Here is a 144,179-nt window from a genome sequence, read left to right on the forward strand (position 1 = left end):
GATGCAAGAAAACCAGACACAGTGATAATGGAGAAAGCCACGAGAATAGCATTGTTGATAGATGTGTCACTGCCAAGGGATTATTCTGTACATACTGTGGAGAAACAGAAAATCCTCAAGTAACAATAAATGCAAAGACCAAAAATGTGTGGTAGAAAGATACATAAATATTCCCAATTGTACTGGGCATCACAGGCCAGTAGAATAGCAAAGGAAAGGGGGGGGGGGGGGAGAGATCATAGATGCCAAAGTTTCCAAATGATTAGGAGTGGCCTAGTGGTTAGGGTGGTGGACTTTGGTCCTGGGGAACTGAGGAACTGAGTTCCATTCCCACTTCAGGCACAGGCAGCTCCTTGTGACTCTGGGCAAGTCACTTAACCCTCCATTGCCCCATGTAAGCCGCATTGAGCCTGCCATGAGTGGGAAAGCGTGGGGTACAAATGTAACAAAAAAAAAATATGAATAACCTTTCTCTAGACACAGTGAAGGAGCTTGCTCAATATTGGGGTGCTCAGCATTCACAGAACAGGTTTCCATGGGGGGGGGGGGGGAATTATGGCTGGCCAGAGGATGGTCACCGGGGGGAGCGAATGGGATTTGTAAGTACATAAACATCACCATACTAGGACAGACCAAAGGTTCATCAAGCCTGTTTCCAAAAGTGGCCAATTCAAGTCACAAGTACCTGGGAAGATCCCAAAACAGTAAAACCAATTTTTATGCTGCTCATCCCATAATTAAGCAGTGGATTTTCCTAAATCCATCTTAACAATGATTTATGGGCAAGCATGTACCAACTTCCAGTTGAGTCCTACCAGTTAAGAGTCTCACTTGGCACATCTGCCTTAGCTTAGGACCAGGCATGCAACAGATGCCAACTAGATAAAAAAAGAAATTTCTTTATCACCTCTTGCTCCCAAAATGCCCGGGAAACATTTTGCTGTGGCCTGCTGGTTCATCTATCCTGGTTTACGAGCAATCACGCAAATAGGTGTTCTACTTCCTCCACGGTTTCCAGTAGGTTTAGCAATAAGTACGGTGAACTCTGCAGCCAATCCTGGGGGGGGGGGGGGGAGGGTCAGCGTTTCCCTGTTATGTTAGGTGCTACAGTCCTAGAGCTACAAGCCTGGTCTACCCTTGGGATTTGGGGTGCACTGATCTATAAGGCGGTAGGTAGCCTTGGTTGTCAATTCAATATTGAGATGTCATCCTTAAAGCTTCAAATTCTTTAATAATTCCAGTCTAGTGGCCGATATGCTTTCTTTCAAGAACAGATGGCATGGAGGGGCATTAAAAAAAAGAGTCTAAGTCCAAACCCCCCAGGCATAATACGCCTAGATTTCCTGTTGGATTATGGCTGTGCGATGGATGGTTTGCCACTGAAAACCTCAGAAATGAAAAGGGTGCAAATCTCTCTCTTGAATATTCATTGCAGATATCCTGAAAACCCAACTGGCTGGGATGCCAACAGGACCGGGTCTGGGAACCACGTGTTTAGAGTACTGATTCCACAGTCCTGGTGGTGAAGATCAATAATCCATTTGCCCCCTCCTCAGAGAATATTCCTCTTTCTCATTCCTCTGAAGGAATATCACCAGTACCAGGTCTTGAAGACTGTTCAGCAGCATCCCTTCTCTACGTCACTAAAATATACGCATTCGCCTACATCCAAGACTGTTCAACAAAGAAGCCTCTGAAAACTATCATTGGTTCTCTGGCCTCTGAAAAGCAGCCACACAAGTCCGACTCTCCTATACAGTTGCTCTTATTAACATTTATTTACCGCCTTTTGGAAAGAATTCACTCAAGGTGGCGTACAGTAAGAATAAATCAATCATACGCAACGGACATGCAGTCACCCAACTCCAAGCCTCCTATGGTCATTCTGATACACTAGGCACACTGGCCCAGTTTCCTGAGTCTTGTTTTAAAGCCCTTGTTCATATCACCTGGTACCTGCCAAAATTTTGACACACGGTTCACCATGGTTCCCTTTTTAACTTTCTCAATATGTTCACCATCTGTTTTGCCACATAGGGAAAGGGAATGGGACTTGATATACCGCCGTTCTGTGGTTTTTGCAACTACATTCAAAGGGGTTTACATATATTCAGGTACTTATTTGTACCTGGGGCAACGGAGGGTTAAGTGATTTGCCCAGAGTCGCAAGGAGCTGCAGTGGGAATCGAACCCAGTTCCCCAGGATCAAAGTCCGCCACTCTAACCACTAGGCTACTCCTCCACTAGCAACATTCCATGTAGGCTCTCAAATAGGGAAAGGGAAATGGGACTTCATATACCACCTTTCTGTGGTTTTTGCAACTACATTCAATGCAGTTTACATAGTATGGTAGCTGTCTTCATCCTTGTCGCTGTCTTACCTGCCTGGGATTCACCAGTGTACGGCTGACTCAACCTGCTTGTCCATGGAGAAAATTAATTTACTTACCTGTAACAGGGGTTCTCTGTGGATAGCAGGATAAGTCAGCCTCACAAACCCACCCACCTTCCCCTCTCGGACAAACTATCTATAGCTGGAGAAAGCACTAGAGAGGAAATGGTGGGGTGGGGGGGGGGGGGAGGCTTACACATGTTTAGAAAGGCCTTTTCCAGGCTTCTCTGAATTACTCCATCCATAGTGCTACTGGGTGATGTCATCAGTGTGTGACTGATTTATCCTGCTGGCCACAGAGAACTTCCTTTACAGGTAAGTAACCTTACTTTCACTCCACTGCCTCAGCTTTGAAGGAGCAACAGGAGAGGGAGAGAGAGAGGTTGAATTCTAATAAAATCACAACTTAAATAGAAAGGGAATTAGAGAAAAGTTGCCCAGTCATTTCCTGAGCCACTTAGGCAACACAATGCTGCTTAACTGACTGCAGGGGTGGAGATGAGGAACACAGTGTGACCTAGAACTGAAGCCTCTGCAGCCCAGAAGTGGTACAAAAACAAACACACCCTAAAAATAAACCCCACCAAAACAGCAACTATAACCTAACCCGAACATAAAAAGCAAATTGTTGAGCCCTGACCCTCTTCTTCTGAGCAGTCTGGGATCAGTTTCCCCAGAAGAGGGATGGGTAGACCAAACACTTTCCCTCTGGGCGAGGGGGGGGGGAGGGGAAACCCCACCCCACCCCACAAATAGTAACAATAAGAGTGAAGCCAGGAAGAGCAACAAAAAGCCTGCCTGAAAAGTGAAATGAAAGGGAGTAAACAATAAACAATGGCTGAAACAAGCCTAAGATGGATTGAAAAGGTGAACATTCCAACTTTCCCTCTTTAGAACGAACTGAATTTGTCTCTTTCTGCAGCCTGGATATTAGGATTTATTAAGCCGGGCTTAAGTGTCAGCTCAGGGGTCCGGGGAGGGGAGGATAATTTTGGCCATTCTGCTCCTTATCTAGCCCTTGCCTTACCATGGATTTGGGTTTAGCTGTAGCTTCGGTATCACTTCTACCCTTTTAGCAGTCTCCTCCCTCTCCGGGGCGAGTCCCTCCTCCTTCTCCTCCTCGGCTGCCGGCACTCTCGGGCTCGGAGGAGGCTGCACGCTGCTGGGTTTTTCTCTCCCCCATTGTCCTCCCCCTCCTGCATCGGAATCGGGCTATCTTCCGTTGTGGCTTGGAAACTCCTCCCGGTTCTGGCTCGGGATGACGGTGGATTTTGAGGAGTGTCTGAAGGACTCCCCCCGCTTCAGGTAAGAGGGAGAGGGCTCATTTTGGAAGGGTACGGAGTGGACTGTTGCAAGAGAGTTGGATATCAGTTTCGGGGGTGCTAAGAGCGAGAAGAAGGACACCTTGGGGGAGGGGAGATGACCCTTGATCTGTGTGGGGTCTGGAATGTGAGGGTGGGGTCGTTGGCCGCTTTAATTTTGGAGATGCTGTCAGTAGGGAAGAGGAGGCGATGGAGGAAGTACCCTTAGTCAGGGAGGGCTACATGCTGTCCCTTTGGGGTTATTTTTAGGTATGAAGGGGTGGCCAATATCTCTTTGTGGGGGGGGGGGGTGCAGAAACTGTGGCCCATTTCTCTTTAGAGATGCTGTGTGTAGGGTGGGGGATGAATCACATTTTGGATATAATGCAAAGGTCTCCGTTTGACTTTCTGTTAGGGATGGTAAGTGGATCTCGATTTTAGGATGCTTTTCGGGAGAGGGGCTTGTTTTGGGGGTGCCAGTGAGTGCTTCATTGTGTGTCCCCTCAATCATGTTGAAACGTTGGCACCTAGAGCTGCAGAAATCTCTTGCTTCCCTCCTAGTAGCAGGGAGGAAATCTCCTACCCAGTGTGAAATTCTTCTGTTTGCAGCCCAGTTTCTTGTCGTCAAACCTAGAAACGATGAAAGCAGCCAGGCACATCTGGTGGCTGGGCACTTCACTTCCTGCTCAAAAGCCACAAAGCCCAGCTGATTCCTGGCTTTCCCATCACTTCACTTCACTACTAAAGCTCTGCCACATAAGCTGAATTTTTGAGGATGAGGAGGAGCTCTAGCAGTAGAAGGGGGTGGAGGTGGGTGGGCTGCTTTTCTATGTGTGCCAGCAGCGCAGCACCCTTATTCCCCCAGCCTGGGTGGGCATCAACCATTTAGGGTGGCTGAAAAAGTCCGGTCTTCTGCAGGTGTGAGCTGGACCCCTGCTCCCTTCTCTCTGAGCAGAAGTACAGGCCACCGCCCAGCTCATGTTGGTGAGGGGGCTTGTGGCCCTAGGAATGGGGAAGCAGGAAGTGCAGAGCCAGGGTTCACGTTAATTTGAAGGGGGGAGGGGGAGGTACAAGAATGGGAAGTCCACTGCCCACATCGCATAGCAAGGATCTTGCCCCTGAGAGATGCCTGTACAAAATCATCGATTGGTAGCTTCTAAGAGTCATTTCTCCTGCCTCCCCTTATAAACTGTTACCTCTCAAGAGGGGGCAGGAAATGATTTCCATATCTGTTAGAATTTATTTATTTATTAGGATTTATTTACCGCCTTTTTGAAGGAACTCACTCAAGGTGGTGTACTGTAAGAATAGATCAAACATGAGCAATAGACAATTACAGCAGTAAAAATATTCAAAAACAGTGCAAATTATGGCATTGTACACTACTTACAATGTCAACACAATACGTAATAGAACATTATAATTGATAGTGAAGGGTATAAGCAAAGACGGAACATATAGATAGGTTAAGAAAGTAGGAAGAGTTGGAAAGTAAGGTGATTGATTTAAAGAAAGTTGCACATGAGGTCAGAGCGATGGTTAAATTACTCAGCTAGGGTAGGAGTGGATAAACACGTCCTGCTGCAGTATGTGCAGCCCAAGTCACTCCTTGTGTGTGTGAGTGAGACTAACAAGTTAGTTACTTCTTCCATTAAAGGCTTAGTTGAAGAGCCAAGCTTTCGCCTGCTTCCTGGAGAATGGGTTTGGCATACTACATGTTGTCTAAGAGGTATGAGTGGATAGGCAATGAATATTCTTTTTTTCTAGGCATCAAACTTGGTGTCTACGCCCTACTCCCGCCCCATTCCCATGTCCTCCTCATGCTGCTGAATGACCCACTTTCCCTATGGGAGGGGCAGAGGGCTGGGAGCAGCCAGATAGAACCTGCTGGGGATCATGCTGCTGACCCGGGAAAACTGGAAAGACCGGCGGGCAGAGAGGTGCGGTGATGAAAAGCCCAATGAGTGAGGGGAGGACCGATGAGGAAGGGAGGGTGGAGAGTTGGAGGGAAGAGAGGACAGTGAGAGCAAGAGGTGGGGTATGAAAAAGGCTATAAGAGGGCAGGAGGGTTGGCTTCAGGGGAGGAGACGGAAGGAAGGTGAGAAGTGGAGAGAAAGAAAAGGGAGACTGGAAATTGCATTGAGTTATTTTGTAGTTGCTGCCTGTGTACATGCTTCTCTGTGTTGTGTGTGACCATGTGTCTGGCTAGATCTGAGCACGTGCAGAGTGTGCCAGTCTTTATGAACACATGACAGTATTCCCCCTCCCTGCACACATGTTCCTGGTGAAGTGGGCACATAAGAACATAATCACTTCCTTCTTTCTTCCCTTAATCTCTGCACATTACTAATTTTATCTTATATTCTAGAATGATATTGCCATAACAAAACTATGTAAGCCACATTGAGCCTGCAAATAGGTGGGAAAATGTGGGATACAAATGCAATAAATAACAAGAGTAGCCATACTGGGTCGGACCAATGGTCCATCTAGCCCAGTATCCTGTTTTCCAAAGAGTGGCCAAGCCAGGTCACAACTACCTGGCAGAAACCCAAATTGTGGCAACATTCCATGTAGAACCCCAAAGATCAGCAAGATTCTGGAATCCTAAAGAGTGACAAGATTCCATGCAGAATCTCAAAGAGTAGCAACATTCCATGTAGAACCCCAAAGAATAACAAGATTCTGGAATCCTAAAGAGTGACAAGATTCCATGCAGAATCTCAGAATACCAACATTCCATACTAAAAATCCAAGGGCAAGCAGTTGCTTCCCATGTCTGTCTCAATAACAGACTATGGACTTTTCCTCCAGGAATTTGTCCAAACCATTTTTAAACCCAGATACACTAACCGCTGTTACCACCTCCTCCGGCAAAGAGTTCCAGAGCTTAACTATTCATTGAGTGAAAAAATATTTCCTCCTATTTGTTTTAAAAGTATTTCCGTGTAACTTTCTCGAGTATGCCCTAGTCTTGGTACTCGTTCTACACCACTCAGGATTTTGTAGACCTCAATCATATCTCCTCTCATCCGCCTCTTTTTCCAAGCTGAAGAGCCTTAACCTCTTTAGCCTTTCCTCATACGAGAGGAGTTCCACCATCCCCTTTATCATTTTAGTTGCTCTTCATTGAACCTTTTCTCATTCCGCTATATCTTTTTTTGAGATATGGTGACCAGAACTGAATGCAATACTCTTGGTGCGGACGCACCATGGAGCGATACAAAGGCATTATAGTATTTTTGGTCTTTGGCCAGGGTGGGCACTTCGTAACCATTAGGCAGACCAGGTGGATGCCTAGGGCAGCAGTGTGTTGGGATTGCCAAAGAGCAACTGCAGTCAAAGCAAACCAATAGATCCGGACAGCCACAAAAACTCTGAGAACCCTCAGGTTTACCTGCAGAGAGAGTGGTCAGTTTTCAAATAGTCCCATTTAACTGGCTGAATGGCTTTTGGAAACTGCCCTTATTTGGGGGAAGGGTGGGGGTAATTTTATGGTTCAATAATTTTTTATTGGAGGATCACAAAACAACATTTCTTTAGGGTTATGTACAATTTGCATATCTAAGAAGACAGGAGGAGCCTCCACGGAAAGTCAAAGCAAAACAGCAAAAGTAGAGGCTGACAAATGCACAAACCAATAGGGAGATAATCTCAAAAAACAGTTTATTCAGAATATGGGAATCGCTGCCGCCTTTTGGAAAAGAAAAACATAAGGTAAACACGGGGGAAAGGGTTGAGGAGGGAAAGGGGGAGATGCTGGACCGGACGCGGGACGGACGGTCGGGAGTGGCATCTCATCCCTGCCTCGGGCGGCAGATTGCCATGGGTCGTCTCTGGACATTTAGGTGCATAAGAGAGCGCTCAGTGGGATTCTGTAGTGCAGGCCTTCTCAACCCAGTCCTCGGGGCACACCAAGTCCCATCGGGTTTTCTGCATATCCGCAATGAAAATGCATGAGAAAGACTGGCATGTGCCTGCCTCCATTGACTAGCTAGGTTGAGAACAAGAATCCCTGCTGTAAGTTATGTGCCAGGGTTGTAGCCGGCAGTCCATTTTTTGGAGGGGCTCAAGGGTGGACTCTGGGCCCATGTATTTTTTCTCTCCTCCCATGCATTAAAAAGAATACCTTTGCTGGAGGACATGCCGAAGCCCTGCCAGCCAAAGAGATCTGCTACCCGACATGGGTGGACTGAGGGTGGTCTGGGCCTGCTTCTTCGGTTTTACCGGAGGGGTCCTGGTGGCCTCTGCGGGGTGGGGGGGGGGCATGTTCTTTCCTGTTCACTGCGCTGCCGCTATTCCCCCACCTGCTGGCGCCGCCGTGTTTTCAAAATGGTGGCCAAGACTTTCCACGGTAGTCTTGCGGGTCTCAACAGTCTCATGAGACTTCTGCAGGGAGTCTCAGACGCCATTTTTAAAATACGGTGGTGCTGGGTGGAAAGAATAGTGGCAGCCCAGCGGGCCAGGCAGGAAACAACATGTCCCCCCTCTCCCCATGCAGAGTCCACGAGATCAGTGGCACGCTGAGCCTCTGGGCCCTCGGGCACTGCCCAGTTGCCCGAATGGTTAATGCACCCTTGCTACTGGAGCTGCCCCCTTCCCCTCATGCCACTTCAGGAGCAGCATCTGTGGTACAGCACTCCACATGCAGCATGCTCAGTTCTGTAAATAACGTGTTCATGCAACTGCAATTACACCAGGTCTTTGGCTGGTATGACGGGGGAGGGGGCACATAGATGTTATGAGTGTCGATGGAGGGTTACGCTAGCATTCTATAATGGAATCTGGGCACTCAGGTGTTGTAGAACAGGCTGTCACCATGCAGAATTGGGCACCTACATGTGTGGTGGTGTGTGTTATTTTATTTATTTGGATTTGCTCACACCTTCTTCAGTAGTAGCTCAAGGTGAGTTACATTCAGGTACTCTGGATATTTCTCTGTCCCAGGAGGGCTCACAATCTAAGTTTGTACCTGAGGCAATGGAGGGTTAAGTGACTTGCCCAAGATCACAAGGAGCAGCAGTGGGATTTGAACTGGCCACCTCCGGATTGCAAGACCAGTGCTCTAACTACTAGGACACTCCTCCACTCCGGAATCTTGCTATTCTTTGGGGTTCTACATGGAATGTCGCTACTCTTTGAGATTCTGCATGGAATCTTGTCACTCCTTAGGATTCCAGAATCTTGCTATTCTTTGGGGTTCTACATGGAATGTTGCTACTCTTTGAGATTCTGCATGGAATCTTGTCACTCTTTAAGATTCCAGAACCTTCTTTATTTAGAATTTGCTCACACCTATTTCAGTAGTAGCTCAAGGTGAGTTACATTCAGGTACTCTGGATATTTCTCTGTCCCTGGAGGGCAATGGAGAGTTAAGTGACGTCCAAGATCACAAGGAGCAGCAGCGGGATTTGAACTGGCCACCTCTGGATTGCAAGACTGGTGCTCTAACCACTAGGCCACTCCTCCACTCCATATATATAGACACACACAGCACAAAGTTGGGTGGAGTGGAGAAATGGCTTAGTGGTTAAAGCAGTTGTGAACCAGGGAAATCAGAGTTCAAATCCTGCATCTTCTGCTGTCACTCTTTGTGATCTTGGGCAAGTGACTTGACCCTCTCTTTGCCTGTTACAACTTAATTTATTTCCCTGTGTAAAAATGGGCTCCTAATGTATCCTGCATGGAGCGGTGTTTAAAACACTAAGCAGCTGTGATTTGACTGCATCCAGGAAGGCTGGGGTGACCTCCATGGAGGGACCAAGGTTAAAACTTAAAACTTCAATGAGCTTAGCACAGTGGTTCCCAAACCCATCCTGGGAGAACCCCAGCCAGCCAGGTTTTCTGGATATCCACACAGACTATACATGAGAGAAATCTGCAGGCAGTGGAAGCAGAGCATGCAAATCAATCTCATGAATATTCATTGCAGATGTCCTGAAAATCTGGCAGGCTAGGGATTCCCCATGACGGGTTTTGGGGGATAATTTGGGTGACCGGTGGGATAATTATGAAACTTGGAAATAAAGCATGGAAAGAGTTCTGGGTATTGAATTAAGTGTGGGTCGTTGCATCTCTGTCGAAATTCTGTCCAATTTTTGTAAGAATCAAAGAGGAGACGGTAGAGGCCAGTGCTTCGAACAGATTTTTACCAGACTCTGCACGTCCTGAAGAGCCTTCTCACCAAACTGAGCTCAGGCCCTGCATGTCTGTTCCCCAGCCCTGGGGCCAGAAGCCTCCTCCCCGGCATGTGCTCTTCTGTCCCACACTCAGGTCCAAGAACCTCCTTGTGTGATTTTTATTCCCTGCACATGTTGCTTCCCCAGTCCAGGCCCCAGACCTCCTTACTCATGTGAGCTCATGTCCTGGAATGTTGGACCTAGTGCAAGGGATAACGGGGGTGGGGTCGTTTGGCACTAGTGATCCTAAATGTGACATAATCACTGGAGGGGAGGACATTAAAGAAAATTACTGCAGTTATATTTGACTTTAAAAAGGGAGATGATGAAAGGCCAGTGAACGAGTATTACCACACTAAGACGATGGAGTTTTCTCAGGCTCAGGCAGTGGCATAACCACAGGGTGGGGGGGCTGGCCCCTCCACTTTAGGTTTCAGGCCCTCCCCCCAAATTGTAGCACCATCTGCTGCTATGCCTGGCGGGAGGCCCCAAGTCCCTGCAGTCCACCCCCCCCCCCCCCCCCCCCCCCCGTGCATTCTTAAGTTTTCACTTGTGCAAAATTGAGCATGTGCATGGAGGGAGGCTGGTTTGCCTATGCTGCAGTTACACTGGCGGAGCTTGGGAATTCCTGCCAGGGTTGCAGTGGTGGTGGGGGCCATGGAGAGCAGGAGGTGGACAAAATTTTGTCCCCCACTTTGTGCTCAAGTCCCCCCCCCCCCCCCTTCAAAAAAACTGATGATCTGGCTATGTGATTGTAAAACACATCAGAGAAATAGTGATGTATTCAATGTGGCTGTTAAAAATATTTAGTTTGACAATTAATAAAACTTTATTTGACTCCTTCACCTCCAGTGCGGTAATACTTGTGCATTGGCCTCTGGATTTTGTTTTACTCAGACTCCGCCTACGCTTGCAATAAAATTAGGAAATTAAAAAGAGTCTAAAGGGAGCACTTGCGAATATTAAAAATGTGCATGAGGCATGACCACTGTTTATAAATTACTACAAAAGTCTTTCGCAAGACCCATCTGTTGTGTTATAAGATTGAAAAGACACGATATTCGTTATCAAAAGACTCCTGAAGCAGGACTTAGGCCGAAACATGGTACTGTGTCAAGTCTTTGATCAATAAATCTTGAAGCACCAAGTTTGCTTCCCTTGTTTGCCTCCACTGTCTATAAATAGCATCAGACTAAATGTATTTGACACATTAGAAAGAAAACCAAATGATTGTCAGTGTGATTAAAATGTGAGGTGAAATGAGACTATTAGAACCAACAGGACATCTTTCAAGAACTGGAAAGTAACATAGTAACATAGTAGATGACGGCAGAAAAAGACCTGCACGGTCCATCCAGTCTACCCAACAAGATAACTCATATTTGCTGCTTTTTGTGTATACCCTACTTTGATTTGTACCTGTGCTCTTCAGGGCACAGACCATATAAGTCTGCCCCGCACTATCCCCGCCTCCCAACCACCAGCCCCACCTCCCAATCACCGGCTCTGGCACAGGCACAGACCGTATAAGTCTGCCCAGCACTATCCTCACCTCCCCACCACCAGCCCTGCCTCCCAACCACCGGCTCTGGCACAGACCGTACAAGTCTGTCCAGCACTATCCCCGCCTCCCAACCACCAGTCCCGCTTCCCACCACCGGCTCTGGTACAGACCGTATAAGTCTGCCCAGCCCTATCCCCGCCTCCCAACCACCAGCCCCGCCTCCCGATCTTGACTAAGCTCCTGAGGATCCATTCCTTCGGCACAGGATTCTAATGAAGAGAATAACATAAACATTGGCAAATTACATCTAATTATTAGGTAGACCGAAAGAGAATTCAACAAGAAGCTTGCCATAAAGGCAAAAATTCATAATTCAAGTACTTTGAAGCAAGGAGAGGAAATTGGTTGGACAGTTAAGTGACTGAGGGATAAAAGACAAAGACAGTGTAAATGAATTCTTTGCTTTGGTCTTTACTGAAGAGGATCTCAGGGAAATGCTGGAAGCGCTGATGGTGATGATTCAGGGGAACTGAAGCACATCGGGGTGAACCTACATAAGTACATATGTATTGCCATACTAGGACAGACCAAAGGTCCATCAAGCCCAGCATCCTGTTTCCAACAGTGGCCAATCCAGGTCACAAATAACGGATCCCAAAAAAGTTCAATACATTTTATGCTGCTTATCCCAGAAATAAGCAGTGGATTTTCCCCAAGTCAATTTAATAATGGTCTATGGACTTTTCCTTTAGGAAGCTGTCCAGACCTTTTATAAACCCCGCTAAGCTAACCGCCTTTACCACATTCTCTGGCAACAAATTCCAGAGTTTAATTACACGTTGAGTGAAGGAAAACTTTTCTCCGATTCGTATTAAATTTACTACTTTGTAGCTTCATCGCATGCCCCTTAGTTTTAGTATTTTTGGGAAGAGTAAACAAGCGATTCACGTCTAACCTGAAGAATAAAATCAGCAAATTGACAAACGAGCTATCTCGAGGGTTGTGCGAGGGAGATGGGGCGCAAAAATTGTCCCCCGTTTTGTGTTCAGCCACAGTATAGTGGGTGGGGTGGCACTAATTATTATTGGCACTAATTAGATTTAATTGGAACTTACACGCAAAAACTTAGGCATGGGATACGTGCTTAAATTTTACACATGAGTAAAAAAAGAAGAGACACGGAAATGGGAGGGTCATGGGTGGAACTGGGGGGTGTTGACAAATGGAAGACAATGGATTTGGGCTGTTGTCCTCTATGAAGAAATGATGGCATTGGAGGAAAGCACACAGACGAGATCATTAGTCTACTCTTGAGCAGCAGGGTTGAAGCCACACAGAATATAGATGAGGAGGAAAAGGGAAAGAAGTGGAAGACTGAGTTTAAGTGGAGGAGTGGCCTAGTGGTTAGAGCACTGGTCTTGCAATCCAGAGGCGGCCGGTTCAAATCCTGCTACTGCTCCTTGTGATCTTGGGCAAGTCACTTAACCCTCCATGGCCTCAGGTACAAACTTAGATTGTGAGCCCTCCTGGGACAGAGAAATATCCAGAGTACCTGAATGTAACTCACCTTGAGCTACTACTGAAAAAGGTGTGAGCAAAATGTAAATAAATAAGATTCTGGAATCTTAAAGAGTGACAAGATTCCATGCAGAATCTCAAAGAGTAGCAACATTCCATGTAGAACCCCAAAGAATAGCAAGATTCTGGAGTGGAGGAGTGGCCTAGTGGTTAGAGCACCGGTCTTGCAATCCAGAGGTGGCCGGTTCAAATCCCGCTGCTGCTCCTTGTGATCTTGGGCAAGTCACTTAAACCCTCCATATTGCCTCAGGTACAAACTTAGATTGTGAGCCCTCCTGGGACAGAGAAATATATAACTCACCTTGAGCTGCTACTGAAACAGGTGTGAGCACAATTTAAATAAATAAGTTGGTGGGTCTTGAACCCATCCTGGGGAAGCACCAGCCGGGTGCATAATGAATATGCATGAGCCCATTTGCAGATTGCCTCCAATCTCATATATATTCACTGGGGATGCCATGAAAGCATGGCTGGATGGTACACCCCCAGGTTTAAGCAGTAATGGAGGCTGATATTCAGATTGCAGGAGGCGGCCTGGCTTACTCCTGCAGTCGGCGGTGAGCCTGGATGTTTAATGCCAGGCCATTTCCAGTGACCGGCACTAAACATCCGGTTTATTGTTGACTGGTTTAAACTTAACCGACCAAGCCAGTATACAGTGCTGGCCCGTTAAGTTTATACTGGCCAAAGATAGGCCTGCTATTTGTGAGGCCTGATTTGGCGACCGAAGTTAGCCGGCGATGCGCTGAATATTTGCGGATAGCCGGTTAAGTGGTATTTAACCGACCAGGATCTATTGATGGCCGGTTAAATAGTGCTGAATGTCAGGGGGATGGTCTGTAATCACTTATTTATTTATTAGGATTTATTTACCGCCTTTTTGAAGGAATTCACTCAACAGTAAGAATAGATCAAACATGAGCAGGAGGCAAGTAGAGCAGTAAAAATATTTGAACAACAATACAAAGTATGGCATGGGATACTACTTTAATCCTTGTGGTATTCAAAATATTCTGCTTCAGACATCCCCAGCTGCTTGTTAATCACAATTTTTAGTTCTTAATTTTATTAAGAGGACCTCAAAGCTTCCCCGCTTGACTGGTCTATTCAGAACTCATTTGCATAATATTTTCATACATGCACTCAAGCTGTTTGTTGAAAGTAGTTGTTATCACTGGTCCTATATTTGCTGTCAAAATCTTTCAGAGGCCAGGTCTCTTAAGTCACTTGGAAAAAAAAACTCCCATTTAGGAGAAAAACCAATGACTCCTGACCTCGGAAATACAGCTTCACAATGTACCGAGCAGAATATTTTCTGCAACTGATTCTGTCGTCCTTACACTTGAAAACGACTTACTACAGTGCCCAATCTTGACGTTATCCAGCCCAGCTTATTACTGCAGCTCCCTGTCTCACAGGTTATCTTTGAACTTTCCCATTCGTTCTCTACTTGCAATGACAACACAATATGTACTAGAACATTATAATTGGTAGTGAAGGGAAGGTAAAGTTGTAGCATATAGATGAGTAAGAAAGTAGGAAGAATTAGAAAGTAAGGTGATTGATTTGAAGAACGTTGCACGTGAGGTCAGAGAGATGGTTAAATATTATCTCAGCTAGGGTAGGAGTGGATAAACATGTCCCACTGCAGTATGAGCAGCCCGAATCAATCTTTGTGTGAGTGAGACTAACAAGTTAGTTACTTCTTCCGTTAAAGGCTTGGTTGAAGAGCCAAGCTTATGGTAGTGCAGTGGTTCTCAGTCCAGTACCCGGCACACCCAACCAGTCAAGTTTTCAAGATATTCACAGATATGCATGAGATGAATTTGCATGCAGGTCTATCTTATGCATATTCATTGTGGGTATCCTGAAAGTCTGACTGGCTGGGTGTGTCCCAAGGACTGGGTTGAAAAGAACCACTAGGGTAGAGATACACCTGGATATCGTTGCTATCATGGAAACGTGATTCATCGAGTCCCGTGAAGGGGATACTGCCTCACTAGGCTATAATCTGCCTGGGAAGGATAGTTAACAGCAGAAAAAGGAAAACAAAAACAAATACAGTCGTATCAAAGCAACTGACCCGGACAGAGCTTGGGGAAAAGAGGCGGTGTTAATGGGTTGTCTTGGAAAGGAGGGATAGTTTAGTTTGTCCATTTATAGTGCTTCTCTGTCCAGCCCTCTGATTCAGAGACGAAAAGTGGACAGATGTGGTTTATAATGTCCAGAAAGTGGGAATGGAGGGGGAGGCGATGTTCGTGGTAGATGTGAATTGGTGTGTTTATTTATTTCTTTGCAGCATTGGTATCCCACATTTTCCCACACACAAGCAGGCTCAATGTGGCTTACAAGACAATAAGAAATAGGGTTAGGTAAGAGAAGGGTACATGTGTAAAATAAGGTACAAAATAATAAGGAATAAAATTGTCCTTTGAGGCAATATAATGTAGAGTCTATTGAGTAGCATCAGTAGGGTAGGCCTTACAAAACAGATAGGTCTTTAAAGATCGCCAAAAGTCTTCATGATCATGCAGTGTTTTCACACAGTTCGGTAACACATTCCACATCTGCGTTCCTAAGTAGCAGAAATTAGACGTGTAGACTCGGTTCAAGGCCCTCTTCAGACGAATAGTGATGGAGCCCACAAAGGTGGTGCGTTACTGGACCTAGTACAGTCTCGATTAGCTGTTGTTGTTGGATAAGTGAAAAGTCAGCTAATACGGAAAACAATGGTAACTCCCGTGTGAAGCCCGAAAACAGGAAGAGAAACTGCACACTTCTTAACGACAATGCGATGATGTCACTGGGGGGGGGAGGGCTGTCAGGTATGCTGGATGGTCGGATTAGCGAAGGTCAGATAATTGAGACTGTACTGTACTTAAAAACGGGTAAAGCATCTGGAACGTCTGGGTACTTGCCCACCTGAGCAGATCATCAGTCAGTATGGCCAAGGTAGAGAGGAATTGTATGATGCTCCAAGTCTTGAATTCCAAAAATACTGACTTTGCTGAAATGTTGAAATACCTTACGGAGGTGCTGGCAGGGTGGGAGGAGCTAGGTGATGAGGAAGAACAACAGTGGACTAAATGAATATGAGCCATTGTAATGTCAACACATTTTTATGTCTGCAAATCTAAGTCAAGTAGGAGGAGAAAAAATACAGCATGATTTTCCAAAGAGGTGGCTTAAAAGGTAGAGATGAAAAGCCTGGCAATCAAAAAGCACAAAGGATCACGAAAAAAGAAACATGGGAAAGATATCTCGTAAATCTGAAAGGGCAGAAGCGTGAGTGGAAGAAAAGGAAGCTCGAGAGGTAATATGAGGTATTGGTATGTCAGTGAAAGGAGGAAGGCCTCGGGTGGAAGTGGAAGTCCTGAAAGGTGATGAGGAGTAATGTATGAATAGAGATTAGGAAAAAGCAGAAATACTAAACTTCTGTATTCACTGATGAAGAGCTTGGAGAAGGACTGCTAATTGTTGGGGAAAGGATACATATGGGAGTAGGGTAGATAAAAGAAACAAAACCAGGATTCCAAAAATACTGACTTGCTGATTTTGTGCTGTTTCAGCGTGCATGTCTGACATTGCTGTCTGGATGTCTCAACGCCACCTGAAATTAAACATGACCAAAACCGAGCTTCTCATTTTCCCCCCCCAAACCCACCTCCCCGCTCCCCCCGTTTTCTATTTCTGTTGATGGCTCTCTCATTCTCCCTGTCTCCTCAGCTCGAAACCTTGGGGTCATCTTTGACTCTTCTGTCTCCTTCTCTGCTCATATCCAGCAGATTGCCAAGACCTGTCGTTTCTTTCTTTACAACATCCGTAAAATCCGCCCCTTTCTTTCCGAGCACTCTACCAAAACCCTCATCCACACCCTTGTCACCTCTCGTTTAGACTACTGCAATCTGCTTCTTGCTGGCCTCCCACTTAGTCACCTCTCTCCTCTCCAATCGGTTCAAAACTCGGCTGCCCGTCTCGTCTTCCGCCAGGATCGCTTTACTCATACTACCCCTCTCCTCAAGTCGCTTCACTGGCTCCCTATCCGTTTTCGCATCCTGTTCAAGCTTCTTCTACTAACCTATAAATGTACTCACTCTGCTGCTCCCCAGTATCTCTCCACACTCGTCCTTCCCTACACCCCTTCCCGTGCACTCCGCTCCATGGATAAATCCTTCTTATCTGTTCCCTTCTCCACTACTGCCAACTGTAGACTTTGCGCCTTCTGTCTCGCTGCACCCTACGCCTGGAATAAACTTCCTGAGCCCCTACGTCTTGCCTCATCCTTGGCCACCTTTAAATCTAGACTGAAAGCCCACCTCATTAACATTGCTTTTGACTCGTAACCACTCGCCTCCACCTACCCTCCTCTCCTCCTTCCTGTACACATTAATTGATTTGATTTGCTTACTTTATTTCTTGTCTATTAGATTGTAAGCTCTTTGAGCAGGGACTGCCTTTCTTCTATGTTTGTGCAGCGCTGCGTACGCCTTGTAGCGGTAAAGAAATGCTAAATAGTAGTAGTAGTAGTTTATGGGAGGAGACAACGCGATTTTCCCGCCAGTACTGTCATTCATATCTCATGCATCCTTGAGCTGTCTGTGCAGTTTCGATAGCCTTGTAGCGCTATAGAAATGATAAGTAGTAGTAGTAGTAGTAGTCTCTTGTAATCAGAGGTGATATTGTGATGTCATAATGCCTCAGGCAACCAATAAGAGCCAACCTCATCAGTGATGTCACAATGGCTTAATTGTCCTATACTTGGCTCACTTTTATTACATAGCTCTTTGAGCAGGGACTGCCTTTCTTCTATGTTTGTGCAGCGCTGCGTACGCCTTGTAGTGCTAAAGAAATGCTAAATAGTAGTAGTAGTAGTTTATGGGAGGAGACAACGCGATTTTCCCGCCAGTACTGTCATTCATATCTCATGCATCCTTGAGCTGTCTGTGCAGTTTCGATAGCCTTGTAGCGCTATAGAAATGATAAGTAGTAGTAGTAATCAGGTCAGGTGGGGGGGGGGGGCAATTCAGATAGATACCCGGTGCTGGTAGTTGGGTTAGGAGGAGAGAAGGGGTGTCTGTACTCTAACCAACCCTTCTACGCTGCCCAGGACCTGGTGTACACTTTCCTGCAGTAGCTAAGCGGCCCAAACCTTTTTTTTTTTTTTAAATTGTACATGCCGCGGGATGGCAAATCCACCACATTTGCATGTGGTGTGCAGTCAGGGTTTCCATGTGAGTTAATGCATGCGTTGAAACGTTTTCTGCATTCCTATCCTGCAGTTAAATAGTGCTAAACCAGCGTTAACAGCGTGGGAAGCTTTCTGCATCGGCTCCATTCTGAGCCAACTAACGGAAACCTCCCCCCCTCCCCCCATATCAAGTAAATGTGAATGAATGCTTATGGCGTTAGATCCTGCTGCGATCTCTCTCTTCTTCCTATAGAAGCATGATGTAAATTTAAGCTTTGTACATTTATCCACAGATTATTCTATGGTTTTCTTCCAGATTATCTGGTGGAGTTATTTACTGTAGGGATAACATTTTGTTCTCTTAAATTTAAGGTCTGTTGTTTGCTGCATTTTCCTTCTGTAAAGTACGTGAAATGTATGTCCTATCATAGGGAAAGGGAAATGGGACTTGATATACCACCTTTCTGAGGTTTTTGCAACTACATTCAAAGCTGTTTACAAATATTCAAGTACTTTTTTTTTTGTACCAGGGGCAATGGAGGGTTAAGTGACTTGCCCAGAGTCACAAGGAGCTGCAGTGGGAATGGAACTCAGTTCCCCAGGATCAAAGTCCGCTGCACTAACCACTAGGCTACTCCTCCACTTCTGTATTATCTGTTGTTCAGTGCAATGCTGGAACTCCGTTCCTTTGGAGTTGAGATTGGTTGAATCTTACTTACGCTTTGTAAATTGTTAAAGGTTTATATCTGTTTTCCATTTATTTAATGTAATTTTGTGCTTATGGTATTGAGATAGTTCTGATTGGTCTCTGGATAACTATATTTATTGTATCTTTTTTTCCTAGTGATGGCCTAGTTTTTTTATTTAACTCGCAATCCGCATTGATCCTTAGTTGGTATATAGCGGAATATGAATTCTGTTGTATTGTATTGACAAGCACAGAAGAACAAAGGTCCTCCCCAATGATAATGCAGGAAAACACACACAGAGGGGGTGACACGAAGGATGATGCAGAATAAAGATCATCCTTCTGTATTGTATTGTATCCTAACCATGTTTCCGCTTTCTTCTCTCAGTCCCGAAAAGGCAGTAGTTGATACCGTGCCTCAAGTCACCGATAAGACCGTATCTGGAGTATTGCCTGTTTTAAAGGCAGTACCATTCAAAGGCTGTAGACGGTACAAATGGTTTTGGAATTTGGGTTGAATCAGTCACTTTCCCAAATCGGAAGCTCAAAGTGAGTTTACGTATTCAGGTAAAACTGATAGATCACTGCTCAAAAGGACCCGCTATCTAGGTTGAACTAAGGCAATGGACTTGCCCAAGGTCACAGAGATTGTCAGCCAGAGAGGTAGGATTTGAGCTGTGGCTTCTCTGGTTCTCAGCTCCATCGTTCTACCCACTGGGCTACTTTTTGCAGATGACATAAAAATATTCAAGCTAGTTAGAAGCTGACTGCGAGGAACTACAGAAGAACCTAGCCAGAATGGAGAAGTGGGCGATGACATTTAACTTACCAAATGCAAAGTGATGCAAAAATATCCAGTTATGACATATTGGATGCCATATTAGGAGTTGCCACCTGGGAAAACGATCTTGGACAATACATTTTATAAATTAACGTTTATGTTACATCAAGATCCTCTGCTCAATGTGTAGTGGCAGCCAAAAAAAGCAAACAGAATATGAGGAATTATGTGGCAAGGGGACAGTAAAATGGATATTATTTATAATGCTTCTGCATAGATCTGTGGTGCGAATGCATCTCGAGTATGGTGTGCAGTTCTGGTCGCCTGATCGAAAGGAAAATCTAGAGGAACTGCAGAAGGTACAGAGAAGGGCATCAAAGAAAACCCAGACAGGTTAAGGCTTTTCAGCTTAGTGAACAGGAGATGTGACAGAGGTCTTTTCGAGTGCGGGTGGAACAGGTATTGAATAAAGAATAGTTATTACTCCTTTGAATAGCCCTAGGACTAAGGGACCTTCCATGAAACTTAACAGCTGGCAGATGTGAAACAAATTGGAGAAAGTCGTTTTCACTCAGCAAATGATCAGGCTGTGCAATGAGTTGCCAGAGCATGTGGTCAAGGCATTTGGTATGGCCGGGCCTTGAAAGGATTGTTTCCAAGTATAAGTATTGTTAAATAACTTCTGGTTTTTAAAAGAGAAAGAATGTAATCAGATGTATTATTTCTAACTAATATTGAACAATAAGTATGTTTTCAATGAAATGATTTGACTATACACTGTATTGGCCTTGAAGAAGCCAACGAGATGATCAATGTGGAATAATGAATTAGATGAGTAATATCTGGGGATAATCAGGTTAATACCACGGGTTTATTTTCTGTTACTGCTTAATTGATCTCCTTATCTTGTTTCACTCTCCCTATTTAGTGGTCTAAGGAAGAGAATACAATTACCTGACTGAAATAATTCCTACATATTACTTTCTCTGTATTTCCAGCAAGTTGTTTTATCGCTTGTAAAATGGTTATAAATAAAAAAATTTAAAAAAAAAAAGAAAGGGATTGTTCCCAATTTATCCTCCAGGGACCTGGCCAATCAGGTAAAGGTGGTCTCCGGTACCAGGGACAGATCACAAGTTTGTGGGTCCCTAGGCCAACTAGCACATAGGACCACCCCTCCCCCTTCCTGGCCACAACTGCCAAATATATAGTTTTACTATACATCACAGAAGGAACACTATACATGCAATTGTGCAAGTGTTTTACATTTGTACATGTATAGCATAAAGTTACTGTTAGTGTTATAGGGTATTGACACGAGCATTAATAAATGGAAAATGACAAGGTTTCAGCAGAGCTTATAAACAGATTTATCAGGTTCCTGAAAAACACAACCACTGGACTATACAGACAGGCTGCTACACAATGCCCACCTTGTTAATGAGAAGAGGCACTTAGACATTTGGGCCCCAGGGTTGCCAACTCTGTGGGTTTTCCCATTGAATTGGGCGGGGGTCTTTTTTTTGTGCTGGCCGCGGGCACTTTCCAGCAATTGTTTGTTACGACCGTTTGAGCTGATTTTGTTGTTTTAGCTGGCCGCTGCAGGTTCCTCTGTCCAGCTCTCTCCACTGTCACCCCATTGGTCAAATTTGGAGTTGGAATGAGGCTTGGTTCCAAATTTGACCAATAGGAGGGTGAGGGTGTGTGATGAGGTCATCAGCTGATGATGACTCATTACGCTCTGGAGGAGGAGCGAGGCAGAGAGCAGCAGATAGAAGCAGCAGTACGTCACGTCCTGGACTGGAGGAGGAGAGCGCAGCAGCACGTGGGAAGAGGAGAGGAGGTAGAGAAAGCGCGGTTGTACGGATGGCCCCCTCCTCCCCTGCTCCTCAGATAGTCCATCGGGCAGCTTGGGCTGTCTTTGGGATCCTTTGGGGTGCGGGTTGGGCTGGGGAATTTTTTTCCCATCTGACAACCCTATGGGCCCAGTAGACAAGTATCAAGTGATGAACAACTTATGAGGGCTGCCACTTGCATGACATTTTTATGGCAGTGGGATGCTTTGCCATTTTTCTTCTCCCAGTCATCTTTACCCCCAGCTAAGGCTGGGTACTCATCTAGTGACCCAAAGCAGATGGATAGCCGAATTGGCCAGAGGCTGTCTACCTGACAGAAATCCCACTGTGGGATTTGAACTCGTTGGGAGTGCAGTGCACCAGGAAGCCTCATGTAAAACAACCATTAACCAGGTAGATTTGGGAAATTCACTCTGGGGGTGAGTAACAAAACAAGTGGGCCTACTCTTTAGGATCTGATGGGTACCTCCGAGTGACCTGGCTTTGCCATGGCTGGAGACGGGCTGCTGAGCTTAATAGATTTTTGGTTTCACCGTGCGTGGCATATCTTCTGCTTTTATTAAAATACAAGAAACAAACCATTTTTCAGGGGTTGCAGCTCCGAGGGGATTAATTTTAGGAGTAACAGAAAAATAGAACAGCCTCTTGGGGAAGGCGGTGGAGAGAGAAACAGTAAAGAGATTCAGAGAAGCCTGCGAGAAGCACACAGAAACTTTAGGTGCAAGAAGTGAGGGGAAAGTGTGGTATGTGGTACTGGAACAGGAAGGAAGTTGTGCAGACCTACAGTCTTCCTATTAGACTCTTTCGCTGACAGTAAGACTTGGGGAAGGAGATTTTTAAGACATGTCAAGAGTAATTTTATAAAACCCTTTTCACACGTAAAAGGCTGATTTACTTATGTAAATGGGGGCCTGTAGAGTTAGGTTGCACCTCAAAGTGTGCACAGTGCAAGCCGGTGGGCGCTCTTGCAGTGCACGCACACAGCTGTGGAGTGAGGGCGGAGCACGGTGAAGTCGCAGTGTATGCGCTAATGTACACTCGCATTTGAGCAAGCCTGTTTAGAAGGCATGGATCCGCGGAATCTTAGCGGAGATTGGGTGGCAACGCTGGTAACTGGGAAGCAAAACCAGTGCTGGGCAGACTTCTACTGGTCGTGACTGAATACATATGGATAGGCTGAAGCGTAAATTTTAAGGGGCTTCGATGTTAGCTTCAGAACTTTTAGTACAAGGAGGGTGCTGGGCAGACTTCTACGGTCTGTGCCCTGAGAATGACAAGGGCAAATCAAACTCGGGTATAAAGTATCACATAGCATGTAAAATGAGTTTATCTTGTTGGGCAGACTGGATGGACTGTACAGGTCTTTATCTGCCGTCATTTACTCTGATACTATACAATATGAGCTGGATTCAGTAAATGGCACTCAAAATTCAGCGCCGATAAAAATCAGCGCTGAACGGTATTCTGTAGCAGGCGTTCCGGGATCAGTGCCCTTTATAAAATAGCGTGTAGCGCCAGGATCCACGTTCAGTTTTGGGCGCAAGGAGTTGCACCAGCTGAAACCAGGTGTAAATTCTGGCACACAAGTTGGTCATAGATCTGCAGTATTCTCTAACTCTGAGTGCATTTTAAGGGAACACCCCTGAGCTGCCCATGCCCCTGTGCAGGTCCGCATGAAACGCTGAGGTCAATGGTTCCCAAACCTAGTCCTGGTGGCAGCCCACCCAGTCATGTTTTCAGGGTACCCACAATGAATATTCATAAGAGAGATTTGCATGCACTGCATGCAAAGCTCTTTCATGAATATTCATTGTGGATATCTTGAAAATCCGACTGGCTGGGCTGCCTCCAGGTCCAAGTTTGAGAACCAGTGACTTAGGCGTTATTCTGTAAATGGGTGCATAAGTGTGTCTGCCTTTTTTTTGCCCCATTTTGGTGCCTGCGAGGGAATCAGTGGGACCGTTAGATCACAAAGGAGCAAAAGGGGCACTCAGGGAGGACAAAGCCATAGCAGAGAAACTGAATGAATTCTTTGCTTCGGTCTTTACGGAAGAAGATGGAACAGATCTGCCTGTACCGGAAATGGTTTTCAAGGGTTGATGATACAGAGGAACTGAAAGAAATCTCGGTGAACCTGGAAGATGTAATGACGCCAAATGACAAATTAAAGAGTAGTAAATCACCTGGTTCAGATGGCATACAGCATGAAATTGCTGACCTGCTGTTGTTAAAAATCATCCATGGTACCTAAAGATTGGAGGGTGGCTAATGTGATGCTGATTTTTAAAAAGAGTTCCAGGGGTGATCTGGGAAATTACAGCTCAGTAAGCCTGATGTCAGTGCCAGGCAAAATAGTGGAAACTATTATAAAGAAAAACATTATGGAACACATAGACAAACATGGTTAAATGGGACAGAGTCAGCATGGGTTCAGCTGAGTCTTGCCTCACCTATTTGCTTAATTTCTTTGAAGATGTGAATAACTGGCTTCCCATTAAGGAATGTATTGCCTTTAAGGTTTGCACCTTGATTCATAGGATTATTTACGGAGAAGTTCCTGGATACATGTTAAGTCTAATAGATCTACCACCCAGAAGCAGTTCCTGCTTTTCCCGATCCTTCCTAAATTTGCATTATCCAGATTGCAACGGCCTTAAATACAAATCTACCTACGCCTCCAGCTTCTCCTTACATAGTAACATAGTAGATGACAGCAGAAAAAGACCTGCACGGTCCATCCAGTCTGCCCAAGAAGATAAATTCATATGTGCTACTTTTTAATTTGTACTGTCCTCTTCAGGGCACAGACCATATAAGTCTGGCCAGCCCTATCCCCGCCTCCCAACCACCAGCTCTGGCACAGACCGTATAAGTCTGCCCAGCACTATCCCCGCCTCCCAACCACCAACCCCGCCTCCCACCACCAGCTCTGGCACAGACTGTATAAGTCTGCCCAGCACTTCATAGGCACACAGCTACAGTATGGAATGCACTACCCAAAATCTTAAGATCAATTCAGAACCATCTACATTTCAGAAAATTACTGAAGACCACCCTATTCAAGAAGGCTTACCTTCCAGACTCAACCTAACTTGCTTCTATTTGTTACAGCAAATTCATGGACTCTATTATCTTTAATTATCTTTTTATTATCTCTGTTTTATACGTTGCATATTCGATTACTATCTTATTATTACATTGTTTAATTGTATTTTACTAACTGTAGCCTGCTCTACGGTATTGTGTAAGCCACATTGAGCCTACAACTAGTGGGAAAATGTGGGGTATAAATGTGTTAAATAAATAAATAAACTGTGAGTCAGTTGACGTAGTGTATCTAGATTTTCAGAAAGCTTTTGATAAAGTTCCTCGTGAGAGATTCCTGAGAAAATTAAAGAGTCATGGGATAGGAGGCAATGTACTGGTGTGGATTAGGAATTGGTTATTGGACAGAAAACAGCGGGTAGGGTTAAATGGCCAATTTCTCTCAATGGAGGAGGGTGAACAGTGGAGTGCCGTAGGGATCAGTACTGGGACCAGTGCTATTGAACATATTTATAAATGATATGGAAATCGGAACGATGAGAGAGGTGATTAAATGTACATAGTTGTCAAATACTCCAGGTTCATAACCCAATTCTTCCCATCTTTGAAACTGCCGTCCATACAGTCCCAGTGTAACCTTGGGAATCCTCTAATGGGAGAGTGTTGTTGTAAAATCATTTTAGTAATCCCAAGCTGCTTCTTCCAACTGTCCCATATCTTCATAGTGGTCTGAATCTATAGATGATTGATAGTAATTACTATTTCCACCCACCACCACCACCACCACCACACACACACACACTTCCCAGCACCTACGGTGTTAAACTGAGAGGAATCTTATAAGCTTCTGAATACTCTAACCAGACCCAAAGCTTATTCCCCTTCTCCCCTCCCTCCCCCATTTGACTATTGTCCTCAACTGAGCCACCTAAAATGGAAATAATTTCCCTTTGAAAATTGATTTACAGGTTAGATGATGTTACATTTTCCGTGAGCCAAGGTTCACTCAAAGTGATTTATAAAGGCAATACAGTAATGAAATACATGTTGATAATTAAAACAAGCAAAACATCAATAGTGTGCAAATCTATTCCTACTAGGCCAGTAAGAATCATTAAGGGGTCACAGGCCGATGTTCAGAACCTAACTCCGGCGTTAGAGCCAATTAGCGCAGGACTGGCGCTGGCATTAATCTGTGCAGGAAACAAAATGTGCGTGTCAGAGGTGGCCGTCAATTATATTTAAATGTAGTCAAACCAATGTTAATGAGGTCATTTGTTATTTGGGAGAACCCACTGCTCCCCTTTCTCCATGTCCCAATGCACCCTGAAACTAAAAGACGTTGAGCTACAATGTTGAGTCTCCTGGGGTCATCAAACAGCTTTGGGCCAAAGGGGAGAGGCTTAGTCATTGTTCCACACACTCCATCCTATCCGTTGCATCTTTAGGACTTGTCTTTCTTGCACTTGTTTAGAAACTCGGAACTGCAAGTCCCACATTGCAGTAGGATGATGGGGGCGAGAGGGATATGGGAAAACTAGGAATGAACAACTTGTTCTGAAATTAAAATTAAAATTCCATCAAGCAGGGTCTTCTTGGTGCGTCCAGTTGATTTACCTCTCTTCCAGCCAGAAGAGGCTCAGCCTACTCCTCGGATTGAACTTATGACCTGCAGTTCTTCCTACCAGCATATCTACGGACCATTTTAGACTCCTTTACCCTTTCCCTATTAACTACTTTCCCTGTTTCCACTGTTCTATCTAATTTGATTGTAACCGTATCATCTCTGATCTGGCAATAGCCATTCAGTGCATTGTAAGCCACTTTGAGCCTGCAAAATTGTGTGGAAAACGTGGGGTATAAATGTGCAAAATAAAAAATCATGGAGTCCACTAGTTACCCCAGTGAGCAGGAGATGGGGCCTATGCATGGAGGGGGGAAGGGGAGGAGGTGCAACCAAGATATTACACCGGGCCCTCATGCTATAAGGAACCCCGAAGTGAGCTTGAAGCTTAAAAAGATGCAGCTTTCAGCAGGCTTTGGGGTTTCCTTCCAATATTCGGCCTATGGCTGGAGATATGGTTAAGTACCAGTTTTGTAGAAATTTGTACGTCTGCATGAATGTAATCTTATGAAAAAGTAGTTTGATGACTGACTGTGGTTTGTTACCTGAACATATGTGTATGTCTGTGTGTAGGCTTCTTTGGCCTGCTCAGTCACCATGGCAACCTGCTGCTGTTGCCAGGCAACCATAGGATTTTTGCCAGGAAGTGGTGTAGGCCCGATGGAGCGATTAGCACAGGCAGGAAGTGAGCCACCCACCACAAAAGTCAAGCTGACAGCTTCTCTCTGATGTACTCTTAATGCTGGCTCTGGACTGTGGCACATGCAGATGGCCCACACAGCCTTGCATGGGACTGGATTGCCCATGAAACCTGTGCTGAGAACAAGTGGGCTGGTGGCTTGCGGTTTCAGCCTTTGGCCTTAAGACCTTTAACCAAGCTGCTTGTGTGCACTTTTTTTAAAATAGAACAGTTTGGGTAAAAGGTAATTTTTAAAGCAAAATGATAGACATTTAATACGGACGTTTAAATATTTGAAAGGCATTAATGTACAAACAAACCTTTTCCAGAGACACAGAAGAACTAGAGAACATGAATTTGAGGTTGCGGGGGGGGGGGGGGGGGTCAACTTAAGAGTAACATTAGGAAGTACTTTTTCCACAGAGAGGGTTGTGGATACCTGGAATATTGACAGAATTCAAACATCTGCCCCCCCCGCCCCCCCTCTTGGCAGCCCTGGTCATGGTCCCCCCCTAAACACCTATCAAAAGTGATTAAACTAAATGAAGAGACTTCAGACTGCCCAGAACACGGCAGTTAGACTTATTTATGGGAAGCCTAGATTCGAAAGTGCAACACCCCTCCGTATGAAACTTCATTGGCTCCCTGTTAGAGAACGAGTCAACTTTAAGGCCATCACACTAATACCCAAGATCATCCATGGAATATCACCAAGTTACATGGTCAATCTATTAGATCTTCCATCCAGAAACAGGTCAACATCTTCACGGACATACCTTAACCTGCACCTTCCCAATTGCAAAGGACTAAAGTATAAAACATATCATGCATCTAACTTCCCCTACCTGGGATCCCAACTCTGGAATGCTCTACCCAGATACATTCGATCAACTAGTGAATACCTTCCCTTTAGGAAACTATTGAAAACCCGTCTATTCAAACAGGTTTACCCAAATGACTTGACCTACCATAAGCAAACATAAGCAGCCCATCCATTTACCGGTTCATCTAATCAATAACAACAATGGCTCAGAAATTACCTCCTACCAATCTTCTTACCCTCCATGCTCTTCCCCTACCTCTTCTTCATCGCTCTACTTCCTTATCTATCCCTATCCTTTCTCTCATACCTCTTTTATCCATTTACCCTTGTTCATTTGTCCTACCACATACCTCCTTGTTGATTCAGATACTACAGATTGCATTCTCTTGTTACTATGTAAGCCACATTGAGCCTGCGATGAGCGGGAAAGCGCGGGATACAAATGTAATAAATAAAATGGCAAGAACAGATCAAGATCAAGTGTGCATATGTTATATCGCATCATACCATATGCCATGAGTTATCTTGTTGGGCAGGTCTTTATCTGCCATCATCTATGGTACTATATCCATCTGCAGTGATTTACAACGTGTACTATCTGTCTGTAGTTGCTGCAGCAGCATCTATAGTCTGTCCGCCTGTAGGTGGTACTATATCCATCTGCAGTGATTTACAACGTGTACTATCTGTCTGTAGTTGCAGCAGCATCTATAGTCTGTCTGCCTGTAGGTGGTACTATATCCATCTGCAGTGATTTACAACGTGTACTATCTGTCTGTAGTTGCATCAGCATCTATAGTCTGTCCGCCTGTAGGTGGTACTATATCCATCTGCAGTGATTTACAACGTGTACTATCTGTAGTTGCAGCAGCATCTATAGTCTGTCTGCCTGTAGGTGTTACTATATCCATCTGCAGTGATTTACAATGTGTACTATCTGTCTGTAGTTGTTGCAGCAGCATCTATAGTCTGTCCGCCTGTAGGTGGTACTATATCCATCTGCAGTGATTTACAACGTGTACTATCTGTCTGTAGTTGCAGCAGCATCTATAGTCTGTCCGCCGGTAGGTGGTACTATCTATCTGCAGTGAGAATCAGTACTCTTTTTCTGTCTCTATCCGTTTCTTTGTTTCACATGTTTTTTCTTTCTCGTCCTCTTTTTGACTCTGTTTTAATCTTCACTGTTGCTCCTTATTTCTTAGTCCACTCTTTTCTTCAAAACATCCCCTAATTATTCCAAATGAAAACATGCACGTTACATGGACTGTTTTATTTTAAAATGGCAGCTGTAGTGGTGAAAAATAGATCCAGTCTGCTGTCCAAATAAGAACTTAAGAGTAGCCCTACTGGGTCAGACCAATGGTCCATCTAGCCCAGATTCCTGTAAAAGACCCCCTAAATTTTCTAATGAGCCGATTAGTGCCAGTAATTGGGTGCTAATTGGCACCAATTTGTGCACAGACATCTTGCTATGCGCTACTCTATAACCATTTGTGCCCATATCCCATAGTGCGCAACCCAAAAGAGGACGTGGCCATGGGCGGTGCACGGGCGGATTCCTAGAATTTGTACGCAGTGTTATAGAATACCAGGGATGTGGCCCAAATTGGGTGTCGGGAGTTACACCTGGCTTTTCATCAGGCATGAGTCCTGAGCACTGAAATTGGCACTCGATACCATTCTATAATGGACGCTCATCGTTAAGCGCTCATTATAGAACAGCATCGCGCATCATTTACTGAATCTAGCCCTGTGTGAGCAGGTGCTTCAGCGGACATGCAGTTTACACGCGTATTTTTAAAAAATATTCATATAAACGGATGGAGTTCATGCACACACTTCAACTGCCTTGGAGCATGTGTAAGTTATGCATTATTGCAAATTATAGTAGTTTATTGGGATTTGCTGTTCCGCTTAAGACTGACTTGCAGATCACAGCGGTGTCCAAAATCAAAAAGCACAGAAAAGGAAAAGAACTACTGTACATTGACAGGAAAGAAATTCACGCACACATCATGCTAAAGTGTGCAGCGGCGGCCAAAAAAGCAAACCGGATGCTGGGAATTATTAGGAAAGGGATGGCGAATACGATCGAAAATACTATAATGCCTTTGTATCGCGCTGTGGTGCGTTCGCACCTTGAGCATTGCGTTTAGTTCTGGTTGCCTTATCTCAAAAAAGATACAGCGGAATTAGAAAAGGTTCAAAGGAGAGTGACCAAAATGATAAGGGGGATGGAATTCCTCTCGTATGAGGAAAGGCTAAAGAGGTTAGGGCTGTTCAGCTTGGAAAAAGAGACGGATGAGGGGAGATATGATTGAGGTCTACAAAATCCTGATTGGTGTAGAACGAGTAGAAGTAAATCCATTTTTTACTTGTTCCAAAAGTACAAAGACTAGGGGACACTCGAGGAAGTTACATGGAAATACTTTTAAAACAAATAGAAGGAAATATTTTTTCACTCAACGAATAGTTAAGCTCTGGAACTCTTTGCCGGAGGAGGTGGTAACAGCGGTTAACGTATCTGGGTTTAAAAAAGGTTTGGACAAATTCCTGGAGGAAAAGTCCATAGTCTGCTATTGAGATAGACCTGGGAAGCAACTGCTTGCCCTGGGGATTTGTAGTATGGACTGTTGCCATAATTTGGGCTTCTGCCGGGTACTTGTGACCTGACTTGGCCACTGTTTGGAAAACAGGATACTGGGCTAGATGGACTATTGGTCTGACCCAGTATGCCAACTCTTATGTTCTTAGAGTAGAAAAAGGGAAATAGTACAAAGCCTGGGGGGGGAGGGGAGAAGGAAGGGAGAAAATGGACAACAGTATACAGGACAACGATGGTCAGCTTAGTGGCAACTCCCCGACAGGACCAAATGCTTGGGGTAAAAAGCCAAGCCCTGGTTTAAAATGTTTGAATGAAAGTTCTGTGCATAGGTAATGGGGGAGAGAATTCCGACACGAGGGGGCCGTGAAAAGAATGCCCGATGTCTTGTAAATTCTTGTTGGGCAAACCTAGGACTTGGAAAAAACTAACAGGTGGTCATTTAATGATCAGAGAAGATGGGCTGGAGAGTATGGGATGGTCAGAGCGGATAAGTAGTGCAGGAGCCCAAGTCTGTGAACCTGAAAGTGAGCGTAACAATAATTTATAAAGGCACACAGGCCTTGCCTAAATAAAGTATAGGTACCCTTCTGGATCTGTCACAGGTAGTCACAAGGGTCAGAAGCTACAAAATAGTAAATTTAAAACGAATCAGAGAAAATATTTCTTCACTTAACGTGTAATTAAACTCTGGAATTCATTTGCCAGAGAGTGTGGTAAAAGCAGTTAGTTTAGCAGGGTTTAAAAAAAGGTTTGGCTAGCTTCCTAAAAAAAAGTCCATAGACCATTATTAAAATGGACTTGGGAAAATCCATTTCTTTTTTTCTGGGATAAGCAGTATAAAATTATTGTACTGTTTTGGGACCTTGCCAGGTACTTGTGACCTGGATTGGCCACTGCTGGAAACAGGATACTGGGCTTGATGGACCTTCGGCCTGTCCCAGTATGGCAACACTTATCTACTAATGTGTACTTATATAAACTTAAAATCTCCCTCTCTGCCCCAAGACTCAGGCACACAGGGTGTCTCATGTATTGGCAGAAAGATCATGCAACACGTATGGTGTGGTCAAGCGTGATACGCAGCGGTCAAGCGTGATACGCAGCTGCAGCAGCAATGCAAGCTTCACGCACTCCTGTATTTAAAGTGAACCCTTTTATCCTCTGTCCTTCCCTCAGGTCTGTCATTGAAGATGTGGAGTGCGATGTGTCGGAGCTGGAGTCTCGGCTGGAGAAGGTGAGAATTGGGATTGGAGGAAGGGAAGGAAGTGAATGAGCTTGGAGGGGAAGGGGATTAAGCTCTGCTCCCCCTTCCACATACTGATGGCAGGGTTTGGGGGACGGCTGGGGAATTAAGGGAGCTGGTAGAGGGTTGGATAGGGATGGCAAGAAGGATGTGCTGTGTGTGCACATACGGTTGACTTTCTTTCTCTCTCTGTGTCTCTGTCACTGACTATCCATCACAGCTTGTTAAGCTCTGCACCGGGATGTTGGAGACTGGCCGGCAGTACTGTTCCAACAGCAAATCCTTTGTCTGTGGGATCCGAGAATCTTTCCCAGCATGCCAAGGGGGACAGGATGATGAGTGTAAGTGAGAACAATTTCCTTGGTTGGGGGGGGGGGGGGGGGGTGGTAGAGTTCCATCCCCATCTATACCAGGAGTTAGCACCAAGGCTTGGGAAGAGGTTTCGACCTGGGACCTGGTTTGGAATTAGATTTTGAGAGAGGGAAAAGTATCTAAAGCAAGGTGTCAGACATTTTTCTCAGGTACATCAGTGAAAGGGAGAAGGGCAGGAGGTGGGGTTGTAAGACTGATGGGATAAAATGAGAAATGTGTGGTAGGAGGAAAAGGTAAAACTACGTGCAGCCTGGCAGCTCTCAGGGGGCCTGAGTGTTATTTTCCGTGTGGGGAGGAAGTGGGGAAACATGCTATTATGATAAACAGGCCCCACACAAGTTTCTGAAGATGTTTTTGTACTATCCAAACTTACAGCAGAAGATCACAAACTTTAGGGAATATCAGTTTTTATATGCACCATTGAAAAGCATTAAACAGGAAAGCTTCAGGGCAAGTCACTTTTCACTAGCAGTCAAGAGTGAGTAAACATGAGTTATTCCCAGTCTCAGTCAGGGAGGCCTCTGTAGATTCGGACTAAAGATGAGAAGAATTCTTTCGAGCCACCTCTTGGCAAACCGATGGTAGACCATGTGCTTGATCCCAGATGAGTCTCGGTGCTAGTCTGGCAAAGTTTTTGAGCTGGAAAAACCATCACATATCAATGGGAAAAACTAATATGTGTGGGGAAAACATGGAATCGCACAATACAATTCTTATATAATTACTGTTTTTTCAAAAACACTTTCTGACTCATTCCAATAAGTGAAAGATTTTTTTTTTAATGTGCTCATAGATTCTCTTAAGGACCGTCACAGACCAACCAAGTCTTCTATCGTCCATAGGCCACTAATAATAGCTCATGTTTTTCTTTATACATGTCATAACGTGCAACTATATAAGTAGACTAACCAGTGAGTTTTTTTCTAGTGAAAAAGGTGCCGGTACTCAAATGACAGGCCAACTTTCAGGGGTGGGGTGATCACTGAGGGACCCAACCCACAATAGTCAGGCCCCCTGCGACCAGTCACAGAACCTATGACAAGGCAGGATTGGTGTGTAGAGTCTGAGCTCTTTCATTAAAACTTGGGGACCATGGGTCAATTTTAGCAGACGATGGAAAAAGTGCCGGTACTCAGTACCCCCAAGTACCCCCTCAAAAAAAAGCCCTGAGACTAGCAGTCATAAGATGCCACTTAGCTTGTTGTGGTCTTGGGTCCCAACATGAACCATGTTTCGCAAAAAAGCTTCTTTCAAGAGACCCAACTCCAGAAGTTCATGTTGGCTCTAATCGGTCCCTCACAGACTGGAAAAGTTTCAAGCGGTAATGCATTTTTCTTTTCCTTTTCCAGTCTGTGAGGGACCGATTAGAGCCAACTTGAACTTCTGGAGTTGAGTCTCTTGAAACAGCTTTTTCGCGAAACATGGCCCTTGTCGAGACCCAAGACCACAACAAACTAAGTGGCGTTTTATGACTATTAGTATAATAAAGAAAAACGTGCTATGATTAGTGGCCTGTGACGATAGAAGACTTGGTTGGTCTGTGGTGGTCTTTAAGAGAATCCATGAGCACATACAAAAATGTTTCACTTATTGGAATGAGTCAGAAAGTGTTTTTGAAAAAAGAAACAGCAATATATGGAATTGTATTGGGTGAACGTTTTTTGGACTGCCGTCAAAAGCATCAAAAAGATCCCTTGTCCTGGGACCTTCCACAACACTTATTCTAATGTAGAGGAGTAGGACGCTACAGGGTTCTTCATTGCAAGGTCCAGGGTCCAGAGATGATCTCCATTGGCCCTAAGCCTGGCAGCCTAATTCTCTTTCCCCCTGCCTTGTCCAGAGGATTTCTGCTGGCGCTCTTCAGAGGAACTGCTCCGTCTTCCTTCAGGACCACGTGGCTCTCAGTGAATTTGACTTCTACCATGTACAGAATCCCATGCCATTCTTGCAAGATTGTGCCAACAGTGTGGAAGTCTGGACGTGGTACGGTTTAAACTCCCCGAGAGCCACGTGATACTAGACAAAGAGCAGAACAGTTGTCCCAGAGGCAGTGCCTGTTGCAAGGTCGGAGGGGGGATGGACACAGTTTGGAGAGCTTGGAGACAGGATGATAGTAGCTGACTGGGAGAGGAGGCTGGTGGGAGTTGGGATAGGTTTGGGGGAGAATGTGAACTGGGGGATATCTGGGTTGGAGAAGATAAGATGGGCTGAGGAGGAGAGAAAGTCTGGAGAATTCAAATTTATTTATTTATACATATTGCTCTGAGCACACCTGAGCAGCTGGACCGGCTACATCATTGGAGAGAAAACTTCCCCTGTCTTCCCCTTATCACCCAGGGCTCTGGGCTTCATCCACTTCATCCAGCATGTACTTATAAGGATGCATAGAGAGAGTCCATCACCCTAACCACTAGGCCACTCCTCCACTCTGTATGTTACCATAATCACTCTGAGATGAGAGTAAAGACCTAAATCTGTGTACTCTACATGAGAGGAGAGGCTGGAGGAGTACGATGGAGACCTTCAAATACCTCAAAAGCAGAAATTAAGCACACAAGCATTTTTCTCATAGAATGATGGTGGTAGAACAAGGGGTCACATTGGGAGGATCCTTAGGTGGAAGATGTGGACGATCAAGCCAGGGGTTGGATGGTCTCTGTGATAGTGAAGTGGGAAGAGGAACCTGAATTATAGTTATGTAATGCAAGGTTCCACATTAGGAGTCACCAACCGGGAAAGGGATCTAGGCTTCATCGCTGATGATACGTTGAAACCATCTGCTCAGTGTGCAGCAGCAGCTAAGAAAGCAAATAGAATGTTAGGTATTATTAGGAAAGGAATGGAAAACAAAATGAGGATGTTATAATGCCTTTGAATCGGTCCATGGTGCGACCGCACCTCAAATATTGTGTTCATTCTGGCCAACACATCTCAAAAAAGATATATGGAATTAGAAAAGGTACAGAGAAGGGTGACGAAATGATAAAGGGGATGAGACGACTTCCCTATGAAGAAAGGCTAAGCGACTAGGGCTCTTCAGCTTGGAGAAAAGGTGGCTGAGGGGAGATATGATAGAGGTCTATAAAATAATGAGTGGAGTGGACAGGGTTAGAGTGAGTTTGCTTGTTTACTCTTTCCAAAATACTAGGACTGGGGGCACGCAATGAAGCTACAAGTAGTAAATTAAAATGAATCGGAGAAAATATTTCTTCATGTGTAATAAACTCTGGAATTGTTGCCAGAGAATGTGGTAAAGGTGGTTAGCTTAGTTGAGTTTTAAAAAGGTTTGGATGGCTTCCTAAAGGAAAAGTCCTTGACCGTTATTAAATGGACTTGGGGAAAATCCACTATTCTGGATAAGCAGTATAACATGCTTTTGTACTGTTTTGGGATCTTGCCAGGTACTTGTGACCTGGATGTGGCCACTGTTGAAACAGGATGCTGGGCTCTGATGGACCTTCGGTCTCTCCCAGTATGGCAATACTTATGTACTTATAATGGTCTCGGTGATAGTGCCGTAGGTAGATTGCACAGAGCGTGGAACGTTCTACCCTCGATTCTGTGCTTAGGTGTGCCAGCTTCCCATCCGTGTGTTTCGGTTAGCGCTGTTGTCTGTATGCACATGCATTCCTACGAACCTGGCCAGCTGTGGTAAATACTCATCTGGGCGTCAGCCTTGGCCACAAAAGAACTTGTTTTGAAACTTCTGTCCTTGTAACCACCCATGCCCCAGATCTCCCCCCCCCCCCCCCCCCCCCATTTTGGTTCTTCCTCCCTGTTTCATCTCTGCCCTGCCCTTTGCATTTCCTCTGCCATCCTCCCCCTCATTTTTCCTCCCTGTCTTCTCCCCTCCTTCCTTCCCCATTTCTCTCCTTCTCATAGGCAACAACTTTTATAAATGATTGGTGGGGATGGGGGGGAATCCATAGTTAATTACCCCTCCCCGAAGGAGTTTGCTCAGTATTGAGGGTGCTTAAGCATTCAGAGGTGACACATATCTCCTCTCTCTCCCCCAGCTTCTTCTATTCCCTCTCCTTCTGTTTGTTCCGTTCATCTCTTCCTCTCCCCTCCCTCTCTCTCTTCTTCTTCTCCATTTCTCTTTTCTTCTCTTCCTTCTTCCTTTGAGGGGTTCTCAACCCAGTCCATGGGACTCGCCTAGCTAGTCAGGTTTTCAGGATAGCCACAATGAATATGCATGAGATCAATCTGCATAAAATGGAGATAGCGCATGGAAATTTCTCATGCATATTCATTGTGGGTATTCGGAAAACCTGACTTGGAGTGTCCCGAGGACTGGGTAAAGAATCCCTGCTATAAGGAGACGGGGTCTAGGGGAGTTGTATGTAGTCATTAGTCACTGCTGTAACTTCACCCCATTTCTCTCTCCCTCCCATCTCCTCAGGAATGCCTTTTGCGATTCTCAGAGAGTCTGACAAGATGATTGACAGTCATATGGTAAGTCACCTCACACTCATTGCCCTCCCCTGGAAGAATTGGTAAGGAGGGGGCTAGGTGTTAGTGCCTGGCTTCCTCGAGGGGATAAGGACCAGTCTCCCCCCCCCCCCCCCAACCATCAACTTTGGGGGAGTCCACCCCACTGGGGGAGCAGAATCCTGATTCTTCTCCCTCTTGGTGAGGGACACATGAGTTTCTAAGCCTTTTCTGGAGAGTGAGAGGTTAGGGCAGATCTGGACTATCTTGACAATGGGGTACAGGAGGATGAGAAGGAGCGTCATGTCAGTTTTTGTCCCCTTGAGTCTGTGAAGTAACCCCAGAGAGGGTGACCTGGTCCTGTTTTCCCTCTCCCTTGGTAGGTTGAGGGTGGTCTCTCTAGTGAGCCCCAGAGGTTGCTCCTTCCTCAGTGAGCAGAAAGGGGCTGCGAGGTCCTGATTCCCGGTGTGTAAAGGGGGGGGGGGGGTAGGAGACGTTGGTACTGGGTCCTGATTTTCTCTGCTCCTCTGGCTTTCTGCAGGAGCTACTGGACACCACACAGCAGGCCTTCAAGCAACAGCTCCAAACTTTTGTCAAGGAGTGAGTATCTCCAGCCTTAGATCACTGCTCTGTGTGTATATATTTGTGTATGTAATTGGGGGGGGGGGGGGAGTTGGGTCAGTCTGCGGAGTATCTGGGTATGTGTGTCTGTCTTTGTAGGACTGACTTTCTTATTTTGTATTTGGTGGAGAAATTTGCCTAATTCAGTGAATCTCGGGGCTATGGTTTTTGGCGTTTCATACTTCTGGTGTGGTCACCACCGTCAAGCCTGCTTGTGACAACAATTCCATTGGAAAACAGTCCAAACCCAGCAGGCGGCATTCCTCTGTAATGTCCTCTCTCTTCAGGATAGTTGATTGCCCTCCTCGGCTCTGAGGCAGCTGGCAAAGGCTGTGTGAGAGGCCCAGGCATCAGTTTGGATAGTGGCAGGTCCAGATTCAGGGCTATTATTGGATCCTAATTCTGATTACCGCTGGATTGAGGCAGATTTAGAGTACAGTATCGAGGTGATGATGGACATCTTAACCATCATTGAAAACTAACTTTAGTCATTTATAATTTGCATATAATTGCCTTTATGAACTTGTGTATTACTTTCATGTCTGTGTCTCCCTCTGTCTTGCATCATTTTATGTGACTCTGTCTTGCGCCCCTACCCCTTGCATCCAGGGACATTAAGAAATTAAGGAAACAAGAAGAATTTGACAGGTGCAGCGAGAGTCTGGACAGCGCGCTCCACCACAACGCCGAGGTCCCTCGCAAGAAACAGCACGAGGCAGAGGAAGCCAGTACCGCACTGACCGCTGCTCGGAAAGCTTTCTGCGATAAGGCGCTGGACTATTTACTGCAGGTAACGCCTGTGCTTCTCAGCCTTGTTGTCTGTCTGTCTGGCTCATCCTGACTTCTCTCTGCTGTCTTTTTGTTTCTCCTTTTCGCTGTCACTCTGGAGTTGCACTAAACCACCCTGTCTATGGACATTACCCCACTATCTGTCACTCATCAGACAAAGAGAAGAGAGAGGGAAGCAGATGGGCCTGGGTGGGCCAGGGCCCACCCACTTAGAGCTCAGGCCCACCCAACAGTAGCACACATTTAGCGGTAGCTGGTGGGGGATCCCAAGCTCGGCCAGCTGAAGACTTCCCCCTGATGGTAATGAAAACGCTACTCTCCACGATACCGGCACCTGCGCATGCTCAGTTTTTCAGCGCATGCCTGCTGCAGACTGCCAAGGTGGAAAGAAGCGTTTTCACGCCAGCTGGGATATTTTTTTGGGTGGTGGTGTGGGGGGGGGGGGGGTGAGGGAGAACGCTTGGTGCCCACCCACTTCTTGCCTAGGCTGGCTACAGCCCTGGAGGGAAGATCAGCAAAGATTTTCGGAGGGGGTGGGGGGAGATAGAGGGAGAGAGAAGGAGAAGGGGATATTGAGGGTGGGGTAGATGGAGAAGGTAAAAGAGGAAAGGCTTGTGAACTGGGGACGGGGAAGGAAGTTAGAATAACAACAGAGCCACACGTACAGAGGAAGTGAGGAAACAATGCGGAGAGATGCTTGACTTAGTAACTGTGTTTACATCAAAAGCGATCAAATAGATACCAAGCATCTCCTTTTGTTTTCCAGATCAATGTCGTTCAATCGAAGAAGAAGTTTGAAATCATGAAGTTTGTGAGTCCTGGGTGGAGGGGGGGGGGGGGGGAGGGTGCTTTCTGGTAATGACCTTTCCCTGGGAGAAGGTGGGGATGAGTCCACATAGAGCATGCTTTGGCCTCATCTCTGGGGTGGGGAACTCTGTTCTCCTGACACCGATGAGGCCCTATTCACTCTTATGGTCTATATATTTTTTTAATCATCCTGTGCAGGTCCCTTCTTTCGTCTTCTTTATTCCTGTGGCAGCAGAGAGTATTCTGGGCTCTCTGCTCCGCTATTTACACATTTCTCCCCAAATGCAGGGTGTAAGCATTTGGTATACCATACTTGGGTGTGGAGAGTCCTGCGGCAATAGGGAGAGAGTACAGAGGGGTTGGCATTTTCAGTCTCTCTAAGGCTTTTTATTTCCCGTAGATGTTGGAATACATGGATACCCATTTTTCCCATTACCAGCAGGGACACCGCACAATGAAGGACCTGGAGACGTACCACAAAAACGTGGCAGGACAGGTAAGAGGAAATGCTACAAACTCTGTATGACCTTGGGGCGATTTACTTTATTCCCCTGTGCCATAGCTCTATTCTCCGGCTCTGACGTTGTCTGTGTGTGGGACATCAGAGTCGGTCATCTGTGGCTCAGTTCTAATCCCCGGCTCTGTCACTGACTTCTGTGTGTGATCTCACAGAGAATCACTTTATTCCCCCCCCCCCCACCCCGTGTCTCAGCTCTAATCCCCAGCTCTGTCACTGTCTCTGTGGAATATCAGGGTGAATCATCTGTGGCTCAGCTCTAATCCCCGGCTTTGCCGCTGTCTGTGTGTGACCTCACAGAGTATCACTGTATCCCCCTGTGCCTAAAACTAAAAGGATCAGCTGCAAAGGTTAGGAATTTAAATAAGGCAAGGATGTTGTTTAAAATACCATTTTGGAAGCCCAGACCAGATGTATTCCACATATTTACAAGGTGGAAAGAAGGGCAAATGACAGCCAGTAAAGTGAAAGAGGCAATTAGAGCCAAAGAACATCCAGTGGTGATCCAGGAAATTACAGACCAGTAAACCTGACCAGTGCCGGGCAACATAGTGGAAACTATTATAAAGAATAAAATTACAGAGCATGTAGATAAACATGGGTTAATGGGACAGAGTCAGCATGGATTCAACCAAGGGGAGTCTTGCCTCATCAGTTTGCGTCATTTCTTTGAAGGTATGAATGAACACGTTGATTAAAGGTGAGCCGGTTGATGTAGTATATCTAGATTTTCAGAAAGCTTTTGACAGAGTTCCTCCTGAGAGAACTCCAGAGAAAATTAAAGAGTCATGGGATAGGAGGCAAGGTTCTGTTGTGGATTAGGAATTGGTTATTGGACTGAAAACAGAGGATAGACGGCCATTTTTCTCAATGGAGGAGGGTGAATAGTGGAGTGCCACAGGGATCTGTACTGGGTCCAGTGCTATTTAACACATTTACAATGATCTGGAAATTGAAAGATACGTGAGGTGATTAATTCGCAGATGATGCAAAACTATTCATAGTTGTTAAAACATGCACATGAACTAGAAAAACCGAACTCTCTATCACGGGACTGAGTAACCTCTTTGCTAGTAATGATCAAGCACTACCACTTTAATCCTTATGTCGAATATGGTCTCTATATAGTCGATGATCTAATGTAGTTACAATCCAATCTATCACTCAAGAACTCTATGCAATACCATAATGCATTCTTCTTTACCATATATGTATGCACTTAATGCAATGCCTTTGTAATTCTGTTACCCGGAAATGGCAACCGCCATTACGGCAAATGTAAGCCACATTGAGCCTGCAAATCCGTGGGAAAATGTGGGATACAAATGCTACAAATAAATAAATAAAACACCTGCGGACTGTGAAAAATTGCAGGAAGAATTAGGAAATTGGAAGACTGGCATCCTAATGGCAGATGAAATTAATGAGGATAAATGCAAGTGATACGCATTGGGAAGAATAATCCGATTCGTAGTTACCTGATGCTAGGGTCCACCTTGGGGGTCAGCACCCAAGAAAAAGGTCTTGGTGTCATTGTAGACAATACATTGAAATCTTTTGCCTAGTGTGCAGCAGCAGCCAAAAACGCAAACAGGATGCTAAGAATGATTAGGAAAGGGATGGGAATAAGGCCAAAATATTATAATGCATCTGTATCGCTCCATGCGTTCAATTCTGGTCGCCATATCTCAAAACCAATAGAGCGGAATTAGAAAAAGGTCAAAGAAAAGTGACCACAGTGATAAAGGGGATGGAACTCCTCCCATATGAGGAAAGGCTTAAGAAGTTAGGGCTCTTCAGCTTGGAAAAGAGATGGCTGAGGGGGGGGGGGGGATATGATTGAGGTCTACAAAATCCTGAGGGGGGTAGAATGGATGAAAAGTGAATTGATTTTTTTATTCTTTCAAAAAGTACAAAGTCTGGGGGACAATAAATAAGAGGAAATATTTTTTCACTCAAAGATTAGTTGAGCTGTGGAACTCGTTGCCAGAGGATGTGGTAACAACGGTTAGCGTATCTGGGTTTAAAAAAAAAAGGTTTGGACAAGTTCCTGGAGGAAAAGTCCGTTGTCTGTTATTGAGACAGAAATGAGGGAATCCACCGCTTGCCCCGGGATTGGTTTAATGGAAGTTTTCTGTTTGGTACTTTGTGACCTGGATTGACCACTGTTGGAAACAGGATACTTGGCTAGATTGAACCATTGGTCTGACCTAGTATGGCTGTTCTTATGTTCTGATCTCCAGCTCTGTCACTGACTTCTGTGTGTGACCTCACAGGGAACTACTTTATCTCCCTCTGCCTCAGCTATAATCCCCTGCTCTGTCAGTGGCTCTCTGTGAGGGTTATATCTCCCTGGGAATGAACACAGTGGTTTGCCAGAACTCTGGAGGAAACGCCTGCATGCTCACCTCTGCTTGGCCACTTCCTGTTGTGTGTCCCCGGCTTGAGCTGTAAGGGTGATATTTTGACCCATACGCTTTCCATTGCACAGGGCAACGGTAGGGAAGGAGGCCGGGCAGCAGCAGCCGTGGTGGGAAAGGGGAGGCCTTTGGATTTGAAATCAGACACTGTTTACCCGATCTGTCCCATTATCATTACTCTTCCTTCTGGATGGAGAAGGCAAGGGAGGGTGCAGGAGTATCAGACAAGTCCCCCTTCCCCTCCCCGGTACCCTTCATCTCCCTTCTTCCTCTGAGACGCTTATCATTTGCTGAGCTAAGTCTTTCTGCTGATGTTTAAATCCTGTATTTGTGATTGTTTGATACTTCTTTGGTGGTTTGTTTTCAGCTCCATCAGCTGGTTCTGGAATCGGCGAGGGAGAAGAGGGACATGGAACAGAGACACATAATCATAAAGCAGAAGGTGAGGGCTGGGCATGGGAGGGTCCTGGGGTCTGGAGTGGGGAGAAAACAGTGGGAAGCTGCTTTAAAGGGGGGAGAGAAAGTAGCAGCCCTGGGAACGAAGGGGGGGAGGCTGAGAGACTGGAACTGACCCCTGTATGATGTCTTCATGAAGTGTTGGACATCGCTGTTTGCGTCCCTTGCTCATCCTGAACTTCAGGTGTCCTTCTCTTGAGTTGCCCTGAATTGAACTCTGCTGAGAGGCAGCTTGTGGGTGTCCAGGACTGAGCTAATGCATGGTTTTTTTGCTAGAGGACCACAACAGGGTGTCGGGTTTAATGGGGATGCCGACTGTGGCTCTGCTTTTCTTCCTTCAGGATCTGGCACAGAACGACTCCACGGTGGAGTTTAAAGCTGATGCACCCAGTGGCATAGTCATGGAAGGATACCTGTACAAACGGGCCAGCAATGCCTTCAAGACCTGGAGCAGGTGAGAGAAGACGCCCGGGAGTGGCGAGACCTCCTATGGAACCGATCTTTGCCACTGTACAGTACTGTAACGTATTCATTCCTACCATAACTGAGATCATTTTCACGCACCTTTCTCACTCCACGTGTAGCTTTAAGTTGGTCCCCTTATTTTGCAACTCCTGTTACAATCTCTTATCTGTCTAAATGTTCCACTTCCATTTACACCCTATGCTAAGATATTTTATTGTGTATTGTTGTCATGTCCCCTACCTCAAACGCAAGCGGCATCCTCGGGCTGCGCAGGGTCCCATCGACATGCACACTTAACTGGCCATGTGTGTGTAGTTCTTCTCTGGCTGCAGGCTCCTTGATTGCTTTGCTTCCATGCACCTGGCTCTGCTCTCTCTCAGGCTCCTTGATTGCTTTGCTTCCACCCACCTGGGCCTGCTCTTCCTCTGCCTGGCTTCCCTTGCTTCTCTCCTATTGGTCTTCCGGTTCGTCCTTCCCCTGCTCTTGTCCTATGACTGTGCCCCTTCTCCCTGCTGATCTCAGACGCCAGCACTTTATCAGCTATTCTCTCCCTAGACACCTTGCTTCGGTTTTTACTTTGGTAGGTGTTACTTGCTCAGTATTGTGCTTCTCCTCTACTTTGTTCTTCGTTGCTGACTCTGCCTGTACCTGGATTACTCTTGTGTCTGATGCCTGCCTCCTGACCTTGCCTGTATCTAGATTACTCTCGTGTCTGCTGCCTGCCTACTGACCTTGCCTGTACATAGATTACTCTCTTGACCTGCTGCCTGCCTACTGACTCTGCCTGTACCTGGATCACTCTCTTGCCTGCTGCCTGTCTGGCCGTCGCATTCATCTCCCCGCTTCCTGCTCCATCTCATAAGCCCAGCAGGCTGCCCGCACCTAGGGGAACGGCAGTCAGCGCAGGTGAAACCCGGGGTTGTACAGCCGCCAAGCAGAACCTGGTCCGAGTACCGGGCTTGGCAGCGCTCTACTTGGTACAAGAACTCACAGGTCTGACAATTGTGTCGACATTTTAAGTAGCAGACTGCACCATAATATTTTATTTATTTATGACATTTGTATCCCACATTATCCCGAACAAGCTCAGGTTCAAAGTGGCTTACATTCAAGAAAAACGTCGAAAATATGATACAGTCGGCTAATTATAACATGTAACATATTAGGAATAATTTTGTGTTTGTCATGAAGCTAGGCTAGAGTATTGGTAATGCTGAAACGTATAAGAGAGACGGCAAAATTCTTTTACAGAATCTCAGATAATCTTCTAAGTAGCGTAATTGCTTGGGTAGAGAATTCCAAAGTTTGGTACTCTTGATATGTGAAGCCTGCGATAAAGATTGATTTGTAAGAAAGACCTTTCCAGTTTGGCTAATGGAGTGAGAGGTATTCTCTAGATTTTTTTTTTACTGTATTATGTGAAGATAAATCAATTAGCTGTTGCATGTATTGGCTATTCAAATATTCAAAATATGAATATTAGAATTTTAGTTTCTGTTGAAACTATTGCCTATGTCTAGATCAATGGTTCTCAACCTTTCTTCTCTTGCGACGTTCCTGACAGGCAACATTCATGTATGGTGTGACACACTGAACACTAAAATTCACAGCTGAAGAAATCAGACCTAAATATTTAATTGTTTGACAGTAAGTTTAGTATAAATTTCCCTACCCCATATCAAAAAAACTGTATGCAATACACCAGTCCCAGATTTCTCACTTAAAGAACAAAATAAATATATATTCAAATTCTGGTGCTACCTCAGTAACAGCAACGCAAAATCCATCCACTGCCAGATAATGTGAAGCGACACAAAAACCTGCAAATAATGCTATTCGGAAACTATGTAGCAAACAGAACCTAGTTTATTTATTTTATTTACTCACACCTTTTTCAGTAGTAGCTCAAGGTGAGTTTCATTCAGGTACTCTGGATATTTCTCTGTCCCAGGAGGGCTCACAATCTAAGTCTGTACCTGAGGCAATGGAGGGTTAAGTGACTTGCCCAAGATCACAAGGAGCAGCAGTGGGATTTGAACCGGCCACCTCTGGATTGCAAGACCGGTGCTCTAACCACTAGGCTACTCCTCCACTCCAACCTATGCACAGCAGACCTGGAATATTTTGAGTTGGGAGTTATTTATTGGGGGTAGTGGGGAAGCAGAAATAGGGACCAGTTAAGGAATTTTAAGAACCTGACTCTCAAGATTGCTGGCCACCCAGTTCGCTGGTACTGATGGTTGTAAAGGAAACACAGGCTTGCTGTGTACACCAAATTGTTTTGTGACACACCTCCCACCCGGTTGAGAACCACTGGTACTGGTCTAGATTGATCTTGTTGTACACCACCCTGGGTGAATGTCTTAAAAAAAGCAGTAAATAAATAAGCAAGCTTTTCCCATCATCTCTCTCTCTCTCTCTCTCTCTCTCTCTCCCTCTCTTCTGTCAATCTTCTGCTCCTCTAACCATCTTTTGGCTGTTTTCCAGGCGCTGGTTTTCCATACAGAACAATCAGCTGGTATATCAGAAGAAACTGAAGGTGTGTACAGGAAGGGGATGGGACCCGTGGGTGAAGCCTCTCGTTGTTTCTGTAGTTGGAAACCTGATCTCCACATTCTCTCCTCCAGGACACGCTGACCGTGGTGGTGGAAGATTTGAGGCTTTGCACCGTGAAACCCTGCTTGGATTACGAGAGGCGTTTCTGCTTTGAAGTGGTGTCCCCGTCCAAGTGAGTGTCCAGAAACAGGTGTGTCACACCATCCTCCATCCAGGGTCTGATAGTGCCGGGTGGAAGGAATGGGGTAGCAGGGGGAGGAATGTTCAGGGGGGAGCCACACCAAAAAAGCGACTCAAGGGGAACAAGGCTTTGGATTTCCTCAGCGGCTTCTATATTAACCTCATATAGCTTATAGCTTGATGTATGGGAAATATTTGTACTAGGGATGTGCAAGGGACAAAAAATATTACGTTTCGGCTTCTTCCTGATTTTCAGATGTTTTTGTTTGTTTATTTCACGCATTCATTTTAAGAAAAGTATTTTAACTTGTATTAAAGCTCATTAAAGTGCACTAATTGACAACCTATGAATTAGCATGCATTAATGAGTTACATTTAGGGCTGCACATTTAAAGCGTTACTAACGCAATTAACTCATTAAATCTTTAACGCGATTAATGGTAGGTCTCCCTCATCCACCTGCAGCCGTCCAATGTTCCTCCATTTCCCTCCCCATCCATATTTTAAAAACATAGGGCTCACCTGGGCTGTGTTGGCTGGCTGCTGGGTCCTGGGTTGACCTTGCTGCTGTGGAAAGAGGCAGAAGAACTCCTGAGGCAGCCAGTGCCGTGGGCAAGGCAGAGCGACGCACCTGCGACCTGGAAGTGACTACAAGAGGTATGAGCCCATGGCACTCCAGGTCTGGGGTGAGGCAGAAGAGGCTCAGGGCAGCAGCATTAGGACCAAAAAGAGGTGACCCGTTGGGATGGAAAGCCGCAGCGCTTGTCTGTGCTGTGCATATGAGGGTGCCGAGTCAGGAGCATGCGCACAGCAGGAGAGGAAGCCTGCCAGGAGTGCACCGAGCATACCCGCAACCCTTGAGGGGCCCCTGGCAAGGTAAATGTGAAGGGCTGGGAGGCCCAGAATGGTCACCGATAGCAGCCGAAGACACCAGGGACCCCCGGTAAGGTATGTGCCTTCGGGGGAGGCCAGGAGCACCATGAACAGCAGCTAGAAACACTGTGGGGATGGTGAGAAGGAGACAGAAAAGAGAAGAGAAAACAAATAGTGAGTGGACAGGAGACCCTGGAAACAAGAGTGAGAAGCAGAACCAGAGACAGAGAACCAAGATGATTAGAAAAAATAAAAGCTCCAGACAAGAAATGCAAGAAAAATGATTTTACTTTAAGTTTAGTAATTGAAATATGTCAGTTTTGAGAATTTACATCCGCTGCCTATATTTTGCACTGCATAGGAGGAAATGTAAGGGAGACACTTTCTGTGATTAATCATGCAATTAAAATTTTTAATCGATGTGCAGCCCTCGTTAAATTGATTTATCACTCATAATTTTTTTTTTAAAGAGCGCTAATGAACTTGGCTATTTAAATAACGCATGGATACATACTGTGAGATCAGCACAACTAAAACAAGCCAGAATCCAAAGGAAGACTCGCTTTCTTAATTTTCAACTATTTATTGCAAACAAATGAAAGCAGTTAACTTACTGTATGCAGCTAGTGAAAACAAGAGTTCTGCCTAGGCAGCATGAGTCCGTGAAGCTGAACGCTGATCAGTTGGGTGTTGAGGAACCGGAGAAATAGATTCTGAATTATTACAGAGGTGGGCGTTAAACTTGAGTGGAAACAGGGATATCTGTCTGTTGACTTGATAAATGCATGGAAGATTCAGGGTCTTGTAAAAGAAGATTGGACTCTTTGGTGAAAAAGAAGATGCTTTCTCGGGGAAGAGAGAAGGACAGAGAGCTGAGGACAGCTTTCTTAGGGAAGAGAGAAGGGTGGCGAGCTGAGGACAGCTTGAGCCCAAGATGGTGAATTTTGTTTTGCAGAGAGGGGTGCAGAAGACACCCATAAGACCAGGGGCTGAGGAAATGACCGATAGAGTCAAGAGCATGCGGTTACAGGAGTGAAGACAGTAACTGGAGTAGAGAGATGTGGTAGCCGTGTTAGTTCACTTCCAAAGGTAATCAATAGAAATAGAATAAAATAAAACAAGAGAAAAGAAAGTAAGATGATACCTTTTTTATTGGACTAACTTAATACATTTTTTGATTAGCCTTTGAAGGTAGCCGCTCTTCGTCAGGAAACAGGTCAGATCCTGCCAGGAGGTTGATGCTAGCCTGAGCTATTTAATACAAATACAATAAATGTAAACATGCACACGCGTGTTTTGATGCATGCTAACGAATGCTCATCCTTCATGTTCAAAGCTGCATGTGTGGCCTGGCAGCGCAGTTCCAGAGTAAGGTGGATATATAAGTGTATTTGTGTGAGGGGGGCCTAGCACCAGCAGCCCAGGTGAGATCCAGCGTCTTTCCCATCCTTCCAACCCTCCCCCCCCCAATCCTCGACTTTCCTGGAGTATTGAATGGCAGGCAGCAGCAATTGAGACTGCTCTGCCGGCCACTGGTCGGTCTTCCTGCTGTGTCCCGCCTATATGTAAACAGGAAGTTACTTCACAGGAGGCGTGATGCAACAGAAAAAAGGACCCGTGGCCAGCAAAGCAGTCTCGATCGCTGCTGCCTGCTATTCAATGACTCCAGGCAAGTAGAGGACCGAGGGAAGGGAATGTTTCAGTGGCAGCATCGGCCCCTTAACATTGTTTGCCCTGGTCCCAACTTTGTCTCTCGGTGGCCCTGGTGAGTCCCTGTCTGTGTGTGTCTGTGTGTTTCCAGGGTAATGTTGTGCTCTCGGTCCCAGGAGCTGTATGCTGCAGGCGGATTCAGATAAATATCAGCAGACCTGGATCTCGGCGGTTCAGAGCAGCATCGCTACAGCATTCAACGAGAGCCGTGAGGATCCCACAATGCAGGTGAGGCTGAAACAGTGACTGTCCTGCAATAGCAAGGGGTATTAAAAAAACAGCAGGGCAGACGATCCGCAAACTCCAAGACGGAAGAAAAAAAAGAGCAGATCAGTGATAAAAGTATCCACGCTTTATTAGTCCATCCACATATAAAACAATGTTGGTATTGTAGTGCATGGATGGAAGACTAACCCAGGAAGTCAACCATAAGATACATATATGTAAGATCTGGGCTGGTTTTTTAGAACTTGATGAAGTGGAAATTTGATAACAATTGTTGGCAAGTTTTATTTATTTATTTGGATTTTGCTCACACCTTTTTCAGTAGTAGCTCAAGCTGAGTTACATTCAGGTACTCTGGATATTTCTCTGTCCCAGGAGGGCTCACAATCTAAGTTTGTACCTGAGGCAATGGAGGGTTAAGTGACTTGCCCAAGATCACAAGGAGCAGCACTGGGATTTGAACTGGCCACCTCTGGATTGCAAGACCGGTGCGCTGACCACTAGGCCACTCCTCCACTCCGGAATCTTGCTGTTCTTTGGGGTTCTACATGGAATGTCGCTACTCTCTGAGATTCTGCATGGAATCTTGCCAATCTTTAAGATTCCAGAATCTTTATTTATTTATTTAGATTTTGCTCACACCTTTTTCAGTAGTAGCTCAAGGTGAGTTACATTCAGGGACTCTGGATATTTCTCTGTCCCAGGAGGGCTCACAATCTAAGATTGTACCTGAGGCAATGGAGGGTTAAGTGAGACTTCCCCAAGATCACAAGGAGTAGCAGTGGGATTTGAACCGGCCACCTCTGGATTGCAAGACCGGTGCTCTAACCACTAGGCCACTCCTCCACTCAATGACCACGCTATAAAGGCGTAATAGAGAGGATCACTGAGTAGCCCCTGACGCAGCCCTGCTGGGCGATACACGGCCTGTGTCGGGCATTGTTTTATATATGGATTGACTAATAAAGTGAGGATACATCTATCACTGATCTGCTTTTTTTTTCTTCCGGCATAGCAAGGGGTATTGCAGGGCTGGAGTGAGGTGCAGAGCTGTAAGGGGAAAATTCTTAGTACTGGAATAGCAGAGGGTGTTGCAGGGCAGATGTAGAACAGTGTGTGGGGGGTGTCACTCCTGCTATTCTATGCACACAGCTACTGCCCTTCAGTACCCTACAGTGTTACAATATTGAAAATCCACTGCTTATTTCTGGGATAAGCAGCATAAAATGTATTGAACTTTTTTTTTTGGATTTCGCCAGATATTTGTGACCTGGATTGACCACTGTTGGAAACAGGATGCTGGGCTTAATGGACCTTTGGTCTGTCCCAGTATGGCAACACTTAGGTACTTATGTACTTGGGATTCTGAATGGAATGTTACTACTCTTTGGGGTTCTACATGGAATCTTGTTACTCTTTAGGATTCCGGAATCTCGCTTTTGTTTGCAGTTCTACATGGAATGTTGCTACTCTTTGGGTTTCTGCCAGGTACTTGTGACCTGGATTGACCACTGTTGGAAACAGGATGCTGGGCTCGATGGACCTTTGGTCTGTCCCAGTATGGCAACACTTAGGTACTTATGTACTTGGGATTCTGAATGGAATGTTACTACTCTTTGGGGTTCTACATGGAATCTTGTTACTCTTTAGGATTCCGGAATCTCGCTTTTGTTTGCAGTTCTACATGGAATGTTGCTACTCTTTGGGTTTCTGCCAGGTACTTGTGACCTGGATTGGCCACTGTTGGAAACAGGATGCTGGGCTCGATGGACCTTTGGTGTATCCCAGTATGGCAATACTTTTGTACTTATGTACTTGGGATTCTGAATGGAATCTTCCTACTCTTTGGGGTTCTACATGGAATCTTGTTACACTTTAGGATTCCGGAATCTCGCTTTTGTTTGCATTTCTACATGGAATGTTGCTACTCTTTGGGTTTCTGCCAGGTACTTGTGACCTGGAATGGCCACTGTTAGAAACAGGATGCTGGGCTTGATGGACCTTTGGTCTATCCCAGTGTGGCAATACTTATGTACTTATAACACGGACACCCAGTAATCAAATGGGCAGCAGCATTCTGGGCAACTTGAAGGGCCTGCAAATCACTTTTAGTGAGACGCAAAAATAGAGAATTACAATAGTCATATAAAGGGTAAACAAATGCTTGTATCACTGTATAAAAAGTAATAGAATTTAATATGTTCTTTTAAGGCAATAGCAATTTTAATTTGAAGAAAATGCACTGAATAACTGATTTGCTGGTGAGGAACTTATTTCACACCCCTTAGCCCCTGACGCACCCCCTATGTAGTGGAGAAGTAGCCTAGTGGTTAGTGCAGCGGACTCTGATCCTGGGGAACTGGGTTCGATTCACACTGCAGCTCCTTGTGACTCTGGGCAAGTCACTTAACCCTCCATTGTCCCAGGTACAAATAAGTACCTGTATATAATATGTAAACCGCTTTGAATGTAGTTGGAAAAACCACAGAAAGGCGGTATATAAGTCCCACTCCCTTTCCCTTTCCTTATGTAGGCGAAACACAGTCCGTGTCGGGCATTGTTTTGGTTTGTGTTTCACCAGTAAAGATTTGTTTCTATTTTCTACTGATCTGCTCTGTTTGTTTCCACGTTGGCGTTTGCGGATCGCTTGTCCTGTTGTTTTCTAGGACAACTTAATGTGCTGCAGGGTAAGACGGAGGTGCATTGGTAGAACTGTGTGTAGAATGTACTGGAATCCAGCGGGTGCTACAGGGTAGGAATGAGGTGCGGTGACAGAGCTGTGTGCAGGAGGATGTCAGTACTGGAATAGCAGAGGATATTAATGGGAGGAATGAGGTGCACTAGTAGCGCTGTGTCGGGGGGGGGGGGGGGTTCTTGTTTGTAGCATTGGTAATATTGTGATTTGTCTTTCTCTTCCAGAGACTGGAGAGAGCTAGTTCTGTGACTGCAGCCACCCTGGACCCATCCCGGTTGCCCCATGAAAGCCTGGATAAGAAGGTGTTAGAACAAGTACAGCGAATCCCTGGGAACGCTCAGTGCTGTGACTGTAAAGAGCCAGCCCCAGAGTGGGCCAGCATCAATCTGGGGATCACCTTGTGTATCGAGTGCTCTGGGATCCACAGGTGAGAGACACCTCCATCTCTTCGTTGGGCTACTCTGCATGTCAAACTGGGGTTACTATATTTTGTCCCCCAAAAAGGAGGACACATGCCCTGCCCCCACCACACACCCTGCCCCCTTTCATGCCCTCACTCCACCCCCTGTCACATTTTCCCCTCCCCCCTGTCACACACCCTGTCACCCCCCTCCCCTTACCTTACTACTGTCCTGGTGGTCTAGTGACCTCTTCAGGGCAGGAAAGAGCCCCCTCTTTCCTGCCCAGAGTGCTGCCCTGCATGCATCCTTCCTGTTGGTGATCTTGGCGCCAATTCAAAATGGCTGCCGAGAGTTGAAGTCTCACGAGGTCACTTCAATTCTCAGCGGCCATTTTCAATCAGCGCCGAGATCACCAACAGAAAGGATGCATGCAGGGGCAGCGCTCCGGGCAGGAAAGAGGGGGCTCTTTCCTGCCCCAAAGGCGGAAGAAGAGGTCACTAGACCACCAGGGCAGTAGTAACTAAGGGGAGGGGAGGCTAGCAATTTGCCCGTTTGTCCGGATTTCTGGACAAACAGGCAGGCTGGCAGGCAGGCTGTCCTATAGGACGGCCCACCCGCCAGCCTGCCCATTTGTCCAGAAATCCGGACAAACAGGCAGATTGGCAAAACCCGCCCAGTTGCCCGGACATGTCCTCAAAAAGAGGACATGTCCGGGTAAATCTGGACATATGGTAACCCTATATCAAACTCTCAGAGATGGAGATGTGAGAGAGACTGACCTCCCACTTGCACCCTCTGTACTTTTTCCCACTCTCGCAGACACTTGGGGATCTACAAGTGAGAGATATGAAAGATCAGGGTGCAGTCTGGACATTTACCTCCACTAGACCCTCTTCCTCCTGCATCACACTGTTCTATCCCACTTTCTCCTCATAGCTCGCCACAAATCTCTCCTTCCCCTTTTCGCTTCCCTCACAGCCTCATTCCCTCTCTCCTCTCCTCCCAGGAGCCTCGGTGTTCACTTCTCCAAGGTCCGATCCTTGACTCTTGATTCCTGGGAACCAGAGCTTGTCAAGGTACAAAGATCTTTGTGTCCGTGTGTCCCTGGGTGCTCATGTGCACATCCTTGTTCATGCGTCCGTGTGCCTGTGCGTCACTTTTTCTGTCTTTGCATTATCTCTGATATTCCTTTACATTCACCGTCTTCCCCTCTTTATCCCCTTTGCGTCTGTCTTTTACAGTTAATGTGCGAGTTGGGGAATTCTACCATTAATCGGATCTATGAGGCCCGGATCGATGAAATGACTATCAAAAAGCCAAACCCCAGCTGTTCCAGGTGGGTCCCTGGAAGTCAGCCTCTTGCAGTAAAGCATCTACACCAGAGCTTCCTAAACTGTTAGTCACAAAACCTGCGTTTGGGGTCGTGACCTGGGTGGGCACCATATAGAACGCCATTGTCACGTACTTGCTGGGGGGTTGTGTGCTTTCGGCGTTGCAGCTGCTGAAAAATTGGTGAGCGCTGCTCTACACACCACTGCTATCCTTTGGTGCCCTCTGTTGGAGGAGTGCTCCCTCTGCTGGTCACAGCTGATTCGACTGTTGGCACTGCTTAATTTGTCTGTCTTCCCTCCTAGGAGTGAGAAGGAGGCCTGGATCAGAGCAAAATATGTTCAGAAGAAATTTATTAACAAGCTACCAGAGATGGGAATCCGACTTTGTTGTCGTGGCCGTGGGAACACCCTAGAGAGGCTGCCTGGTAGGCCAGAGAAGTTTCCCAAGCCTCCCTTGAAGCCCAAACCAGGAACACTGGTGCGATCCCCAGGTATGCAACTTGAACCTCCTCCTCAGTCATAAAAGAAAGTTTGTAGAATAGGGTATAGTGAAGACCATATTTTGTCCCCCAAAAAGGAGGACACATGCCCCGCCCCCTTTCACACCCACCCCCTGTCAAATTTTCCCCCTCCCCATCACCCCCCTCCCCTTACCTTACTACTGCCCTGGTAGTCTAGTGACCTCTTTGGGGCAGGAAAGAGCCCCCTCTTTCCTGCCCGGAGTGCTGCCCTGCATGCATCCTTCCTGTTGTTGATCCTTGGCGCCGAGTCAAAATGGCCGAGGTCACTTCAACTCTTGGCGGCCATTTTGAATCGGCTCCGAGGATCAGCAACCGGAAGGCTGTATGCAGGGCAGTGCTCCGGGCAGGAAAGAGGGGGCTCTTTCCTGTCCTGAAGGTGGAAGAGGTCACTAGACCACCAGGGCACTAGTAAGTAAAGGGAGGGGAGGCTAGCAATCTGCCCGTTTGTCTGGATTTCTGGACAAACGGGCAGGCTGGCGGGCCGGCCGTCCTATAGGACAAACGGGCAGATTGGCAAAACCCGTCCGGTTGCCCAGACATGTCCTCAAAAAAAGAGGACATGTCCAGGTAAATTTGGACATATGGTAACCCTACCAAACAGGAAATGCACACAGAGCTGCTTTACCACTAGGTGAACTAGCCACCCCCCTAGGGCTGCACAAATCTAGGGTTGATGTTGGCCTGATGTGGCTGTCATCAGCAGCACTAAATCACAGCGAGAGCTGCCGGCAGGGAGGGTGTCCCGGCAGGCCTTGAGTGCACACATCAACTCAAGACTCCAAGCCGGCAACTCTCATTGTGATTTAGTGTTACAGCAACATCAGAGCAGCAATAAAGGGGAAAGAACAAAAGATGAGAGATCTGAATATTGGGGTGGGGGGTAGAATAGGGAAGGAATGATGCTAGACCCTTGGAGGGAAAAGGAAAATAGCAATGCTAGATACTTGGGGGGGGGGGGGAGAGAGAGGAGGGTAAGCAATTCTGGACACTTGGGGGAAGGGAAGAAAGGAAGGAGCAATGTTGGACATGGGATGAAAACAGAAGGGCCAATGTTGGGACACTTGGGGGAGGGGAGAATGGAATTGGTGAGCTGGACACAGGGTGGTGGGAGAAGGGAAGTGGTGAGCTGTATAGGGCAGGGGAGAATAGAAGGGGCAAGGCTGGACAATTAAGGGGGGTTAGAAGTGAAGGGGTCGATGCTGGACACAGAGAAAATGGAAGGGGCAACGCTGGACACTTGAGGAGGGTAGAAGCGAAGGGGTGATCCTAGATACTTGAGGGAGGAGGGGGAACGTAGGGCCTTAAGCTGCCTCTGAGGGTCGCCCACAGCTGAAGGCTTGCTTAGGCTGTCGGACACCCTTGGGCTGGTCCTCCGTGCACAGTGAGATTGGTGGCAAAGGTGGGATTGGACCCTGGTTCTGTGGGTTTCACAGCAGTCGGCTCTCAGCACTGTGTAACTTTGCCAGCTCCCGTTTCCTCCTGCACCATTTTTAATCGAACCAGGATCAGAGCAGCCCGCCTCAGGCCCACTCCACAGATCAATAGTGGTCTAACTCTTTCTTCTCTCCTCAGGTGTGAACCGTGGAGTCAGCTTAAGCAGTTCTACAGCCCTGAGCCCTGTACAAGGTAGGCAACAGACCCCCCACCACACACACACCACCACCACCGGCTTTCTGGCTACAACCAAGATGGCTTACATAAACCCAATGTATCAACCTCACGTTAACCATATCTAATAATACATACATTATAAAATCACATGACATTCTAACCATAGGACCATATGTAGCCAAATAACTGGCATAAAGCACCTAAAATTGTATAAAAAGTGAAAATCTTACATGATGCCGCATTGCTGTGCTTCATTCAGCATTTTAGATCACATCCCCTGTAATTAGTACAATTATTAGCTAAGAGCAGGGACAGAGACCTGCCTTCAGCCCCTCACTCTTCGCCCCCTGCTAACGCCCAAACTGCACCCTCTCCAAAGTCACTGCTGCTGCTCTTTTGATAAACGATGTGAAATAAGAGTAATATAACACAGCATAGATAAGCATCCCCAGACTTCAAGTGAAAGGCCACATAGAACATTTCAAAGCACGGAAAGGGCCAGGGAGGGACGGTGGGGGAGGGGGGGGGGTTCCCTCTGGAGTATCACTGAGCGGGAATGTGGTCCTTTCAGTGATTTCTGAAATGAAGAGGGAGGCAGAGGGGTTATAGAAGATACTCTGTCGGTAAAAATAATTCTAGGAAGTTGGCAATCTTGCCGCTTCCCGGGGAACCCTATTGCCTGTTGCACCCTTCCTTTCCTTAGCATCTTTCCCCTTGGGGGAGTGGGTGAATGCAGTGGTGTACCGAGGGCGACCGGGTGCACGCTGCAGGAGGGGTGCAGGGAGCAGCCGTGCGGCTGTCTGCTCCGCTGGTTCCTTCTCCCTCTGCTGTTACTTCCTGTTCTGGGGCAGAGGGAACAGGGAACCAGCGGAGCTGACAGCCACGCAAGAAGGGGAGGGCCTTGGAGGTGATGCGCCAGGGGGGACGGCGATGCATCCGGGGGATGCTGCACCCGTGGGGGGGGGGGGGTGCACAGCGGCTAACCGCCCCGGGTGGCAGCCGACCAAGGAGCGCCACTGGGTGAATGGTGATCTCTCCTACTCCTGCTCCCTTATGCTCTTTTCCCTCTCTAGCTTCCCTTTCTCCCACCCCCTCACTTCCTTCTCACGAATACCCCCTTCTCTTCCTTGTTTTCTTTCCCTCTCACCCTCCTGCATCTTCCATCTTTGACGATGGGGGTTGGGAACGTTGCAGGTTCTGCGTCTTTCGCCGTTTTCTGCTGTATGTGGCCTAAAAATAACAACATAAGCCCTTGTTCTGCGAACCAGTCTGGCCACAGTTGGCGAAGGCGCGGCAGGCCGGAAAGACCTGCCCCTCCTCCCCACCCACGGGCCTTAGTTTGACGGACCCCTGGTGGAGAACATAAGATAGGAATAATAGATGCCATAAAAGTTCTTGCACTGTAGTGTCGAATGACATGGGGATGGGGACGCACAGTAATCTGCAGGGGACGGGATGGGGGTGGGGACAAACTTTGCCCCGTGTCATTCTCTACAATATAATGAAAGAGAAACATTGAATATTTTAAATCAAAATACTGTTATGCTGTTCCTCTCCATATTTGCACCCTGTGCGGCTCGCACTGCCTGTTCGTGATCAAAAAACATTTACACCAACAGCCCTCATATAACCTGAGACCAGTGCTGTGCTGGAGCGGGCTCTCACAGGCTCGCGAGAGCCGTTTGTTAAGTTTTTAAGAATTTTGGGAGCCGGTTGTTAAAGTAGGCTTGGGCCCCCTCCTGAATTCTCTTTTACTTTGCTGGCAGTGACGCTGGCCCCACCAGCCAAGTAAATAGACTGCTGCTGCTCCCTGCTCCTTGTTTCTGACTCTGAGCATCAGGCTGGGACTTTTCATGCAAGTGCAAGAAGGTTCCATCATGTTGCTCACAGCCAGAAACAAGCAGCAGAGAATGGTGGCAGTCCATTTATTGGCTGGTGGGGCTCGGCAAAGGTATGCCTAGCGTGCCCGCACAAGGGAGAAGAGAGAGAAGCATGTATCCCCACACCCCACCCCCAAAATTTCAGGGCCGGCTATGCCCAGAGAGAGAGCCCGTTGTTAAAAATTTACCAGCACACCCCTGCCTGAGACTGAGAGTCAGAGAGTATGTGAAAGAGTTTTCAAACTCCCAAAAGATCAGCACACACAATCTCCCCCCCCCCCCCCCCCCCCCACCTACTCATTTTTAAAACCAAAGAAAATGAAGTTTACTTATAGAAAGCAGAATGAGTGCATAAGCTTCAGTATTAAAAACACCGTGATATGTGCATGAAGGTTTATAAACCTGTTTCCTGTATAATTTGACGACGTAAGTACATAAGTAATGCCATACTGGGAAAAGACCAAAGGCCCATCAAGCCCAGCATCCTGTCCCCGACAGCAGCCAATCCAGGCCAAGGGCACCTGGCAAGCTACCCAAACGTACAAACATTTTATACGTGTTATTCCCGAAATTGTGGATTTTTCCCAAGTCCATTTAGTAGCGGTCTATGGACTTGTCCTTTAGGAAACCATCCAACCCCTTTTTAAACTCTGCCAAGCTAACTGCCTTCACCAAGTTCTCCGGCAACATATACAGAACCCCAGGCTCACGTTCTTCCGCTCTCATCCCACCGTGTTCTCCTTCCTAGTGACGACTGACACTGAGGGCACAGGCATGGATGAGGATCTGCGAAATCTACACCCCGGGGCATTGCTGTACCGGGCAGCGGCCTGCCAGAATCTTCCTATCATGGCTGATGCCCTGGCGCATGGAGCGGATGCCAACTGGGTCAACGGTGGCGAGGAGAATAAGACACCGCTCATCCAGGCTGTGCTGATGGTAATGCTGGGCTAGGGTGAACGGGTGTACTTTTTCCTGGGGGTTTCATACATGTGATGACAGGACGGATTTTATTTGCTAAACGTCTGAGCCCTCCGTGCCTTACAATTACCCCTCATTCTACACGGTGTACGGGGAAAAAAAGAGACCCCTTACATAATTTCAAAATACATTGTTTAAACGTTTAGTATGATCTTTGTAAATACATTAGTATAATGAGGGGGGGGGGGGGTTCTTACACTCACAAAGTCTTCGACACCACTGAGCTATTGGTTGAATGAATTCTGGGGTTCCATTAAGAGCACAACTGTTTTGCGAGCTCAATGCGCTGGAGCAAAGGTAGCAGGCGGCGGGTTGGCGGCGGGAGGGGGAGTTGAGAGGGTCGCTGGCAGGGGGGTCAGGCCCAAATCTACGGGGGCCCAGGCCCCCATGGCCCCATAGCAGCTACGCCCCTGGTTCCTGGTAAGGGGAACCCCAGCTGCAGATTAATTGGTGGTCCCTCATGCTAAAAGGCTTCTACACCCCAGTGCTGCCCTTTGTTGCGTATGCTGTTCAGAGCTGGTATTTTTATTTATTTATTTGTAGCATTTGTATCCCACATTTTCCCACCAATTTGCAGGCTCAATGTGGCTTATATTTGCCGTAATGGCGGTCGCCATTTCCGGGTAACAGTATAACATATGGTATTACGTTAAGGTGCAGACCTATATGGTAACATAGATGGAACATAATATACATGGAAAGGCTGCCAAGCTCTGTGTCCTTGTGTCCCAATGCTCCTTCCCCTAAGCAATCCAGTGCTAGCAGAGACAGGTTCTCCGGCCCTGTACCTGTGCTCTGGCCCACCCAATCCTAGAGGCGACAGGCTCCCTATGCCTTCCTGTTTCTAATCATTTCTGCCCCTCTCATGTTCTTTCCCAGAATTCCCTGGTGGCTTGTGAGTTTCTTCTGCAGAACGGTGCCAGCGTGAACCAAGCTGACAGCTGCGGCCGGGGCCCACTCCACCATGCAACCATCCTGGGCCACACTGGGTAAGGTATTCTGATGCCCGCTCCTGGGGACCCACGTGTATGCTCAGCTGTAATCATGGGCAGGGTGGTAGTGGTCCACCATTCCCCTGGCATTCTTAGGCCTGTCGCATGAGGAGACCCATCCCACTTATTTTTTTTTGTTTAATGCTGTTCTGATCTTAGACACCACATTTTAAAGTTGCACAGTGGGAGTTTTCTCTCTGGTTATAAAGAGGAAACAGAGATTGTACGACACCCTAATAACTACTACTACTACTTATCATTTCTATAGCGCTACCGGACGTACGCAGCGCTTCACACTTGAACATGGAGAGACAGTCCCTGCCCAATAGAGCTTACAATCTACTTATGACAGACAGGACAAGTAAGGGATAAGAGTTAGGACAGACAGGACATATCAGGGATAGGGGACAGTTGAAGGTTTAGGAGTTAAAAGCAGCATCGAAGTGGTGGGCTTTTAGCCTAGATTTGAAGATGGCGAGGCTCGGCGTGCCGGCTCAGGAAGTTTGTGCAGCAAGATAGAAGGAAATGAAGCAAAACTCCTGGAAGACCATTGTGTAGGATGTTACAATAGTTCGGGTGACTAATTAACAAAGAAAAGAGCAGCAAAGCAAAGGAAATCTATTTATTTTGTTACATTTGTTATACTGTCTTTCAATAATGATATCAAGGTGGTAAACAGCAAATCATCTCATCGGGCAGTGGAGACAAAGGGCTCATCCCAAACAGAGTATGGCAACCATTCATTGAAATGAAATTTAGCGCAAAAAGGGCTGGTTTTGAGGACAAGCTTTTTCTTCCCCCTCCCCCCCCCCCCCAAAAAAAAAGTTTTACAATATGACCTACAGAAATTCCTCCCCCACCCCCCCCCCCCCCCCCCCTCCAGAGGCAGAACTGTCCCAATGGATTTCGAGCCTCATTCCTGCCAGAATTGAAAATTGTGACCAAAATTCAAGTTTGTGACCGACAGACTTTCCCGCCAAAATCTCCTTCCTTCCTGATGAAACTACCCACCTCAAATCCCAACCAATCAGGTTTATGAACCCACTATATATAAAGACAAACTGAAGACCTCGTAGCATACCCCGAAGAAATCCACAGCACCGACGGCTGAAATGTTGACGCCGCTTACTCAGATGCAGCAAAACCCGGACAATCGGAATATGAAAAGTCCTTCATCTTGTGGGCATCTCCTTTGGGCACCCAGTCCTCGGTTCTGGCTGGCTTCCTGAGGGATTTGCAGTCATGGGCTTCTGTCACAGGCAGTGGCAGGAAGATCCTGGTGCATTATCTGGCAGCGTTCTCCAGGAGTCTCTCTCGTTCACTGGACGAGTACAATCTGTTGCAACTGAGAGTCATTTCCAAGCTGGGCCTGCTCACTAGCTGCAGTGGCCAGTTTGGACTTGTGGATGTGCAGAGGGTAGAAGGCTTGAGGAGAGCCTCAGATTCCTCCTGTGTCTGTTCTGCCCCTTCTTTCTCTGTCTGTCTATTTGTCCATCAGTGCCTCGTGCATACTGTCTCTGCCTCCGTCTTTGGGTATGTCTCTCTTGTCTGTCTGTCTCCCCCATTCCTCTCTTCCTGGATTCATGTCTCTTGGGGTTTATTGTCTTTCTCGCTCTCTCTCTCTGACAGATTGGCATGTCTCTTCCTGAAGCGAGGTGCCACCATGGGCGCAGTCGATACAGAAGGAAAAGACCCCTTGTCCATTGCAATAGAAAACGCCAATGCAGACATCGTAACGCTGTGAGTGACCACTGATGGGGACAAGGGAGAACAAGAGTAGATATTAGACAGCAGCAGGACAGACAAGACAGTATGTGGTACTGAGGTGCATCTGTGTCTTTCTTTAACTCACTGCAGGCTGCGTTTGGCAAAGATGCGGGAAGCCGAAGTAGCCCTTGGCCAATCAGGTTTGAGTTTGTTTGGGGTTTTTTTTTATTGTCTGTGTCAGATTACGAAGGACCTTCATTTTTAGTTTTCATGGGTTTGATTTTCCTGGGAATTGATCAGTGCCTGTTTCAAGAAAAAACAGAACCAGGAGAAAATCAATGGGGAATTAAAAGACTCCCCATTTTCCCTGATAAATATTGGCGTTTATTTTGATGTATAGATGATTTACCAGAGGAAAAATGTTAAACGATATACTAAAATCCTGAACACATAATTTATGTTTTTGTACCAAATGGGTTGATAATTTAAAAAGGCCTATTTACTTAGGTCCTGATATTTAAAAGGGTATTAACCGAGCAGCAGAGAAGCCCCACTGAGCGAGCCGGCAGCCAATATTCAGCTGCATTTCACCAGTTAATGCTCTTGAATACGTTCACTAACTGGCCATCCCATGACCAGATAGGTTAGGGGCAGGGTGGGGTCAGAGTCAGGGTGACGCATTAAAGGCAATTTTCAGTCCGCCAACCAGCTAGGTAACTGCATAAAATTAGTCCAAGAAAACAACAGGGCAGTCTATTTGCAAGATCCAAGACGGCGTCGCAAAAAGCAGAACAGACGAAGAAATCTATATGCCCGACACAGGCCGTGTTTCGCCCACACATGGGCTGCCTCAGGGGCAAATTATGTTGAGAACTGGATACCTCTTCACATATGTGTTGTGACTCATGTGACAAGGGAATCCACACAATGGTTCTGTTTTAGCAATGACGCTGGAGGATTCACGGAGCCATCGTGTGGATTCCCTTCGTATAGATACCTTCGTCTGTTCTGCTTTTTGTGTCGCCGCATAGAGTTAGGACAGCGAAACGGCTGTCCTCGCTTTACGTGCCGAGTTAACCGAGCACCGGTCTGGATATCAGATGCTGCCCGGTTAACTTTCAGGTCAACAGACATGCCAAGACATTCAGTGCTGGAAGCTGTGCATTCCCAGGCGTTGAATATCTGGAGTTAATTCAGCCCGTTTATTGCTGCGGGCTGAATATCGGGCCCTTAGCATTTTTCCTAACTGCAGTGCTTTGGGCCCCATATCTGTAGAAGGTGTCGTTTCTTTCTGGTACTTGTGCAGGGGCAGCACCGGCATCTCCCACCACCCACTGCCTTCGTTGCTCATCCTCACTCCTGGCTGGCTCTCCTGGTTCTTAGGACACTTATCCCTTCGTTCTGTAATAGGTCACCTAAAGTTACATGCCAATATGCACTTTTGTTACAGAATATCAGCACATACGCATGTGACCGTTACAGTTACGTGCAGAAGTGCTAGTTAGAGGCTAACCAGGAGGTGAAGTTCCACACCTGTAATGGATGATCTCCATGGACAGCAGAATCCAACAGCTACACACAGGGGTGATGTCATTTCAAGTTTATGAGCATGTTCCCTAGTTCCTGCCTGAACACTCCCTGAACCAAGCGTCGGTTCTTTTCAAGCAGGCTTCGACTTTGGGTCAGGTGGCTGATTTTGTGTGGCTGTTGGATCCTGCTGTCCATGGAGAACATCCGTTCCAGGTGTGCAACTTTGCTTTCTCCATGGACAAGCAGGATCGCAACACCAGCCACATAAGAGATTTCCAAGCTGAAGGTTGCCACCGTGGGTCGTTTGATAGGTTGGGCAACCCGTGTTTATGGAGGGCGGTGGCAGCAGCAAATTGAAGCTTTGACGTATAAGTATTCAATATTGTTGACGCAAAGGGGCAATCTAATGAAGATGCTTGATCAAGACAGTAGTGTTTTGTAAACATTTGAAGTGTTGATCGAGTCACCGCTTTGCATATATCTTCTGGAGAGGCAGAGATTATCTAATGAAGCAGCTGTTGCTCAGTCTATGAGCTATTGTTCTAGGAGGAGGTGATGTGGATGAGACTGCTTTATAGCAACGAGTAATACCGTCTGCTCTCTAATTAAAAAGTGTCCTTTTGCCAATGGGAGCCCCTGGGTCAGTAGGATTGTACGACCACAGCTGTGATGAGTGGTTCTGAGATCTAGTTCTTTTGAAATATATCTGTAAAGTGCTTTCACAATTGAAGGTGTGTAGAGTTCCGTGCGAATCATTTGAATGAGGAGGAGACTAGAAAGTTGATAAAAACAATAGATGGTTTAATATGAAATTTAGATAGCACTTTAGGCAGAAATTTTGGATGAGCACGCAAAAGTACTTCGGGGGAAAAACTAGAGATGTGGGTGATAGCAAACCAGGGCTTGCAGTTCACCTGTACTTCTTGCTAACGTTACAGTCTGCAAGAACAAGGTTTTCCATGAGAGAAATTTAATGTCAGAAGAGTTCAGATCTTCAAAGGATATTTAGTGAGGGCATTTAACACTAAATGTAGGTCCCATTGCGGTGTAGGTTGCTTGAGTGGAGGGTGGTTATTCACTAATCCCATCATGAATCGAACAAGCAACGGATGCCTTGAGATAGGTTTTCTCGAAAGGTGTCATGGAAAGTTCCTATGAGTAATATAGATTCACCAACACTTGCTGGAAGGTTTAACGATTGGAAAGATCTCTGTTCAAATTCTAGGCCGTCAAAGCTAGAGAGTGGAGATTAGGATGGAGCAGTTTGCCATTGTTTTGTGTAATGAGATGCGATATGTTTGGTAAGCAAATATGAGGTGCTTGGCTCATCTGTCAAAATAGCAGGAACCAAATCTGTCTGGGCCAGTACAATGGAACGAGGATGATTTGAGACGAGTCTTCTGCTCCACCAGAGGGAGTCGAAAAGATGGGTTATGATCTGATGGCAACGGAGGCTTAGTCTGTAATTATTGCATATTACATTGAACACCTATCTGTCCATGGTGATACAGGACCAACTGTTGTAAAATGTGGTTAGTTTCCTTCCCACTGATTGATAGGATTGAATGTCATAGTCCAAAAATAAGACCCCAAATTGAAGTGGTGTGTGTGTGTGTGTGTGTGTGTGTGTGTTTGTGCGTGCTTTTTCTCTCTCTGGTATGTTGCTTCTGATTTTGTGGATGATTTTGTCTTTGATATCATGGCTTATTATAGGGATACCTGTAGTGTTGATATCGTTTGCATAGGTGGCAGGATTTTCAATAAGGTCGATAAGAATATCGCCTGGAGGAGGAAGGATGTTGCTGTTCTATATTATGTGTCAAAGAGTGTTTGAAGAGTAGTGTCATCATCTTTTTAGTTTTGTGAAAAACATTTTTTTCACCTTTTCACCAAAATGGTTGTCGCTGGTACATGACACATTTGTCAATTTATCATGCACGTCCTCTCTGATGCCTGTCGCTCTGAGCCATGCCTTGAAGCGATTGCTATCAGTGTGCCACACAAATCTGTATCATAAATAAGATATGAATTTCTCCAAAAAGGCGGTAAATAAATCCTAATAATAATAATCCTAATAATTTAGCACATTCATGGAGATCTTCGGCCATGTTTGACGGATTCACTAGATGACTGAATTTTTCTGTCAGCCATCTTTCGAAGTATCTGAAATTGATAAGCTGCAATGCAGGCTGTGTGCATTGCATTTTGAAAAACTTTCCTCCCAACAGTAACTTTGGATCTTTCCCCGGAGGTGTTTTTGAATGAGTTTGTGAATTCTTACTTCCTTTGCGAGCAAATTCTACCACCTCATTGGTGGGAAAACAGAAGTTTATTATGACCCCAGGGCGAGCAAACCCTGTGTTTTTGTTTCCAGACTTTTGGAGGTATGAGGTGTGAAAAGCAGTTCTTGCCATTTTAGTGGTTGCTGCTCAATTAATAATTCATGTGCTGGGAGTGAGACTACCGTTTTGGGTGTCTCTAGGTACTTTAGTGCTCCAAGGGATTTAGATCATGTGTCAAGTTTCTCTTGTGACAGTTGAAAGTTGCTTTGCTAGTTTTTGCAGAAATCTGAGGCATGTAGTGTCCTCTGGCTCATCCTGATTTTCTGGGAGTGGAGGTGATGGATCAGATGAAAAACCCGGAGATGATCTGTGCCTTGGCGATTGGGCACGTTGGGAGTATTCGGTCCGTAGGAGCCAACTTTTCAAAATTATCGGGGGTGCTAAGCCCAATGGAACTATCCCCTTCCTGGACACATGCAAGGGATTTGCTCAATGTTGGGGGTGCTCAAGCACCCACAGAGCCGGCTGCTATGATTTTCGGTCAGCTAAGATGTGGAGTCTGAGAGCAATGAAGATCTGTCCTGCTCACCTGATTGTACATTCAGACCCTGATGCTCAGAAGCAAATGCGGCTGCTGGAGGCTGTGAGCGCCGGACTAGCACACGCATTTACCAGCGCACAATGCTTAGAGACCCTTACTGCGACAAACAGGGTGCTCAGCAACGATCAGCGCTAATCACATGCTAATGTAGTCAAAACGAGGTCATCTGCTATTCTCTCCGATGCTCAAAGAACAGGACACTTGAACAAGGGCAACCCACTGCTGGAAACCGTATACCAGCTCGGAGCTGATGTTAGGGTGTCTGAAATGCGTCCAGTTGGGCCAGGTCCCTTTTCATCTGATGTGGCCCGACCCCCCCCCCCCCCCCCCCCGATGCCAAACAAGAAGTTCCTTGGCTTTTTCAAGTTCCAGCATGGCACTCTGGAGGAAGCAGAAGGACTTCATGGTATCTCTGCAGGAAGGTCGGTGCACTCCTCCATTGAAAGCCTCCGTCTCTCCACCACCCAACCTTACCTCCCCCCTTTCCTTCCCACCTAGATGTGAAAGTTATGGGAAAAGTCCCTATGTAAGCATGTATCTCATTGGCTGTCACTATCACCTCTTCGGTTGGCTAAAAAAATGCAAATCCCGTCCCATTCTTTGCTTCCTGGAATCCTCCCCCTTTACTTCCTAATTATGACTTCAGATGTTTACTACAGAGTCATGATATTGGTGCAACTGGATTACTGCAATGCCTTATACAGCGGAATGTCTTCTTCAAGTGTTTGGGCATTGCAGATAGTTCAGAATGTGACGGCTCGTGTCCTTACTAGAGTTTCAAAATTGTCTCATGTTTGCTCAATATTGAAACAACTAAATGGTTGCCTATGTTGCAAATGATCCAATTTAAGATGTTAACGCTTGTTTATCCGACTTTGTATCTCGCGGCCCGCCATGCTACTTGAAGAAATCTTTGTCTGTCTATCAGCCGCGACGGGTACTGCGATCAGAAACAGAGGATGTTGTGAATGAATTACATTATGCTGATGCACGGGCTACAGCCTTTGTGTCGGCAGCGATCTCGCTATGGAATGCACTTCCTGACCAACTTCGCCTTTGTGGCAGCTTGACGCAGTTTAAGAAATCTCTAAAGATGCGTTTATTTGTGACAGCATATTTTTGAAACAGCTATAATGTAATGCAGAGATCAATATTTTTTTTTTTAGTTTGTTAAGTTTGTAATTTCTTTGCTATTTTAATTATGCACGTTCATATTTGGAAACCAGCTAGTTTATAGGTGGTCTATAAGTGTTTTAAATAAATAATGAATAAATAATGCTTAACACTAACAGCGTGCCTATACTTGCATATCATTAGCGTTGAGCATTAGAAAGTTCTTTTGCAGGGCTGTTCCAGAGCTGTTCCATACAGTGCCGGAGCTTTGAGCATCGAGGCCAAAGATCCTGAGAAGAGACAGTCAGATGAGGCAGTGTCTCTTATTGTGGTAGACTTTTGCTTTGTTTGATTTGGAGATTTAGTACCCTATGACTTTCTTAGAACTGCCTCCACAGCTCCGTAAACACCGGATGTAGCTATGAAGGAGGCGATCTCGTTTTTCCCTTAGTGGAATGCATTAAATACTAAACGGGAGGAGATAAACCTGGCTGCCGTATGTCTGCCAGTGTGTTTTGTTTTGTAAGTCTGCTTCTTCCTTTTGGAGGAGGCAGAGTGTTTTGAATTGCCTGAAAACAATTCCGAGAGTTGCCTCCAATGCACGGGAGAGGTGGAACCATGAACAGGGAATGTGGCAAAACATTCAGGTCGGTGCTGAGAGCTGACTCGAGAGATGGAGCTGTCATTGGAGTGCTCCGATGAATGTCCTTTTTTGGTGCTGAGGGGAGACTGAAAATGAGCACTTGGAGGTATGTCAACTCCCATGTGGTGATGGTGCCGTGGGAGGAGTCTTTGACGTTGACGCTGGTGGATCAGCACCTGAATGAGCAGATTGAGGTGACATTGTAGGGCGGGTTGAATTGTTGACATACCGAGCATGGTCTTGAAAAGTGTTGGCATGAATCGGACTGCTGCGGCTCAGGAGAGATATTTTTGACCGGCTTAACTTTGTGGTTTGATGTTTTATTTAGTTATTTCTCTGGTTTATCTCAAGGATTAAAGTTCTTTGAGTTGTGATCGGATCCGTTGTTGGATGGGTCTATATGCACTAATTTCTTTTTTTCTCTTGAGATTCTCCTTACCATGATGGCGATGTGATGATTTATTATCATCAAGGAAATCTTTTAGGGCCCTGTTTACTAAGGCGTGTTAGCATTTTTAACACGCCTACAATTATCGTGGTTCTAACTGTGTAGGCGCCTGTAGGGATATTGTAGGCGCGTACATAGTTAACGCTCATTAAAGACTCTAACTTGCCTATAATGCAGCTTAGTAAACAGGGCAAGTAGAGAGGGTAGTACAGCTGGGCCTTCAAGACTGAGACAACAGTGGTTCTTTATTGACAAGTGACCCGACACGGGCCGTGTTTCGGCGTAAAAGACGCCTGCCTCAGGGGTCAAGGTCTCTGTTCTGCCGTATGTAAAGTATATAGATCCAATGCCTCAGGCAATGAGGAAATTACTCATAAGTGAGCATGTCTGTAGGAGAATTACAGCCGCGATGTGAAGGATGAAATACGTTGGAAGCCTTTTCGATATTCTAATTGTCTAATCAAAAAACCAGAATATCGAAAAGGCTTCCAACGTATTTCATCCTTCACATCGCGGCTGTAATTCTCCTACAGACACGTTCACTTATGAGTAATTTTCTCATTGCCCCTGAGGCATTGGATCTATATACTTTACATACGGCAGAACAGAGACCTTGACCCCTGAGGCAGGCGACTTTTACGCCGAAACACGGCCCGTGTCGGGTCACTTGTCAATAAAGAACCACTGTTGTCTCAGTCTTGAAGGCCCAGTGTTGCTTTTTTTGTTTGTCTGCTTAGTAAACAGGGTCCATAATTTGTTGTCTGTACCATTTTGCCCTTATTACCATCTGGGCGCATTTCTGGCAGGTTTGGATATCATGAGAAACGCTGAAGCAGTAGATGCATTCTTCATGCGTATCGGTAAGAGACATCTTATTCTTACATTGTATATACGTCTTGAAACCCGGCGTTTCTCCACCAGGAACAGTATTAACAGGGATATTTTCGTTAATGAGAATAAGAATCGGAACAAAATATTTTTGACCATTAGTTGACGAGAACTAGAATCAGTGGCGTTCCTAGGGGGGGGGGCGGTGGATGCGGTCCGCCCCGGGTGCACGCTGCTAGGGGGGGGTGCCGCGTGCGCGCCTGTCCTCCGTTGTTCTATGCTTCTTCTCTGCCCCGGAACAGGTTACTTCCTGTTCCGGGGCAGAGAAGAAGCATGGAACAACGGAGGACAGGCGCGCGCAGCACCCCCCCCCCCCCCCGGCGGCTCCTTCGCGGGGGTGTCCTTTCGCCGAGGGGGGGTCTGCGCTGCATCGGGGGGGGGGCGCTGCACCCGAGAGGGCGGGGCGCATCGGCGATCCGCCCCGGGTTCCAGCCCCCCTAGGAACGCCACTGACTAGAATCAAAAATAATGTGTTTTTTTTCCCCAAACTCAATAGGAATAGAAAATGTACTGTCCCAAATAGAATAAGAATTATAATTATAAATAATAATTTTTCTTAAAGAAAATGGCTTAAGAGGAATAAAATTTTTATTCATATACTAGTAAAAGAGGCCCGTTTCAGATCAAATGAAACAGGCGCTAGCAAGGTGTTCGTCGCCAACACCCCCCCCCCCTCCCTGGCCAACCCCTTCGTTATTCTTCCATTGCTCCGCCCCCAACGTCATGACGTTTGATGCGAGGGCGGGGCCCGGACGATTCCCCCCCCCCCCCCGCCTCCCTGCCTCCCTCCCTGCCAACCCCTTCGTTGTTCTGCCATTGCTCCGCCCTCGAGGGCAGGGCCCAGAGCGATTCCCCACCCCCCCACGCCTCCCTGCCAACCCCTTCGTTGTTCTGCCATTGCTCCGCCCTCGAGGGCGGGGCCTGGAGCGATTTTGGTGGCTTCACCACCACGAACCTTCGAACCTTTTTGAAGGAAGTCAGGGCTTGGCTTCACTGACGTCAGCGTCCTCAGAACGTTGAGGGTGAGTTTTATTATAGTAGGTATGCATGAACTGAAAAAGAACTAAAATTTTTTGAAGAGAACTGACTAAAACTAGCATTAAGATTTGTTGTTAGAACTAGAATAAAAATTATATGGTTTGTAACTGAATAAGAACTAGAAATAAAATTTTATTCTGAGCTGAAATAGCGTTGGCTGCTAAGGTGAACCGAATGTTTGTTTATTCCTAAGATTTTCGTTAAAACAGGCGCAGTGGACTCTGCCACCGTCCGCCGTGACACTTGGTTCAAGGAGCGTTCGGCAGAAATACAGAGCATGCTCAGAAACCGCGCTTTAGGACAAGGGACCGCAAGTCAGCTGGTGACGTCACCCACATGTAGGGCTGTTGAGATCCTGCTTGTCCATGGAGAATTCTATCCGGCCAATATTCAACGCTATTTGACTGGCTCCTGGTCGGTTAAGTAGCCCTTAGCCGGCTAACTGCTAATATTCAGCGGGATATAGCCGGCTATTCTGCTGAATATTTATGATTAGAGCATACCAGCCTACCAGTTATATCGCAGATATTCAAGTGCTGGTCAGCTAAGTTTAGCGGCCAAATCAGACCGCCTAAATAACAGCCCTATCTTTGAGTGGGGGAGGGCTGGAAAGAGGTAGGTGGAGTGGGGTGTGATAAAAGGTGGGCGAGATATATGTGTGTGGGAAGGGGTTGGAGGGCTGCAGGAAGGTGGATGGAGTTGTGTATGCCATGGGGGAGGCGCTGAAGCAAGGTGGATGAGGTGGTGTGTGCCACAGGATGGGGAAGTGCCTGGAAAAAAGATGGATGGAGTGTGTTGGAGGGGCTGGAAAAAGGTGGATGAGGTGTGGAAGTGGAGGGCTGCAGGAAGGTGCATGGGTTTGTGCGTGCCACAGGGAGGGGGGCTGAAGCAAGGTGGATGGGGTGGTGTGTGCGTGGAAGGGGGAGGGCTGGCAATAGGTGGATGGGACTGTGGGTGCCTTGAGGACTGGGGCAGAGAAAAGTAAGGTGAGGGTTTGCCTGGGAGAGGGGGAAGAGACCTTGAGAGTGGACAAAACAGGTGTCTTGCTGGGAGATAGGGGGGAAAGTGCAGGGAAAGCAGTGAAGGCTGATGGATGGCAGAGAACAGGCGAATAGAAAGAGAATGGAGGAGGGGGAGAACATTTGGAGGTATTCACCGTGGAGCAGGGGTAGAGAATGCTGGGGACTGAACTTAACAGGGGAAGGGGTAGAAGCTAAGAGAGAAATGGAGAAGGTGAAACCGGAGGAGGGAAACTGCTGTGGTAGTGAGGAAGGGGGAATGTAAGGCTTGGGTGGGGGGAGAGAAGCCAGCGCTTCTCTGCACGCTTTATTTGTAATTTTCTTGTGCAGAATTCCCCCCGGGATTAATCCTGGGCCTAACTTTTGGGGCCCTTTATAGAATTGCCTCCTTGGATTTTGCATACTGTAGCTGAAGTTCTGTGGTTCTGACCAATCGTTGCGAGCACAGCGTGGCATTATGGGTACTGTTCAGTTCCAAGTGTCTGAGCCATGCGGAGCTGAGAGCTGGAGCCATCTCTCTCCCTCCTAAGTATGCGGTTCCTCTTCTGGAGCCTCCTGGCAGTTAATTCTGTAACAAGGGGCCTAACTGGGGCCTATTTTTTGGCATTTACTTTCCTTGACAGAATACTGGCATAACCGGTTCTATATACGCGTGTGCATTTTAGGTGTGAGCTGGTGTGAGCGCTCAGAAATCTGCATGTAACTGTGCCCTCCGCCCCAGCGAATGCCCGCCTGCTAACTATGCCCTATCGAAAATATGTACGCAGTTATAGAGGCACTTATGCACATATATGCTATGTAAATATTAGTAACCTCTTTTATAGAATGACCCTCCCCTCCCCCAACAGCCACAATCATGAATTTTAAAAGGCGATTATTATAGGTGGCAAAAATGAGGGTGAGAAAACTAAAAATGAAGGTGCGTATAGATCAGGACAAGGGTTCTCAACCTAATCCTCGGGAGACCCCCCAGCCAGTCATGTTTTCAGGATATCCACAGTGATTATGCATGAGACAGATTTGCATTGCAATGGATGCTGGTGTATGCAACTATCTCGTCTTGAAAACCTGTCTGGCTGGTTGTGTCCCGAGGACTGGGTTGAGATCCTTTGGTATAGATTAAACAGATCAAGAAGCCTGGGAGTCTGAGACTGGCCTTACCCATGCTGAGAAAGAAGGGGGGGGGGGGGGAATCGGGACTGTAATAGCAGGGGGGTTCTATGGACAGGACTGAAGTGCGTTGGCACAGCAGCGCTGGGGGCATCTCAGCAGTGAAATAGCCCGGGGTGCTCAGGTAGGACTGAGATTTTCATCTGGGAGCTGAGGTTGCTTGGAACTCTCTTACTGGAATGAATGATTCATTTCTTCCCTCTCTGGCCCATCTCTAGGGGATGAGACCTACCTGGATATCTTTCGGGATTTCTCTCTAATGGCTTCAGATAACCCAGAGAAGCTGAACCGTCGGAGCTATGACCTGAAGCTTACAACGCTATAGGAGACGGAGTGGCAGGATTGCTGTTCCGAGCAGCGGTTTGCAGTATATTTGTCCATCATCTCCTCCCTGGACTCTGCCCCCCCAAGGGGCTGTTTGTTTCCTTCAGTGTTTCATGTTCGCTGGCAGACTGTGGCCACATTGCTAAAGGAACAGAAGGCTTGTAGGGCAAGGGACAGGAAAGTTCAGAGTGTTTTTTCCTTTCTGAGCTACTCCTCCCTGGGCCTGGGGCATGAGGCTGCCACTTGCCTCATATGACTGAACATTGATTCATAATTTTCTATTTATTTTTGTGTTTGTTTTGAAAAGCTGGTGTTCAGTTCCTTAATTCCCAGTAGAACTTGTGCAATAGCAAGGTCCCCCCTCCAATCATGTAGTCCCTGGTACTCCCATCACACAGGGCCCAACTCCCATCAGGCAGCGATCTGGAGTCCCCCCCCTCACTCCCATCATACATTGGTTTTGCACACAAGTATGTCACTCTCCATGTTCTAGTTGATTTTTTTCCTGGGTCTCTTCTGGCCACTTCCATTACGCCAGCTGTTTCGCCCAGTCCTAGGCTGGGCCGAAGAGGAACTCCGCCAGAAACCATTCCCCAGCGTGGGCTGGAGCACTGCCAGGGCTGCCTCCCCTCCTCTCCCAATGCAGAATTTCCTGCTGCCTCTCTACCTTATGAGCACAGGTCATGTATTACATCTGTGTACATATGTTTTCCAATAAATTGCTGAGGGAATTTGTACAATATAGAGATGACTATTGATTTTTTTTTTTTTTTGGGGGGGGGGGACCCTTGGAATCTGTCCTTAGTTTGCAGCTGACCTGGGATGTGAGAGAGAAATGGGAAGAGAGAAGGGGGGGGGGGGGGAGAAATGAACAGAAGATACACGGTCAGAAATCTGCAGTCCTGTGGAGCACCCTTCTACCTACAAGAACCTGATGTTACAGGAAGACGCGAGGGCCACCACATCTACACGGAGAGATGGAACCAGAGGAAGAGAGAGAGAGACATGGGCACCTATCTCTTTCCAACCTCCCTGGTACCAGACTGTCGTATCTGCTTCTTGCCACGGTCCCACCATAGGGCACCAACACCCGGACAGAAGCTTCTCCGGTTTCCCTGTTCCAAAACTTTTTCAGGGAAGGAGGATGGAAACCAGGGTCAGCCCCAAGCATATTTGGCAACCTAGGTGAATCTTCAGCCATATGCATCACCACCACAACCAAAGGTTGGCTCAAGGCAACCCTTCCCCCCCATGTCCAGCATCTCCCTTTTCCTACCTCTTCTCCCTGAGGTGTCCAGCATCTCTCTGCTTCTCTACCTCTCTTTCCTCCTCCTGAGGTGTTCAGCATCTCCCCTTGCCTTTCTCCACCACCCCAACCCAACATGTCTAGCATGTCCCTTTCTTTTTCTACCTTCCCCCCACTGAGTGTCCGGTGACTTCCTTTCCCTACCTCATCTGGGGAACCACGGAAGCCACTGTCAACTTGTTTAAAGAAGCCTCATTGTGACTGGTATGGGTTCTTCAGCATCTGCGTGTGCTCGAGGCCTGCCAAGTCCTGCCCCTTCTGAACTTCTTGTTTCAAGAGGGGGTGGGATCTGGTAGACCCCATGCTGAAGTCCCCACATCAGCCACAAGGAGGCTTTTTTAAACAAACTGATGGTGGTCTCTGTGCTGCCCCCACAAATTGGGGAGCCCTAGGTGGGTGCCTGGTCTACCTAGTGGTTAGGCTGGCCTCAAGGGAAAACCCTAAGCTTGAGGTTAAAAATAGGAATGGGTCTCTCCATTAGAATCTGTTAGGTGACCTGAATTGGCCCTTATAGAGACAGGATGATGGACTGAAGGGACTACGAATTTGAACCAGCATGACCTGTTTTATAGTTTGAGGTTACATTAATCCCCTGGATTACCTCCCTCTCTGCCTGTGATCTGTAGGAATGTGCTGGGGTTAAATGCCTGCCCGCCCCGTCTCTCCTCTTTCCTTCTGTCTCTGTCACCTGGGATGACTTCCAAGTTGCTGTAGCGACCAGGTACAGTCCTCCCTGTGTCTGAAGTGGAAAAACAACTGTTCCCCACAGAGAGGAGAAAAGAGAGAGAGAGAGAAAGACCAGTGAACAGGATGTGAGACTGGCGCTGTTTGGGGGGGGTAAGTGCTGTGAAGGGAATTGGTGATGAGGGGTCGGGTGGGACACACTGAGGTCTGGGTTAGCTGCACGAACCTGTGCCTTCGAGGCTTGAAGCTCCATCCTTTCACAGGGCACAGAAGGAAACTCCTGTTCACTTGCCCTCCTTGAAAGCTAGTGATGAAAAGAGGAGAAGGGTGCAAGGAAGGAGCGCCTTGAGGCAGGAGGAGGGTTGCCTGCAACACACACAGTCTTGGGCGATGGCCAGATGTAACGGAACAGGTAAATGGAAGATGATACAGAAAATGGCAAGAAAGCCCACGAGCTGGATTCTTGCACCATTAAATACCAGTGCGTCTGAATTGCCTGCATCTTGTGCAAGGGGGAAAAAAAATCTTCCTTAGAAAAGTATCGAATAAAATAGTGAAAATCCACCAGGTTTAAAGACCAGGCAGGACTTCAGCCCAGCTCATGTTTTTGAAGGATCAGAGTGTGTCTATGCTTAGTGTTCTGTCCACATTATCCCCTATCATTCTCTAGCAATGGCGTCTGACGTTGCCTGCATATAAGTGTAACAATCACACGCATTAAGTGTTAACCGCACGCACAGCGGCGCTGTATGACATTGGTACGCATCACGCTTAGCGCATAATTGCAAGGGGTAAACACGTTCACGGGTCCCACATTTCTGCTCGTAACTCAGAGAATAAATTATGCGCTGGAGCAGGGGTTCTCAACCCAGTCCTCGGGACACATCTAACCAGTCAGGTTTTCAGGATACCCACACTGAATATGCATGAGAGCGATTTGCATGCCCTACCTCCACTGTGTGCAAAGTTAGTTCATGCATATTCATTCTGGGTATCCTGAAAAACTGGCTAGGTGTGTCTCGAGCAGTGGCGTATCTAGGTTGGCTGCCACTCGGGACAGGTCGCCACTACGCACCCCCCCCCCCCCCCCAGTGCATCAGTCCCCTCCCCCCAAAACGCATCACCCACCTCCTCCTCCTCCTCTGACGCGCATCATCCTCACCACTTGGGGGAGCACGGAGCAGTCGTGTGGCTGTCGGCTCCACCGTCCCCCTGCCCCGGAACAGGAAGTACTGTCAGAGGGGGCAAGGAACCGGCGGAGCCGACGGCTGCGCGACTGCTCTGTGCACCCCCTTGCTGCCTGCACCCAGGGTGGACCACCCCAACCTCGATACGCTACTTGTCCCAAGGACTGGGTTGAGAACCTCTGCACTAAAGTCATTTACGCCTGGTGTATGACCAACAACCTAAATTTACAACGGGGTTTAACAGGTTGTCGGCGCCAGCCTCTTGAAAACCGAGCTGAACCGAGGGAAGCAAGATGTTTCATTCACGGGCTGCACAGGACAGCTTGTGGACTAATTGAAGTGTAAACAGCAATTTTTGTTTCACAGTCCCCCATAAAATGAGTTAATGGTCATTTATTTATAAAGTGTAACCAACCCATAACAAATTTTTAAAAGGCAAATTCAGTCACAGAGTGTACCTACAAATTCATAATTAACCTGGAATCCTAAAAGCAGCAGCTGGCTGCAAGCTTGATGAAAGAAGGAAAAAAAAACGTAGGAGTATCTAAGGATACTTTTTGTTCCTCGCTTGAGGCTAGATTTATTATAGTTAGTGTATCTGGGTTTAAAAAAAAAAAGGTCTGGATAAGTTCCTGGAAGAAAAGTCCGTAGGCTGTTATTGAGATGGACACTAGGGAAGCCACCGCTTGCCCTGGGATTAGTAGCAAGGAATGTTGCTACTATTTGGGATTCTGAATGGAATCTTGTTATTCTTTGGGGTTCTACATGGAATGTTGCTACTCTTTGGGGTTCCGGAATCAATATTTGAGGTTCCAGAATCTTGGTACTCTTTGGAGTTCTGGTATTTTTATACCAACTGGGGGGTTCTGCCAGGTACTTGTGACCTGGATTGGCCACTGCTGGAAGCAGGATACTGGGCTGGACGGAGCATTGGTCTGACCCAGTACGGCTATTCTTATGTAAAGTGTGCAGCCATATTTGCAGGGACTAATGCCAGTGATGCTCACCATTAGTAATTTGCTCCCATTGCACAAAATCTCTCCATAAAAGTAGTTAAATCCCAATAAGGACATAAATGAAAGAAAAAAAAAAAACATAAAAATCTCACCACCCAAATGTACCAATACAACAGCATCATTCACTAACCCTACAGCCAACCACTCCAACCACTTTATGATAGCTCGATTCATCTTCATCTTGATATGATCATTTGGAGACCTATTCCTCAAAAGATAGGCTACCTACCGCCAGCTAGAAAACTGCAAATGGACCTTCTTCAGTGATCAACGAATTCTCATGGCAGACCAGAGGTCACACCCTGCAAGGCACAATGAAATCTGCCCAAAATGGGGTACCCACCCCATTCCGACTTCGAACAGCAGAATGAAAACCGTAAACACCCTTGTTGAAACGGAAGCCAGTAGCGGTGGTGTAGCCTTCAAACCGCCTACCAACCTTGCTACAGTATTTTGTAACGATTGTTTCATATGTAATGATTTTTGTGTGTGTGTGTGGCACTCTCTTTCTCCTCCCCCCTCCCCCCGACAGTATTACAATTATTGCCCATTAAAGGAATTTTTAAAAAGGAACTAGAATTTCTACCCATTAACAGGCGATTGCGCCAACCCACGATAATTCAGTCTTTCTCGTATTTGGTCTGGGTTTGTGTACATCCTTCTCCAAAGCTAAGTTCCCAATCTCTGAATAACTGTGCTTAAGCCATGAGATTTCAAATACAGTTGCAAATAATCAACACACATAATGTAGAAAACATCGTGTCCCAAGATCTTTTCCAGGGGCCCTCAGATAATATTGACCCAGGGCACTCCACATTCCAAAAGTCAGAAATTTCCCATGATAAAGTAATGCAGTTGTCACGCTAGTCCACTTTAAAGATGAGAAATAGAAATAAAATACAATTTTTAAAATGTGACTAAACACTTTTTTTTGACTCGCTTTCAAACACCAGAACCACCTTCCTTAGGTCAGGAACGAGCCAAAAATGACAACATCTAAGTGAAACATTAAATCGTTCCATTGACGGTCTCAGTGGAAAAGTAGGCGTGGGATGGAGGGGTGAGAAACGGAGAAGTGCAGTCAGAATGAGAGAAAGCAGTGTCGTTTGTGTGGTTTGCATCACTGATTCCGAAGCTTTTTACTATGGCGGGACCCCTAAAATATTTTTCATCCGCTGAGGAGCCCTCAATTTGTGTCAAAATATATATTTTCATAAAGATTCTACCATCTGATTTTTGGAGAACCCAGTTTGGGAATCACTGGTTTACAGTGTGATAGGAAACCCAGAGCACTTCGCCAATAACTTTATGCTCAGAATAATAAGAGGAAATTTAAAAACAATCCAGGAATCTAAAACCCTTGACGTTAAAATAGAAACAGAGAAATTGATGACAGAAAAAAATGATAAGATATTTTGACACCAACAAGAAAGGACTTAATAAGATCTCAGTTACCTATCCTATTATAATCCATAAAATTCTACTGCGTTGTCTCCTTCTGAGCACTCATCCATTTCTCCTTATTTCTCAACCCCCATCCCCTTCACCTCGAGACTGATGTTTCACTTATATATTGTCATATTTTGCTCATTCCCAGCTTGAGGAAGAAAGTTCTGGCTTTCGAAAGCCAGTAATAAAATGCAATTTAGTCCAATCAAAAAAAGGTATTATCTTATTTCCTTTTTTACATTTTTTTTTGTTTTATTTCTATTTATTAGAGTTGTGTTGGAAAAGTACAGGGAACCAGTTTAATACTGTGCGTCTGATACCCAAGAATTACAACTGCCATAACAATGACATATGACGTAGGGCAGTGATGGCGAACCTATGGCACACAGAGCCCTCTCTGTTGGCACGTGTGCCGTCGCCTCAGCCAGTTCCAGCCCCCCTGCCCCGCCCTCCAAGCACCAGGGCCCACCTCTGAAATTTAAAAATCATACCTGGTCGGGGTTAAGGCGGCGTCAGCAGCAGCAGCAGTAGTGAAAAGCGTGCTGACTCGGCGCACCTTCAGCCTTCCTTTCTGTCTCTCAAGCTCTGTGGTCCCGCCCTCATTTCCTGTTTCCGCAAGGGCGGGACCACAGAGCTTGAGAGACAGAAGGGAAGGCTGAAGGCCTGTGACCCGCTGGTGCTGCTAACCTGCATTGTTCGCTGCTGATAGAGATGCCACAGCGATTGAAAAGAGGAGCTTCGGCCCTTCCCTGTGATGCATCCTGCTCACATGGAACAGGAAGTCGCATCAGATGAGGCGGGACACGTCACAGGGAAGAACCGAGGCTGCTCCTTTCAATCGCTGCAGAGTCCCTACCGGCAGTGAACAATGCAGGTTGGCAGCAGCAGGGGAAGGGAGGGACAGAACCGGAACTGTGGGGGAAGAAGGAAAGGGGAGAAATGCTGGACCGTGCCAGCGAGAGGGAGGGACACAGTTGTTTGACTGAGGGAGGGAGAACTATGGGCTGCTCTGATCCACGGGGTTTGGGGAGGGAGGGATAAATAGACAGGAAGAGATGCTGAACCAGAAGGGGGAGGAGAAGGATACATGCTGGACCAGCTTGGAGGGGAGTTAGAAGGAAGAGGGAGGGGAAGAAAGGGGAAAAGATGCAGGATGGAAGGAAGAGGGAGAGTCACTGGAGACCCAGGAGGGAGACATGCTGAACTGTGAGGGGGGAGAGAAGAGAGAGGAATACTGGCCCCAGGGTGGGGGGTTTGGGAAGAAGGAAAGAGAGAGGGGAGGGAAAGGGACACAGAGAAGAGGTGCTGGGCATGGAGGGAGAAAGGTTAGGAACACAGAGGGGCTATGCTGGACATGGGGAGGATAGGGAAACAGAAAGGCTATGCTGAATATGGGGGGGGGGGGGGATAGGGAAACAGAAGGCCTATGCTGGATGCTGGACATGGGAGGGACACAGAGAAGGAAATGCAGGACAGGACAAGACAGAGACATAGAGAGGGACATGCTGAATATAAGGGCTGGATCAGGACACTCGGAGGGCAGATGCTGAAGCTAGAGAGGAACAGGACATTTTTGACAAGACAGATGAGGATGCAGAAGGAGGATGGTAGACATGGAGAGAGAAGAAATGTCAAATGGACAGGAGACATTGCAAAGACAAGAAAAAGCAAAGAAATGCAGAAAAGAGATGCTGGGACCAAAGTGGATAGAAAAATAAAATACAACAACAAGGGTAGGTATTTTATTCTTAATTTATTAATTGGAATATATCAGCTTTTGGAAATGCTCATCTCTGATATTTTCAGTTTCAATTTCTCTTGTATTGCTGTATGCCGAGGCTGACTTCTTGAGGTTTCCTGTCCAGTTCTTGTCTTTATATCTCTTATTGATCTCTGGTCCCTTGTGTTATATTTCTTGTGTCATGTGTTTTTCATGTGTGATCAAGGCACGGTATTCTGTTAGCATGTAGAGCCTGTGTAGAGATCTGGCTGCAGTCCTGTTTTTCTTTTCACTAGGTAGGTGTATTGGTGTTTTATGGCCCAGAGTAATTTTTTACAGTGCTGCCTTTTCGCAAGTAAGGCTGTTGCTTTTGAATCCTGGGAGTTAGTGCTATTATGGTAAGGTTCTGAGTGTGTTTTCGCACAAGCTTGTGTACAGTGTTTGCAGTGGAAGGATTGTGTGTTGGCCTTATTGAGGTGACATTGTAAGTAGATTAGCTCTACAGGTCCTGAGTAATCTTTTGTAGGTTTTGTGTTACAGGTACTTCACAATAAGCTTGGAACTGGAGAGGGTTTATGTTTTTACTGTGTGTGACGATCACCGTGCACAAGAAGTAGAGGCTGACCAACTCGGGATGATGATATAGATGAATACTTTATTGATTGTTCACGGGACCTGACACGGTCTGCGTTTCGAAGGCCAAAGGCGTCTGCCTCAGGGGTCACAAAAGGTATTCTAAAAAAAATACATATACCTAAATATTTAACACATAAAATAAATCATGTTGTAAAAACAACACGTATTTGAAATAAAAAAGAACCATATACATCTCAAATAAAGCCATATAAAAAATATGCTAAAAAAAATACGTTACCTTTATACTGAACAGCAGACATATTAACAAGAATCTATTCAAAAACAAAGTCAAATATAACATAGAAAAAAATCAAACATATAAATGGCAAGTGACCGACTCACCTGCAAATGCGCAGTAGAGTCGGAACGCTGAGAGTGTAGAAGTCCAAGCCCCGCCTCCACCAGCAGTACAGCCCAATAGGGAGAAGGGCTTGGACATGGGCATGGAAATCGAAGGAGGAGGGAGCAGGGAGGGAAGGAGGGGGCGGAACTGAGGGAAACAGACGCTGGGGGGAGGGCAGGGGAGAGAGCAGGGTTGGTAGACGGGGGGGAGGAGAGGCCATAGGAAAACAAAAAACTAGCCCGTTGTTACGGGCTTAACGGCTAGTAAATACATAAAATATCAGTGGACTACAGGGGACTGTATCGATAAACTGATTAAGTCAGTATAAGGAGAAAATGGAACTCACCGCAGAGCACATATGTAAAACGAATTTATAAACAAGGGTAAACTCTATGAAATTCAAACTGAGTTTCCTGCACACACCAATTCTAAAGAATAAAACAAAAAAACATTCATAGTATAAACGTAGTACAAAAGAAAAACTTTTTAACTGAGATGACACCAAAATCAGAATTGTTTTGTTTTGTTTTTAATATGGTGAGTTCCTGGGGAAATGTCCTTTTTTTCTCCCTTACATAAGAACATATGATAGCCATTCTGGGTCAGACCGACGGTCCATCTAGCCCAGTATCCTGTTTCCAACAGTGGCCGATCCAGGTGACAAGTACCCGGCAGAATCTCAAGAGCAGCAAGATTCCAGAACCCCAAAGAGTAACAAGATTCCGGAATCATAATTAATAGCCAGATTCCATGCAGAATGTCAAAGAGTAGCAACATTCTGGAACCCCTACGAACATAAGAGTAGCCCTACTGGGTCAGACCAATGGGCCATCTAGTCCAGTATCCTGTTCCCAACAGTGGCTGATCCAGGTCACAATTACCCGGCAGAATCCAAAGAGCAGCAAGATTCCAGAACCCCAAAGAAGATTCCGGAATCATAATTAATAGCAAGATTCCATGCAGAATGTCAAAGAGTAGCAACATTCTGGAACCCCTACGAACATAAGAGTAGCCCTACTGGGTCAGACCAATGGGCCATCTAGCCCAGTATCCTGTTTCCAACAGTGGCTAATCCAGGTCACAAGTACCTGGCAGAATCCCAACAAGTAACAAGATTCCATGCTGCCAAGCCCGGGGATAAGAAGTAGCTTTCCCGTATCCACCTTCATAGCAGTTTCCTCCAGGACCTTGTCCACTTCTGTTACCACATTCTCTGGCAATGAGTTCCAGAGCTTAACTCTTCGTTGAGCGAAAAAATATTTCCTCGTACTGATTTCAAAAGTGTTACCATGTAACTTCGTTGAGGGTCTCTTAGGGAGTCTTTTACTTAGGCGTGCATGCGTTAAAAATAGACGCACGCTAAAGACGCCTTCGCATTGGCATCTTTAGTGTTCAGCGCGCGCCTATATTTAACGCACGCTAAAAAAAACCCTTAGTCTTTTGAGAGAATAAACAATCGATTCACTTCTACTCGTTCTACACCGCTCAGGATTTTGTAGACCTCAATCATTTCTCCCCCCCATCCGTCTCTTTTTTTCCCAAGCTGAAGAGCCCTAACCTCTTTAGCCTTTCCTCATATCATTCTGGTCTCTCTTCTTTGAACCTTTTCTAATTCTGCTATATCTTTTTAATGTATCGTTCTTAGAGGAGGACCTTTGGGGGTTTCTGTGGATGTAAAATATATGTTAGTTAACAGCCTGATGGTCCGGTGTGCAGTGTTGGGGGTAGGTATTTTTTTTATGTTAGATTCCTGGGCTACATAATTAATCTGCAACTTCAAAGGAATTTACCTATTTAATTAATATAGCTTTATATGAAATTTATATATTTGTTATAAAGCAAAGTTAAAGGATATGTGCCAATTATTTTTGCAGGATGCTGTGATGTATGTTGAGATGTTGACCAGACACAAGTCAACCATAATGGCAAAGTTGAAGCTATGGGATAATGCGACTATATTTAAAAATGTCAGTGTTTCCAAAATTTCCATAAGTATTTTATGTTGATGCAGGACAGACTGTTTACTAAGATATCCATCATCAGGGAGGTGAGGATAGTGCTGGGCAGACTTATACGGTCTGTGCCAGAGCCGGTGGTGGGCAGTGGGACTGGTGGTTGGGAGGCAGGGATAGTGCTGGACAGACTTGTACGGTCTGTGCCAGGGCTGGTGGTTGGGAGGTGAGGATAGTGCTGGGCAGACTTATACGGTCTGTGCCAGAGCCGGTGGTTGGGAGGAGGGGCAGGTGGTTGGGAGGCGGGGATAGTGCTGGACAGACTTGTACGGTCTGTGCCAGGGCTGGTGGTTGGGAGGTGAGGATAGTGCTGGGCAGACTTATACGGTCTGTGCCAGAGCCGGTGGTTGGGAGGAGGGGCAGGTGGTTGGGAGGCGGGGATAGTGCTGGGCAGACTTATACGGTCTGTGCCAGAGCCGGTGGTTGGGAGGAGGGGCAGGTGGTTGGGAGGCGGGGATAGTGCTGGGCAGACTTATACGGTCTGTGCCAGAGCCGGTGGTTGGGAGGAGGGGCAGGTGGTTGGGAGGCGGGGATAGTGCTGGGCAGACTTATACGGTCTGTGCCAGAGCCGGTGGTTGGGAGGAGGGGCAGGTGGTTGGGAGGCGGGGATAGTGCTGGGCAGACTTATACGGTCTGTGCCAGAGCCGGTGGTTGGGAGGAGGGGCAGGTGGTTGGGAGGCGGGGATAGTGCTGGGCAGACTTATACGGTCTGTGCCAGAGCCGGTGGTTGGGAGGAGGGGCAGGTGGTTGGGAGGCGGGGATAGTGCTGGGCAGACTTATACGGTCTGTGCCAGAGCCGGTGGTTGGGAGGAGGGGCAGGTGGTTGGGAGGCGGGGATAGTGCTGGGCAGACTTATACGGTCTGTGCCCTGAAGAGGACAGGTACAAATCAAAGTAGGGTATACACAAAAAGCAGCAAATATGAGTTATCTTGTTGGGCAGACTGGATGGACCATGCAGGTCTTTTTCTGCCGTCATCTACTATGTTACTATGTTACTATGTAGGTTCACTCTACGGCATTATTTAGCAGTATATTGAGAAATACTCACACCTATATGCCTACTGCCCCCCCCCCCAATGTTTATTTATTTATTGCATTTGTATCCCACATTTTCCCACCTCTTTGCAGGCTCAATGTGGCAATTGTGGAAATAAGAAGAGAATATACATTTGGTGTTACAGAAGGATTTTGGGTTGCATGGCAATGGAATACATGATCGTGGTATAGCAGAAGACATTATAAGACATTTCTGGATATATGTGGAGAATTTCACGTGTGTTGATCTTTGTGGTATATCTTGTCAAAGAGATGGGTCTTCAGTAGTTTGCGGAAGTTGGTCAGTTCATAGATCGCTAACTCTGTTAACTCTGCCCCCCCCCCCCTCCTAAAATGTGAAGTCTGGCTACACCTCTGTTCTACGCAAAGCTATCTCATACATATGTATTGCAAACCACAATTCTATATTAGGTTCACTCTCATTAAATGGTTGTAAGCACTATAAATTACAAATCCTAGAACAACCATTGCAATGTCAATTTTCAATCTTTTTCAAATACTTTTCTTTACCATTACTAATTCTTTTTCACAATTTTGTTTCAAACTCCCCAATCACTATCATTCATACAATCCACAATCAAACTATATAAAATAACATTAATTCATACACATGTCAGTGTGTTCAACAGAAAATTGTTCAACAATCCCTGGTAAATTCCTTCTTCAAAGGTTCCAAAGAAGGTGGTCATCAACTGGTGAGGCTAGGGGATCCCCACCAAACACAGCAAAGGCAAAGTTAATTTTGGGAGGCCTAAGCCCAAAGTGGGGAGCCATCCCCCCCCCCCCCCCCCTCATGGTTATGCCACTTGATTGTGTTTGGTGGGAAAGGGAAATGGGACTTGATATACCGCCTTTCTGAGGTTTTTGCAACTACATTCAAAGCGGTTTACATATATTCAGGTACTTATTTTGTACCAGGGGCAATGGAGGGTTAAGTGACTTGCCCAGAGTCACAAAGAGCTGCAGTGGGAATCGAACTCAGTTCCCCAGGATCAAAGTCCACTGCACTAACCACTAGGCTACTCCTCCACTCATTCCACCAATAAGAGCCAACCTCATCAGTGATGTCACAATAGCCAATGGCTTGATTGCCCGATACTTGGCTCACTTCTGATATTGTGATGTCATAAGGGAAAGGGGGAAAGGGAAATGGGACTTGATATACCGCCTTTCTGAGGTTTTTGCAACTACATTCAAAGCGGTTTACATATATTCAGGTACTTATTTTGTACCAGGGGCAATGGAGGGTTAAGTGACTTGCCCAGAGTCACAAGGAGCTGCAGTGGGAATCGAACTCAGTTCTCCAGGATCGAAGTCCGCTGCATGAACCACTAGGCTACTCCTCCTCTCCAAAATGAAGTGCATTTCTGTTTGTATTTCTTGAGTGTTGCAGTACTTATCAAGTTTAATTTCTTGGGGTCCCCAGTTCACTTTTGGTGTTCATATTTCTAATTTGTGATCTCTTGTTCTGTATTTGGTGAAGGAATCCTGTGCAGAAGGAATGGATCCACAGAAGCTTAGCTGAAATTGGGTGGCGGGGTGAAGAGGGGTTGGTGGTTGAGAGGCTAGGATAGGGGAGGGCAGACTTATACGGGGTCTGTGCCGGAGCCGGTGATGGGAGGCGGGACTGGTGGTTGGGAGGCGGGAAATACTGCTGGACAGACTTATACGGTCTGTGCCCTGAAAAAGACAGGTACAAATCAAGGTAAGGTATACACATATGAGTTTATCGTGGGCAGACTAGATGGACCGTGCAGGTCTTTTTCTGCCATCATCTACTATGTTACTATGTCTGTCTGTGTTTTTTTTGTGTGAAGAAGTCATTTGAAGTTCTGCTGTGTATGGTAGTAATGGCGGATGGGGAGATCGAGGAAGAGGGCGGGGAGGAGAGGGGATTGGGGTGCTCCCTCCTTCGTTTCTGCCCTGGACCCCAGCCTGTCCAACACCGGCTGTTTTCCGTAAATTGACACTGCGCTCTTTGCCACTCTCAGAATGTGAATGGGAGCTTAACTGAGTTTTGGGGTGTTTTTCTAAAAGAAAGATCAGAAGTATTGATGGAACAGAGCAGCACCTGGGCCTGGTAAGCAAGATGTGTGAAACAGAAACCAGGAAGAGGTGGAAAGGACTTTAATCCGCTAATTGCTGAAGTCTGATCTCTTCAGGGGAGATTTAAACAGGTGTGGCTTATTGTGCTAATTTCTGTTTTGCATTACTTTTAAAATGTGTTTTGCTGATAGATTTAGCTGCCCAGTAGGGACAGTCAGCAGGTCCCTGCCCTAAACAGAGTTATCTGAGGCAATGGAGGGAGGAAGAAGTGACTGGCACAAGGGAATGAGTCAGTGTTAACGGGAGATGTGGGTTTGAACCCTGCTTCTCTGGCTTGTCAGCCTGCTGCTCTGCTAGAACGGATCGCTCTCTCACTCCTGCTCCGACAACATGCTCCCCAGGGTTGTTGAGTTGACGCATGCATCATGTGATGTTACTGAGCAAGTCATAGTTCCGTCAACTCAGATGCGCCCGCCATAGTTATGAGTTTCATTGCATTGGCTGACCTGGTGGATCTGGGACAGTGCAGTGAATTGTCAGGAGAAGGGACCTGGGTCTGATTCTTGGTGGGGCCTGTGTCTTCAAATCTGTTAGTTTTGTGGATACCAGGTTAGTTAGTTGGTAAGTTAAAAATGTATATCCCACATTAGAAAATGAATAATAATCCAAGCAGGTTGCAACTTCGCATACACAATTAACATAGAAACTAGCACATTGCAAAAACCATAACAGAAATTTTTAAAAACTGGCAGTTTTCCTTCGTTATACCTCAATGCCATGTTAGAGCAGAATAGAGCAATATAACCAAATATCGGGCAAAAGTTTGTTGCAACAAAAAGGCCTTGAGATATTTCCTAAAAAAAAAAAAAGCAGAGAATTAATTTGTCTTAACTCCAAAGGAAGATTCCCTTTCCTTTCTGAGCACACTACCAGAACCCTCATGCACACTCTTATCACCTCTCGCTTAGACTATTGCAACTTGCTTCTCACAGGTCTCCCACTTAGCCATGTCTCTCCTCTTCCATCTGTTCAAAATTCTGCTGCACGACTAATATTCCGCCAGTGTTGTTATGCTCATATTAGCCCTCTCCTCAAGTCACTTCACTGGCTTCCTATCCGTTTCCGCATACAGTTCAAACTCCTCTTATTGACCTATAAGTGCATTCACTCTGCAGCTCCTCAGTACCACTCCACTCTCATCTCTCCCTACATTCCTCCCCGGGAACTCCGCTCACTGGGTAAATCTCTCTTATCTGCACCCTTCTCCTCTACTGCTAACTCCAGACTCCGTTCCTTTTATCTTGCTGCACCATATGCCTGGAATAGACTTCCTGAGTCGGTACGTCAAGCTCCATCTCTGGCCGTCTTCAAATCTAAGCTAAAAGCCCACCTTTTTGATGCTGCTTTTAACTCCTAACCCTTATTCACTTGTTCAGAACCCTTATTTTATCATCCTCACTTTAATATTCCCTTATCTCTTGTTTGTCTGTCCTAATTAGATTGTAAGCTCTGTTGAGCAGGGACTGTCTCTTCATGTTCAGGTGTACAGCGCTGAGTACGTCTAGTAGCGCTATAGAAATGACGAGTAGTAGTAATAAGGTTATTCTTCACAGTTAGATCTTCAATTTAAAAAAAAAAAAAACATACGCACTCGATTTTCTTCCAGATAAACTTGGTGGAACGAGGGAATGTCTAACAAAAATATTTACCCTGATATCTTATAGATCTAGATGGACAATAAACTGAAAGGCACATCATTGTGCAACGCAAAACCAAAATTTTAAACTGGGGATTTGCCAATTAATCTGTGGAGCATGATTTGTCTCAGTCTTGCATCATACCAAGCAGTGATTCGCTCTGGAGTTTGTAAGATGTAACATGTATAAGTAGCCTATCCAGGGGTGCTTAAAAATTCCTTTAAATCAAGCCTCTGAATGTCCCCAACCATCTGGAATTGATGTGGTTTATATCTCAATAAAAGGACGTTTCTACGATGAATTTCCTTCCTCTATTCTTTCGGTCATTCCCACTGTGTTTGTTTTGGCTCCCAGTACAATGGAAAATATTTTTTTTGTCTCTCTACCACATTTTCTTGTGATCTCCAATTGCATTTCTCAGTCCTTGTGGGTTGTTGTACTGGGATGCAGCAGAGGTCGCAATCGAAACCTCTGGAAGAATTTCTTAGTCGGTGTGCAAATGATAATGTCTATTGGCTGTATTGAGGGTGCATGAGTTTTGAGGTTCTGGAAGGAGCCTTGATGCATGACCCCTGTCCGAAGACTGACCTAAAGTAATATGGAGGGTGATATAAAATAGAATTTATGAAATCCGTTGGTAGCTGTCAATAAAGGCATCAGGTCAGAATCCGAGCCCTGGTTCTGACTGAGCTGGAAGAGGAAACTGCCAGTTCCAAATAATCAGTGTATTATAGGTCCCTAATGGAAATGCATTAACGGGGGATGTTATTAGATTCTTCACTATCGTTGAGGTCTCTTCTAAAGAGTATTATTAAAATTATCTTTTTAAAACTATGACTGGCACAAAGATTGTGTGACCTTTGAACTCTGTAAACCTTTTGACCACTTATTCAAAGTCCACTTATTTTATTATTTATTTAGATTTTGCTGACACCTTTTTCAGTAGTAGCTCAAGGTGAGTTACATTCAGGTACTCTGGATATTTCTCTGTCCTAGGAGGGCTCACAATCTAAGTTTGTACCTGAGGCAATGGAGGGTTAAGTGACTTGCCCAAGATCACGAGGTGCAGTGGCAGGATTTGAACCGGCCACCTCTGGATTGCAAGACCGGTGCTTTAACCACTAGGCCACTCCTCCACTCTAGAATCTTGCTATTTTTGGGGGGTTCTACATGGAATGTCGCTACTCTTTGAGATTCTGCATGGAATCTTGTCACTCTTTAAGATTCCAGAATCTTATTTATTTAGATTTTGCTCACACCTTTTTCAATAGTAGCTCAAGGTAAGTTACATTCAGGTATTCTGGATATTTCTCTGTTCCAGGAGGGCTCACAATCTAATTTTATAGAGGCAATGGAGGGTTAAGTGACTTGCCCAAGATCACAAGGAGCAGCAGTGGGATTTGAACCGGCCACCTCTGGATTGCAACACTGGTGCTCTAACCACTAGGCCACTCATGCCCCATTTTTGATTGATTGATTGATTGATTTATTAGGATTTATTTTACCGCCTTTTTGAAGGAATTCACTCAAGGTGGTCTACAGTAAGAATAGATCAAACATGAGAAATAGGCAACTACAGCAGTAAAAATATTCAAATAATACAAAGTATGGCATAGTATACTACTTTGTGTTAAACCACAAAAATGCCTAGATAGGGACCACTGGTGAAATATTCTAATTCTAATATTGTATTACCACGTGGTGTTCAAAGTATTCTGCTTCCAACAACTGCTGCTGTTGTAAATCACACTTGTTTATTCTTACTTTTATTAAGAGGACCTCAAATCTTCCCAGCTTGGCTGTTCTATTCAGAACTCATTTGCATGATATTTTCTTACATGCGCTCAAGCTGTTTTCTGGAAGTATTTATTATCACCGGTCCTGTATTTGCTATCAAAATCTTTCAGAGGTCAGGATTCTAAATCACTGAAAAAAAACTCCCACTCAGAGAAAAACCAGTGATTCCTGCCCTCTGAAACACAGCTTCCCCTTGTACCAAGCAGAATATTTTCTGCAACTGATTCTGTCATACATTTACATTTAAATAGGGTTAAATGCAGTGCTCAATCTTCACATTTTCCAACCCAGCTTCTCTCTCAGCATTTCGTTTGTAGGATCTCTAATCTCCCCAAACATAAACAGTCTGTACTTAGCTTCAGGGTTTTCCGTGAGCCGCCAGCTACAAGCTGCTTGTCACTGCTTCTTTCCTCTTTCCCATTGTGATGTTTTCTGATTCCTTCTGTCCCTTCAACACAACACAATATGTAATAGAACATTTTAATTGACAGTGAAGGGTATAAGCAAAGATGGAACCTATAGATAGGTAAGAAAGTAAGAAGAGTTAGAAAGTAAGGTGACTAAAGAAAGTTGCACATGAGGTCAGAGAGATGGTTAAATATTATCTCAGCTAGGGTAGGAGTAGATAAACATGTCCCTCTGCAGTATGTGCAGCCCGAGTCACTCCTTGAGTGTGTGAGCGAGACTAACAAGTTAGCTACTTCTTCCATTAAAGGTCTGGTTGAAGAGCCAAGCTTTCACCTGCTTCCTGAAGTAGAGATAGTCTTATGTTAAGCAGTGCATTCCAGAGTGTGGGGCTACTCCAGAGAAAGCTCGCTTGTGGGTATCACATTGTATAATGTCTTTTGGAGAGGGTGTGGTTAGTGATAGTCCTTGAGAGGACCTTAGTGTCCTTGACGGTGTGTAGAGGATCATCCTGTTCTTCAGGTACTCAGGGCCATTTCCTTTAAAGGCCTTGAAGATTAGTCCTGTATTGTACTACAATACCTTACTTGTTATCAAATTATGCCCTCTATGCATTACAAGTCACACAAACTCCTGCTGCACATTTCGTTATACACTTCTAAACTTGAACATACATCTGGTCTTATCTTCTCTGCACTGGCTTCCGAATCTTTGGAAGATTCGACTTAAGGTTTTGACATTAATTTTCAAGGCTTTGACAAACAGTTCCATAGCTTTACCATCCAGCACAAGCTTTATGCTCATAAGTACATAAGCATCGCCGTGCTGGGACAGACCAAGGGTCCATCGAGCCCAGCACCCTGTCACCGACAGTGGCCAAAAGAACAAGCAATTTGTCCCGCCCATCCTAGAAATACTGTATTATTCCCTCGTCCATTCAATAACATTCTATGACTTTTTCCTCCAGGAAGCCAGCCAACCCTTTTTTGAAGTCCGCTAAGTTAACCGCCTTAACCACCTTTTCGGGCAGCAAATTCCAGAGTTTAACTACGCGTTGAGTGAAGAAACATTTCCTCCGATTCGTTTTAAATTTACCACACTGCAGCTTCATCGCATGCCCCCTTGTCCTAGTATTTTTGGAAAGCGTAAACAGACGCTCCACATCGACCCATTCCATTTCACTCATTATCTTATAGACCTCTATCATATCTCCCCTCAGCCGCCTTTTCTCCAAGCTGAAGAGCCCCAGCCTCTTCAGCCTATCCTGATAGGGAAGCCGTCCCACCCCCTGTATCATCTTTGTCGCCCTTCTCTGCACCTTTTCCAATTCCACTATGTCTTTTTTGAGGTGCGGCGACCAGAATTGAACACAAAACTCAGCTGAAAAAAATCTTCATGTACCATCTTATTGAGTAATCAGCCTTCACGGACTTCACTCCACAACCTTCCAAGCAGTAGGACAACAATGCATTCCCCCTGAAACTTCACAAGACAGAATCCTTGTTAATGCTCAGGAAGCAGCTAAAAAACATACTTATTTGCAAAAGCTTTGTCATGAAATTTTTAGATCAGCATTGGTGATAAAGTTCAACTTATATTACTTGCTTGATATATGATGAGTTTGTTTAATGTTTGTCATGTAATTCTATCTATTGCAGGATGCCCAAATATCAGTCGAAGCACATTCGGACATTACATAACTTCACAGTTTGTTTTTAATGTCATGCTTAAAAAAAAGCCAGATCATATTACCCTGTTGTTTAAATGCCTTCATTGGCTTCCACTGCCATACCAGATTCAGTTCAAGATTCTTTGTCTTGCCTATAAAGGCCTATCATATGGGCCAATCAAAGAAAAAAGCACCAAGGGCCTTAAAAAGAGGGACACAGTTCTTTAATTATAAACTTTTGATAAAAACGGTCATTGACGAAAGATATCCATGGGTTCCTCTTCCAGGTTCTCCTCTCTCTCTTTCTCCCCACCGTCAAGAGAGAGGAGAACCTGGAGCAATACAACGGCAGAATAATATCCTTATTTTTGTTTTCCATCCCTTTCCTAATAATACCTAACATTCTATTTGCTTTCTTAGCCGCAGCAGCACACTGAGCAGAAAGTTTCAACGTATCATCAACGATGAGACCTAGATCCCTTTCTCGGTCCATGACTCCCAACGCTGAACCCTGCATGACGTAGTTATAGTTTGGGTTCCTCTTTCCCACATGCATCACTTTGCACTTGTTCACATTAAACGTCATCTGCCATTTAGATGCTCAGCCTCCCAGTCTCGTAAGGTCTTCCCGCGATTTGACTACTTTGAATAACTTTGTGTCATCGGCAAATTTGATTACCTCACTAGTTACCCCCATCTCTAGGTCATTTATGAATATGTTAAAAAGCAGAGGTCCCAGCACCGATCCCTGAGAGACTGCTCTATACATCATGTATCTCCCTAAAAACCAAACCAATTTTTATGGGGGGGGGGGGGGGGGTTTCAATGAAACCTTTATATATAGACAAAACTTGTAATAATGCCAGAGTCTCTACATTCTCATTCATCATTAAAAAAATGCCTCTGCAGTAACTTTAGGTGTGAGCATTTCCGTCGCCAAACGCTTTTGTAAATGCTCACAGCTAACTACTGTCAGCCAGGCGTGAAAATCGAAATATTCTATAACTTCATGCCAAAATCCTGAGAATGCCCATGTCCCCACCCTTGGCCACACCCCCTTTCAAATTATGTACGAGATAAGTTAGGCACACAGGTTATAGAACAGGGGCTCAGAGCAGTAATTAATGTTAATTAGTACTTGATAAGGTCATTTATTGATTGTTATTGCCAATTTAGCCAGACTCAGTTCCAAAATTGCCCACCTAACTTTGGATGACCTATACAGACTTAAGATAGGAAGGAGATATGCTTCACAGAGAAGGATCCCTGAGAAGAGCCAGATTAAATGATTTCTTTACATACCAGCTCATTGCATGGTGCTCATTATATTCCAGATTATTTCCTCAGCAGGGGGAAGGAAGGAATGAAACTTGACTTGCGCCCCTCCCCCCCCTCCCCCATGCCCAGTTGCCCCCTGCCTGCTGAGATCCTAGAGAACCTACTCAGCCTCTAGGCATCTGCCTTCAAGCCCTTATCACCTCTCGCTGTATCTGCCGCAGGCGTGCTCACCGTTTGGCTGTCCACCCCCTTTGTTGGAGGCACTTCCAGGCCACTGCTGGCCTCCGTCCGTAGAGGATTTCCTCTCATTTCTCCCTCCGGCGTCACGTTACGACCCCATGTCCTTGCACTTCCTCTCTACTTTCGTGGACCTTACAGAATTGTTACCACAGCCCAGTCCAACCCAAACAGGCTAATGCCGTCTTATTCTAAGCATCCTAAGAAAAGTAGGAATCGCATCTCTCTGAGCCAAAACCAGGACTGAACCAGCCAGGTGGACTGGGAGAGGTGGCAAGCCTACTGCTAAAATATTTGGATATTGCAATCACATGCTGGCCTTTTGCCTTCATTTATCCAGCACATACACTTTGAGTATGCATGGTTCCCAAGTTGTAAAAGCCTGAAGTATAAATCAATATATATGTCAAGTTTCTCTTACGTAACCAAAGACCGTAATGGACATATCCTACCTCTTCCTCTTCCTCTCTAAGTTCTCCCCAATTGTCTCTAGCATGCACGTACCTCATTCTACCATAAAATCACCTTGTAATTGTTCATAAAGAGGTGGTGGAACTGAAAACGGTAACGGAATTCAAACATGCGTGGGATAAACATAAAGGAATCCTGTTCAGAAGGAACGGATCCTAAGGAGCTTAGCCGAGATTGGGTGGCAGAGGCGGGGATAGTGCTGGGCAGACTTATACAGTCTGTGCCAGAGCTGGTGGTGGGAGACGGGGCTGGTGGTTGGGAGGCGGGGATAGTGCTGGTCAGACTTATACGGTCTGTGCCAGAGCCGGTGGCGGGAGGCGGGGTCAGTGCTGGGCAGACTTACAGGGTCTGTGCCCTGAAAAGGACAGGTACAAATCAAGGTCAGGTATACACAAAAAGTAGCACATATGAGTTTATCTTGTTGAGTAGACTGGATGGACCGTGCAGGTCTTTTTCTGCCATCATCTACTATGTTACTATGTTCATAACTTGTATTTGTTCATACTGGAATCGGTTAACGCCGTTTACGGTACTATGTAAGCCACATTGAGCCTGCAAAGAGGTGGGAAAATGTGGGATACAAATATAACTAATAAATAAAGATAGATACAATAATGAAGGACAGTCATGTTTCTTGTAAAAAAGTGGAACTTCTGGAGAACCAATTAAGGAAAAATAACTTGAGAATGATAAATCTTCCTAAAATACCCTATATATAGAGTTATATTACTAGTGACTTTTGCCTTTGATTTAGATAGGAACAATGTTTTGAAATTGTATTTCCGATACATGGCTGATAGTTTTTTGGGTTCAAAGATAAATATATTTCCTGACTTATCAAGGGAATCGCAGACTAGGAGGTGTGAACTGTTGGCTTTTAAGCCAAGAATCATTGCCCTAGGTGGGACCTTCCTAGAGCGATTCCCTTGTAAGTGTTTTATTTCCTGATTACTTATTTGTTGAACCCAAGAAATTACAAGAGTTTGTGGAGTTAAAAGAACAGATGAAGAACCCTCTGCAGCAACTTCCTTTAGTTACCACTGTACCGGCTGCAATTACCGATTCACCTTCCTCCCTCAAAATATGAATTTGTAAGATTAACCATTTTGAGATTGTTTTCCTGATCTTGGATCCCCCCAATTGTGGACAATTATAATAATGTTGATGAGAGAAAATGTTTTCTTTTTCCTTATATTAATTCCTGTTTTTCCTTACATTTATGTGATAAATGTGAATGTGATTAAGTAAAATGATAAATTAAAAAAATAAATAAATAAAATATGCAAGCAGCTCTGGAATTCTCTATCAAAACGCCTGAAATCTACGAATAATCATCTAGAATTCCGGGAAAAAAAAAAAAAACCCTAAAAACTCACCTGTTCAAGAAGGCATACCCCACGGTATCTGACTTAAACACCGAATAATGAACTATGGCATTTTAATCAGGAAACGGACAGTTCTCAACCCCGACGCATGATCACACCCTAACATTTTGTCTGAATCACCCCAACCTATTTACCGATACGTCTTTACTGCACTCGTCACTGTAATAGTACCCCTAAACTGTATTTGTTCACACCGGAGTCTGTAACCACCTCTCCGGGAACTATGTAAGCCGCTTTGAACCTACTAGTAAGTGGGGAAAGGTGGGATACAAATGTAACAAAAAATAAAATAAAAAAATAAATGGTAAGTTCACGGTGCAGGTCCTGTACCGTTTGAGACACTCCTTATTAATTCTGCAGGTCTCACCTTCGTGGCCTCTGATACAATTATTCTGAGGATGAACCATCTACCAAAGATAATCTAATTAAAGCTAATAAATTTTTTTCCAGGCATTTATTATCTGATTAGAACTACCTTTCCACCCCAGCAGACACGTGCACATACCATATGGATTTTGAGGCCAGAGGTATGGCTCCTCCCTAACTCAGATTAACATTCACGCCAGTGTTTAAGTACAGGAGGTGAGCGGCTCTCCAATGCATACATACATTAAACCTCTACAGCATGGCTGCCAGCAGACTGTCACTAGCCTCTCCGCTCACTCTCCACCTTTACTTCTGAAGTGGAGGAGTAGCCTAGTGGTTAGTGCAGAGGACCTCGATCCTGGAGAACTGAGTTCAATTCCCAATGCAGCTCCTTGTGACTCTGGGTAAGTCACTTAACCCTCCATTGCCCCTGGTACCTGAATATATGTATTTATTTTGTAGCATTTGTATCCCACATTTTCCCACCTATTTGCAGGCTCAATGTTGTTTACATTATTATTCCATAATGCGATTGCCAATTCCGGAATGAGAAATACATAATTATAGAGCAGGTGACAGAGTGGATTAGGCAATCAAGTAAAGAGAATTCATTTTCGTAATGAGAAATAAAAAGTATTTTATTTATTTATTTATTGCATTTGTATCCCACATTTTCCCACCTCTTTGCAGGCTCAATGTGGCTTACAGAGTTTGGTTATGACATAATCATTCCATGATATCGGATACAATTAGTAATGTACAAAGATTAGGTGAGGGAGGAGAGAAGGAAGGTGTTAGGCAAGATATAAGTATTATAAGATATAAGTATTAGGTTAAAGTTCAGTCGTGATAAATTAGTTTAAACAGTCAGCGATTGGGAGTTCCGTTTTGTGCCGTTCTGGTGTGAATTTTGTTCTCTGGCATTTAGGATGGATCATTGTGGTATGCCTTATTAAATAGGTTGGTTTTTAGTAATTTTCAGAAATTAGTTATGTCGTGTGTTGTTTTTGTGGCTTTTGGTAGTGCATTCCACAGTTGCGTGCTTACTTAGGAGAAACTGGATGCATATGTTAGCTTAAATTTTAGTCCTTTGCATCTGGGGTAGTGGAGATTCAGGAACGTGCGTGATGATCTAGTAGAATTCCTGGTAAGTCTATGAGGCTTGACATGTACACCGGTGCTTCACCGTGTATGATTTTATGAACCAAAGTGCCGATTTTGAACGTAATACATTCTTTTAGTGGGAGCCAATGTAGTTGTTCTCTTAGGGGTTTGGCGCTTTCATATTTCGTTTTTCCAAATATGAGTCTGGCTGCTGTGTTTTGGGCAGTTTGGAGTTTCTTATTTGTAATAATTGTAAAATTATTATTCCGTTACTATGATTGCTTTGATATTCTACGTACCCATCTGTATCTATATTTTGAAATTCTTATCCTATAATGTGTACATGTTGCTATAACATTTTGTGAGCCATATTGAGCCTGCAAATAGGTGGAAAAATGTGGGATACAAGTGCAGCAAATAAATTTGTTCTTTGCATCCGGCATAGATGGCATTGCAGTAGTCTAGTTGGCTTAGTACCATTGATTGTACCAGGCTGCGGAATGTTTCCCTTGGGAAGAAAGGTTTTATTCTTTTGAGTTTCCACATTGAGTGAAACATTTTCTTTGTTGTGTTTTTCCGCATGGCTTTCTAGTGTAAGGTGTATATGTAAACCACGTTGAATGTAGTTGTGGAGTGTGGTAGCCGTGTTAGTCCACTCTTAAGGTTATCAATAGAAATCAAACAAAATAAAACATGGAAAAGAAAATAAGATGATACCTTTTTTATTGGACATAACTTAATACATTTCTTGATTAGCTTTCGAAGGTTGCCCTTCTTCCTCAGATCGGAAATAAGCAAATGTGGTAGCTGACAGTGTATATAAGTGAAAACATTCAAGCATTACTATGACAGTCTGACAGGGTGGGAGGATGGGGGTGGGTAGGAGGTATGCATGGGGACATCAAAGCATATCATTGATATTCTAACAGGATGGGTGTGGATAGGTGAGGGGAGGGTGATCAATAGAGACATACAGCTTTATGGTTTATAATGGGTTAGAAACCCCAGATCCTTGTTAAGTCCTTTCTGTTGGGTGTTAAAATATTCAATCATTCTGACTTCAAAGGTCTTACGTTCTTGTATGGTTTTAAAGTTACCTTTGAGGATTCTCACTGTGAAGTCACTGGTGCAGTGTCCTGGTCCTGTAAAATGTTGCCCAACAGGTGTGGGAACCCTGCTGGCACCAGTATTGTTCATATGATGTCTATGTAAATTGAATCTTGTCTTAAGCATCTGGCCTGTTTCTCCAATATAGCATCCTTCGTTACATTTTTTACACTGAATGATATATACCACATTGGAAGATGAGAAATAGTTGTGAAAAGCTCAGAAAGGCAGTATATGTATATCAAGTCCCATTTCCCTTTCCCTTTCCTGAGGGCTAGAGGAAATCCATCCATCCTGGCTATCGGGTAGGGATTGCAAGGTGTATGATCCAGCACACATTCATCAGCTCTGTTCTCATTGGCTGACCCCCTCCTCCGCTTTCTAACCCTTCAAAGGTGAGCAAGTGGGTGGAAAAAAATTAAAAGACTGAAGATCCATTAGGTTAGGAAAGGAATGCAGGGAGAGAGCATAAGCTGTTTGTTTTGGGGTGCTGATTTTGTAACCCTAACTATGGGGGGGGTCCTTTCACTAAGGTGCGCTGAAAAATGGCTTGCGGTAGTGTAGGCGCAGGTTTGGGGCAGGCGCAGAATCATTTTTCAGCGCACCTGTATAAAATGCTTTTTAAAACACAAATGCGCCTCATGTTCACATCATGAGCCTGATAAAATATAATCCCCACGCTAAGTAGATAAGTGTTGCTATACTGGAACAGACTGAAGGTCCATCAAGTCCAGAATCCTCTTTCCAACAGTGGCCAGTCCAGGTCACAAGTACCTGGCAAGATCCTAGGAATAAGCAGTGGATTTTCACAAGTCCTTCTTAATAATGGCTTATGGGCTTTTCTTTTAGGAAATTATCCAAACCTTTTTAAACCCTGCTAAGCTAACCACTCATTTACACGCTAAATGCCTCAGTAAAAAGCAGCCTTTAATTTTTTTTCCAAAACACACTTGTGTTATCTAAATATCTGAATGCCAAAGGAAGTTTATTCCATTCAGAATGTGCCCCCACTGAAAATGCCCTCTCACCTATTTCATCCAAGTAACCTGCATGGAGCGGCAGTTACAACCCTAACCGTACCCTACCGGGCCATTGCTGGTTTTTTATCAGCTGTCATCCACCCTCTGAGCCTGCCAGGCTTCAAGGTGACAAACTCTGTGCCCCACAGATTCAGCTAAGCTGTGCCCACACTTTCTACATTTATCCATTTGGAGTTGACAGAGTGACAGTCAGGAGAAGAGGATGCTGGCTTCCTGCTTTCACCCTTCACCTGCTCTGTAACAGTCAGTCTCAATCCCCAAACCTTCTGCCCTACAAGGCACATTCAGGGTGTGTTTTTGTCCTTTCCTTTTATATCCAGTTTTGTTTTGCAAAAGGCAAAAGACTTAACCAAGTAGGCGAAAGTGGGAGGCTGACAAAGGGACAGGGAGGAGCCGTTATTACCTAACTGAGTTTCTCTGTCTCTCACTTCCCAGAACTTCTGCAACAGGTTCCTTGGATGACCATTGGTTTTACTCCTGGTGAGTGCTAAAACTTGCTGCCTGACTGACCACAGTGGGTTCCTTCCAGCACTCAGGACTGGGACAACAAGCTTCCCAGCATCAGGGCTGAAGGTGTGTAGAGTGATCTGGGAGACAGATAGGGAGAGGGACAGTGACAGGGAAGGAAGCAGCTCAGCTGTAGCAGTTGTATTATATATACACGGATTAAAGGGAGGATGTGGTGGTGGTGGAGATCATTGAAGGCTGCCTGAAATCACAGAGAGAGGCAGCGCTGGGGAATGGAGAGAGAGGGGAGAGGTGGAGAGAGAGAGAAAGAGAGACAAGTAAATGCAGAGAAGGAGGAGAGAGAGAACTCTGTTCCAAATATTCTCCAGATCTTTTTTTTAGTAGTGTTATATCCAGTGCATTTTTTTTCTAGCCAAAAAGGTGCCGGTACTCAAATGCCAGGCCACCCTTCAGGGGTGGGGTGATCACCGAGGGACCCACCCCACAATAGCCAGGCCCCCTGCAACCAGTCACAGAACCTATGACAAGGCAGAATTGGTGTGTAGAGCCTGAGCTCTTTCATTTAAAACTTGGGGACCATAGGTCGATTTTAGCAGACAATGGAAAAGGTGCCAGTACTCAGTACCCCCGAGTACCCCTCCCAAAAAAGCCCTGGTTATATCTGCATAAATTAAATGAACAGCACCATTTATTTATTGCATTTGTATCCCACCTTTTCCCACCTATTTGTAGGCTCAAAGTGGCTTACAGAGTGTGGTTATGACATCATCATTTCGTGTTAACAGGTACATTTCTTATACTTTGAACGTTGGTAAGAGAAGATAGGCATAGTCGTTACATGATAATAAGTACAATTATTACTGTTTAAAGATTAGGTAAGGGAGCATAGACGGAAAGTGTTGGGTAAGTTAGAGGTGAGCTGTGGTAACTGTGTGATTTGTTCAAGTAGTTTGTAGGCTATGTATTTTCCTTGTAGGCCTTTTGGAACAGATGAGTTTTCAGGGATTTGTGGAAGTTAGTTAATTTGTCAATAGCTTTCATGGATGATCTAAGTCCCATGAAGGAAGGAACCCATATGCATGCCTAAACCGAAGAGAGATTCCTCTCGTTCCACCTACCTGTCCCATTCTCTTCCCTTTCATGGTACAGAACCTCAAGGGATGACAGGGGTGAAGAGGGGAGGGTGGGGCGGCTCACACTGTGCTTTCAGCCGCTGATCTGCTTGTCTCTTCAGGTGACTAAAGTCTTGCAGAGGCTTCCAGCATCAGCCAGATAAGCCTCCCATTTCCTCACTGGTGCAGCCCGTGGGTTTTGAGAACCCTGCCTGGCTCCTATCTGATCTATGGAACACAATTGAGGTAGCCACTCGGGCAAGCCGGAGGTCAGCTCTACGCTGTGCAAGGTAAGGTGAAAGCTCAAGAAAGACCCAGAGACTATGAACGTAGAAACGTGACGGCAGATAAAGGCCAAATGGCCCATCCAGTCTGCCCATCCTCTGTAACCCCTAATTCTTCCTGTTCCTAAGCGATCCCACATGCTTTTTAAATTCTGGAACAGTCCTCGACTCCACCACCTCCACCGGGAGGCCATTCCACGCTTCCACCACCCTCTCAACCTCTCTCAACATCCCAGAAAGACCAGTGCATAGGAAGGGGGAGAAACCAAAGGCTGAATTGTGAGACCCCCCTCTCCATACCAACACAGGGGTTAATAGGTAGACCAGGAATAAATGAGTAAAAGGTTTAGAACTGGCCTGGTTCAAGGGACAAGTTTTGCTTCAATGTCCTCTCCCCCACAAACCAGTAGCTCCCTCTCTCTTTCAAGCCCCCCCCCTGCCCCACACTGCTGGTGATTAAGGGTGGCAAAATCCCAAATCCTGGTCCAGCATCTCTCCCTTCCCTCCCTCTCCCCACCCACGGTGGGGAGGGAAGAGAAAGTGAGAAATGTTGGGCCGGGATTTTGGTGCCCTGTATCACTGGCACCCCGAGCCAGTGCCTCACCTGGTCCGTAGGGTGAGCCGGCCCTCATGTAGGGGTCTCTCCATGTCCTTGGTCTATAACAAGCTTGTCCAAGGTCAGTCCTTGAGGGCTGCAAAAAGGCCAAATTTTCTGAGTCTCCCTAAAGAACATACATGAAGAGATTTGCATGTCATTTACCTCCACTGTGTGTACATCTCTTTCATGCATATTTATTAGGGATATCCTGAAGATCTAGGCTGAACCTGGACTTGCCTGGTCTCTAATAGTGATTCAGTTAGTGGGGTGTTGCTCAGGATTAACTCAGACTCAGCCATTGGGGAGCAGCAAGGCACAGCTGCATGCAAGACCAAACAATAGACCCTGACAGCTGCCCAAATGCACAAACCATCAGTCTGTTCTTTACCTGCAGGAAGGGTAGACAGTTTTCAAATAGCCCATTGACCTGGATAAAATGGCCTTTGCAAATTGTCCCTCATTATGTAGATATGATCCTCTCGGTTAGTGCAGCGGACTTTGATCCCGAGGAACTGGGTTCGATTCCCACTGCAGCTCCTTTTGACTCTGGGCAAGTCACTTAATCCTCCATTGCCCCAGGTACAAATAAGTACCTGAATATACTATGTAAACCGCTTTGAATGTAGTTGGAAAAACCACAGAAAGGCGGTATATCAAGTCCCATTAACAAGATTCCAGGCACAATCTCAAAGAGTAGCAACATTCCACTTAGAACCCCAAAGAAAAGCAAGATTCCAGAATCCCAAGGTGTAGCCTAGTGGTTCATGCAGCAGACTTCAATCCTGGGGAACTGGGTTCAATTCTCACTGCAGCTCCTTGCGACTCTGGACAAGTCACTTAACCCTCCATTGCCCCAGGTACAAATAAATACCTGTATATACTATGCAAACCATTTTGAATGTAGTTGCAAAAACCATAGAAAGGCAGTATATCAAGTTCCATTCCCTTTCTCTCTACATATAATGTATATATCTATGTTATTTGAATGTTCTACTGTGTTTTGCTTGTATTATTCTGTACCAAAAAAGAGGCTTTGCAGGTCTGCAGCACACAGCAAGAAACAGAACACAAACCAGACCAGGAGTCCAAAAAATCCTTTATTCAAAAAGACCTGACGTGGCCATGTTTCATCAAAATGGCTGCATCAGGGTTGAAACACTAATAAATAAACATACAAATTAAAATGATATCTAAAATACAAATCATAACAATAAACAAATATGAATCATGCATAAAAGCTAGAAAGCTTACACCGTAAATGTATGCACTGTGTGAGTATCATATACGTTATATGAATGTGCTTCCGGGATGCCAATTACAGTATCATTCATATTCTGCTGACACATCGTTTTTCTGTCGTACGATTGCTTTACAGGGCTGTTCAATGTTTATATTTCTGATACCGTTTCATGTTTTGCCATCTCCAAAGTTTACCTCACTGCTTGTATTTATTCTTATATTTGGTCATTTTACTGTTGTTATGCTGTTAACAAAATTTGTAAGTTTAGACCCCACTCTGGGTGAATCTCTTCAAAAAGGCAGTTAATAAATCCCATTCAATCAGTTAATTAATTTAAAAAAAAGTATGATGTCCATTTTGCAAAGGATTACTCTGGAAAGGCTGATGTTGGGGTAATAATAATTGTTAAGTTTAATTTTTAAAAAAATCTCAGTGGGGGAAGGGGCTTGAGACTTGACAGTTAATAGTGGCAGGGACAAAACAGAAGATTATTTAGAGTGCCTAATACTCTTGCAATGACCCTGCCCAGGTTTCAATGTCTCCCCTTGTGTTGTTTATTTATGTGCAAATACTAAAGAGTGCAGGGAAGGGCGACGAAAATGATAAAGGGGATGGGACGACTTCCCAATGAGGAAAGGCTAAAGCGGCTAGGGCTCTTCAGCTTGGAGAAAAGGCGGCTGAGGGGAGATATGATAGAAGTCTATAAAATACTGAGTGGAGTGGAACGGGTAGATGTGAAGCGTCTGTTCACGCTTTCCAAAAATACTAGGACTAGGGGGCATGCGATGAAGCTACAATGTAGTAAATTTAAAACGAAACGGAGAAAAAGTTTCTTCACTCAACGTGTAATTAAACTCTGGAATTTGTTGCCAGAGAATGTGGTAAAGGCGGTTAACTTAGCGGAGTTTTAAAAAGGTTTGGACGGCTTCCTAAAGGAAAAGTCCATAGACCGTTATTAAATGGACTTGGGGATAATCCACTATTTCTGGGATAAGCAGTATAAAATGTTTTGTACATTTTCGGGATCTTGCCGGGTATTTGTGACCTGGATTGGCCACTGTTGGAAACAGGATGCTGGCTGGGCTCGATTTCCCAGTATGGCAATACTTATGTACTTATGAATTTGGTAGATAAAACAAGTGAATTAAAGAAACTTTCGGGTGCTAATTCCCTAGAAATATTACTTTGTCTAGGAATAGCCTAAGTGCTATTTATATGGTATATCAAATCCCATCCCCTTCCCCCTTTCACTTACGTTGTGAGTTGCCATTATTTATGTATTTATTGGGATTTATTAACCGTCTTTATGAAGCGATTCACCCATGAGTGCATAGTGTGGGACAGATATGATAATGTGTGTTTTCATGCTCTTTCCAGCCCACAAGATGTCCACAACTGCCCCCCGAGACACTGTGCCCCCAGATGGAGGCTGGGGCTGGTGGATTGTCCTGGCAGCGTTCCTGATGAACTCTCTATCCTATGGGATCATCCGTTCAGTGGGAGTTTTCTTTGTGGAGTTTGTCCAGTTTTTCGACAAGTCATCCGGGGAGGTCTCCTGGATCTCCTCCATTGCCATCGCAGTGCAGCAATTTGCAAGTGAGTTCTTAAGTTGGGGGAAAGGAAAAGGGGAGTGAGAAGCACAGCCTAATTGCTATTATTACATTTGTACCCCGCGCTTTCCCACTCAAAGCAGGTTCAATGCGGCTTACATAGTAACAGGGATTGCAGGATATTGATGAGAAAATAAAAGTTAAATATAACAGAATAACAAAAGGGATAGGTAGGTAGGGAAGGACAGGGGTGAAGGAGTAGGAGAGGGGTAAAGAGGCAGAAAGGAGATGGGTACAGGATAAGCAAATGGAAATTTTGGACGAGTGTTGCAGTAGAGGTTAGGCTGGTGTTTCTTATGCAACAGGATCGCTGTTTTGTATTGCCCAGATAATGTATCCATCAGGGGCATAGCCAGACCTTGACAGGAGGGGGGGGGGGCACATTTTGGCCCACCTCCCTGCTGCCACCCTCCCCCGCTGCCACTCGTCGCAGCTGCCACAGGAAGTTGGCTTGATACCCCGGAGGACTTCCTGGATTTCATATCAAACCAGTGGCATAGCTATGGGGGACCACAGGGTCCTGGGCCCCCTCAAAGTGGCTCCAGGGCCCCCAGTTTGGCCGGTGGGGGTCCCCAATCCCCACCAGCTAAACTGTTTGTCCCACGCTGGTCTTACATTGCTGGCGCCCTTTCCTGCTTTCAGCGCCTTGCACACTCGTTTTAATGAATCTGAGCAAGCGTGCACGGCGCTGAAAAACAGGACAGGGCACCAGCAATGTAAGACCAGCATGGGACAGATGCCTGGTGGGGGTTGGGGACCTTCGCCAGCCAAACTGGGGGCCCTGGAGCCACTTTGAGGGGGCTCAGGCCCCCGTGCCCACCCCATAGCTTTGCCACTGGTATCCACGTGAAGTAGTATCAAACTTAGAACCAAGTTCTGTCCCAAAACCAAACTGAAAGTGTGTTATGTAGTTACATACAAGTAGAGCGTAATCATTCATTCCAACTGTAGACATATTTTCGTCAAGGTTCCATGAACGCACACACAAAAGAATACCAACCAAGATTTTTTATATACTGTAGTCAAAAAGTACATGCAGTCTCTTCTGGACTGGTTGGGCAGGTGGCCAAGATTTCAGTATATCTCTAATCTCCTGGAGTTCTCTCTACTAGCTGTATTCAGGCATGCTTTTTCTTCTCTTGCCTACATGACTTCAGGTCCCATTGGTAGTGCGATCAGCTCACAGTACGGAGAACGGTTAGTGGTGATGGGAGGAGGCATCCTATCATGCTTGGGTATCCTGCTGGCCTCGTTTGGAAACAGTCTGTTACATCTCTACCTTGGCCTTGGGATGCTTACAGGTGGGTAGCAAATGAGCAAAAGCAACCAATGTCTCAAATACACAAAAGACCGAATGATAAGCAGAGGATGAACGAAGAGGGGTAGATTATGATGGATGGGAGTAGAATGAGTGGAGGGGAGAGAAGATGAAAGGGCGGATAGACAGGGACAGAAGCGGATGGATGAAGAGTGAATAAGGAAAGATAGATGATAGCAGCTGACATGGACATGGGGATGAAAAGAGACAACATGGTGGGAGATGGAAGGAGGAGGTAAGGAGAAACAGGTGGTGGTGGATGGATGACTAGACCGATGATGAGTAATAACTGAATGAGGATATGTAGAAGATGAGGGTGGATGAATGAAGAAAAGTGCATAGAAAAACGACTGGAAAGTGAGTTTCAAAAATATTAATTTGGATGTTTTGGTGAGAACATCCAAATTAATGTCACTTTTTAGATGTTTTTCTCTTTCGAAAATGAGCCCCATAGTAAATCTTATCACTTCGGATTCCACGTATCTATCTTGACCTGGCCAGGGCAAAGCATCGGTTAAGTGGGATGTGGGATAACGGACATCAACCCAACTTGCATTGATGTACAGAGAATGTAAAATAGCTCTTTCTTTTGATCAGGTTTTGGCTGGGCGCTGGTCTTCACCCCGACAATGGGCATGATTCCCAAGTACTTTACCCGTCGCCGTGTCCTTGCCTTGGGCCTGGCTCTGACTGGCAATGGAATTTCCTCTTTCCTCTTCTCACCATTCTTCCAAGTCCTGATTGATAACTACAGCTGGCGGGGTGCCCTCCTGATTCTGTCTGCCATCGTGCTCAACCTCTGTGTGTGCGGAGCACTGCTCCGACCCACGACATTGCAAGGCAAGGTTATCAAGGAGTCTGCAAAATCTGAGGATGCCTCCAGGGGCCAGCTGTGCCTAAGGAAAATTTCTTCTATCTTTGACCTCAGCTTGTTCCGAAACCGTGGATTTGTTGTATATACAATAGGGCTCCTTTTCATAGGTACTGGATATTTCGTCCCCTATGTGCACCTGGTACCACATGGTACAGACCTAGGCCTGAGCAGCTATGAGGCAGCTTTTCTAATGTCTGTCACGGCCCTGGCAGATGCAGCCATGAGACTCATTTCGGGCTGTTTCGCCGACCTAAAGCTCCTGTCATCAGCGCAGCTCCTGTTCCTGTGGAACACCTTGACGGGACTCAGCCTGCTCATGTTGCCCTTTGGCGAATCCTATTTCAGTATCATGGCCCTGGGAACCTTCTACGGATGCAGCGCTGGCGGCTTCGCTCCCTTGATCTTTGCTGTGGTGCCTGACATTGTGGGGGTCTCCAGAGTGACAAATGCCATAGGGCTGTGCCTGATGGTCATGAGTTTTGGGGGGCTACTGGGTCCCCCTCTTTCAGGTAAGAAGGAAAATGGTGCAGCCACAATTAATCTCTGATAATTTATTTTATTTATTTAGATTTTGCTCACACCTTTTTCAGTAGTAGCTCAAGGTGAGTCACATTCAGGTACTCTGGATATTTCTCTGTCCCAGGAGGGCTCACAATCTAAGTTTGTACCTGAGGCAATGGAGGGTTAAGTGACTTGCCCAAGATCACAAGGAGCAGCAGCTGGATTTGAACCGGCCACCTCTGGATTGCAAGACCAGTGCTCTAACCACTAGGCCACTCCTCCACTCCATTCCTTATGTGTACAAAGGCTATTTGTAGGGGTCTGTATTATCTATTTAGACAATAATGCTTGATCTAAGCAAGAACTTTTGCTTTGTGAATTAATCCTGTCACCATTTGCCAGAGGTTGCAAAAATACAGTTTCATGTAGCAGTGTGTATTATCTCTGCAATAAGATAAGAGAGAGTTGCTTCAAGTCACGGAGGGAGGGGGGCGCTATAGCATCAGGGCAAAAGTTTAAAAACACTGTTATGGGGCACTATCAGATCTGAGCCTGCCATCGTTGTTCCTTAATAGATGTGCAAAGGAAGCCAGAGTGTTCAGCAGTGGTGTACCCCAAGGAACAAGGGGACTGCTAGCTGACCCCCCCCCCCCCACTCCCACACACAAAATACAGCTAGCAGGGGCCTACTCTAAAGTTACGGCAGCTCCAGGCATGTGCTGGCCCCTGTGACAGGGATGGTCTGCCGATAGCCGTGTGCATTCTCCGGAATGAGCGTGTAGTATTTGCACGCTCTTTCCCGATAGAATGCACGAGGGTTAGCACACGTCCTTCTGTCAGGAAAAGCGCTAAAAGTTAGGCCCCAGAAAACTGGGCGCTAAGCTAGTATTCTGGAACGGCAGAATTGCGCCAAATCCGTTATAAAATACTAGCCTAAGTCCGCAGTTATGCGCCAAACTTTAGGTGCAATGACATATGCCCTGCCTACGCCTGACGTAAACGGTGGGGCCTAAGCGCGGCAGTTGGACGTGTAAATGCAACTGTTCTCTAAAGTGCGCAGGAGTGTTCGGAACGTCCCTGATACGCCCTTGCCCCTCCCACATTTACGTCCCCCCCCCCCCTTGCATTTGCACACTGTAGTCCTTAGCCCAGTGTTTCCCAAGTCCGGTCCTGGAGCTACCCCCTTGCCAGTCAGGTTTTCAGGATACCCACAATGAATATGCATGACCTTGATTTGCATACACTGCCTCCATTATATGCAAATATCTTTCATGCACATTCACTGTGGGTATCCTGAAAAGCTGACTGGCCAGGGGGTAGCTCCAGGACCGGACTTGGGAAACACTGCCTTAGGCGCTCAGTTTACAGAATGGGGGCGTAAGTCAGTTACACGAGCCGTTGCTAATTAGTGCTTGTTAATGCCAATTATTGGTTCTTATCTTCAATTAAGTGCTAATTAGCTAATTATATTACATGCGGAACTAACCCTATTCTATAACTGGGTGTGCAAGAATTGGGAGGAGGGGGGTAGCAGTGGCGTAGCCGCAGGTGGGCCTGGGTGGGCCGGGGCCCACCCATTTAGGGCTCAGGCCCACCCAACAGTAGCACACGTTTAGCGGTAGCTGGTGGGGATCCCAAGCTCGGCCAGCTGAAGACTTCCCCCTAATGGTAACAAAAACGCTACTCTCCACGATACCGGCACCTGCGCATGCTCTGTTTTCAGCGTATGCCTGCTGCAGACTGCCAAGGTGGAAAGAAGCATTTCCCCGCCAGCTGGTGTATTTTTTTTGTGATGGTTGGGATGGGGGAGAACACTTGGTGCCCACCCACTTCTTGCCTAGGCTCACCCAAAATCTGTTGTCTGCGTTGTGCACTCTTAATGACATTCGTTTCCACCTGAAAAAAATACCACTCAAACTCAGAATGAAAACTTTCTAGGTGCCCGTCTCTACCCAGAGATCGTGTTGCTGGAATTTACTTTTACTGGTGCCCCCACAGCCCTGCAGTTGTTCCCCTCCCCCCCCCCACCCCCGGTAGTTGTCTATTCTGCCTATTGGTGAATCCATCCCTGAGTCCAAGGGCTGATCAACCAATCGGAGAGGCAGGATCTTCTGATTCATTATGTTCTCACTCTCAACTTGCAGGATTCCTCCGCGACCTCACCGGAAACTTCCAAGCCTCCTTCCTGCTTTGTGCCACGTTCATCCTCTTGGGCAGCTGCATCTTGCTGGGCCTCCCGTCTTTCTTTTCCTGTGCCTCCTCCGCCTGTCTAAAGAAGAAGACCCCGGATCCCCTGACGCCCGAAGAGGATCCCCTGTCGTCCAGTGCCTTGATCTCCAGGTCTTCCACAGACCACTCCCTCCGCTCATCCCAGACCACTCGGCTGTCCACCGTCCTCTCAGACAGCAGCTGCTAAATTTCTGCAGGTGGCATTTCACAGATCTTACTTGATGATGACATCTGCTGGAGTACAGGGGTGGGGGGTGGCTCCGAGACCCACCTGCACCCCTATCCTGTCGGATTAACTTTAGTGGTCACTGCTACTGTGGCTTGCTTTGTGGTCTCTCCTGCCCTCTAGTTTACAGACCAGTGGAGAGTAGCAAAGAAGGTGGGATCACTTCAAAAGAGCTTTATTATTATATCTGTAGCCACTAATAGACTAGAAATAATCGATGAGAGGTGCTTTTAAGTGGTAAGAGGGCCTCTCTCAGAGCCATTCAGGGTTGGATTTCTGTATAAGCTAGACAAGCTACAGCTAGGAGCCTCACACTTCACTTGCGTGGAAAACTATTAAACTTAAAATGTACTTCCTGCTTAATAGAGGGGAGTGGGGGCCCTCTTAAATGTTACAGGTTAGAGGCCACAATATGCATAAATCCGGCCCTGGAGCTATGAATATATTGCAATCACTGTGAGATGCTCTTATGAATATAAGAGGCTCTCACACAGAGCCAGCAATACATTAGAATTAATGTGAGGCAGTCTTATAGGAATAAGACAGCCTCTTGCACAGCCATTAGGATGTTATAAACAAAGTCAGATACACTGGCACAAAGAAGGTTGGAGCGGTCAGGACAAATTGTCTCAAAAGAATACAAAACAAAAACAAACAAAAAAAAACCATCATTCACAGTAAGGCTGGGACAATGTAAGATAAGATATTCAGAAGGAAGGTGATAGTCCCACAGTTTGTAGACACAATAATCTCTTCTCAGTCTCCAGCTGACTTTCTGTGTGTGTTTCTTCGGTGTCAGGCACTGCTCGGTGGGAAGTCTTTCTCCACCTTTCCTCCCTCCATGTTTTACTGTGAAATGCAGCACCTACCACGACAGGAACGGACCCCATTCTTAAGCCAGGGTTAATGGCAGAAATTCAAACTGAAGACACCCAAGCGAAATATCACAGAGGACCTCCAGAAAAGGGTGGATCCATTGCAGAAGATCTTGAGAGTGACTAGAAGTGGTCCCCTCTCCACCTGGATGTTAAATATAACGTCAAACTCTCAGATCTACCGCTCTTCATAATATTGAACTGTAGAGCTCTGTCTCTCTCGTTCTCTTTGCTTCTCACCAAGGGTGCTGTCCCAGAACGCAGATCCCCTCCCTCCCTCTCCCCCCCCCCCCCCACACACTTGTGTAAAAGTTGCAGTAAGTACCAAAACACTGCTGGGGTTATGTGTCAATATTTCTCAGTTTCTCATGGGGTGCTGAGGTGTTTCCGCACTTTCTTGATTCCTTCTGGACTCAAGGTTGCAGACTCTAAAGTAAAAGTACAGGATTTTGTTCATGTCACAAGCAGAATCACATTCCTCCACTTTATCGCTTCAAAGTTATTTCAAGGACCATGATTTTTTAAAAAAATAAAAATGTGCTGAAGAACCCATCACTCCGTGGATGGCCTAGATTGAAAAGAGGGGGGGGGAGGGAGAGGAATGGGTTACGCACCCCTCTCCTCCCTCCCCCAGTAACTGTGAATAACAGCCTACGGTGCTGTAGCCCCCCCACCCCCACCCCGGTTCCAATTCAACTGGACACCTAAAGAAGCACAAGAAACTTCTGCACCAAGGATTTCCAGCTGGCTCCATGTTTGGAAGACAAGTTGATCCAGTTCTGGTTTTACTACATATAATAAATGTAACAGCTTTGGTTGTGCCACGGAAAGGTGGCAGATCAAATTCCCATTACCTTTACCCTTTTCATCGTATGTCCAGGTCTGTCAACTTGCCCAGTTCCAGGAGGGAAATTCTGGGCCAGTCCTGGATTTCTGACAACCCTAAACTGGTTCATTATGAGACTTGCAACACTGAAGTCACAGAGGGGAATCAGAGACCTTGACTACCGCATTGCTTTGGGATGCGAGTTCTAAATCAGCACCGGCCACAATCTCCCTCCTGGAACTGGGAAACTTGGCAGATCTGCATGTCTGGAACACTAGTTTTTGATTTTCTTGGTGTAAAAGTTCTATTAAAAAGCGCAACCGTTGAGGGAATAACTATGAGGTCTTTTTCTGCATATGTGGCTAGATACCTGTGTAAAAAGCTATTACAAAATACAGGCCTTGTTAGGAAGATGCACATTTTGCCACCTGGTGTAGCCGAGGGCGTGGTCTGGGTGGAGAGCGGGCGAAGTGTGCTAATACACATGTTGATAATAGAATCCTTTAACCGACATGCATACATGTCAGCTTTACGTGAACACGTATGTCTGCATTTCAAGCCGCTGTGCATGTCCGCGTCTGCATATGAGGGGTGATTTCTGCCATGTACACTAACATTTTACACATAAATTTCTACTGCATAAAATTATAGCAAGTGTAAGTTGTAGTTTAACAGACTATCAGAGGTGATCTTCCACTGGGGAGTGACCCCTATTTTGAAGGTAGGTGGAACACCTTATTTCGTCATCAGTCCGACATCATTCTTAAATTTTACAACTTTTATAACTCATATAATTATTGTAACTTTATCATAACTTTCTCATAATTTAGAGAAACGAGTTCCAATAATCATCTTAATTTCTTCTTACAATCCAAAAAATTCAGATTACTTATCTTGTATATCTGTATAAGTGGGGATAAGTGCTGACACGTGTTTCGCCTTTGCTGTTTCAAGGCTCCCCCCTTATTTTGTAATGTGGTGCATATGCATAATTGTTTTGGGTTTACCAAGATGGCGGCAGCTGCTGCATTGGGGAGACTTAAAACCTTAAAATTCAGATTACTTATCTTGAATATCTGTATAAGTGGGGATAAGTGCTGACACGTGTTTCGCCTTTGCTGTTTCAAGGCTCCCCCCTTATTTTGTAATGTGGCGCATATGCATAATTGTTTTGGGTTTACCAAGATGGCGGCAGCTGCTGCATTGGGGAGACTTAAAACCTTAAAATTCAGATTACTTATCTTGAATATCTGTATAAGTGGGGATAAGTGCTGACACGTGTTTCGCCTTTGCTGTTTCAAGGCTCCCCCCTTATTTTGTAATGTGGTGCATATGCATAATTGTTTTGGGTTTACCAAGATGGCGGCAGCTGCTGCATTGGGGAGACTTAAAACCTTAAAATTCAGATTACTTATCTTGAATATCTGTATAAGTGGGGATAAGTGCTGACACGTGTTTCGCCTTTGCTGTTTCAAGGCTCCCCCCTTATTTTGTAATGTGGTGCATATGCATAATTGATTTGGGTTTACCAAGATGGCAGCTGCTGCTGCTGCATTGGAGAGACTTAAAACTCTCCTTGGGTGGAGTGGGTGGAGACCAGTTTCAGCCTTGTGACATCATGCCGACTCCTGTAATCAACCCTTGACAGTCCTGCATTTCTGACCACCCCATCAGCACTTATTTCAATGGGCAGGCTCATGCACTACAAATTACATTACTTTACATTACATTACATAATTGCTTATATTCCACATTAACCCAGTCAATTCAGCACAGATTACAGAGACAAAGAAAAGTGGGGATCGCCCAGAGAATTACAAACAACGCCTTTCACTAAAAACAATTAAAATCCAGTAAAATGGGCAGGATCAGAAACTACAAATCCCACACTGCTCTGGGATGTAAGTTCAAAAGAAGGACTGACCAAAAAACCTCCAGTCTGGAACTGGGGAAACTTGGCAATTCTGCTGGTGGCCAGACTATGGGGCCATATTAGTGGGTTCTGAAAGGATCCCCTTGCCAAGGACTGTCACTGCAATAACTGTGACAAGTAGGAAGGGGATATAAAATTAGGAAAGCCCATTGGTAGTGTGAATGAAAGTTCATGGTGCTGTAGCATGACAACTCTCCTCTGCTACACAGACTTGCAATCTCCAAAGTGACCATGAGGTGGTAGCATCATTCCACAAATCTCACTCTTCTTTCCCTCTCCCCCTCCTCCTCCTACTTATCATTTCTATAGCGCTACAAGGCATATGCAGCGCTGTACACCATACACAAAAAAGACAATCCCTGCTCAAAGAGATTACAATCTAGATAAGACAGGCAGACAGACAGAACAATTAAGGGTAAGGGAATAAAGAGGTGAGGATAAAGAGGACAGGGCAAGTGAGCAGTGGTTAGGAGTCAAAAGCAGTGGTAAAGAGGTAGGCTTTAGTTTGGACTTGAAAACGGCCAAAGAGGGGACTAGACGTACAGGCTCGGGAAGTCTATTCCAGGCGTGAGGTGCAGCAAGATAAAAGGAACGGAGTCTGGAATTAGCAGTAGAGGAGAAGGGGACAGATAAGAGAGATTTATCTACAGAACTGAGTAGTCGAGGAGAGGCGAAGGGAGAGACAAGAGTGGAGAGGTACTGGGGAGCGGCAGAGTGAATACACTTATAGGTCTCCTTCAACCCTTTATTATTTAATCATTTAAAGGGAGCTTGAAGATGTGAATGTTTTCTCTTTGGGCATACAGGTACTCAAAAGTGGGAAATGTCAAACACAGAGCTAAAAGGAAATAAGCACATTCCAAGGATCACACAGAGAATCTACAAAGGAGGCAGGGGGTAAGAAACAGAGCTGAAGCAGCAACAGAGACAACCTATACCTGGTAGAAAGTTGCTGGCAGCATAGGTCACAGATAGACATTCTCTCACCACAGTCCAGCTTTTGGCCAACATCATGTTTTTTTGCCATGAAGATAAAAAGATATGATGATAAGTGCAGAAGCTCCATGTCCTTTTCTCTTGCCATGGTGATAACAAGGTGCTTAATAAATCCTAATAAATAAATAAATGTGTGATATAAACAGAGAGACAGGAGAACTCAAGCTGGGCTGAAGGATAAAGGGAAAAATCTTCCGCTTTCTGAAGATATAAAAGTGACCATCTCTGGGAAAAGATGACTAAAGTATAATGAAATAATTTGTAATACAACAGTCCAAACCCCATCCTTTCATGTGAATTTTCTTTTTTTTTAAGTTACAGAGGTTCAAATATGGAACTTTTGCAGACTGATTATGGACCCATGGCATGAAAAATCAGCCATTCGCAACATTTTGGATCCGTTACTCTAGTCACCTTTTCCTAAAGACGGTCACAAATTATTGTTATTGGTCTCTGCTCTATAGAGCTTACAACCTGGTCACGAGAAACATACATGACAAGAGAGACTCTGGGAATTTCATTTAATTGGACCTGGAGTTGAAGCTGGCCTGGTGGCTCTGTGGCAGTGCCGTGGACTGCCAGAGGTGAAAACATCTGGCTCTGAACCCTGAGTTGGGTCCTCTGCTCCCCAAGTGGACCAATGATGTTGAAGCCTTCAAAAGTGGAGGGAGGCAGGGTTGCTTTTCAAGGGTAACACCCACTGCATGAATGGGGGACACAGGATTACAGGGTTCCAGAAGGAGCTCTTATGTGTGACCCCTGCCAGAAGGGCTGTCACATCAATGCCCCGACTAAGGACCCCTTTTATTAAAGCTTAGCATGTGGTAAATACGAAGAAGCCCATGGGCTTCTTCATGGGCGTAGTTTGACAGTTTCATTTGGGAGGGGCAAAGGGTGGAGCGTGTCTCTCTCCTGCCACCCCCGCTACCTCCCGCCGCCGCCTCTGCGCTATTCCCCGTCACCGCCGCTCCCCCCGCTGCTGCCGCCACCACCACCACAGCACTGGAGTCTTCCAGTGGCGCCCGGTATCACCCTCCCCCGTCTTCCAATCCCCCGAGCCTCCGGCAGCCTCAGCAAAAGCGGCACGCACGCTGCTTTACACCTGCCCCGGAGGCCCTTCGCTCTCCTACAGCTTCCCATCTGCACGGGAATAGGAAGTTGAAGGAGAAAGAAAGGCTCCCGGGGGCAGATCTAAAGCAGCGTGCATGCTGCTTTCTCGCAGAGGCTGCCGGCGGCTCGGGGGATTGGAGGAAGGGGTGGCAGCTCGTCTCCCCCCCCCCCCCCCCACCAAACTACGCCCATGGGCTTCTTAGCATTTAGTGCATACTAATTCCATTAGCGACTTCTAAGCTTTAGTAAAAGGGCCCCTAAGAATGTTGGGGTGGGCTTTCTTTTTTCAAATAAAATAGGAGGAAAATCCTTAGGTAGTTGTAAATGAAGGCTCATGGCTCCAGATCCAAGCTCTGGATCCAGCTGAGCTGGAATTACAAGCGAGCTGGAGGATGCCTGCTGCGATTGCACTGCTTCTCAAAGGACCTTCACTGGACCCTCCCAACCCTGCTCTCATCCCAGATCTCCTCCCTTTCACATCCCATCTGCTCCAATGTGCCATTCAGGTGAAAAGGGACAGACTCACTCGAGAGTATTCTAAGGAATTACTTCTTTATGGATAGAGTGGTAATTGAGAGGAATGGTGTCCCAGGGGAGATGGTGGAGACGAGGACTGTATCTGAATTCAAGAAAGCTTGGGCCAAGTACAGAGGATCTCTATGAAAGAAAATAGGTCTGTACAGCTTAGTAGATGGCACGGATGGGCAGACTAGATAGACTACGTGGTCTTTAACTTTCTGAGAACTTCTGAGAGAAGAGGACATTTCTCTGGGTAAGTGAACATTATTTTGTTATGTGCTTTGGTAACTTAAAGATTGAGGGTTAAAAGAGGAATTGTAGATTATTGATAAAGACAGAATTTAAAAAAAAAAAAAAAAAAGTTCATTAACTAGTCTCCATACCCTTTCCCCCATAGTTTTAAAACTTGAACTTTCTGCCACAGCATTAACAGATAGCCTCTAGAAGGTACAGCAGGGCCTAGTTCAGTCTTCATTCCCACCCCTCCCCAGCTCCCTCCCACCCCTAGCACATCTCTTCATTTATAGTCAATTATTCTAATTAGAATAACAAGAGGAGAGTTTTCATTAGAGTGTTAATTACATTTAATTCATTTCTGAGAAGCAAACACTAAATAAATTACACATTATACCATATAATCTTAAGGCTCTTTATATTAATCTAATATCCCTAGTACCTTAAGAAGTTTTAATTAAACAACTGTATAATACTAAGATGCAGACAGCAGCGAAAGGGGTGCTATCCAGTCTTTTGCATTGAGTCTCACCTGTATGATTATCTCCCAGTTGGTGAGAGGTTATATGTGTGTGCTTGGTGCAAAGAGCTCCTAGCTTGCAGAGAATGCGTCCATTCTCCTGATGCTAGAGTAGCAGACTTGAAGGAGCTGAGGGAGACAGAGAGGTATATAGAGGAGTCTGGCAGCCCCTGTACTGTCTTGGCACGGAGGGGGGCGGGAGCAGCGGCGGGGATGGGGGGGAAGGGTGGAGGTTGTTTCGCGCGATGTTCCTTTCCAGGCGGCGTCCAACAATTCGACTCATATGCTTAGCCGCTCCATTCCCCCCTAATGAGTTTGCGTCAGCCCAGGGTAGGTCAAGTAATTTGTCCACCTGAGACTGGGATCGGAACCTGGGAGCGCAGATGGCACATGTCCATGTGCTCATCACGAGGTCCTGTAAACTGGTGGCGGAGGAGCAACCGGAGCCTGGGTCTGTAGGGTTATTTGAGGGGGGTGATGTCACTGAAATCCGTGGAGGAGGAGAGAGTGTGGATGAGGTTATAACCTAGCTGGCACCTTCTTCTTACCCTCCGCAAAGGGACTGATCAGAGCTTTTCAGCTTATCATGAGGTGGCAGGACATTCTTTGCAGCTCCTGTTACCCTGCCCGCTCGCTGTGTTAGGGTCATTCGTCTCCTGATCCCAATTCACAGTCTTCTCCTGATCAAATAACTCGCTAGCTGGGTCCAGTTTCAGAACCTTCCGGGATCATTTCTAACTGATTAACAGGCTTTGGAGAACAGCAGGAGAAGAAATTTGGCAGAGTACATAAGACCAGAGTCCCCAACAGTAGGAAAGCTCCTGCAACCCAGAACGAGATTGTATAGTCCCCTGTCAGATCTCGAAGCCAACCTGGAAAAGGAACAACAACAAAAAATTCAGATCCTGCAGAATTAAAACAACAACAACATGTGAACATGTGAGATTCCGTAGCCCAGTCTGCAGAGGGTTTCCCAACCCAGTCCTCGGGGAACCCCAAGCCTATATCCACACTGAATATGCATGAGATAGATTTGAATACAATGAAGGCTGTGCATGCAAACATATCTCATGCTTATTCATTGTGGATACCTTGAAAATTAGACTGAATTGGGGTTCCTCGAGGACTGAGTTGACCCCTGCCTCAGAGAATGAATCCATCCTTCAGCCTAACTGTTGAGAGATTTTATACCCCAGTGCACATATGTTTCCATCCTCTGGTCTAACCAGTGTGAGATTTCACATAGTACAGAAATAAACATAACAGCTATCAAATGACCCCCCCTCCTTCCCCCCTCAAGTTCCTGAAGGGAAACTTTCAGCTGGTCTTGGCGTTCTGTCATTTTTTTTCCGGATGTATTCTACTACCTGCAATGCTAAGGTCAAATGAAAGGAGTTATGACTACAAATCCCACAATGCACTGGAAGGTATGCGGGAATATCTGTAGTGATGAGAAGTCTCCTTCTGGAAGCAGGTCACAAATATGCACAAACCAGAGAAGGCAGAAGAGGAGGAATTTCTTACCAGATAAGGGGATTCCAAGGAGACTTCCAAAGCTCTCAATCATCTGCAGAATCCCAATTGCCCGGAAGACATTCCCGATTCCTACAATCTCCGGCAAGACGGAAAAGATCAAGGGGATCATGCCAGCAGCAAAGAATCCATACAAAATGCAGATTCCAAGGAGTGCAGCATAGCTGCTCCCTAGCGGCACCAGGATCATGGCAAAGCCCGTCACAGAAGACCAGACAGCAAACATATGAAGGAGCCGAATGTGGGCCCAATCGGCTAACCAGCCGGTGAAAATTCGGCCGCAGAGGTCAGCTCCAGCTGCAACAGAAATAACAAAGGCGGCCTGGTACTCATCAAACCCAGCACACTGGGCATGTGCCACCAGGTGAATGAACGGAACAAAGTATCCTACGCTGATCAAGGTGTTGGCCAAGACGTATTTCATGAAGGGCCAATGGGAGAGTAAGGACAAGCCAAAGAGGGAAGAGCACTGCCGTAGGCGTGTCTTGTGTTGGTTCTGCTTTGCCACCTCCTCCCCCGAAGTTGGCAGATCCTCCTTCAGGGTCAGTGGCCGGATGAGAGCTCCACAAACCATCAGGTTCAAGGTCATACCAGCCAGAATGATGAGTGCACCACGCCATGAGTAGGAGTCTATCAGGTATTGAAAGAGCGGTGAGAAGGCGGAAGAGAGCACCACACCAGTGGTGGATAGGGCGGTAGCTATCGTCCTCTTCTTCTTAAAGTAGCGGGTGACGGAAGCCATGACTGGTGTGACCACCAAGGCCCAGCCGAACCCTGTGAGAAAAAGACAGATGAAGGAGTCTTAAGCTCAAGTGATGAGAAGCCATCACAGGTTGGGTTGTCACCTGGTTCTATGCCATAAGGAATGGACTAATTACAAGCATGGATTCGCTTTAAAATGACGCTTCCCAAACCTGTCCTGAGGTTTTCAGGATATCAACAATGAATATGTATGAGACAGACTTGCATACAACGGAGCTACTTTAAGAAGTAACTTCGCATGTTGTGGGTTTATTCCGCTCTGTTTTCCATAGTGGAGGAGTAGCCTAATGGTTAGTGGAGAACCTGGAGAACTGGGTTAATTTCCCACTGAGGCCCCTTTGATCCTGGGCAGGTCACTTAACCCTCCATTGCCCCAGGTTCAAAAAAATTAGATTGTGAGCCCCCTAGGGACAGAGAAAGTATCTGCATATACTCAGTGTAAACTGCTTTGGTTGTACCACAGAAAGACAGTATATCAAATGCATGACTAGGTAGTGCACGCAAATTTATCTCACGCACATTCAATGTGGATATCCTGAAAACCCAACTTACTGGATATGTCCCAAAACAGGGGGTACCTTTTTGCTCAGTGGGTCACATATTTAATATTTAATTTAATATCCATGTTTATATCCCGCGTAACCAAGTTCAAAGAGGGTTACATCAAGCTGTAATTACAACATAATATAGCCAGTGGTGTAGCTATGGGAGGCCACAGGGGCTTGGGGGCCCCCCCCCAAATTGGCTCTGGGACCCCCGGGAGGGGGGGGCCAGAGACCAAAGTGGGGGGGGCACATTTTAGCCTGCCTCCGTCCCTCCTCCGCTGCTTTTGACCCCCCCCCCACCGCCACTGCCGCCACCATTTCCGACCCCCCCCCCACCGCCCCCGCCGCAAGGTACCTTTGTTGGTGATGGTTCCCTAACCCTGCTAGCTGAAGTGTTTATCTGTCCCGCACTGGTCTCGCACTTGTTTCCTCTCCTGTTTTCAGTGCGCCATGCTCGGTTTCATTAAAACTAGAGCGTGCACGGCGCGACTAGAAACAGGAGAAGAAACAAGTGCGAGACCAGTGTGGGAGAGATAAACACTTCAGCTGGTGGGGGTTGGGGTCAGGGACCCTCGACAGCCAAACCGTGGACCCCCACAGGGCCCCCGAGAGGGGGGGCAAAATTCCCCAGGCCCGGGTCTCCAAGGGAGCCCGGCGCCGGGGTCAGGCCACCGGCACTGCAGTCCTTGGTCTCACCTGCCTGCCTCCTCGGCTCCGGGCCCCCTTCATTCAAAGCAGCAGTCGCAGATAGAGTCACTTCTGGCCTTCCTTCCCTGTGTCCCGCCCTCGCGGAAACCGGAAGTTACATCAGCCGAGGGCGGGACACAGGGAGGGAAGGCCAGAAGAGACGCGATCTGCGACTGCCGCTTTGAATGAAGGGGGCCCAGAGCCGTGGAGGCAGGCAGGTGAGACCGCGGACTGCAGCGGAGGGGGGAGCGGTGGGGGGGCGGAGGCGGGGCGGCCTTGCCCCGGGCCCGGTCTAGTCTCTCGGCAGCCCTGGCCCCCCTGCTATGCTGCTGCTTATGAGGCTATCCTCACGTTCATCCTATGCCCCCCTCATTCCAGAGCTTCCTTTCAATTGAAGGAGACTCGCATAAAAGTTCCGAAGATTTAGCAAAACATGTTGAACAAAATCACCATATGTGGGTCTGAGTTGCAAGATATTCCAAAGGAAATACAGATTTTGACTTACAATCTTCCAGTCTTCAGAGGTTGCAGGTGGAGGGTTACATTTTAGATGTGTACTATACCTGAAAGAAGTCCAATGCATATGTACAGATGCACCAAGCTGGTGGCAAAAGAGGCGAGAAACAACCCCAACCCTGCAACCAATCCTCCAGTCATAATCACGGGACGCGCTCCATAGCGGGTACTGAGAGCACTGGCCAAGGGACCTGTGACAGACAGAAACAAAGCTGTTTCAGGACATCGCAAAACTGAATACAGGCACTACCAGGGGGTCTATTAGTTACGCCAGTCCCTCGTCTTCCAGCAGGTGGCACTATGGAAGTGTGCTTACCAATCTTTTTGTGGTTGTGACCCCATGATTACAACCGAATAAAACTCTATGACTCCCCCAGCGATGCAGAAGAATTACGCACTATGGAGAGCCCACCCAGGTTGTGACCCCATTTGTGGTCCCAATCCACAGTTTGGGAAGCTCTGTATTATAAGGAATAATGCAGAAGAGCTCTAGAGTACCTAGGGCGGGGCAGTCTGCCAGGGTGTCGGCAGTGAAGGGGTGCACATAACATGCATGCGCTGTCAGCTATGCCGGCCCCCAGCCCCAGAACAGGAAGTTGACATCTGAGGGGCCAGAGGACCGGCAGAGCCAACAGCGTTCACCTGCTCTGTGCACCCCCTTACTTGGAGGGGGGGAGTGCTGTCCAGGGGGTCGCATGCATGCTGTGCCCCCTGATTGCCATATAAGGTAGGTACGCCGGTGCAGGAGAACTGGGAGTGCTGACAGCTTGTGCAGTCTCAGCCTCTTCCAGCAGGAGGTGCCATAGGGAATGGTGCAGATTCTGACTTACAGTCTTCCAGTCTTCAGAGGCGCACGTGGAAGATTAAATTTTAGATGTGTACTAAACCTGAAAGAAGTCCAATGTATATTGCAGACTGCAATTTACCTTGCTTTGATTTATCTTTGTGTGCCTGATTGTTATTGTTGTTCGTTTCCCTCTGTGTTTCTTTTAGTTTTGTTATTGTTGTTCGTTTCCCTTTGTGTTTCTTTTAGTTTGTAAACCACTTAGCCCTGCTCTCCAGATTAAGCGGCATAGAAAGTTTGGAATAAATAAATAGGAAGCCCAGGCTGTGGAGTGCTCAAAGCTTTTACAGTCCCAGCCTCTCCCAGCAGCAGGCGCTCTCTCTCTCTGTCTTTTCCTTTGATTTTTGGTCACTGTGGCCCTGGATACTGACTCTTGCAAAGGGCTGTGTTTGCTACCTCGCGTTGCCTTTTCAGTGGCCCTTTAGGCAAGGCCTGGTGTGACCAAAGGTCCATCTTGCCCAACACCACGTCTGGAACAGCAGCAGTAGGCAGTGGGAACTCAATAGAAGTATGAACCTTGTCTATAACACCCTTAGGGGTGCTTTTACCGAACACAACTGCCGGCAGCAGGTTCCATCCACCCCCCCCCCCCTCCCCAGCGTGCGCCATTTCCAAGGCTAGTGGAAATATTTTTTAAAAATATTTTTTAAATCTTTAAAAACTATTTTTAAAAAAACCTATTTCCACAGGAGGTTACCCAGCAGTAATCGGGCAGCACCATGTCCCAGTTACCGCTGGAATGGTGCGGGAGCCCTTACCGCCAACCAGTGCTGCCCTTGAAACGGCCGCACGGCAAGTGCGAATTTACCAGAAGGCCTGCTTCTTTTTTTTGGCCCTTTTACCTGCTGTGGTAAAAGGGGCCCTGGCACAAGGCAGAAATGGACGCCAGCGCAGAGCCCCTTTTTCCCCCGCAGCTTAGTAAAAGGGCCCCTTACCGTTTTGCGCAGACGTAGTAGATGACGGCAGAAACAGGACCTGCACGGTCCATCCAGTCTGCCCAACAAGATAAACTCATATGTGCTACTTTATGTGTATACCTGACCTCAGTGCCGTAGCGAGGGCTAATGGCACCCGGGCGGGTCGTCGCTGCGCACCCCCCCCCCCCCCCCCCCCGGTTGCAGCACGGCATGACCCCCCTCCCTCTGCGGCACCCCCCCCCTCCCCGGAGCACCAACCCCCCCCCCCCCCGGACCGCATTGTTACCTGCGGGAGGGCCGATCCGCCCTGAGTGCACGTCACTCGGAGCTGCGTCGGCCCCGCTGGTTCCCTGCTCTCTGCCCCGGAACAGGAAGTAACCTGTTCCGGGGCAGAGAGAGCAGGGAACCAGCGGGGCCGGCACCCCCCGAGCGCGTGCACCAGGGGCGGACCGCCCCTCCCACCCCCCCACCCCCCTTCCTATGCCACTGCCTGACCTTGATTTGTATCTCTAGACCTTTTCACAGGTATCCGGCCACATATATAAAAGATGCAACTTCAAAAGAGGATTTTTTTTAGATAACTCTTCAATAACATTTAGTGCCTCTCACCAATTGACCTCAGCGATGTTCATTGCCAACGATAACTGTTTTATATGGCAATGTTAACAACAACATCCATCATCTTCATAGGTCAGCTACAGCGTAATTAAGCTTTCACAATCACTTTATAATTTAATTGTTTAACTTATCTTTTTTTATCTCTTTTAATTCCGTTTTTCATCGGACCCAGGGGTTATGTTGTCCGACCTACGTTTCGCTCAAACCTGAGCTGCCTCAAGGACAGTCCCCCTGAGAGCGTCTTTCAGCGCCAGCTCTGCATTAGTTTTGATCAAGGTGTCCTGTTGATTTATTAACCACTTTTTTTTGAAGGAATTCACTCAAGGGTCTTTCTCATGTCCATCTGTAGCGTATTCTGGTCCTTGCACTGCAGATCTCAGTGGATAGAAAAGTGAGGGTTGTCTAGGAGTGAAAGTGTTAATATCTAGGACCTGCTCGACAAGTTTGTCTCTTGGACACCAGCCACATCCTAGATCTAATGACACGAAGGCATTAAATCTTTACACGCACAGGAGCCAGCTCTGAGTGCTTGAGCACCCCCCAATATTGAAAGAATTCCTTGTATGTTCCCAGGGAGGGGTTATTGCCACTGAGCTTAGCACCCCTAATCATTCTGAAAAGCTGGCTCCTATACGCGCGCGCACACACACACACATCAAAAGAGAGGAGACCTAGGAGTAAGACCAGCGAATGCGCCCCGTATACTCACTGAGACACTGCTGCACGGCGATGCCGATGGAGGTGACCCAGGAGACCCGAGCGGCCAGCTCGTCAAAGTAGCGCACAAACTCCACGAAGAAAGCGCCGAAAGACCGGATCAGCCCGAAGATCAGGGCCGTCTGCACGAAGGAGCCCAACACGATCATCCAGCCCCAGCCGCCGTCCGGGGGCTCCTGGTACGCCCGGGGCCCGGGCATGATCCCTGGCTGCAAAGGAGAGCGGAGGGAGAGAGGATCAGATCCGGATTAAAGGCAGGTGGGGGAAGCTGAGCTGGGAGGTTTAAACTGCAAAGGGTAATAAAATAACCCCCTGTGGCAGCACTGCAAGCCCAGGGTCCAAGGAAGTGGTCGGATAGGGAATCTTTGTTTAATTGTCACTAGCTTCTCGGATCCTGTTTCTGCTCCCCAGGTCAGCATTCACAGCCCCTGCTGTTGGGGGGAGGGGGGGTCTCAGTCATCCTTCAGTGGTGGTGCCCAAACCGGTGCACTCTTGCGGGAGTCATGGCCTGTAGCCCTGGCCAAGTATTAGCATTGCTCAACTAGTGATGGACTCAGGAGTTAAAAATAAAGGGGGAACCCCCCCCCCCCACGTGGCTCTGAGCACTGAACTTGGGTGGCTGGCAGAGGCGGGATTGGAGCCCTAGTCTAGACAGAGGCCCGTTCCAGTGGAGCTTGCTCCTCAGGCACTGCAGTAACCCTGGCTTTTGCCAACCACAGGCAAAATGAAGCTGTGAACAATATTTTTAATTCTACGTATTTGTTCCCAGTCTGGTGTTGATCCCTGCCCTAAAGTTCAAAAAAGCAATGAGTTTAATTAGCTCCCTGGATTGATCATAAGAAATGAGGCAGCTATAAAAGAAGAGAAAAAAAAACAACCTACAAAGTTTGAAAAAGTAACAAAAGCCTCAAATGCTACACGGGATTGTGTTCTAGTCTCTGAGGGAGGATTTACCCGGGAGAGAGCAGGACTCCTGGCTTCTCTTCTAAGATCAGAGGACAACTTACCCAGGAGAGAGCAGGACTCCTGCCTCTTCTAAGATCGGAGGACAACTCTGAAGCAGGAGGAACATGGAAGGTACAAGAGGTAAAGACTGTACTGGTGCTGCAGGTGATGTGGACAAAGTCCAGGTGTAGCATGCCAAAAAGCTTTTTGTAAATTCTGTATGAAAAGCATATTCCCATTTATGATATCAGCTGAGTTGCATGCCAGTTGCTAACTGTCTTACATAATAAGGTCACTTCCAAAGGAGGAACCACATTACTCTGGAGTGCAGAGACTTGTAGCACCTGCCAGACTAATTAGTTTATTGAGATATGAGATTTTGAGGGCAAAAGCCTTTTTCAAAGAAGAGCGACTAAAATGTTAAAGGGGATAGAACTCCTCTCCTATGAGGAAAGGCTAAAGAGGTCAGGGCTCTTCAGCTTGGAAAAGAGACAGATGTGAAGCGTCTGTTCACGCTTTCCAAAAATACTAGGACTAGGGGGCATGCGATGAAACTACAGTGTAGTAAATTTAAAACAAATCGGAGAAAATATTTCTTCACCCAACGCATAATTAAACTCTGGAATTCGTTGCCGGAGAACGTGGTGAAGGCGGTTAGTTTGGCAGAGTTTAAAAAGGGGTTGGACGGTTTCCTAAAGGACAAGTCCATAAACTGCTACTAAATGGACTTGGGAAAAATCCACAATTCCGGGAATAACATATATAGAATATTTGTACGTTTGGGAAGCTCGCCAGGTGCCCTTGGCCTGCATTGGCCGCTGTCGTGGACAGGATGCTGGGCTCGATGGACCCTTGGTCTTTTCCCAGTGTGGCTTTACTTATGTACTTATATGATTGAGGTCTACAAAATCCTGAGTGGTGTTGAACAGAAGTAAATCGATTTTTTTTACTCCTTGCAAAAGTACAAAGACTAGGGGACACTCAGGAAGTTACATGGAAATACTTTTAAAACAAATAGGAGGAAATATTTTTTCACTCAGCCAATAGTTAAACTCTAGAACTCTTTGCTGGAGGAGGTGGTAACAGCAGTTATCTGGGTTTTAAAAAGGTTTGGACAAATTCCTGGAGGAAAAGTCCATAGTCTGCTATTGAGACAGACATGGGAAGCAACTGCTTTCCCTGGGATTTGTAGTATGGAATGTTGCTACTGTGAGATTCTGAATGGAATCTTGCTATTCTTTGGGGTTCTACATGGAATGTTGCTACTCTGAAATTCTACATGGAATCTTGTCACTCTTTAGGATTCCAGAATCTTGCTATTCTTTGGGGTTCTACGTGGAATGTTGCTACTCTTTCAGATTCTGCATGGAATCTTGTCACTCTTTAGGATTCCAGAATCTTATTTCAGTAAGCTAAAGCACCCTAAAGAACTTGAAGGAGTCAGATTTCCTGATTTTGCTATGTACATTAAAGTCGCTATCTTGCGTGCTGCCTGTTTGTGGAATCAGGAATATTCTGATGATGGTGGTCCTTGCTGGCTCTTTTTGGTACCAAAGGTACAGAAAAGCTGGTGACACCTATGCACTTACTGATCTTGTGGGAACTACAGGTATTAACGTACAGCGAAGGGCGACGAAAATGATAGTGGGGATGGGACGACTTTCCTATGAAGAGAGGCTGAGAAGGCTAGGGCTTTTCAGCTTGGAGAAGAGACGGCTGAGGGGAGATATGATAGAAGTGTATAAAATAATGAGTGGAATGGATCGGGTGGATGTGAAGCGACTGTTCACGCTATCCAAAAATACTAGGACTAGAGGGCATGAGTTGAAGCTACAGTGTGGTAAATTTAAAACGAATCGGAGAAAATTTTTCTTCACCCAACGTGTAATTAGACTCTGGAATTCGTTGCCAGAGAACGTGGTACGGGCGGTTAGCTTGACGGAGTTTAAAAAGGGGTTAGATAGATTCCTAAAGGACAAGTCCATAGACCGCTATTAAATGGACTTGGAAAAATTCCGCATTTTTAGGTATAACTTGTCTGGAATGTTTTTACGTTTGGGGAGCGTGCCAGGTGCCCTTGACCTGGATTGGCCACTGTCGGTGACAGGATGCTGGGCTAGATGGACCTTTGGTCTTTCCCAGTATGGCACTACTTATGTACTTATGTACTTATGTACTTATCAGTGGCTGGTTTTGAGAACAACTTTCCAGACCATAAAACAATTAGATTTTGACCTTTCCCATTTCCATGTTTGATCATTTTGATGCCCCGCCATGGGGTACTCTCCATATTCGTATTGGCAAGGGCCTTGTTTTCTGATCTAGTCGGGCTCACCTTGTCATTTGGAGACTGAGAGATATTCTATTTTTATTTTTATCTCATTTGTACCCCACAGTTTCCCAACAGTGTCAGGCTCAATGTGGCTTACAATGCACTGCAGAGGCAGACGCCAATGCTGTAAAACGAAGCTAATACAGCAGGAGACCTACAAGGGATAATAAGGAAGAGTAGGAATGGACAGAAGGTGAAGGGAAACTTTGAGGGAAGGGGGATGTGTCCAAATGTCTCTAGATCAATGCGCTTCCAGCAGTGGAAGAGGCCATGGGATAAGCACTTCTGAACAACATGGTCTTCAGAGATTTCCGGAAAGTTAGATGATCTGTGATGGTTTTTATGGTCCTCGGCAAAGAATTCCAAAGCTGAGTGCGAATGAAAGAGAAGGAGGTAGCATACGTAGACTTGTACCAGTCAAGGCGATCGCCTAAATCGGTGTGGAAATAGATACAATATGATATTAGGGTTGGGTAAAACTAGTATATTCGGGTGTCTAGGGATAAAGGATAGGAAGTAATACATATTGTCCAGTACAGCTTGAGGTTTGCTGTGTTGCAGATTGGAGGCATCTAGGTTTGATTGGTGGGGAATGCTTTTCGGAATAGGTAGGTCTTTAATGATCTCCTGAAGTCTAGGTGGTCGTAAATTGATTTCACAGACCTTGGGAGTATATTCCATAGTTGCGTACTTACAGTGGGGGAAATAAGTATTTGATCCCTTGCTGATTTTGTAAGTTTGCCCACTGACAAAGACATGAGCAGCCCATAATTGAAGGGTAGGTTATTGGTAACAGTGAGAGATAGCACATCACAAATTAAATCCGGAAAATCACATTGTGGAAAGTATATGAATTTATTTGCATTCTGCAGAGGGAAATAAGTATTTAATCCCTCTGGCAAACAAGACCTAATACTTGGTGGCAAAACCCTTGTTGGCAAGCACAGCGGTCAGACGTCTTCTGTAGTTGATGATGAGGTTGGCACACATGTCAGGAGGAATTTTGGTCCACTCCTCTTTGCAGATCATCTCTAAATCATTAAGAGTTCTGGGCTGTCGCTTGGCAACTCGCAGCTTCAGCTCCCTCCATAAGTTTTCAATGGGATTAAGGTCTGGTGACTGGCTAGGCCACTCCATGACCCTAATGTGCTTCTTCCTGAGCCACTCCTTTGTTGCCTTGGCTGTATGTTTGGGTCATTGTCGTGCTGGAAGACCCAGCCACGACCCATTTTTAAGGCCCTGGCGGAGGGAAGGAGGTTGTCACTCAGAATTGTACGGTACATGGCCCCATCCATTCTCCCATTGATGCGGTGAAGTAGTCCTGTGCCCTTAGCAGAGAAACACCCCCAAAACATAACATTTCCACCTCCATGCTTGACAGTGGGGACGGTGTTCTTTTGGTCATAGGCAGCATTTCTCTTCCTCCAAACACGGCGAGTTGAGTTCATGCCAAAGAGCTCAATTTTTGTCTCATCTGACCACAGCACCTTCTCCCAATCACTCTTGGCATCATCCAGGTGTTCACTGGCAAACTTCAGACGGGCCGTCACATGTGCCTTCCGGAGCAGGGGGACCTTGCGGGCACTGCAGGATTGCAATCCGTTATGTCGTAATGTGTTACCAATGGTTTTCGTGGTGACAGTGGTCCCAGCTGCCTTGAGATCATTGACAAGTTCCCCCCTTGTAGTTGTAGGCTGATTTCTAACCTTCCTCATGATCAAGGATACCCCACGAGGTGAGATTTTGCGTGGAGCCCCAGATCTTTGTCGATTGACAGTCATTTTGTACTTCTTCCATTTTCTTACTATGGCACCAACAGTTGTCTCCTTCTCGCCCAGCGTCTTACTGATGGTTTTGTAGCCCATTCCAGCCTTGTGCAGGTGTATGATCTTGTCCCTGACATCCTTAGACAGCTCCTTGCTCTTGGCCATTTTGTAGAGGTTAGAGTCTGACTGATTCACTGAGTCTGTGGACAGGTGTCTTTCATACAGGTGACCATTGCCAACAGCTGTCTGTCATGCAGGTAACGAGTTGATTTGGAGCATCTACCTGGTCTGTAGGGGCCAGATCTCTTACTGGTTGGTGGGGGATCAAATACTTATTTCCCTCTGCAGAATGCAAATAAATTCATATACTTTCCACAATGTGATTTTCCGGATTTAATTTGTGATGTGCTATCTCTCACTGTTACCAATAACCTACCCTTCAATTATGGGCTGCTCATGTCTTTGTCAGTGGGCAAACTTACAAAATCAGCAAGGGATCAAATACTTATTTCCCCCACTGTATGTAGGAGAAGTTTGATGCGTAGGTTAATTTGTATCTAAGATCTTTGCCGCTCGGGTAATGGAGATTTAGGTAGGTGCGTGATACTCTAGTTCTGTTTCTGTTCGGAATGTCAATCAGGTCGACCATGTATCCTGGGGCTTCACCGTCAATAATCTTGTGGACCAAGGTGCAGATTTTGAAGGTGATACGTTCTTTGATAGGGAGCCAATGTAGTTTTTCTCAGAGGGGGTTGGCAGATTCGAAACGTGATTTACCGAATATCAACCTGGCTGTCGTGTTGTGGGCTGTCTGGAGTTTCTTTATGAGTTGTTTTTTGCATCCCGCGTATATTCCGTTGCAGTAATCTGCGTGGCTCATTACCATTGATAGTATTAGGTTACGGAAAACTTCTCTCGGTAAGAAAGGTTTTATACTTTTAAGCTTCCACATTGAATTAAACATTTTCTTTATAGTTGAGTTTACTTGGCTCTCAAGTGTGAGATTGCGGTCAATTGTAGCCTAGTATTTTGAGGCTGTCTGAGATAGGGAGGGTGTGATCTGGTGTATTTAATGTTGTGGGTTTATATTTGTTATGTATGGATGAGAGGATGAGGCAGTGTTTTTTTCAGTGTTTAATTTCAGTTGGAATGAATTTGCCCATGAGTCCATGATGTCCAAACCACATTTGATTTCATTGGTGATTTCTGTTAGGCCGTGTTTGAAAGGGATATAGATTGTGACATCATCTGCAAATATGAATGGATGAAGGTTTTGGTTGGCTAGGGACTTGGCCCTCATTATGTTGAATAGTATTGGTGAGAGTGGAGATCCTTGAGGTACTCCATAGTCTGCTTTCCATGGTGGTGATATGTAGGATATGGTCTTTTTTCTCATCAGGCTTTTAAATGTTTACAGTTGAAACAATGCTTGAACCGGTCTCAGAACTTTAAGCTATCAAATTTATTGGATGCTGAGTCAGGAATAACCTTATTTTTACGATTATTGGGCTGCACAAAGCATATTATTTCTCAAATATATAAGCATTTGATATGTCGTCATTCTCGCAAATCATTGACCCTTTAGGCTCTCTGGGAGCGGAATTGAAAGTGATTTTAAGTGTATCTGTCGCGGCCCTGATGCCACTCTGGTGTAGGTGAGCTCTCGAGTTCTCCCGAGCTCCACTAGGCCCAGAAGATAACCGAGCACCCCGACTCTTCACCCGCGGCGACCGCCGTTCACCGAGGGTTGAGCCCTCAGCTGCGGGCGGCCAGCAGGACTGCTGGAACCACGGGGTGACGGCTGGCCTGGCTGGATGTGGATACAGAGTCCTTGGTAACGTGGCTTAGACGGGCGGCTAGCTGACAACTGGAACGTGTGCTGAAGTGGCAAGTACTAGCGAGACGGCTAGTTGTTCTGACGGGCAGACTCCGTCTAGGAAATGGCTAGCAGGACGGCTAGCTGGCATGAGAAACAAACACAGTCTTGGAAATGGCTAGCAGGACGGCTAGCTGGCATGAGAAACAAACATAGTCTTGGAAATGGCTAGCAGGACGGCTAGCTGGCATGAGAAACAAACACAGTCTTGGAAATGGCTAGCAGGACGGCTAGCTGGCCTGAGAAACAAACACAGTCTTGGAAATGGCTAGCAGGACGGCTAGCTGGCCTGAGAAACAAACACAGTCCTGGAAATGGCTAGCAGGACGGCTAGCTGTCACGAGGAACAACCACAGGCTTGGAATTCACTAGCAGGCCGGCTAGCAGTCACGAGAAACAAACACAGGCTTGGAATTCGCTAGCTGGACGGCTAGCAGTCACGAGGAACAAACACAGGCTTGGAATTCGCTAGCTGGACGGCTAGCAGTCACGGGGAACAAACACAGACTTGGAATTCGCTAGCTGGACGGCTAGCAGTCACGAGGAACAAACACAGCCTTGGAATTCGCTAGCTGGACGGCTAGCAGTCACGAGGAACAAACACAGGCTTGGAAATCTTCGCAGGATGGCTTCAAACAAGAAAACGGAAGCATTGGTTCCCTTCCATGCTTCCGTTTAAATCCCCCGCTCGTCCTGGCTGGGGAACAGCTGTGGCCAATCCTCGGTGCCCCAGCCTGCAGCGGGACCCGGATTGGTCCCTCCGTCCAATGGGCGGAGTTCCTAGGGGGAAGCGCCAATCCGGCGCGTGTGGGCGGAGCCTCCTCGCTGGTCCTGCTGCAGCGAGGAGGACGCCGCCGCCGGCGCCGCCATCTTGGCCGGCGGATCCTCTTCTCCGAGACCGGCGCTGGTTCTCCTGGGTCGCCGGCCTCGGAGCAACCCGTAGTCGCCGCGATCCCCGTGGCCGCCCCTCCCCGTCGACCCGCGCTCCCCGGGCGCCCCAGCCTCCCGCTCCGGCCCGCGGAGTGCCAGGTAAGGGCCTGGAACGGGACAGTATCCTCCCCGGAAGACCCCTTCCTCCGGGGCCCGGGTTTGGACGGATATTGGGTGTGGAAGGCTTTGACCAGTTCTGGAGCATGAACATTAGCCACGGGCTCCCAGGAATTATCCTCGGGGCCAAACGATTTCCAGGATAGCAAATAATACAGTCTTCCCCGCCGCCACTTGGAGTCGAGAATCTCTCCTACCTCGTACTCCGGGTCTGGAGCCACCTGGAGATCCTTCTCCTGGGCTGGAGGCGGGTGCCACCTGGACTCCCGAAACCTCTTCAGTAGTGAGATATGGAAGGCGTTATGCACTCGTAGGGTGGCGGGTAGCCGCAATCGATATGTTACTGGCCCAATTCGTTCTTGGATTGCATAGGGTCCCGCGTATCGCTGTCCCAGTCTTCGGGAAGATCCTCGGAGTCTCAGGTGTTTCGTGCTTAACCAGACCCTTTGTCCTGGTTGGAGCACGGGGGCGGGCCGCCGGTGGCGGTCAGCAAAAAGCTTGTCCTTGGTCGTGGTCTTCTGTAATTGTTCCCTGGCCATCCTCCAGACCTTTTGTAGGTCGGCTACTACTTGATCCCCAGCCGGGGTCATGGCGGTAGTCGGGAACGGCCCTGGAAGCCGTGGATGTCGTCCATATACCAGGAAGAACGGGGACTGTCCTGAGGATGAATGGTCACTTTGGTTATAGGCGAACTCGGCCCATGGAAGTAGAGAAACCCAGTTATCTTGTCGTTGGTTGACAAAGGCCCTTAAGAAGTTTTTCAGGGTTTGGTTTAACCTCTCAACCATACCATTGGTTTGAGGATGGTACGCGGATGAAAAATGATTCTCCATCCCCAAGGCCTTGCATAAACCTCTCCAGAAGCGAGAGGTGAATTGGGGCCCGCGGTCACTGATAACCCGAGTGGGCAGTCCATGTAGTCGAAAGATGTGGTGAATGAACGCTTGAGCTAGCGAGGCTGCTGTCGGAATACCTGTGAAGGGAACAAAGTGAGCCATTTTAGAGAAGCGGTCTATCACCACCCAGACCACAGTATGTCCCTGGGAACGAGGTAAGTCCGTGATAAAGTCCATGGATATCTCTGACCAAGGGCTGGTCGGTATGGTTGTAGGTCTCCCAAGGGGGGTCCTCCTACTGGCTTGGTTCGGGCACATACTGGGCACGAGGTAACAAACTGGAGGATATCTCGTCTCATCTGTGGCCATCGATATTGTCTCGAGATGAACCGGAGTGTCTTTTGGTACCCGAAGTGCCCGGCCCACCTAGACGAGTGCCCCCAGTGCAGAACCCTCTTCCGGTCTGCGGCCGCCACGAATCTCTGGACTTGGGCAACCTCCCCTGTGGCCGCCCTGAGACACGCGGGGTCTAACATAGGATGAGTCTCCTTAGTCTCCTCTGGTACTTCAAAGGCCCGGGAGAGCGCATCTGCCGGGGTGTTCTGGGAGGCCGCCCGGAACACTAGCTGAAAATGAAACCTAGAAAAGAATAATGACCACCGGGCCTGTCGGGGATTCAGCCGCTGGGCCTCTTGGAGGTATAGGAGATTCTTATGATCCGTGATGACCGTGAACCGGTGTTCCGCTCCTTCCAGTAAGTGTCTCCACTCTTGCAGTGCGAGTTTCAAGGCCAAGAGTTCTCTATCCCCAACCGTATAATTCCGCTCGGCTGGAGAGAATTTACGTGAAAAGAAGGAGCACGGTTGACGCCGGCCCTCGGGGTTGATCTGTGAAATGACTGCCCCGGCCCCTAGAGCGGATGCGTCCACCTCTACCGTGAAGGGCTTCTCAGGGTCGGGGGTCAGCAGAATGGACGCGGACTCAAAGGCCTCTTTGACCTGCTGGAACGCCGCTTGCGCCTCTAGCGGCCAATCCCTGACCCTTGCGTCCTTATGGGTGAGCTCCGTCAACGGGGTGGTCAACCGGGAATACTGGGGAATAAATTGGCGATAATAATTTGCGAAGCCCAGGAATCGTTGTAATGCCTTCAGACCCCTCGGTTGCGGCCACTCTCGAATGGCTTGGAGTTTGTCTGGTTCCATCTTTAACCCCCCTGGAAGCAGGATATGCCCCAAAAATGGTAAAGACCGCTGATGGAAGGCGCACTTACTCAGCTTCGCAAATAGATGGGCTTGACGTAGGCGGTACAGCACCGCGCGTACATGGCCCGGATGCTCCCTGGGATCCTTGGAGTAAATGAGGATGTCGTCCAGATATACAATCACCGTGGAATTGAGTAAGTCTTCTAGCACACTATTGATAAGCCGTTGAAACACCGCAGGGGCATTACAGAGACCGAATGGCATTACCCGATATTCAAAATGCCCCTCATGGGTATTGAAGGCCGTCTTCCATTCATCCCCTGACCGGATTCGTACTAGATTGTAGGCTCCCCGCAAATCCAACTTCGTGAAGATCTGAGCTCCTTGCAGTCTGTCCAAGAGCTCGGGAATGAGTGGTAACGGGAACCGGTCCTTCACGGTGATGGCATTTAATCCCCGATAGTCAATACAAGGTCTCAAAGTTCCGTCCTTCTTGGTAACAAAAAAAAACCCCGCCCCGGCTGGGGATGTAGATGGCTGAATGAACCCCTTCCGTAGATTCTCCTGGATATAATCTCGCATAGCCTTGACTTCTCCTCGGGACAGTTTGTACGGGCGGCCCCGTGGAGGTACCGTATCAGTCTTCAGGTTAATAGCACAGTCAAACGACCTATGCGGCGGTAATACCTCCGCCTCCTTGGAACTAAACACATCAGCAAAGTCTTTATAATCCATAGGCAGGGAGCCCAGTTCACTGGGTCCCTCCCCGGGCAACGTATTTAAAGCCGGACAGCTGCCAGCCCGACCCTTACAACAGGTCTCTTGACAGGAGTTGCCCCAAGCTTGAATCTTTCCTCCGGTCCAGTCGATAACCGGGTTATGATATCGTAGCCATGGCAATCCCAGAACCACCGGGTGGATGGTCCGGGATAGTACTAAGAATTCGGCCTCCTCCCGATGGCCCTCCCCCACTTGCAGGCCCAACAAAGGCGTGATCTCAGTGACCGGCTGGGGAAGGGTAGTTCCCTGGATGGAGGTTATCCGCAGCGTTGGTTTCCGGGGGAGCGTGGGCCAGCCCAGTTGCTGCAGCAGTTCGAGCCCAATAAAGTTGCCCCCAGACCCCGAGTCCACCAAGGCTCGGGTCTGAACCGTGGCCTCCTGCCACCGTAAGGTCACTGATAAGATGAGCAAGGTGTCCTGTAGGGGAGCGGAGTGCCCCAAGAACCCTCCCCTCAGGGTGCCTTGGGGAGCGCATTTCCCGGCCGGAGGGAACACGTCCGGAGGAAATGCCCAGCCTGCCCACAATAGAAGCACAGTCCCTTAGACTGTCGTTGCTGTCTCTCGGCGGGGGTCAACCGTTGCCGACCCATTACCATGGGCTCCTCCCCGGGCTCCGTAGAGTCCCGGTTCGCCTGGCGAGACGACGGCCCTTTGCTCGTCTTGGAGGCCCCTCGTATCCACTTCTGCCGCTCCACCCGGTCTCTGGCTCGCTCCTGGAATCGAGTGTCCACCCGGATACAGAGTGAGATGAAGGCATCCAATGGTCCGGGAATCTCTCGTCCCGCTAATTCATCCTTGATTCGTTCGTGTAATCCCTCCCTAAAAATGGCCATCAGGGACTCCGGATCCCACCGCAGCTCCGCGGCTAAGGTACGAAACCGGATGGCATAGTCGGCCACTGTACCCTCTCCCTGATGAATCCGGAGCAGCTCCGAGGCCACCGAGGAGGGTCTTCCCGGAATGTCAAACACCATCCGGAACCGGCGCTGAAATTCGCTATAATCCCCCAAAATGGGATCATGTTGTTCGTCCAGAGGGACCACCCAGTCCCGTGCCTTTCCCGCACAAAGGCCCATAACGTAGCCTACCTTACTTTGATCTGAAGCAAAGGCCTCCGGTTGCATCCGGAAGGCCAGATTACACTGATGGAGGAACCCTCGACAACCCTCCGGGTTCCCATCGTATCGTGCTGGCTCAGGGAACCGAGGTCCCACATGGAACCCTCCCATACGGGGAGCTGCTGCGGCCTCTTGGACCGCAGCGGCCTGGTTCTGTACCTGAAGCGTGGAAAGTTGAGAACATACATTCTGGAGGGCCCCAGACAGGGCATTAAGCTGTTCCTGTTGCTGCTGGAGAACCTTGGCCAGGTCCCGTAGATCAGGTTGCGTCGGCGAGCTCATGGCTTCCGTTTTCTGTCGCGGCCCTGATGCCACTCTGGTGTAGGTGAGCTCTCGAGTTCTCCCGAGCTCCACTAGGCCCAGAAGATAACCGAGCACCCCGACTCTTCACCCGCGGCGACCGCCGTTCACCGAGGGTTGAGCCCTCAGCTGCGGGCGGCCAGCAGGACTGCTGGAACCACGGGGTGACGGCTGGCCTGGCTGGATGTGGATACAGAGTCCTTGGTAACGTGGCTTAGACGGGCGGCTAGCTGACAACTGGAACGTGTGCTGAAGTGGCAAGTACTAGCGAGACGGCTAGTTGTTCTGACGGGCAGACTCCGTCTAGGAAATGGCTAGCAGGACGGCTAGCTGGCATGAGAAACAAACACAGTCTTGGAAATGGCTAGCAGGACGGCTAGCTGGCATGAGAAACAAACACAGTCTTGGAAATGGCTAGCAGGACGGCTAGCTGGCCTGAGAAACAAACACAGTCTTGGAAATGGCTAGCAGGACGGCTAGCTGGCCTGAGAAACAAACACAGTCCTGGAAATGGCTAGCAGGACGGCTAGCTGTCACGAGGAACAACCACAGGCTTGGAATTCACTAGCAGGCCGGCTAGCAGTCACGAGAAACAAACACAGGCTTGGAATTCGCTAGCTGGACGGCTAGCAGTCACGGGGAACAAACACAGACTTGGAATTCGCTAGCTGGACGGCTAGCAGTCACGAGGAACAAACACAGCCTTGGAATTCGCTAGCTGGACGGCTAGCAGTCACGAGGAACAAACACAGGCTTGGAAATCTTCGCAGGATGGCTTCAAACAAGAAAACGGAAGCATTGGTTCCCTTCCATGCTTCCGTTTAAATCCCCCGCTCGTCCTGGCTGGGGAACAGCTGTGGCCAATCCTCGGTGCCCCAGCCTGCAGCGGGACCCGGATTGGTCCCTCCGTCCAATGGGCGGAGTTCCTAGGGGGAAGCGCCAATCCGGCGCGTGTGGGCGGAGCCTCCTCGCTGGTCCTGCTGCAGCGAGGAGGACGCCGCCGCCGGCGCCGCCATCTTGGCCGGCGGATCCTCTTCTCCGAGACCGGCGCTGGTTCTCCTGGGTCGCCGGCCTCGGAGCAACCTGTAGTCGCCGCGATCCCCGTGGCCGCCCCTCCCCGTCGACCCGCGCTCCCCGGGTGCCCCAGCCTCCCGCTCCGGCCCGCGGAGTGCCAGGTAAGGGCCCGGAACGGGACAGTATCCTAATGGTCTAAATTCTAGTCAAAGTGTAATCATCCTCTTTGATCATGACCGATTCTACATTCACTCTACTTTGTTTCACTCTACTTTGTTTTTCATAAGGCCATTTGGACTCCAATCAAGACACTTGCAGTCAAATCCAATACTTCTTCCAATTGTTGGAGATGTCAAAGCAGTATGGGTACTTTTCAACATATGATATATGACTGCACTAATTTATCTTCCTTCTGGTCCAATGTTTGGTCTATGGTCATATCCTTCTGATACGTGACTCTTTATCTTATACTACCATAATGCTACATGTGATAGTGAATGACTCCATGGTCTTGATGAAGATCAACAAACGTTACTGGACATTATGGTCGTCATGGCACTAAAAGTGAGATTAAGTCATTGGAAGACTCCTTGGCAGTGTCTATCAATGGTGGGATTATTTGGATATTATCTTGCAGACAATGCTGTGCACTTGCTCAACACAATACATTATGAGCATCACTGATATTATTGAGAGTCTTGACTGATTTTGTCATACCCTTGGGTTTTTTTTTTTTTTTTACAAATCTGTCTGTATGATCAAGTGCTGAGAGCACAGAATAGGCCCGCCAAGAAAGGGGTGAGCAGGATTCCCTCGGGGCCAGACTCCAAGGAGGGCCTGGCACCAACACCTCCCCACCACCACCACTGCAGCAATGATTGAGAGAGAAGAGAGGCTTCTGGTGGCTGGGTTATCGCATTATTTCTGCTCTGCCGGCCACAGGTTCTTCTTCCTGCCATGCGGAAACAGGAAGTTACGTTATAGGAGGCGGGACGTAGCAGGAAGAAAGAGCCGTGGCCGGCAGAGCAGAATTCACATGATAATCCAGCACAGGAGCAGGAAGCCTCCCTTCACGCCGAAGAAGCAGCAGAAGGACTGGCACAGGACAGGAGCAAAAATGATGTGGCGGGGCTGATTGTTTGCCCCAGTCTCGGCTGTGTCTCTCAGCGGCCCTGGCGCAGAAGTGTAACAGCTACAGCCTTAGGCTCCAGTTTCACCTGGTCAGTCACTTCTCACATTTCTGCCTCACCTACTGTAAGCAGAGGTCGCTAGCCCTAAGGCTCGGCATGCTTCGTATTGTGACCAAAGCCCAGACCCAACTTAATTTACTACTTCTTACGATATAGCCAAATCCATGGACCATTACTGTACTTTTTTACTACATCTGTTGCTTTATATTCAGGTTACTTACAGGATTACTATTATGTTGTCTATTTGCATTTTAATTTTTCAACATTGTGTAAGCCACATTGAGCCTGCAATTAAGTGGGAAAATGTGGGGTATAAATGTGTTAACTAAATAATGGGTAATCACCTGTTCCTTTTGGAAGCTGTAATAATAAATGTGTAGTGTGCCAGTTAAAGGAGTAGCTTAACGGTTAAGCAGGAAACCAGGACTCAAATCCTACTGCTAATCCTTTATTACTTGTGGTAAGTCACTTAACCTCTGTTAGCTCAAGTACAGACTTAGGGGGTAATATTTAATCCTTGACAGTTGGTGGTTTTTAAGCCGTGGAGGCTGAATTAGAATTTATTCTTTTTTTATCCAGGGCCAGGTTACAATAAAACATTTATAAAAATATAAACAAATACAGAAAACCTTAAAAGATCACAAGTACATCAACAATCAGTATTATAAAAAGCAGGGGCGTAGCCAGACCTCAGCGGGAAGGGGGTCCAGAGCCCGAGGCGGGAGGGGCACAGTTTAGCCTGTCGCCGACCCACTCGCCACTTTCGAACCCCCTCGCTGCCCGTCCCCTGCCACTTTCGACCCCCCCTCCCACCGCCGACCCTCCTCCGTCGCCGTCAGGTACCTTTGCTGGTGGGGGTCCCCAACCCCCGCCAGTTGAAGTCTTCTTCAGGACTCACAGAAACAGATCAGTGAACGCACCGGAGACCGGCACGGAAGACGACTTCAGCTGGCGGAGGTTGGGGACCCCCGCTAGCAAAGATGACTGGCGGTGGTGGGGGAGAGTCAGCGGTGGGAGGGGGGGGTCAAAAGTAGAGGGGGCCAGGGCTAAATCTGTGGGGGCCACCTAGCTATGCCCCCGATAAAAAGGCTTTAAACAAAAGCTTTTACACATCTGAAATGCTGATTTACTGGTTTGACATTTAAGCCACAGTGGCAGACTGTGTCATTCAATGGGCTCTCTAATGGAATACAGTGGGGGAAATAAGTATTTGATCCCTTGCTGATTTTGTAAGTTTGCCCACTGACAAAGACATGAGCAGCCCATAATTGAAGGGTAGGTTATTGGTAACAGTGAGAGATAGCACATCACAAATTAAATCCGGAAAATCACATTGTGGAAAGTATATGAATTTATTTGCATTCTGCAGAGGGAAATAAGTATTTGATCCCTCTGGCAAACAAGACCTAATACTTGGTGGCAAAACCCTTGTTGGCAAGCACAGCGGTCAGACGTCTTCTGTAGTTGATGATGAGGTTTGCACACATGTCAGGAGGAATTTTGGTCCACTCCTCTTTGCAGATCATCTCTAAATCATTAAGAGTTCTGGGCTGTCGCTTGGCAACTCGCAGCTTCAGCTCCCTCCATAAGTTTTCAATGGGATTAAGGTCTGGTGACTGGCTAGGCCACTCCATGACCCTAATGTGCTTCTTCCTGAGCCACTCCTTTGTTGCCTTGGCTGTATGTTTTGGGTCATTGTCGTGCTGGAAGACCCAGCCACGACCCATTTTTAAGGCCCTGGCGGAGGGAAGGAGGTTGTCACTCAGAATTGTACGGTACATGGCCCCATCCATTCTCCCATTGATGCGGTGAAGTAGTCCTGTGCCCTTAGCAGAGAAACACCCCCAAAACATAACATTTCCACCTCCATGCTTGACAGTGGGGACGGTGTTCTTTGGGTCATAGGCAGCATTTCTCTTCCTCCAAACACGGCGAGTTGAATTCATGCCAAAGAGCTCAATTTTTGTCTCATCTGACCACAGCACCTTCTCCCAATCACTCTCGGCATCATCCAGGTGTTCACTGGCAAACTTCAGACGGGCCGTCACATGTGCCTTCCGGAGCAGGGGGACCTTGCGGGCACTGCAGGATTGCAATCCGTTATGTCGTAATGTGTTACCAATGGTTTTCGTGGTGACAGTGGTCCCAGCTGCCTTGAGATCATTGACAAGTTCCCCCCTTGTAGTTGTAGGCTGATTTCTAACCTTCCTCATGATCAAGGATACCCCACGAGGTGAGATTTTGCGTGGAGCCCCAGATCTTTGTCGATTGACAGTCATTTTGTACTTCTTCCATTTTCTTACTATGGCACCAACAGTTGTCTCCTTCTCGCCCAGCGTCTTACTGATGGTTTTGTAGCCCATTCCAGCCTTGTGCAGGTGTATGATCTTGTCCCTGACATCCTTAGACAGCTCCTTGCTCTTGGCCATTTTGTAGAGGTTAGAGTCTGACTGATTCACTGAGTCTGTGGACAGGTGTCTTTCATACAGGTGACCATTGCCGACAGCTGTCTGTCATGCAGGTAACGAGTTGATTTGGAGCATCTACCTGGTCTGTAGGGGCCAGATCTCTTACTGGTTGGTGGGGGATCAAATACTTATTTCCCTCTGCAGAATGCAAATAAATTCATATACTTTCCACAATGTGATTTTCCGGATTTAATTTGTGATGTGCTATCTCTCACTGTTACCAATAACCTACCCTTCAATTATGGGCTGCTCATGTCTTTGTCAGTGGGCAAACTTACAAAATCAGCAAGGGATCAAATACTTATTTCCCCCACTGTAGGTACCCAGCTTCGTGAGTTCCAAACGCACATGCTGTAATGCAGGAATTATAAGCATATGCTGGTGCGCAGAACGCCAAGGATCGAGATGACATATACCGCTGCACAGCAGTTTTCAAGAATTAAGCCTGGATATTCAATACTGGGGCATCTCCAGGTTCTGGCATTGAATATCGGGGTCAGTGGAGTCCCCCAGCAGTTGACCAAGAAACAGATGAAATTTAGACTAGTGCCCATTAGCCCTGTGGCTAAAATTCGGACCGTCTTTTTGCTATGCCAAACTGTATGCGCTTACTTAGCTGGCTAGTGAACCGAATACAAACCTGGTCCTGGAAGGACCCCAGCCAGTCAGGTTTTCAGGATATCCACAATAAATATTCATGAGAGAGATTTGTAGGTACTGTCTCCACTGCATGCAAATCTCTGTCATGAATATTCATTGTAGATATCCTGAAAGCCTGACTGGCTGGGGTGCCTCCAGGTTTGGAAACCACTGAACTGGTTAACTGCTGGCTCTGCCCATGGATCACCCTAGCACTCATTGAACAGTGCTGTGGCAGTGACAGCCAGGCCAGGTGCTAACGATTGTCGGTGGCTGGTTTGCTCAGTGTACTTTATGCAGGGAGTCTCTCCCGCTTGCTTAAAGCACACTCAAAAGTCAACCCCTTGGACTTTGTTGTTGCAACTGCACCGGCAGCCGGTACAATCATGCATTGTATTTACGTTATGTTTGTTAGGTTTTATTTTATTTATTTTGCAAGGCTAGGCCCCTAGTTATGTTTTTACTCATTCGTTTATCAGCCAGAAATTCAAGTCCAGAATCTAGGGAGATTCCTAAGGAATCCTAAGGAGATTTGTTTATAAGAAGTTTTTCTCAGCAACATTTGCATATCAGGTTGCTAATTATTGGAATGAGCTTCCACGTGTGATTAGATATCAGTCTAATTATGGTAAATTTAGTATATTATCGAAGACGCATTTGCTTAAGAAGTATGTGGCTCACTGCAGTAGTCCTCTTTCCAGTCCCCTGTGCACGGAGGGTGTCTTCTCACATTTCCTAATCTGGACCTCCCTCTGTCCAACTTTCTCTTTCTGTGGCTCAGGAATGAGTCTTTCTTGCTTCTGCATCCTCTTGCTCATACTTTCTGCTTTCTGGTAGCAATGCCCCATGTTCTTAGGATCAGGCTCTTCTCCAGGAGCAATGGATCCTTTATCATCTTCCTCATTTCAGCTTCTGCCTAGTAGCATTCCAGGGAGCTCTTTTATGGGTGTTTTGGCTTTACATTACTCCCAGTTAGTTAACTCCGCACCAATAGCTGAACCTGTCCCCCTCTCCCTCCCGAAGGTAGGGGCCTTATTCCTCCCAAACTCTCACAGTTGGGCCAGAGCTTTCCAAAGTGGCCTTCCTCTTTTCTGGGCTGAAAAGGGAAATGCCTATTCTTCCCAATGAGGTTTAATAAGAGAGGAGACAGCATGACATCAAAAAGATGAAGCTGGTTTTTTCCCAGCAGCTGCCATATTGGTGTACCCAAAACAAACCCCTTGAGAACTCCCAAAACTCTCCTCCTAACAGAAAGAATCCAAAACCAAGGAGATTTAATAAAACAACATAAACCTCACAAGTTTGCCATTATTTTTCAACAGCATCTACGAATGTTTTGGGTCACTCAATATGGAGGCAAGGTTCAACCCATATAATGGGCCAGATAGGAGACAGCATGCACCTATCTTATTAAACCTCCTTGATTCCTCCCTATGACATGCCTGGTACCTGTCAAAGGGGACATGCTAATTCTTGTGTTTACATTAGTTTTATCATGGAAACAGGGGGCCAGAGTTCCCCCCCCCCCCCCCCCCCCCCCGTAGCACCTAAGCGAGAAGGTCTCCCACACACACACATTTTTCAGTTTGACAGGATCTCAATCTGTCACAGTAGTTATCCAACATTCAACTTTATCTTAGATAGAACATAGTTTAGCTTCAATATCAGGCATTATATCTGGTAGACTAAGAGAGTGTGATCGCATCAGCAGAAAGGTAGACTTTCACTCCAATTTCCTACCCATGGAACTCATCAATACTATTAAACAGAGTGGGAAGAAGTGGAGGATCCTTGAGGGACCCCACAGGACATTGCCCATTGTTCTGATAACATACCTGACATTTTAACCCTATACATTCTTAATCTTAGAAAACCCTCCATCAATTTCAGCTTCCTACTGGATATTCCTAACCCACTTAACAACTGCAGCAGTAAAGCATGGTCAAATTGAACACTGCGGATAAATCAAATTTTAATACTATAGGCTTGTTTCCCTTTACTCAACATAAGACGTGCTTTTGATATTAAAGTTCAAATAACTGTTTCTGTGCTATAATTTTTTCGAAATCCCAGTGGAGAGGGATGCGTGTAAGTTGTCTTGAGCTTCTAAGGTGTGAGTAAAAAAAAAAATTGTATTGAAATGCACATGTTTAAAAGATAATGTTTTACCACTAGAGAGCACCAAATCTGGCTGGTTTAGGAGCAGGGGACTTGAAATGTAAAAACAAAAAGCTGAGCTCTTGTGGCCTATTGTCAGCCAAACATGGTCCATGTTTATTTTAATTTACTACAAGCCGTTAAGCCCGTTAAAACGGGCGAGCTTTGTGTTTAGAAAAATGTAATGAAATAGTGAAAGGAAGAAATGAGTTGATGTCTACAGTACACCCCTCTGTGTCCTCCTAGTTCCAGGCCCCCCTCCCTCCCTCCCCCTCCAAGTTCCAGGCCTCCCTGTCCTCAGAGTTCCAGGCCTCCGTGCATCTCCTCCGAGTTCCAGGCCCCCTCCCTGCCTGTCCTCCGATTTTAAAGTTCTTACCTAGGGGTCCGGCGGCAGTGAAAGGCGAACAGGTTGGACACTTGAGCCTGCCTTCCCGGTTCCCTTCTCTCTCAGCTAAGAGATCTGTCTCTGGTGCCGCCCTCATTTCCTTTTTCCGCAAGGGTGGGACCAGAGGCAGAGCTGTCAGCTGAGAGAGAAGGGAAGGCAGGCCGGGGTTCGGATAAAGACACTTCCCACGCTGGACTCTGTGGCCGTCCGCTTCTGAGGGAGGGGTGCTGCTGTCACCCTGCCTTAGCAAGGCTAATAGCCTCCCTCAGTGGAAGGGGCGGGACAGCAATGCCGGCAATGGATCTGCGAGACCTGCTGCGCATGCGTGGAACGTCGATGGCAGCTGCTCTCTACTGCGCATTTGCGGGTGAGTCGGTCACAGCTCATTTATATAGTAGGATTCCGCCCCTCATACTTATATCACAGGGCGGTGCAGTCAAATAAAATACCATATGGAAAGGAACACCAGTAATCATAGGACAGCCAACAATCATTCAAAGAAAGGAAAGAGGGAAGTTAAAAAAGGAAAGAAATAAAAAAGAGAGAGAGAGAGAGGGGGTCAGTAGACTCTAAGTACATCCACTGTAATCTATGGAACGATCGCCAAATACTCAAAGGTATGTGCTTTTAGGGCTGTTCAGAATTTGAGATGTTTCAAGACGCACTTGAGGTGGTAACACACAAGGATGGCACTATTCAAAAAAAATGCAATAGCCCCTGGTTAAATCAAGCCGCACAGCTCTAGGAGATGGAATATAAAGACGCCAATCATTCAAAGAACAAAAGGAGCCTATGCGGAACATATGAGGTGACAAGGGTTTCTAGATAAGATGGAATACCAAATGAAGAGCTTTAAAGGTAAGAGTCAGACTCTTTAACCGAATACGGTGGAGTTATATGTTCATAACGCTTGAAACAAGTAAGGACCCTAAGCATAATGAAGTTGCTGGAAATGACACTGCAGTAATCAAGCTGAGAAATAATTAAAAGCATAAAGACATGTTTCCTGAGATGTTTTATCTATTTTATTTATTATATTTGTACCCCGCGCTTTCCCACATACAGCAGGCTCAGTGCGGCTTACATAGTAAAAAAAAAAAAAAAAAAAAAGCAGTTGAATAATACAGAATTGACGAAGATAGTAAAAAGCAATCTTTTGTCAATGATGTGATTTGTTCTTTGAAGGATAATTCTTGGTCTATAATAACTGACCGATTTTTTGAGAGAGAACTACACTAATTGACTGACCATTGATCTGAGGTGCAAATGAGGGAATGACAGATTTACCCTAAATCCAACATAGGCCATGTTTCACCAAGGGTATGGTCTTCTCAGACTACATTCATCCAACTTCCAACCCTGATGCAGCCCTTGACGAAACATGGCCCATGCTGGTTGCAGGTCCCAATATTAAGATAAGTGTATCAATTCATAGAAGATATAGTTATAATTATTTGTTACATTTGTATCCCACATTTCCCCACCTATTTGCAGGCTCAGTGTGGCTTACATAATACCGTAGGCGTACGCCAAGCCGGTAGAGAACAAATACAAAGTGGTATAATGGTAGAATAAGATACATGTGTTACAGACACATTTTGGAATCGTAGAGAGGAGAAGATTGCGTTAGGTCCATTAGTTACTTTGTATAGTTGTGTAGCAGGGTTCAGGATTTTAGGTTATGTCAGTAGTGTATACTTTTTTGAATAGGTAGGTTTTTAGTGATTTCCTGAAATTCAGATGGTCGTATATTGTTTTCACTGCTTTTGGTAGTGCATTCCATAGTTGTGTGCTTATGTAGGAAAAGCTGGATGCATAAGTTGATTTGTATTTGAGTCCTTTGCAGCTTGGGTAGTGAAGTTTTAGGTATGTTCTTGTTGGTCTGATTGTATTTCTGGTTGGCAGGTCTATCAGCCCTGTCATATATCAGCCACACATGTGGGGATTCCCAAGCTGTGGATTGTGCTGCAGTACAATTGTCTAATTACAGGTTGATTAGTTGACTTTGGACCTATGAAGAGGAAGGTGAGATACAGGACTGCGATCCTGTGTGAAATGAGACACCACTGAGGTCTGTGAAAGCATGTTCCTGATGTGCATTTAAATATGTTTAGTGCTGGGTTGATCTATTTGTGGAAATAGATCTCATGCATATTCATTGGAGGAATCCTGAAAACCTAACTGGATTACGGCCCTGGAGGACTGAGGTTGCCCATCCCTGCTATAAGTCATGAGTAGAGAGACAGATAGAGCAGACGATGTACTCTTTGGAATACGATACAAAAAGAGCACTGGAAAGAAGCATTTTCTATAGAACGAGAAGGTGATGGAAACCTGGCACGGACTTCGAGTAGAGGTTATAGGAACAGAAACAGTGGGTAAAGGGGTCATGGATGTGATATACCACCTTTCTCTGA

At 46.5% G+C, this 144,179-nt stretch overlaps 3 protein-coding genes across 4 annotated transcripts; 2 read left to right on the plus strand and 1 right to left on the minus strand.

Moving 5' to 3' along the window:
• The first annotated feature begins 3,329 nt into the window (after window positions 1-3,329).
• On the plus strand, window positions 3,330-71,808 carry ACAP1 (ArfGAP with coiled-coil, ankyrin repeat and PH domains 1). Its single transcript, XM_030187177.1, is given in 25 exon segments — window positions 3,330-3,697; window positions 31,420-31,477; window positions 31,707-31,790; window positions 31,792-31,827; window positions 36,261-36,288; window positions 36,291-36,313; window positions 36,831-36,889; window positions 37,520-37,700; window positions 38,466-38,510; window positions 38,907-39,002; window positions 41,811-41,885; window positions 42,241-42,353; window positions 44,852-44,903; window positions 44,992-45,092; window positions 47,800-47,911; window positions 50,828-51,030; window positions 52,011-52,080; window positions 52,246-52,340; window positions 52,639-52,826; window positions 54,429-54,482; window positions 57,096-57,286; window positions 58,208-58,317; window positions 59,950-60,060; window positions 60,178-60,227; window positions 70,978-71,808. Coding segments are annotated over 25 exon segments (2,289 nt in total). The 5' UTR covers window positions 3,330-3,650; the 3' UTR covers window positions 71,085-71,808.
• A 25,740-nt stretch (window positions 71,809-97,548) lies between these two features.
• Window positions 97,549-107,771, plus strand: LOC115457819 (monocarboxylate transporter 13-like). 2 transcript variants are annotated; one of them, XM_030187444.1, is made up of 6 exons: window positions 97,549-97,575; window positions 98,798-98,965; window positions 102,175-102,393; window positions 103,565-103,708; window positions 104,323-105,108; window positions 107,245-107,771. In XM_030187444.1, exons 3-6 carry the CDS (start codon window positions 102,183-102,185, stop codon window positions 107,514-107,516), a joined length of 1,413 nt encoding a protein of 470 aa, XP_030043304.1. In that variant the 5' UTR covers window positions 97,549-97,575; window positions 98,798-98,965; window positions 102,175-102,182; the 3' UTR covers window positions 107,517-107,771. The 2 variants fall into 2 exon arrangements, with proteins under 2 accessions (XP_030043304.1, XP_030043305.1); XM_030187445.1 differs by having other exon boundaries at window positions 102,183-102,393.
• Window positions 107,772-114,841: 7,070 nt separating this feature from the next.
• On the minus strand, window positions 114,842-122,762 carry LOC115457964 (monocarboxylate transporter 13-like). The gene is given in 6 exon segments (XM_030187693.1): window positions 114,842-115,287; window positions 115,289-115,440; window positions 116,093-116,875; window positions 118,659-118,802; window positions 121,700-121,916; window positions 122,715-122,762. Coding segments are annotated over 5 exon segments (1,422 nt in total). The 5' UTR covers window positions 121,908-121,916; window positions 122,715-122,762; the 3' UTR covers window positions 114,842-115,152.
• Between the last annotated feature and the right edge of the window lie 21,417 nt (window positions 122,763-144,179).

This window comes from Microcaecilia unicolor, chromosome 14, assembly GCF_901765095.1.
Source record: "Microcaecilia unicolor chromosome 14, aMicUni1.1, whole genome shotgun sequence".
Lineage (NCBI taxonomy): Eukaryota > Metazoa > Chordata > Amphibia > Gymnophiona > Siphonopidae > Microcaecilia > Microcaecilia unicolor.

Excerpts from the sequence above, each read along its gene's own strand:
- LOC115457819 (XM_030187444.1), top strand. The coding sequence starts at position 102,183 with ATGTCCACAACTGCCCCCCGAGACACTGTGCCCCCAGATGGAGGCTGG. Across the intron at positions 102,394-103,564 it reads CGCAGTGCAGCAATTTGCAA|GTCCCATTGGTAGTGCGATC; the intron begins GTGAGTTCTTAA and ends ACATGACTTCAG. Across the intron at positions 103,709-104,322 it reads TGGCCTTGGGATGCTTACAG|GTTTTGGCTGGGCGCTGGTC; the intron begins GTGGGTAGCAAA and ends TCTTTTGATCAG.